Source organism: Panthera leo, chromosome C1 (genome assembly GCF_018350215.1).
Source record: "Panthera leo isolate Ple1 chromosome C1, P.leo_Ple1_pat1.1, whole genome shotgun sequence".
NCBI lineage: Eukaryota > Metazoa > Chordata > Mammalia > Carnivora > Felidae > Panthera > Panthera leo.
This window is the reverse complement of record NC_056686.1, coordinates 130,282,791-130,426,969: the sequence shown is the minus strand read 5'-3', so window position 1 is coordinate 130,426,969 and position 144,179 is coordinate 130,282,791. Positions and strand designations below refer to the sequence as shown.

Below are 144,179 nucleotides of genomic sequence, written 5' to 3'. Positions count from 1 at the left end.
AAATATATATGCTATTCCAATATGCATTTAAGAATGAGAACTTCTGGGTTAGCCTAACCTAATGTTGCATCTGAATACATATTGCTAATATCTGTCGATACATAGCTGTTGCCCAGAGCCAGCTAAAAATTTCTTGTTGCCAAGAGCAGAGGTATTATCTTACTCATCAGTTTAGCCCTGATATATAGCACACTGTCTGTCACATAGAATGCTCTCAAATCATATTTGTTGAAAAGGTCAGAAATTCACATGCCTGTGACTTGTATGAAACTATATTTTTCCTTAATCAATTTGAACATGGGTGGGGGAGAGACACTATTTATTAAAGCATCCTTTTAAAATTCACTCAGTGCCTATTCTCTATCAGGGATTTGGGGGATGCAAGGAGACTGTTCTCCAGAAAGTTGCAGTCTATGAATTAAGCGTGTATTTTTCTTATTGGCTCATATACAGTCTAAGATTTTTGAGTCATTCTTTCTGTGTCTTCAGCAGCATAAGCATCATTTTAAAACAATAAAATAGACAACTAGCAAAGATGAGTTTCTTAAAGTAAAGGCTATCAAATGAGCCAACTGTCAAATTATGTAAATTTGAAAGTCTAACAACCTTGGTAAAGGTCCTTTAATTGGATGACTCATGTAGAAAATAAATGAACTGTCATTTAAAAGTCCCTTCCCGTAGCCAAATTTAAAGGAATAGAAATAGTACTTCAAAAGGGTCAAGGTAGAGAAAAAAAATCAATAAGTTGCAGCTTATTTTTGCACCCTTAAAGTACATATATTTTTAATATGCCACACATAAATATAGTCATTTTTGCTAAAAGAAAATTTTATTTGATCCAGTAATAATAGCACTGGAAAATTGATAATAATTTAAACAATATATTGTGATATTAACTCATGGAGATAGGTAAAACATTGTCATTATACTTAATGTTGAGTTTGTACGTAATGCTGCCTTTCTTTTGTACCATTTTTTATGTTCTCCAACTTTTCTAAGGTCATTTTTTATTTGTAATGGAGACATTGTTAAACTAATATATTTAATAGACTCTCACCTTTATTATTAAATTATACAGAAGCGATACATAGGATTATTTTTCCTATTTTTACCTTCCGTCTTACATGATGCTACTCTTCTGCCTACTGTTATGTGACCTACCTGTTTCATTGCCTTTGGGTTTGGCAGTGTGTCATGTTTTGGCTGAATGATGTGTTTTGGCATTTAGGTAGAAATTTAATGTGATTGCATGGTTTAGCTAATGCTCTCTTGTTCCTGTTTTCTGCATAAAATAAAGGAATACTTAGAGAGATGCTTCTTTTTTTCTGTCTGAGCCCTGGAATGAGAAGGAATGAGGAACAGAAGCCCAATCTACCTGTAGCCCAGCCAACCTGAGCCACAATAACCCCATGCCACCATTTAACATGACTAGAAGTAAATCTTTTTGTTTATGCCATGAGATATTGCAGTTCTTTCTTTGTTCACAAAGCAAAAACTAATGCGAAAGGAAAGTAGGAATTGATATAAAGGAAAATCATATTAATCAAATAGATTATTCAACTTCTTTAATGATTCTGATGGTAGCTTTAGATCAGGGAATTGTTAGAGAGCAGAATTACAGAGAGGAACTAGAGATTAGAGAAGGACAACAGAAGTGCTATTCAGTGGATAGCTTTATTTAGAGTGAAGCACCTTAAATCAGTAGTCTAATGAAATAGTCCAAATACACAAGAGATGTAAATGTAAAAATAATTGAACCATAAAAGCAGTAGAAGAAAACATGGTTGATTCCTTTTATAACTTTGATATGGGGAAAATTTTTCCATGACTCAAAGTCAAGAAGCAAAAGAGAGAGATTGGACATAAAAAATGAACATAAAAGTGAAGAAAAATTTGTTTTGTCTAACAAAACCACATCATAAGCAAAGTACAAAGGCAGATAACACATTAGAAGAAAATATCAGGGTATGAATCAGAGTTAAAGGACTAATATCCCTAATATATAAAAAAGTCTAATACTTGGAATACAATGAAACACTTTTGAAAAATGGACAAAAGACATGAGCAGAGAGTTCACAGAAAATTATCAACTGCTTTTCAAACGTGTGATAGTGTCAAATACAGTACATTCATAACAAAGGGAATGATAATAAAAATCCTTTCTCACTTATGAAATTGAAAAAAAAAGTGAAAAGCTTGACAATATTCTCTTTGGCAAAAGTTTATCCTACAGGTTTACTTCTGACAACGTGAACACAAACATGCAAGATATTCATGGAGGCATCATTATACCAGTGAAATATTAGAAACAACCTTCATAACCATACAGAGGAGATCAGTTGAATGAGATGTGCATTCTCACAGTAGAGAATGTGCAGCTATAGAAACAGGATGAGGAAGGGCTCTATGCATTGACAAGGTGTAATTTCCTGGATATATTAAGAACAAACAATAGAATAAATTATGTTACATTTTCTGAAAGGGAGAAGGGGGGTATTTTTTGAAAAGGGATAAAAGCTGGAAGAATACAATAGAAACTAATACAAACATAACTACAACGTGTGGAGCTTTTCTGAGTATATCTTCTTTTATACAAATTTGACTTTTCAACTATATTAACATTTTACATTTTAAAAATTCTGAAATTGACAAGGATTGGGGAAAAGTCGTAAAATTGAATAGAAACAGAAACTGATGAACCTAAAACTTTCTTCTCTGGTGCCAGTTTCTCTTCTTAGTAGTGTCTTGGAGTTCTGTGTTAGGTCGGGGACTCCCCCAGCCTGGTGCCTGAGTAAACTTGATGACCAGAACCCTCCAGCACCTTACATTTGGCATGTAGAATGAATGGGAAATAAACTTGTACTTAGTGTAGCAACTTCCATATTTTGTTTCCAGCATAAGCTAACCTATATTGACAAAGGAAACAAAATATGAAGAGGTTGGGATGTCATGTCATTTTAAAGATAAGTTATTAGCAACTTCTAAATCTTTATTATCTCTTTTGGTAAGACGCAAAACAATAAACTTGAATGTGACTCTAAAGTTGTTATCATAAACTTATATGTGTTTCTAGACATTACATTTGGGAGAGGTGGGTTCTTGATGAATAAGGACACAATAAGACACCAACTGGACTGAGAACTGTGACAATCCTAGTCTCTGAGGTGATGTCAGTGACTCTGGTAATTGCAACTATTCATTCAGAAAACAGGATAACTAAGGAATATTTCCACTTGCTTACTGCCATGCATAATAGAAGTACATCCCCCTTTGAAAACCAAGAGCTTGCTGTGGAATGACTGGAGAATTAGAACAAAAGAGGTACAAAGAATGGGCGAGGATGCACAAATGAAAGGAATATTAAGAGATGACCTAAATGTGAAAATAAAAGGGAAAAAGTAAATATGAAAAGCTAGAGATAGACCTATGGGGATAAAAGTAACACGTTGCATACTTTTTTTCTAGCAATTGTTTTTATTTTTGTTTATTTTAAATTTTGTATGCTTGATAATAAACTGTATGCACTAAATCTAAGTTATGATATTCTATTTCAGAATTACGTCTCTGATATTAAGACCATTAAATACTTATGATCATTTTACCTACAAATAAATTATTAGGCACTAGGAATTCTTATTAAATTAGTTCAACTGGTCAGAAGCTAGTGAAAACACATTTAGTTGATGTTAAATATTGCACAGCACATTACAAATGGCTGATGCTCCATAACCGGTCCATTTATAGTTTATGGTGCAAATTTTAAAGTCAAGTAAATGGTGTTTTCAGCAGTAGTTCATGTGTTATGACTTGTCGGGGTTGTAAATAATTTGTAGGGCATTTATGTATTTCTAGATTCCATGTACCTCTTGCTTATAAATCTATTTATTAACCCTTATAAATAATTGATGGCCATATCTCAAAATGAATCATTCCTAAAATTGCTTAACTGTCTGAAATTTTTCTTTAGTAATCCCGTCCCTCATTTTCTTTTCATATCTCAATCAGGTATAAATAGAAGAACCTTGCATGCACCTTTTTCTTCTCATTCCCGAGTCTAAGTGTCTGTGCCATCATTCACCTTTATGGTGAGAAGCTATGAATTCATGTCATCAGTTCTTCTGCTGGCAACTTCAATGAGTAATTGGTTTTCTTCCCAACCCTCCATCCATTCCAGCTTTACAGCAGGCTTCCCGCTCTCTCTCTCTTTTCCTTCCTTCCTTCCTTCCTTCCTTCCTTCCTTCCTTCCTCCTTCTTCCTTCTTCCTTCTTCTTTCTTCATTCTTCCCTCCCTCTATCCCTTCCTCTCTTGTCTTTCTTTCCCTTCCTTCCTTCTACCACTTGCATAAGATACCAATTTGTTTCCATTCTTCTGTATCAGGAATATGAATAACTAATTTTATTATATTATTATAATGTATTTTGTTTGTTTTTAACCACAGTAGGAGTATTTTGTGCCAATTAACATGAAAGTGTTAGAATAAAAAGAGATGAAACATAGGAAAGAGGGCAAGAGTGGTAAAAGGAAAAAAAATAATGTAAAACGCATGGCAGGCCTTTGAAAAAAATGTGAAGGTGATGATTTATTTTAGGAATTTGCTACTGCCCTATTTGGTAACATTAAAAAAAAAAAATTAGAACCCAAATCCTCTCACCTCTACCCCATCTGCCAGGAAATCCATTAGTGAACTAATAGAGTGTATTTTCATTCATTATACTATTCATGCATTCATTCAGCACTATTTCTTAGTTCATTATTATTATTTATTCATTTATTCATATATTCCTTGTTTGTTTCAGAAGGAATAAAGGTTTAGAATAATATCTGAAATACAAATTTAAATAAAATAAAACAAATGAGTGAGACAGTCTGGACAAAAGGAACTTTAGGGAGTAATAATAAAATGGAACTAAGTGAGCCATACATCCTAACTTCTTTCATATAGTGCAAAATGTATATCCCAGAACAAGGCTCATCCTTGAGATCACAGAGATACCATCATTCTCATCTTCACTTGAGAAATCTTATATTGCTGACCTTTGTACCTAATATTAACACCATCCCTCTAACAATGTTCCCATGGAAATAATTTTTGCTGGACTCTTCTTTTGGATGCCATTATTATATCTATGTTTATTCCAAGTGTACTAATACTCTGGATTTAATGGCTCAGTAGAGCGGAGAAGATTGTTTATAAATCAAGCTCGATTTCAAGGGAATTATCCACATAAACATCCCATGAATCAAATAGAAAAAAAAACACTTGCTGTCCACACTGAGGGTGGTCTTTGCCTGCAGAACACAGATGAATGCTTCTTTGTAAAGGTGCACTGGGAGGATCTCCATAGAATCAAACACTTTTCCTGGGGTAGATCTGTTTGGGGGAGATGAAAAATGATTGTGGTAGTACAATCAAAGTGTGCAAATTACATTTCGCATTATGCAGTATTTGAATTAAGCTGCTGTTTGGAGGTAAAAGTTTTCACTGTGTGAGAGGTCAGACACAGGTAAACATGTTTTACTAAATCAGAAGGGGATCTCAAATGATATGCCTGAACAGTAAGAAAAGCAGTGCAAAGATTTATTGAGGAAAGTGTTCAGTTGATAAACGATAACATTTATTTGTAATTTGAGGATCTGACCCAGATGACACTCATTAGCTCAACTTGTATGAAACCAATTAGTTTCATAAATTTATTATTTGTTCTGATGTTATTTGCAGAAGGATTTTATTCTAGTACTGGAGATGAGATATGTTTTAAAACAAATGTGAAATATTTCCTTAATTATGCTATTTTGCTTTCTCTATAAAATTATGGATATCTCACTTTTGCATAGCAGGTGTATACATTGTAATCCTAGTAAACAGTTTTTGATATATAAGAACTCATCCTTTGTACTTGAGGTAATTTTTTGGAAGCATAGGAGATACCAATTTACTCATTTTATTTTAAGCATGTATCTTATTTATCATACCATGCCTCTTGACCCTTGATGATCTTAATAATAAGAGACAAAACATTTATTGAGAATTTCCTGTGTTCCAGATAATGTGCCAGATACTTGCATGGATTCTCTTTTTAATTTTCATGACTCAATAAAGTATGTTCTATTACATTCACCATTTGGAAATGAGGAAGCAGAACTTAACAATTAATACTTGATGTATCTATCTATGGATAAACCCTACTAAAATGAGGAGTAACTACATAAAGCTTGATTAGATATTTTATTTATTATTAACTACTATTTTTTCCTGCCTTTTGACTTTGGTGCCTTTTGAAATGTTATCGTATTCTTTACTACTCACATCAAAGCTGCTATTACTTTCTGTAGTAAGAAAGCATTAGAAAATAGATGGTCCCCGTTATCTGTCTTAAATTAAGTCAGAAAACATCTTAAACATATTTGAAGAAAGTATCTCTATATTTAATAGATATCAAATATAAGTTGGTTTTCTACTTAAGGAGATTCATGTATATTTCCTCTTCTAAGCTGGTTTTTCTCATTAGACTCAGTTGTTAGTCTCGCATCATTTTGATGCCACCATCTGATATTATGGAGACTATGGATAGAAGAGATTCAGTTTATCAAATGATTGACTAAAAATAATTTAAAGAGTGGTTTTCATTGAAGAATGTCTAATATTGGGTTAGTAGACAACGTCATAACATCCAAATGAAAAATTGCCAGCGACTCAGTTGTAACTCTCACAAAACAACATCTTTTATATTTGGAATCATTTAAAAAATTATTTGTTATATTAGTTTTCAAACTATTTTCATAGTAACTCAAGCAAAATCCCTCAAAGTAGGGAGAGGCATAATCTGGACAAGATGTGAGCTCTTCTACGTTACATTTAGAAGAAGAGCTCCACATTAATAAGTACTTACCAACCTCTTTCAAGATGTCATATGATGCTATTCATTCACTTCAACATTAAAATAATATTTACCATTTTTTCATAGTTCATGGTACATGGGGTTCATGTCACATGATACATACGTTCTATACAATACCAATGTTACTTATACACTTTATTTCTAATCATCAGTCCACTTTTAGAATCAAAACAATACATGACTAAGTGAAAAATAAATTAAAACTTCTTAATACTTAATTTTTTTTTTAACGTTTATTTATTTTTGAGACAGAGAGAGACAGAGCATGAACGGGGGAGGGTCAGAGAGAGGGAGACACAGAATCCAAAACAGGCTCCAGGCTCCGAGCTGTCAGCACAGAGCCCGACGCGGGGCTCGAACTCACGGACTGCGAGATTGTGACCCGAGCCGAAGTCGGCCGCTCAACCGACTGAGCCACCCAGGTGCCCCAAAACTTCTTAATACTTAAAACTACTGAGTGATTGATTAGCTGATTGAAGAACTACTGAGTGATTGATTAGCTGATTGAAGAATTAAATTATGAGCATGCTCAAATTATGAGTGTGCTCACATGCTTACCGGCAATGCTATGCATGCTCATTGAATAAGCACTCGAGTGTTCTGACTTATATTTAAAAGTGAAAACTTTGAAGTATTTATTTTTTTAATTCATAGGAAAATGGGATGGGATCTGACTTTATCATGACCCTCAATGGTGGAATTCCCTGGAATAATTCTGAAGTCCACTCATGGGAAAATGATGATCCGGACGATGATGGTTTTCTTTACTATCCTCTGCCTTGTTGTTTATTTATTTTTTTTCTAGCATTCAAGAGGTTACAAGATAATTTAATATTTATTTTCCTACTCAGTCCCTACAACAATGAGGAAACTGAGGCTCACCAAGTCTAAATACATTTAAAAAAAAAAAAATAGCCCCTAAGTGGCTAAGCTATAACCATTGCTAAGCAAAACCTACATTATTTAAAATAGTGAGCGTAGTATGTAGAAAACCACAAAAGTAATTTGCCCATATTTGTCAAAACATAGGGAAAAAACGAGAAAATATTGACTAGAGACTTTAGTGAAATACTTGAGCTCATTAAAACTTACTCCTTCTAAACATGCGCCACCCCACACGCACACATTATTCTGTCATTTTCTCCAAATAAATGTGCATTACACTAAAGTATTTCTTCAAAATTACTACTTTCTTGAAACTTTCCTCAGTGTCCATATCCAAAACTAACCTAGCGTTTGGAATCTACACAAGAAATGCATGAACACCTCATATATTACTGTCATGAAGCATTTGTTTTTCACTTGCTAATGGGTACAACAGAATATGAATGTCTAAATTTGTGATTATTCTGGAAAAGAGGGAGGTTTGGGCTTCATATTATTCCCACATGTAGAATGTGTGTTTGTGAAACAGTGTGCCTATATTGGTGGGAAGAGTTAGGGAAAAGTTATAGAGAGAATCTGGAGTTTAAGATACTAACCCTGGGTGCCTGGGTGGCTCAGTTGGTTAAGCATACAACTCTTGATTCCTGCTCAGGTGATGATCTCATGGTTCATGAGTTTGAGCCCTGTGTCAGGCTCTGTGCTGGTGGTGTAGAATCTGCTTGGGGTTTCTCTCTCTCTCTCTCTCTCTCTCTCTCTCTCTCTCTCTCTCTGTCTTTCTCTGACCCTCCTGTGCTCTCTTGCGCTGTCTCTCTCTCTCTCTCTCTCTCTCTCAAAATAAATAAATAAACTTAAAAAAAGAAGTTAAAAAAAAGATACTACCCCTGCTCTGCTCTGTGATGCCTGGTTCTGTAGATTTGAAGCATATAGGCAAGCAGTCACTATCATGCTAAAGGAGAAGGTAAGGGAAAAGGCATATGAATTAGGAATGTCTGAATACTTATCTTCTAAGAATTCTGAAGATAAGAATCATGTTCACAGAAAAGTATATATTAGTGTAAGGTGAAAGGGGTCAAAAGGCACAAACTTTATTTTTTTTTCTTTTCTTAGATGTTTATTTTGAGAGAGTGTGTGTGCATGGGAGTGGGGTAGGGGCAGAGAGAGAGAGGGTGAGAAAGAATCACAAGCAGGCCCTGTGCTGAGGGGCTCAAAGTGGTACTTGATCTCATGACATGAGGTCATGACATGAGCCAAAATCAAGTTGGATGCTTAACCCACTGAGCCACCCAGGTGCCCCAAAAGGTACAAACTTCCTGTTATAAAGTAAATAAATCGTGGCAATATAATGTATAACATGATGACTATATTTAATAATACTGTAGTGTATATTTCAAAGTTTCTAAGAGAGTAGATCTTAAAATTTCTCCTCACAAGAAAATAAAATTTTGTAACTAGGTAAGGTGACAGGTGTTAACTAAATGTATTGTTATCATTTTGCTGTGTATACACATATCAAAGTCACTATGTATACAAATATCAAATCATTATGTTGTATTCCTGAAGCTAATACAATTTTATACATCAACTATACCTCAATAAAGAAAATAAAAATCAAAACAAAGGTAAAAAATATAGTTTAATAAATAGAGGGCTTATAAAGGGTGCTTATTTGTTTTGGTCATTAACCCTAGAAAATGAGGATCAGGGCATGGAAGCAGATATCAAATGAAGCAGGAAAAAAACAAAGCTATGCTCACGCTTCTTTGCTATCTTTCCCTGATAGAAGTCATTGTTAAATAGTGTAAAAATTGGAAAAGTTATTGTTAAATATTTTTGAAAGAGTATTTCAGAGTTAGATTATCATTTTGTTACTTGTTTTACTTTTTAGTCATGAAAATAACAATCAGGTAGAAATCTGGTTTTAATCACAGTGGTGTCCTTATTACTTCCCATAGTTCTTGGCACATAGAAGGTGTTTTATGAATGTCTGTGATTATATGCACTGGCCAATGAATTACATGCGCCCACTAAAATCCTCATAAATTTGAAAGCTGTGATACAGGATATTTAGAACAGAACTATTCCTCCCTCATTTTGGGGTGCCAGTAAAATGGATATCAGATATCAAAGTTAGAGAAATTTTCATTACAGACTTTTCAAAAAAAAAATTAGAACTGAGAGGGGGGAGGGGGTCCTATATCAAAAGCCTAATGATGGCCTCTTCCTCAGGAAGACTGAAAGAGGTTGAAAGGTGTTCTCTATTACTGGGAGACCCATAGGTCTGGGACCAGATTTATTCCAGAGAAAGCTGAAGCAGGCAGTGTGTGTAGGATACAGGGACTATGCTAGCATAGTTCTCTTTTCTAAGACTTTGTCAGGGCAAGGGATCTGTGAGTATTTTCCTCAGAACTGATGTGGCCTTAGAAGGACAATATAACCCCAGAAGCAAGAAAATGGATAAAAGGACCAGTTTACTAAGAGCTGAAGAAAGGGTTACAAATCAGCACTAGGAATTCAAATGCATCTTCTTTAGTCAAGAGTTCTTCTGTATGAGCAAAGTATCCAGTGATGGATTCAACCAAGAGCCCAGAAGAAGTACACCTCAAGGAAATGAGTCATCTGTAAATATCAGCCAGTGAAGAGAGAACAAAACCAATGGAAATAGTACCTGATTAATGAAGAGCTTATCTCTCTTCTCATTTTAGCATGCTTCCTCTCCAAACTCTGACCTTGGAGGGGTCAGGGACAGCTAGCCACTGGGCAGATGGGAGAGGAGGAAAAAATTAAAAAGGAGACGAAAAAAACCCCAAAAAGCCAGAAATAACCCTTTGCCACTTCAGATTTAGGCCAACATAAGACCTCAACTTGGGAAACAGAAGATTTACTATTGAATTGGTTTTGATTGATATATTAGACTAGATAAATAAGTTTTTGAAGTGAGACAGTGATTTGTGACTTAGCATGAGGACAATGATGTCTGACACCTAAAAGCTGAACATTTTAAGCAGGAACAGAGGATGATCAAACCCTGTTGAATCACAATCCTGGTGAATCGATTGGTACTAGAATATTGTCCCTGCTGAGTTATTTGTTTGACTTCTCTACCAGAGGTCACATATACCAATAGCTCAGATAAGAAAAAAAAAAAATATAGAAATGCATATATTAGTGTAAAATTGAGCAGCAATAAGAAAATGAGCTCTGAGAAGAAGAAACACTGTAACATGGAGACTTTCTCCTTAACCCTAATTCCCACCAGCTGAGAGGTATCTCATGGATGGAGAGGGGGCCAGGAAAAAGCTGGTTTTCACCTAAGTTGTGTTGCTTTCTTTCTTCATTCTTGAGATAGTGAAAATCTAGATATCCTATGGGGATTTCCCTAAATGGGAAGGAAGAGTGACAGTTAAAGCATGTCTGGGTGCATTTGATAGTAAGGAAGTGGGGGAGCCAGTCTCTGAGACAAAAATAGCCCACTACTTTTTGAGGTAGAGAGACAGGAACATCAGAGATGAAGGAAATCACAAGACCTAATGGTTGTGTTCAAAGATATTGGGCAGTGACATCATTGTTCCTGATTAATTTGGGGGGAAGCAAATGCTTAAAGGCAAAGAACAGTCTGCTTAGTAACCAGAGAGGTATACTTTCACTTTTATCTCTACCAAAACCAATCACTTGGGGTTTCTTTTAAGATCCAACAGAAATGCTTGATAAGGAAGGAGATTTTAGTACCTGGTTCCCTTTCAGGTAAGGTTGAATTCCTTGTCCTGATATAATACTCTTAGGAACACAATTCCATCTCAAATATTTCAGTTTCAGGAAATAATTTTTAAGATGTCTTATTGGAGTATTTAACAATGCTTTTAACACCAGACATAATGAATGCCACTGGGTAAAGAGTAGCTCTTGTTTTCTGACAAAGGGAAATGAAAGCTTTGGGGAGATTTTTATGCTTTATCTCTATACCTCAAACATGGGTTACATTTATAATTGTTTTTATGTGTTTGTGACTTACAAACACTTAGCACATATAGTCCATACTGCTGTATTCTTCTCACATTCAATGTGGCCAACTACGATTATGGCCCCAGGTTGTCTCCCTGATTATGTGAAGACTCCTTCAAACTGGAAATTGATTTATCTGACTAAAAAGTGTTGTCCTCAGGAGAATTTTGTAGGATACAGTGAGCCAAATTGACCGGTGAGTAAAGTGCAGCTTTAGAAAGAACTCATCTAGTGGGTATCATCTTTTAGAGGCCCATAGGATTTAATAATCTCCCAATGGTCTTCCAAAGACACTCAGCCAGAGGCTGATGTTCTGAACTTTTCCTGGCCAAGAAATGATTAATCTGAAGACGGACAGTTCTCCCATATTCAGGTGGCTTCAAAGCAGGACTGTGTAGTAAGTTCATCTCACAGTTGGAAAGTGTATGGTCCGTTGTCCTGGATATGAGACGCCTAATCTCACAGTACTCCATGTGCTGCAATCTTGTCATCATTGAGGCTTTTTGGTTCTTTCCTTTGTTGCTGTTCTCTTTTTAATGTTTATTTGTTTATTTTTGAGAGAGAAAGTACGAGGAGGGGAACAGCAGAGAGAGGAGAGAGAGTCCCAAGCAGGCTCCATGCTCAGCACGGAGCCTGATGCGGGGCTTGATCCCACGAACCATGGGATCATGACCTGAACTGAAATCAAGAGTTGGACGCTCAACCCACTGCGCCACCAGGTGCCCCAGGTTCTCTCCTTTGAAGGTAGCTCTTTGAATACAGAAGCCTAAAAGAAAAGAAAAATGAAAATAATACACCTATGAATTCTTTTCCTTTCAAAAAGCCAGAACAAGGACAAACATATTCCATACAAGATGACTGTTCTAGCATCTTATAACTGCATTTTCCACTTGAAATTTAGGTTGTCAGTGAAACAATTATCATATGATTTAGGGACTAACTTTCAACTTTCCTCACCTTTGTTTTTCCTGTTTTTAATGACTTTGGAGTAGTAATATAAAGTGATATAAATTCGACATAAATATTCATACATCTTTTTTTGTTCCTTTTAAAACTATATTTCAGTCTAAGACATTTTTATGGAAGCAAAAAAAACTACTACAACAAAAGCATTACAGCTAGAAATGTGAAGATCCTGGATTGGTACTTTAACAAGGGCTAAATTTCAGGAAACAAACTGATAGAACCAAGGACAAAGAAACCGAGAAAAGTAGTTAAGTGTGCCACCGTGCCATACTCCACACCTACAGCATTTATTGGAAACCAGAAACCAACCTTTGAAATTTGTGGGCGTGCCAAAACAAACTTGTGGGCTGCTTGTCATTTGGACCAGGGTACTTCCATCTCTTCCATCATCAGCTTTAGACTTAATAGCCTCAGAGTGACCTGCTATATGTGATTCCTTCTGACAGAAGTTGCTTTATATCTTAGCTATATTCAGTTGAGAAAATGATATACAGCATGATATACTTCAGCAAAAGAACTTTCCGTAATTAAAAAATATTGATATTTCCCTTAGTAACCACGAATTAATTAATTTTTATTTTTTTAGTATTTATTTTTATTTTGGGGAGAGTGCAAGCGGGGGAGAGAGGGGGACAGAGGATATGAAGTGGGCTCTGCGCTGATGGGCTGACAGCAGCCAGCCCGACATGGGGCTCAAACTCAGGAACTGTGAGTTGATGACCTGAGCTGAAGTCGGAAGCTCAACTGACTGAGAAACTCAGGTGCCCCCTTAGTAACCATTAATTTAAACATAAGTTTCCCTAGGGTTGAAATCAGTAGCCAAATGAAACCTCATATTTTTTCCCCCAAATAGCTCTCTATGTTTCCAAAAGCAAACATGGATTTGTATTCAAAATATAAAAAATGTTAAATTTATTGAGTGTGTGTTTGGTTTTTAAAAACTTTTTAAAGTTCAAATAACATGTTCCTTTCCAGTAAGGATAACTTCAGACATTGAATTCATTACTGATCCTCAAGAAAGGCATAATAAGCTTAATTCTCAGGACATGCACATTTTAGTCTTCAAAGATTTGCCTGAACAATCTCTGTTAATTCAGAAGAATTGAGGACCTGAACATAGCATTATATAGCTTTAGTCAGTATTTAATTTAAATAACAAGCATTAAGACATCTAATACTGCACCTGGAACCTAACAAGTACTCAACAAATGTTTGCTAAATGAGGAGGAATAAAACAGAATTAATTGCCTCAGATTCCTGGCCTTTTTCAATCCAGAGAAAAAAATACAGAAACTGGATGGTTACCTAAATCAAAGAGACAATTTCAGTCTGAAAATGTTGTCTGGATTCTGAATTACTGGATTTTAGAAAGTACTTCTGTATGTATTTTCCTCATTTGACCCTACACTGGATTCATGATAAAACAATAAGACAGTTTTAATGATTATATGTAGATAAACATGGGTTAATTTGGCAGCGAGTCTTTTTTTAAAAAAAACATATTTTTAGAGCAGTTTTAGGTTTTACATTTATAGAAAATTCATGAAAATTCCCAAGATATCTTAACTCTAATATTGTATTTACTGGTTGATACAGTCATTTATTTCTTTAACAGTTATTTTATGCCTAGTGGATGCCAGACGAGGTCACTATTTTGCACAACTCCAGAGACAACAATTATGCTCCAGCAGGTCCTATTTACATAGAATGCGATGGGATGGAGTTGTGCCATGTGGCCCCCAGATGCCAAATACTATTCTAGGCCCTGGTAACAGAGCAGTGAGCAAAACAGACAAAACCCTCCTCTCTGGGTCATAAGTTCTTACAGGAGGCAGACAAGCATAAGCTAATAAAACACAAAGTATTTGAGTCACAAGTACTAAGGAAAATCTAAAGCAGGAGGAGATCCTGAGAGTGCAGGAGCTAGTAGAGAAATTTTGGATTGGTGCAAAAGAGCTCTGTGAGAAGATATTATTCAGTAAAGTTGTGCAAAAAAACGAGTGTGTGTGTTTGTGTGTGTGTGTGTGTAATCGATAACATATATTGTTACACTGGGTCTAAGAAGGTCTTGGAAAGGAGAAACTGGTTATCATTGGTGGTTTTTCAAATACAACTGAGTTCTAAATGAAGCATGCTGTTCACTGCACATGCATCTCAAGAATATGAGATGAGAACAAGGCAGAACTAAAAGTCAATGTGGAATCTGCCATATCCATTGTGGCATAAATTAATGAAACTGTTCATTACATTTTATTAAAATAAAATATGTCAAACGTCAATGCAAAGTAGAAGGGATGCCAGGAAAACAGATACAAAGGGATATGTCCGAGGCACACCTGAATGTTTGTAACTCTAATTACAAAGGACTGGTGAAATTTAACGAATTTAGGTTTTGTAAAAGAAATTAAATGCGGCAAGACAGAGCAACAAATATTCTACCAGTACAGTTAAGGCTGCTTAATGAGCAGATAGTTAAGTCAAAAATGGATACAATTGACTAATATGAAATATACATTTTTCTCTCAGGTTCTAAGGAATAGAAGGGAGTAGAAATTCTTCTTGGTAGAGATTATTCAAAAAAGGACAAAGCAGAAGTGGGAATAGCCCTTTACTTGACATTACTTTAAAGCCTATATATAACTCAGTTTAATATAACTGAGGGGTGCCTGGGTGGCGCAGTCAGTTAAGCATCCAACTCTTATCTTAGCTCATGATGATGATCATGGTGATGATCTTAAGGTTTGTGAGTTCAAGCCCCACATCGGGCTCTGAGCTGATGGTGTGGAGCCTGCTTGAGATTCTGTCTCTCCTTCTCTCAGCCCCTCCTCAGCTTGTGCTCTCTCTCTCACTCTCAAAATAAATAAATTAACTTAAAAAAAAGCTAATAAAACTGAGAAAAATTAGGATTCTTAAAACTTTAATTATGTAAACTTGAGTCTTCATGGTTTTGTATTTGCTCTCAAAAATAAAAGAATAAGGAAGAAAAGAGATTATGTCAAAAAGAAGGAATAACATTTGATTATATGGTTCTATGTGATTTACCCATTACCCAGATAGAAGAAAATACTTGTTTGTTTGTTTGCTTTAGATATTAAGTGAAAAGTGCATGAAATTGCAGTTAATAGTAATAATGATATAACAACTCAAACAGCTATCAGTTAATGTGCGCTTTACTCTGCCGGGTACTGTCCTAAGCACTTTACACACATTGTATTATTTAATCCTCATAGGAGTCAATGAGGCAGTATATAAAACTGAGAAACTTTAAAAGGATGACTGCTTTACTAAGGATATCAGTGAGAAGAAGCACCAGTCGTTCTAAAAATTAGAACATTAACTATCACCAAGAAATTAATTCAATAAGGCATTCTTAACCCTTTCTAGTAAATAGAAAGTGAATTATCAAAATATTTCACGAGAGCCATACTTCTCAATGAATTCTAGAAACAACTAGACATTTTCTTACAGAGCTGTAAGGTTGAAAAATACAGTGCCAATGACAAATGAGAGCAATGGAATTGAGATAAAATTAATGAGGACAGGCTTGCTTCAGGCTCTTTTCTGTCCCGCATTTCCTTTCACCTGGTGTCATTATGACCTATCCCAAAGATAGCATAATCATATCAAAAAGTCGACTCATTTCCTATTTCCATGGATACACAGCAGACTTACCAGTGTCTTTTTTTAGTCACTAGTCTGAAACTCTTACCAACACCTTTCATGAATGCTGATGTTGAAATTTTGAAAAGATAGGAGATTGACTTTAAGCTATTAAATAATTTGGTTTAGCTTCACTGAAGCAAAAATATAAGAGCTCTAAAGTTGCGTGTGGGTTTGTTCACTTCTATCTTGACATTGGACAGAAATGTGATAGAAAACTCTGTTTAGAAGTTTTTGTGTCGAGGGAACATATTAGTTGACCTACAGAAGGTTCTTCCTGCACTGTGTGATGTTTGATAACGAGATTTGACAAGTGTGTGGCTGAATTTGTTAATAGACTCAGAAAATATTTATTAGCATCTATTTAGAGCAAGAATGTGCTGGTGCTGTGGGGCAAGCAAATGCAGTGTACATGGCAACTTCATTTTTCACGGTGCGCCCTTCTAGAAATCATGTAAGTGTAGGACATCATTGATCAGAGATGTTAAGAAAGTGTTACTTTTGGAATATTCATTCTGAAATGAATGAAATATAAGTATTAGTTGGGAGAACTTTTCTCTGGATTAGTCAGTTTCCATAGGGCAAAAGTCTTCTGTCTCTTGCTGGGTCTGCTGGGGGTGGGGACTAGAATTTGCCTGGATAGCAGTCTTCATTGAAGGGACTGGGGGAGGTTGCTGAGGGTCCACAGTTCCTAATGCACGATTTCACAAAATTCCTATTTCTCAGCCTCTGTCTCTTTTTGCCCTTTCCCCGTGCTTGGAAAGCGTCTCTTTGCTTCATTTGCTTTCCAGAGTAAAACATGCCATCTCCTACAGCGCTGGTGAGGAGCAGCAGTGATCTTAAGCATAAGTCAGGGAAACGTCCTAGAGGGCCACCTACAGTCTTCATAGACACTCATCCAAACCCCACTCTACCTCCTGCTTGTGTGTTCTGTGATGCCTCCGAGCTCTGAGACCCTCAGCTGACAGGCAGAGCCTATCAGCTCACTTCTTGAAGGTATTTTCCTCTATAGGCACATAGATTTAACTTCATTAACTCTGTTATCTGTTACCACTTTTCTTTTTTGTAAAACTTGGCCAAAACATTGCATTCACTGTTGCTTCCCAACCCCCCATTCTCATCATAAATATCTTAACTTACTTTTCTTTCCTTTTGCTATTTACCATGTTTCGGAGAGGGAGAAAACATCAATACACCTCATTTAATTGATAGTCTCTATATAATGAGTATTCAACAATTTATATGAATAGTAGGTAACTGAAAATTTTGGCAAAATATAGTCTCTTTACCTTAGTCATAACTAGGAAATGGTTTTTCATCTTTCCCTCTCCCTTTCTTCCCTACAACAGACTTGGTCTTTTTACTTTTTTATTTGTATTCTCTATTTTGATCAACATTCTGTTCATGAAGAGAGTTAGCTTTAAATCCTTTTTGTGGAAAATAGAAATTTCTTGCTGAGGGCTGAAATGAATGTAGATTCTTCCCCACTAGCCAGAAATACAGCTGTCATGGTGCTTCCTGTGAGGCAATGTTGCAGGTAGGACCTATCCCCTCATCTCCACATCTGCACACACAGAGCTTGGAATATGACTTCTTAATTATTTATGCCAAGTATTCTGCTATGAATGTGTGTGGGAGCACATGTGTCATGTGTGTCTGTATACAAATGATCAGTAAGTCACATAGTACAAGTTGTAGGTTGTCCTTGCATGTCACAGATGGAGGTGGGAAAAATAGGAGGCTAGCAATTAATAGAAAAAAAAATAGGGCTGTTTTTGCCTCTCCACTCTCACCAACAGGCATATATCAGACTAAAACGATTTATGTGGCTATCAAGGGTTCCAGTCCAGGGGGTACAAGTATATGAGGATTGTGGTTATAGGCATTCAGAGGCAGCAGACACGCTCCATACCAGGGATGCTGAAATAAAAAATCGGGTAGGATTGTTCAGGACCTGGTCAGCATTAGGGATGAAACAGGCATAGATCCCAGTCTCAGATCATATGTCCTTTTAAGAACTAACAAAGAGATTAGGGTAGACTCGGATCAGATATCTCATGTTAAATCTTGTTGGATAAGGTGTCTCAAATAATAAAAAGCTAAGACTATAAAACCGTTCTTTAATAGTATAACGGAGGTAGGTGTCATCTAAGGAAGAAATCTCTAGAAAAGTGCAATTGTGTAGTGGTTAAGAGCATTTTCTACTTTCAAATCCCAAGTGAAAATATGGTGGGTGTGATGATACACAGTTCTTGATTTGTAGTTCAGGTTATAAGGTTATCCCCTTTTCCATGTACTAGCAGTCAGCCTCTACCTCCACAAAGGCCAGGGACCAGGCCCCAAGATGCTCTCAAATGAAAAAGAGTTGAGCAGAGAAAGAATTGAATTGGTTTCCTGACATATAAAGCTCAAGTTGCAGAGCTTCTTGTACCGTAGCCTCTACTCATTTATGCATAACCCTTTGTTGATCTGGGCTCCAGTCAGAACTAGAGGTTTTAGGAGTTGCATACTTAAAAATAATTGCATCCTAAAACCAAAATTGTTCACTCCTTCCTAGTGGTGGGTTCTGCAAGGTGCTGCAACCAGTCTTACCTTTGAGAGGATATCCCAGCATACCTCAGAACAGTGGACTAATAGAAATTGCACTGATATGACAGGACCCTGAATTCTCACAAGATTTAACTTCTTTTGACACATAAGTCTCTTGGTATGGTATCAAGGATACTGGCTACTTAATGTCCCTCAGTCCGATCAATAGAATGTCATTTATTTATGGATAAACTTAACGTTTTATAGGATACAAAGGTATTAAGGTTCTTTTGGAAATTTGTATTACAGGGAACAGAAAAGCTGACATAGTACTTCAGATGTAGTTTATTGAATTGTTCTCTCCCATTTTTTTAAGGCAAACTGTTTCTGATAGTATTTACTAACTACGACCAAAAAACAACAACAAAAATCTTCTAGATTGATTGCTCGTGAGTGAATTGATCTGGTAAAGATATAACATCTGGAGTGACAATTCCAACCAGACTTCCTATTTTATTAAGTTGTCAGTAATACATGCTTTTTCTTAAAAATCCATGAAGGATCCTTGAATTTTTGCATGATTCAAGGAAAGATAAATTGAGGTATGATAAAAATCAACACCCCTGAATCCTTCAAGGATTTGATGGTACATTAATTTCTGCAAATCCCCATGGCATGAAGTAGGCATTGCTTTTCTACTTTGGTGGTAAAAGGAAATAAAATGAAGCCGCAAGGGTTGATTCCAAGGGCTTTTATGGCTTTTCCCACCAAGATATCTCTTAGTAGTATGCGAACTTGTTTGATAGTCAAGTATGTCTATCTCTAGTATACAATATGTTATCTGATCTATTTGCTATTTTGATTTTTCAGATATTCACTTTAATTCACAATAAATATCTAAAAAGGTCTGAGTTTTTACAGGTATTTATTTTTTCTCAGATTACAGTATCTCTGGTGAAAGGATACATAACCTTCTGGGGAAGATTTATGGCAGAAATCATAACTGTATTCCTTAAGTTGACCTAGCCTCTCCCTCAATCAATAGATTTTAGTTCTAATAACTAGTTTGGATGTAATAGGCTTGTATTCTCACTGTGATAACTAGAGTCAAGTTTCTTCTTCCAGTCATAGAAACTGTTCTTATTATATGTATCAAGCAACACCTTTGAAAGCTGCCCATCTATTTCATTTCACCTGATTGACAGTATGTATCATAAAGACTAAGTAATGATACTGCAGTCCTGAATTTGAATTAAAAGTATCAATATGAACTCATGATATATTGTATATTTTAAATTCTACTGAACAGGCCTAGAAAATAAAATAGCAGTAAGTATCTTTAAACTCAAATTAATGTCTCCAAGTACCATTTCTAACTAAAAGGAAACAGCTCCTTCGAAATTCTTAATTTCATTACGAAGGCAGTAAATACAAACAATTAACCTTATGTTGTTGTTGTTGTTGTTGTTATTCCTATGTAATTAACATCAATTCACTGCTGTCCTATTGTACCTGCCTACCATGATCTCTATACTGGATAAATTGCACTGTATACGTTCTTTGAAGATAAAACACCTTTCAATCATGTAGAATATCTTAATGACGTAAAAACAATGAACTCATTTGCTGTATTGCAAAATACACATACAGCTGATTGTGAATAACAAAAACAATATTATCAACACTACCAACAAGATGATTTAGGAAAATAGCTTAAAACTGGTTTTGGAGATTGTTTTTTGTTTTTAAATATCTATGCTACTATTTTCATTTATGACAGGCTTATTTATTTAACTTACTTTAATTTTTAGAAGTTGCATTTTAAAATTTAATTTTGTTTTGCAGTCATGTGTATTTACATAGATTCAACATCACATCTGAAATAAAGATTAACAAGTTAAATTTCTTGAAAGAATCTGCAATCTTTAGAGAAAAGTTTCCTGTCCCTGACCATGCCACCCCATTGTTATCATTCTGTATGTGAATATAATTATTTTTCATTGCTTAATGGCTTATCCCCTTCTTTTTAAGTATTCTTATTATGGTATAACATACATATAGTGAAATTCTCCATTTTGGTATTATTTTTTTCAAATTTTGACAAACGCATATAGTTGCATAAGCACAACAGTCAAGATACAGTAGCTCCACCTAAATCCCTCCACACTCCTTCAAAAAAAATTTTTTTAATGTTTATTTATCTTTGAGAGACAGAGTGTGAGCAGGGCAGGGGCAGAGAGAGAGGGAGACACAGAATCTCAAGCAGGCTCCAGGCTCTGAGCTGTCAGCACAGAGCCGGATGTGGGGCTTGAACTCATGAACCGTGAAATCATGACCTGAGCTGAAGTCTGGATGCTTAACCGACTGAGCCACCCAGGTGCCCCTCCCCACACTCCTTATAGTCAAACCTACAACTACTAGCGTCTGGGAACCACTAATCTGTTTTATGTTTCTATAGCTTTATTTTTTCCAGAATGTCATAGAAATGGAATCATGTAGTATGTGGACTATTGGATCGGAGTTCTTTCAGTTATCAGAATGAATTTGATGTTGTTGTCATTGTATATATCAGTAGTACATTTCTTTTTTATTGTTCTGTAACATTCCATTATAGAGATGTACCACCATTTATTTTCTTTAACCCACTCACCGGTTGAGGGACATTTGGATTATTTCCAGTTCTCCAGCTCTTCATTGTAGAATTATTTTTTGTAGACTCTTTAAGATTTTCTGTTAAGATAATCATACTGTCTCTTTATGAAGGAATTTTATCTGTAATTTTGTTTTTATAACACATATATAATATATATATGCAAATTTACCCTCATGGAAATGGAAATATATATTCTTCCTTACACAAGTAATGACATATTTTTAATCATGCTTTATAAAAAAATCAAACAAAACAGAACATACAGTATGTCCTGAATGTCACTCTTCATGAATGTCTATAGACATTTTTCTTTGTCCCTGTTATGGAACGTTGGTCCTCCAATGATTGAAACATTTGTTCATCTTCTTGGAGCACTGGATTTATAGAGATTGACCTATTATATTGCTGTCACTATCTTGCCATAATTATTTTTTCTTAATTGGATTTTAAGCATATGTTTTCTAAAAGTATTATAAAGCAAATTTGTCTTTAAAATCTCCTCCTCCACAGTTTATTATTTATCCAGTAATTAAACTGTTAAATTTTTAATATGATGTCATTCATATTTGATACTTCATCATTGCCTATTTTTAATGAAGGAGTAGAAAATACTGTATCTATAACATGTATTTCTTTAAGAGAAATAAGTAGAAAGAACAAATCCTGAATAGAGCATCTAAAAATTGTTGGATAATTCATGACATCACCTTATTTTAATTGCACATTAGACATTATATGGCACTCATTTCAACCTAAATCATGATGAACATTTTCACACATGAAAAGGAGCTATAGTAGCAAAATCTCATTTTATACATCGGTAATTTGAGAAGTGTCATCTGATTAGACTTGCAGAGTGAACAACAATAAAGGCCAAAGTTTCCAGCTTCTGTATAACATCCATAATTCTCCTCATATTAACATTTTAAATTCATCAGAATCCCAGCATTCTTGTCACCTGTGTGTGACACTTTCCCTTAAAATTAGAATAAATGTGTGGCACTTTCCTTTAACATTATAATAAAAAAAAACTGTTAGATGTGCAAGAGAGGGGGATAGATGCTATTCAGATCAACATGCAAATTCCCTGCCAAAGAAGATTAAGTCTTCACATTTGTGAATTCTTTTCATCTGGCTCTTATAGGACCTTCTCACACAGGTGTGTGACTGAAACTTCTTTGGGGCTGCTTGAGCACATGGAGATTCAGGATCATCCTCCAAGTGTATACTCAACAGTAGCATAACCTGAGAGGTCAAGAAAATAACTTTGGACTTCATCTTCAGTTGTTCATTCAACCATTCACCAAAACAAGCACACAAACAAACATTTGTTTAGGATTCACCATAGACCAAACTCCGTTCTGGGCATACAAAAACATTTTGAGAAACAGTGCTAGTTGGTTCTTTACTTCTGTGGAGTTGATAGTTCATTGTGACTTGACTTATCAGAGATCATGTCTTCCTACAGATAAAAGGTACATAAGGTACATAGGCAGATAGAGGACTACTCATCCTGCAAAGTTGTGTTAGGGAAGCAACACATAAGGAAAGTAATCTGAAGCAAATCTCAGTGCTGCTTTATGCAGTATGGTTACAATGGGCCTCATTCTTTTTACACAAGAAAATAAACAAGTTACTAGTGCTTGTTGAGATTGGTGTATTGGTCAGTCTTTTTTAATCTAGTGGTACGTTTTTTCCATATTAGATTACATCCCCCAGCCTGATTCCTCATAAAGTAGGGTAATCTCTGTAACCAAAGGCATAGTAATGGCACATTGTTTTTGCATTTATAAAACTTTTTTTCGTGTAATTTGTACTAAATTAGAAGTATAAGAAATTCCATTTTAAGAAGTAATAATATGTTGTATTTTACACGGTATCACGGTTTTTGATGAAACTAAACAAACCAACCAACAGCAAAACAACTGAGAACCACCTCTCCCTCTCCAACAAACCTAAGAAAGTAAAAAGAGTTACACTAAAATCAATGTTAGATTAGGAATGTTTGGCCCAAAAACAAATCAACTTGTTTTTCAGTGAAGAGGTAATAACCAAGTTTGGGAATGGTGTTTACTATTTCTTTCTCTCTCAAAAGTAAAATGGTTTCTTATACAATGTGTAACTGGTAAATGTGTGAGAAGTTTTCAGAAATGTATGGCTAATTTCTTTTTTTTTTTTATTAAGTTTATTTATTATGAGAGAGAGAGAGAGAGAGAGGATGGGGGAGGGTCAGAGAGAGAGGGAGAGGGAGAATCCCAAGCAGGCTCCATGCTGTCAGCACAGAGCCTCATGTGGGGCTCAATCCCAGGAACCATAAGATCATGACCTGAGCTGAAATTAAGAGTTGGACGCTTAACCGACTAAGCCACCCAAGGCGCCCCAGAAATGTATGGCTAATTTCTTAAGCATTTTTTGAACCAAAAATATTCAAATACTGCAGAAGTTTTTGAAGAATACGTAGAATATTGATTAAAGTATTAAGTGTATGCAACATTATTTTTTAATTGAATCTATAGTAATCTTTAGTGGTATTTTTCTCTTTTTCTTTATTTTCTCTGTTCTACATCCTGTACTGATTGAATTTCTTCTCTCAACGCTCAGGAATAGCTTCTCTTAAAGCTCCAGTAAGTCAAGAGATGCCTTTATATTCCACACTGAATATGCTTTGACATCGGATGCCTGTTAATAAGTGACAATGATAGTCACTTAGGCAGGCATCTGTTGAGTGCAGCCACTATGGGGCATTGCTAGGAAAACCATGAGAAAGGTGGCCTTTCTTTCCAGTTCCTTATGGCCTGGCTCTCTTTTAGTGTAAGCTATGCAGCATGAATTATGAATTAATTTAGAGAATGTAGGGGGAGGACGGAAGACTCTAGGCAGACTGATTGACTGATAGAGGAAGAAATGTGGCACCAGTTATGGAAGAAATTGAAGAAGTGTCAACATGGTCTGGTAATAGTCACAATAGGCTAAAACCTTTTCTGTTCAAATGGAGGGAAGGGATTCAGTCATTCAAGGAGTGCCATCAATTTATTAAATAACATTGTTGCCTTGATATACAGGCATTTTAAGTTTTTTAAAAACAGACTGTTTAACAAATTTTGTCAGAAGTTTGACATTCCTAAGACTTTAATTTATACTTCTGTTTTTAGCTACTCTTCTTAGAACATTATTTTTGTGATTTTTCTGCAATTTTTAACTTGAAATTAATTTAGAAACCTAATTGTTGACTTTTATCAGATTAAGCAGATTAACTATTTTGGTTTGGTGTTTTTTTGTTTTTGTTTTTCTTTTTATTTATTCTCATTATTAGAGTGGGAACAACATTCTTTTGTGGTTTTCTGTGTCCTAAGGAGAAACAGAAGGCTTTCTGTGGTTGGCTGGGTGTACCTTGTACTTAGTGTGGTTCCTGGGAGGACAGAGGACTTTCCTCATGGTCCGTGCTCTACTGTTAGCTCTCAGAAGACCCTGCAGGCTTGTTCTTCAGATGGGGCTGCTTTGCACACACTTACCCCATCTCCAGAGGCAACCTACGGTTGCTGGTTCCCAGTTGTTCGGCTTGTGTGGGGTGGAGGGATTCTTGATTCTCCTTGTTCAGCCTGATTTTTAATACATTTATTTTAAGGTAATAGTACTTATTATTTATATATTTCTTTCTTATTGGAAAAGAATCCCACGTGTCTATGAATAAGAATACATGAACAGAAAAGCTTTTAGATTTCATACATGTATAAAATTTAAAAAGAAAATGATAAGTAAAAATCTTCCCCAAAAGTTAACTAAGCATGGAAAAGACACAAGAATATCTAATGAGAAGTCAAAATATAATTGGCGATATACATAGAAAGCTTAAAAATCTATCTATGAAATAGAAAACTGTCAATTTTTAAAGATCATTTATTTTATGAGTTTAATTTTAAGAACTTTTGAAAATATATTTTCCATCAAAAACACATTTTATACTCAATTCAGTTAGAAATTAATTTGGGAATAAACCCATTTCAGATAAAATTTCAACAAGAAGGGTTGATGATTAATCATTCATCCTTTAATGTGAGTGAGTTAAACTATTTAATGAGATTAATTTATTCTGTTCTGGGTAGCTCCAATTCCATCATGAGAATGGGACCCTTGGTGGAGGTAGGTAGAAATGAGGACAGAATAAGCAGGGCGATTCTGATGCATAGCAATCTATGGGCCAGAACATCATTTTGCCTAGAGGGGGCCTGTGGGCTTTCTGCGGCTCAAGAGCAGAATGTGGGCATTTGGGTTTGGGGGTGTAGGGCCGTAGGCAGCAGAGAAAGTACAAAATATGGGACATGAAAGATAACTAGGATATGATCCACTAATTGAATACTTACACTGAGGCTGACCATGCCATGACATATTTCTCACACAATGGTTTACATATGTCTGTCTATAAAAGGAAAAACATTTAAATTGTGGTCTCCTCAGGTTGAAAAATATATGAGATGGAGGGAAGTGACTTAAAGAGAACTCAAAAATTTTTTGAAATACTGAAAACCAGAATTTGGGGTAAAAGTCAAATCAAATGCATTATTTAGCAAAGCAAAGTGCTCTTCATGGCTGCAAGTCTAGACAGTACAAAAATATCTTAATAAAACTTGATAAATCTGTCAACAAGTCAGTATTTTTTCAGTTTTATGTGACTTAAAAAAATCAAAATTACTCTTTTTTCCTTCTGAATGTAGCTTTAGATCCAAAGTCCTCAGAAGGCAAGGCTCAGATTTGTTAAAAAACCTTGGGATACATTGTTCATGATTCTTCATTTAGGTTAAGTCTTGAGACTAACTTTTCTTGCTATTCTGATTATAATGCTTATATGGGTCTCAAAAAGACATGATTTCCAACTTCAAGAAAATCTATTATTTTAAAATGTTTGCCGTCATGACAGGAAGTTGCAGAAAAAAAGGCCTGTCTGCCTTTGGACAAATGCTATTCTGTTGATTTGTTAGGATTTGGACAAATGCTTTTCTACTGAGTTGTTAGAACAAAGCAAGTACCTGATACCTAGTTGTCTCTCAGTCATTTCTTTTTAAACAAGAGAAATTCAGTTACCTGAATGCAAGGATAATGATGGGAACTTACTTGCTGTTTAGTAGTCGATAAAAATTCCCTTTCATACTTTTCTTTCCAGCTAAAAATGCATATAATGGAATTATACCATTTCCCAAAACAAAATTAGACGCATATTTATTTTTAGAATCTTTAAGAAACAATTCCATCTTTCTTCTCTGCAAGAGATCAAGTAAATCATAAAGCAAGCCTTAAAAACAGTTTTATCCAATGTGAACATGCACAATCAATATTTTTAATGTTCACTTAACTTTTATGCAAAGCGCCAGAACAAACATCTGGTTGCTTTGTAAGGGATCCACATGTCTCCCTCCCCTTCATTCTTCCCCCTTCCTAACCCCAAACACACACAAAAAGTTTTCAGATTTCTTGAGGGCCACAGCTGGATACAAAATTATGCTGAATATTAAAATGATAAACCACATCTTTCCTTTTCATGATGGGTGCTTATGCTGAGTGGTAAATATTTTGTCATGATTAAGTATGTCATAAATGGATTCCCTTTGCAATGTGTTGACCAGCTTAACTTTTTCACCCCAGCTAAGTTCATCGAAGTTTTGTTTAATATCTGAATTTTCTTCATTGTCTTTTCTGATGTTAAAGCAGCAACATATGGTGCTTTGCAAGAAAAGATAATTAGAATTTTGCCTTGCCTGCCTTTAATGCTCTAGTTTGTAAAAAAAAATAAATAAGAAAAAAGTTAATGGAATTTACAAATAATAGGTGCAGTAAAAATAAGAAAAATTATTAAGTAGATCATCAATTTAACACCATCATTTGTACATTTCAAGTTAATGAGAATAAATATAAATGTTCTGAGTATTTTTTTAGCAAATTAAAAATAAATCCAGATCTTTTCCTCCTACATCCAAAAAAAAATTACAAAAAAATCCTTTTCATATAGGGTGATTGGAAGCCACTTGATAATGTCAATATATCTGTCTTTTGCAAAGACTTTAAGGAAATATGTTAATGAAATCAGGGCACTTGAAAATTCTTGCTAAGAGATCTGGAGTTTTATTGATAATGTCAGTACTTGGACATTTCTGGACCTCATATTTCTCGTTGTTGTTCTGAAAGGCCAAATATGACAATCCATGTTGGCAAAATGATAGTTTCATCATGAAATGTAACCTCCAATGAAAAGTTTAGTGCTTCGCAAATAATACAAAGTCCATAGTAACTGTTCAATGAATTAATAAACTACGTTTTTTTTTCATAATGTTTCCTTTATTAATGTAACAAATAATTAGGCTTGAGAGGAGACTGGGTCTTAATTCTAGGAAAAAAAAAACATGCTGTACCTCAGTCCTTCTTTCCCATCAGTCTTGATTTTTCTTGACTGCTTTCCCTCTTTCACTGTTATTTCTAAATCTTCTTGGTCATTCTTGACAAATTTTTACACAAAGTCTGTGTTTTGTATCTTTTCCTGTTTTTTCCATTCTTTCTTTTTGCTATGGAAGTGTCCGATCTTGTCCGTGACCTAGCATCTTGGCTTCTGCTTTAAGAAAGCATGATTCTGAAATTATGCCTCTGTTGTTCTAGATTTTCATTTGACAGTACTTGATTTCAAGTTTGCAGTTCCATTCTTATGGCACATCTACACTGCCATACCAACAAAATTAACCTCTACCAGTCAGATTTGAAATCTCCCTCATGGTGGAAGAGATAATTATAATCATCATATTAGTTTCACTTCATTTTTAATTTTCTACTTAATTTGAAAATGGAGGAGAAAGCATTAGGCCCCACTTCCCTAACCCTGCTCCCCATTATGTAATTTCCATTACACAACATCATGAGCCGACGAGAACCACATAATTTTTATTTATCCATTCCTCATAAATACATGTTTCTATCAGGATTGGGAGGAGGTATTCTGGAGAGGATGTACCAAGAAGCTAATTAGGCCTGAAATTTGTGGCTCCTCACTTACATAGGTCTGGTATTGGCATAGAAGGAACCCTAGCAATCTTGATCTTGTGTTTTTGGCAAATCTCAATCAATTAAGTCCATGGCCTCTTGCTATTCAGTATCTCTGTAGTCACTTTTCTCTTTGTGTGCATTGATATTAGAATACTTGTGGACATTGTCAAGGATTAGCAATGGGGAAGCTAAAGAAAGATGAAAGTATTTGGGGGATATTAACATATATCATGTTTGGTAGTCACTTTTGTATTTATTTAAGGTTATTGTTATCATCCCCAGCATACAAATAACTTGGGAATAGCCTTTCTGACAACTGTGTTGATTTACCTGAATTTGTGAAATGAAGGTTTAGATCAAGTGGTCTTCTACAAAACTAACTTGTCCAGTGTTATTTGCCAATGGAATTTTGTGGATAATGGAAGAGGTAAAACATTTAGAACATACAGAGGCAGAAACTAGTCTGTGGAAAATTCTTCCAATCATCATATATACATATATAGCAAATAGTAGGAAATATATACATATATATGTATATATTGATTATTTAATACATATAAATTTATTTGTATTTATATTTATAGTTATAAGAAGAGAAGAATTTGATTTTTATTTCTACCTGGTCAAAAGAGGTTTATCCATATCAATTATATAATTGATAATGTAAAGTTATCATTCCATACATTTTCCACTTTTTTGATGAAAATCACACAAAACAGTTTTTTCAAATTTTCTATGAACATAGCCCACAGCCTTGTAGTAGTAATAACAAAGACAAATTCTCTGGGTTAGGTTATGTCTTATAGATAGTCTAACATTCAATATAAAAATTAGTTAAGTGTGCTAGAAGAAAGAATAGATGATCTTTTTTTAATGTTTATTTATTTTTGAAAGAGAGACAGACACAGAGCATGAGTGGGGGAGACGCAGAGAGAGGTGAGACACAGAATCTGAAGCAGGCTCCAGGCTCCGAGACATCAGCCCAGAGCTGGACTTGGGGCTCAAACTGATAAATCGTGAAATCATGACGTGAGCCGAAGTCGGGCGCTCAACCAACTGAGCCACCCAGGCACCCAATAGATTATCTTTCTATTCTATGTATAGATAATAACAAAATCATCATATGAAGAGACAATCAAAGAGTATGAGACAAAAAATGTAGGAATGAAGTATTATAAAGTTATGCCTGCCTATCCATTTAAAAATGTCATTTTTCCAAAATTTGTTTTACTTGTGATAATTGTCACATTAAAAAAATTTGTTATGATTTATTTTACAACCTGTATGAACAAATATCCTTTTCATACTTAATTTTATGTTGATAACTTTTTATTCATTTTCTTAAAGAAGCCTCCCAAAGTGGCTGAATAAAATCTGGATATATATTAACTAGGGGTTATTTTCAGTGTCTTCTTATTCTTCTAGCACTATCGTTTTAAACAATCTAATTGGAAAAATTTTCCATAATTATAAATAATGATAACTAAGGGACAAATTAATAAATGCTATTTAAGTGGTACAATCAGTAAGTACATGTAGTTACAGAAGAGGGATTTACATTAACATACTAATGATCAAAAAAGAGGAAGCAATGTTCCACTGAAGGGAATCATTGGATATGTAGATAATTAATGGTAGATGTTAATAAAATTAGTAGTGTAGGTCAGTTTTCAAGTTTCTTCTCACTTGCATCCTCAGAATTGAAGCCTATATCCCCAGGTTCTAATCTACCACTATGTACATAATATTGAGACTAGAGCATTAAAGATAAATTAACAAATTCTCTTATGAACATTTTGGGATTGTCTGCACATACTCCCTTCCCCCACTTCCATTGTCTTACACCCATACTCATAAGAGAGTGGCCAACTCACAAAACACAACCCCAGGGTCAGGCTACAGTTAACTGATTTAAGGGTGAGTGAGTGTATGACTCAACAATGGCCAAGCTTAATGTCCCATCATTTGTAACTGCAACCGGAAAATTCCAGAATGATCTTGGCTAAACTAGGAATTTCAGAGGTATTGGTGAAATAAGTAGCAGAAAAACCTGAAGAGAGATAGAAAAAAGTAACAAAAGGAAAGATGCCAAGATGACAGAAGAAAGTCTTCCTAGGTTCTCTCAATCTTTTCTTGCATCTTGGTTCCAACCTTTGCTAGGGTAAAGTAATACTATCATAGATTCCATGAATACATCTGTATTAATTAGTATCCTTCATGATAATCACTCTTTTATTATACATATCCATGGTCCTTACACCTGGTAGCACACTAGAATCACCTGGAGAATGTCTGGCCCTATCTGGGACAAATTAATTAAGGCTCTTAACTAATTTTCTCCTTACTATATAAAATCCCCAAGAATTACTTAAAAATAAAAGACAAACAATATTTGAGCTTCCACTTCTGAAATATCCCTCAGTGATAAGGCAAATAGAAGTCAGAATAATTTATATCACTTGACTAAGATTAACAAATGAATATGACCTATATTATAGATTACATTGTGTATGTGTGTGTATAAATAATATGTGTGTGTGTGTGTGTGTGTGTGTGTGTGTGTGTATAATGGATGTTTAGAGATGTGATTATGGAGATTTATAGACATATAAATAGACATATATAGACATATATATGACCTATATTATAGATTACATTGTGTATGTGTGTGTATAAATAATATGTGTGTGTGTGTGTGTGTGTGTGTGTGTGTGTATATATACATATATATATATATAATGGATGTTTAGAGATGTGATTATGGAGATTTATAGACATATAAATAGACATATAGACATATATATGACCTATATTATAGATTACATTGTGTATGTGTGTGTATAAATAATATATATATGTGTGTGTCCGTGTGTGTGTGTGTGTATACACACACACACACACACACACACGGACACACACATATAATGGATGTTTAGAGATGTGATTATAGAGATTTGATTTTAAAACTAGTAAAACAGGGGCACCTGGGTGACTCAGTCAGTTGAGCATCCAACTTTGGTTCAGGTCATGATCTCATTGTTCGTGGGTTCAAGCCCCCTGCTGGCTCTGTGCTGACAGCTCAGAGCCTGGAGTCTGCTTCAGAATCTGTCTCCCTCCCTCTCTGCCCCTCTCCTGCTTGTGCTGTTTCTCAAAAACAAATAAACATTAAACAAATTAAAAAAAAAAACCTATTAAAACACATAATGACATCAGCAAATGACAATTTTAAATGGTGATTATTGAATTTTAACCTATTTGTTAGGTTTTGAAATTTTAAGTGTGTGTTGCCAACAAGTATCACAAAATAGAGTAATACTGTGATGAGGTGGCTTGCAGTATAGTTTGAGGGACTTGACAAGCATGGAGAATTCATAGACAGCATGCTATTCTCAATGAGTTTAAATACATTTATGCCAAGATATTTTGGGGAAGCTTATTCACACAGAGGATACTTTCTGCTTCAGTAATATGTTCCCTAGTGCAAAAGCTCCCAATTCTGTTTGAATTCTCTGTGATATTCTGGCATGCACAGTAGTTTGGAGTGTGTGTGTGTGTGTGTGTGTGTGTGTGTGTGTGTGTGTTTTCTTTCATTCTTTCCCTTTTTTGACAAAAACCACATAAATGGCAGTGCACAAATCCCAATTACCTTGAACTTGCTAAAAACTGTCCATGGTGTTAAGAAAACAAAACAAAACAAAACAGAAACCTCCCTATTCCCTAATCATCCAAATGAAGAGATTTGAATATCTCCTGTGTATTGCTGAGCCTTCCCATTCTTCAAGTTTTAACTGACTTTATTGTGTTTCTAGCAGGCAGAAATAAAAGGAAAGAAAGGGGAAAAGTAAGTACTAAAAATATGTGAGAATCCATTATCAATTTTTTTTTCTTTTTTTACTATATTTTTGTAAAGGCATGAAAATTGAGCTCAGTTTGATTTTCAGTCCGTTGAAGCAAATTATTTTTCAAGGTGTTTGTTTGTTTGTTTGTTTGTTTCGGTTTCCACAAGTTATGTGCACATCTTTTTGGTCACAAAAGGGCATTAGGCAAAAACTCGATATATGATCGTGGACTAGACTCTGCTAGCATATGGGATTGTTGCTTGTTACCAGTGTGCAGGACTTGATATGTTAACTAGATGTAATGCACCTGAGGACGGCACTCAGTTTACTCCAAGTCACTTAGCGGAATTGTGATCATCTAACAAATGATTAATAACATGCGCTTGGTTAGTCTTATTGAAAGAGTGTGATTTTGGAAAGTTGTTTGGTAAGTACCAGCTCCTTCATCTGTAAATGGAATAAAAATAATACCCAAAGCAAAGGACAGTTGTGATTATTTAATGAAGGTTTACCTGTAAAATCAGTGAACCCAGTGCCTGATACTATATACACACTAATCTCCCCCTTTCTTTATCTCTCTCACAAATATAGATATCACATATAAACATATGGTATAATTTATAAATTCTAAAACACATTTCTTGGTATTTTTTTAAATTTCTGAAATATCAGTGTGTCTTGTAGAGTGCATCTTAGCACTGTGGCATGGCTATATTGGTATTATCCCTTTTTTCACTGTTATTATGTAAAATACTGGTGTATCTTACCAGAAATAGTGCCTTGCATTCAATTAAATGAATAAATTTTTTGATCTTGTAGATGAAGTCTCCAATGTGTTATAACTGTATATCTTTTTATACCCTATATATAGAAATAGTATTTATCTTATTTGTATAGCTATCAACAGAACTTTTTGCCTTTAGCTATTTTGTTTTTTGCCTTTTCAATGTATTATATTGTAGAAGATGAATCCAACCCAGGAATTTCAACTGCTGTGTTCCAAATGAACTGTGTCATGGATAAATAATATTTGCTAAATGAATCAGCAGAGTCAATAGAAATATAGAGTTATTTGCATTTTAATATATATTTTATTGCATTTGTTATGTATAAAACACCAACATACCTATTAAGAAACATGTGCTGAAGTAAAAAGAGCATGTGCTGGAAGATAGAAAGTCATGTTCTTAGCTCTGCTTGGAACTAAGGTTACTTGCATAAATCATTAACCTCTCTGAACAGTCATTTCCTCCATTTGTTAAATTAGAGTCTTAGACTGGTAATTGCTGATACTTATATGAGTCTATATTGTCCAAAATGGTGGATTGTCTCCCATGGACATCCTAGGTCAGACTATTCTAGTGGAGAAAATAGTTCAATGTCTTCATTGATGTGAAGATCTTGTTAAAAAAAAAAATCAGATAATAGACAGTTGTTTGGATGCTACCAAAATATTTAGAATTCTTTTAAAAAGTTGTACTCAGAGAAGTCAGTAGTCATAATATTATGTACTAGGATTATTCAAAGACTTAGTAGAGTTTCCATAACTTCTCACACCGTGGAAATACAAGTTGCCCTCTGGAATTAGAAATAGGGCAAGGCAATTTGTATTCATTTCTGTTCAATCAAGAAGGGTTCAGTAGAGGAGGCTCTATTTCACAAACCTTGTTATGAAAGAAGAAAGAATGTTAGTTTAATGCTCACTCCCATTAAGTGTTCAGTAAACCATACTGTCTAGTTCACAGATAAGTGAAGCTATTTTTGCTCTAGTGACAGCAAGAGCAATGATATAGTATTAAGAGAGGTGACATTAAATAAGTCTGCCACTAACTTACTGTGTGACATTGGGCAAGTCAGGTCTCCTCTGGAGATAATGGTGATCTGCATTTCTTTTTAATTTATCTTCTGGCTCCCAAGGAACATATTGTAGATACATATTGGACAATTTGATAATTGAGATTTACTTTACACATGGTCCAGTGAGAGTGAAAAATGATTACTAAAACTAAAAGGATAGAGAAATGAGAAGACCCAGGTCAACTGTGGTCATAACTTATCAAGAAAGGCCTTTGGAAATAGATAATATTTGAAGTGATGAAACCAAATTGGTGATACAAACTCTTCTCTGTAAACATTTGTAGACAATGTCAAAATGATCAGATATATGGTGAATATTCCTAGTATTTTGGCAAAGAGCATTTTTTTCACTTTTTTTCACATAAAATTTTCCATGAGAAATAATGAACATTGCCTCAATTTAATTTCTTGATTTAGCTGAAGCACCAAACTTAACTTAGTTGATGTATCAATTTCCAGTCTCTTCCCTTCATCCTTCTTCTCACCTACCATTTATTATCTCTAAAAGTTGGCAATATTAAAGAGAACATGTTTGTAAGAAGATTAAATTGACAGAAACTGATCATATAGAAAGGAAGCAGCTGCAAAACCAATAAATATTAGAGTAGGAATTAATAATGTTTGTTAATGCAGTCTTTACTATCTTACTTCTAACAGGAATCTATGCTACAAGTTATCTGTAACATTTAAATAGAAATTCAGGTTAATAGAACTAAAAACTTGGAGAGTATATAGTGTTACCACAGTTTAGATTTCTACTGTACTATTTATTGGTTCTGTGATTCTGGGACATTATTACCTGGTTCAAATATCTGAAATAATGATAATATTACCTTTTTCACAGAGTTGTAAAAACTGATGTTGTGAATAAGCCCTATGAAGTACCACGTAAATAGTGTGTGCTAATAAACAGTCGCTAAGAATTCAAACTTTGAGATAATTACAACTCATAAGCTGTGGATCTGAAGAGATTAAAAATAATCAAACCTTGCCTCCATGAAATGGCTATATGCATTTCTTAAGACTTTTGAACAGTTGAGCATATGGAACACAAACTCCCTAAACCTCCATAGGTTCCTTATCCAAAGGGAGTGATGTGTGCTATTGCAGACTGTGAACGGACATGTGCAAGGGTAGAGTACCTCACTGACCATGCTCAGGGCACTGTGGCAGAACAGCAGCAGACAGCTGTTGTTTATTGCATTGAGTGACAGTGGGGTTTGAAGGGCATACCCACGAATCTGTTCCACTTGGACAATCCTTTAAGGAATACAAATGAAGCTACTTAGCAGAGACAAGTAGTGGACTCTCCCTGTGGCTGACTCTTCTGGCCACTCCACAGCATGAGGGATTGATATTTTAGGTAGCACTCCTATCATCTCTTGATGGCATAACAGTGCATCACACCTCATCAGTTAGGAGTTCCTGGAAAAGATACTATATATAAAAGTATCTTTTACAGGGCCTAGCAGGTCTACTGTTTTTGAGTATTAATATTACATTAGTAGAACCACATACATATGAGTCTTTGAAAAGTTGTAGATAACGAACTTGGTCACTTGCTTAGAGAATAGCTATAACCTTCGTGCTCTTGAGCATTCATTTCCTAACATGTTACAGCTGTCAGCACTCAAGAAATATTTATGTAGTCTCCAACATTCATATTCAGGGCTTTTAAGGTACATCATGAAATTATGTACAAATGCTTTAAAGAATAAATAACTCATGTTTTTATAATTAAAAAGTTGTTGCCAATATCAATTGCCTTTTAATTACAGTCTACTTTTTTTTATATAATTGGGTAAATCAAAAGGACTTCCATACATGTTAGTGAAAATTTAAAATTAAGAAGACAAGTTAATTCATCAACAAGAAGACAATAATGAAGATTAAAGAGTGACAGTTGAGAGGCTACAAAATGACATGATTCCTTCTAATGGTATTTTTCTAGTTAGAAAAAAGACGTAGATTGCTAAAGGGATGTTTTAAAGTACTTATAGAAAATTGATACATATATGCTCGTCTAGACTTTACTCTTCATATAAAAATAGGGAATTTAAGACGTTTTTTATTTTGTGTTAGTAAGGCCCGTATTTCCATGGCTAACTATATTATTTTAAATCATTAAAGATATAAAACTAGAAAAATAAATTCTTCCAAAACTATTTTTAACATTACATGTAAATACTTTTACACATTAGTCTATATTTACACAGAAAACCGGCCAATGTTGGCCAATTTTTCTCTAGATTTTCTTTGTATAAATAGCATTCTACCATGTTGATTCTACCTTTTGTTGAAGAGACAACAGTCCGAGCCTACTCAGTCACAGTAGTGACCAATCTTAGGCCTTGACAATGAATCCTTAAAGTCTGTCTATCCTGAAAGAAGAACAAGCATATGTTTATTTCAAGCTTATTATATGCCCAACATTTTGTTAGGTGCCTTGGAGAATACAAATTTTTGGATTCTGTATATTTTCAAGTAGTTTAAAGCTTAATTGAAGATGTAAGTGGTGTAGGTAAATCACATATGAAATATACATGAATATGCTTGATTGCATATAATTTTAAAAAATCATTTATAAAAGTTAGAGAGGGAAGAGATAACTGGAGAAGATTGATTTTTATATAGTCAGTGACTAAAACAACCAGAAAAAATTCAAAGGTAATTTTTATTTTAAGAAATTATTTTTAAGTTTATATTACATAAAATTTTGTTAAAAACCGATACATTTAAAAACCAACTATATGGTGCAATCTTTATAAAAGGTAAACTTGGCTTTATTCTGCTATTGAAAATGTTTAGACACCAGGGGCACCTGGGTGACTCAGTCGGTTAAGCATCTGACCTAGGCTCAGGTCATGATGTCACGGTTTGTGAGTTCAAGCCCCATGTAGGGTTCTGTGCTGTCAGTTCAGAGCCTGGAGCCTGCTTAGGATTCTGTGTCTCCCTCTCTCTCTGTCATTCCCCCACTCACACTGTCTCTCAAAAAATGAACAAATGTTTAAAAAAAACAAAAGAAAATGTTAAGAAACCAATAATGGTTTGATATATTAAAATAACATTGTGAATTAATTTTGGAGGGAAATTCATTTCAATGACCATCTCATTCATTCTTCCTGACATAGGCAGGATCTGAAAATCTCATGGAATCTGTTTTTTCATTTGTTTTTAAATCTCAGTCGTTGGGTTTTGTTTTTTTGATGTGTACTTTGCTCCAAGTCCCTTGCTTTTCGATTTGTTCTTTGAAAGTTGTAATTTAAAGGTAAGACTATAGGAAGAAATTTAAAGCAAATAAAAAGTGGAAAAATAAATCTCTTATTTTTAAAAATAAAAAAATGAAGAAACCACGTATCAGAATAAGAGCCACTGATAGTGTTTGAGATCTGGCTAATAAATATTTAAAATTATTTTGCTAAATACATTCAACTCAGCACAGCATATTGCATGCTGCTGAATCTTTCTAATCTTTCTAGAGTCATACTTGTCTTGATTTCCTTAACTGTTGTAAAAGATATTTTCTTAATGCATATATATATATGTGTGTATATATATATATGTGTGTGTGTGTGTATATATATATATATATATATATATATATATATATATGTATTTTTTTTCTGACTTCTGTCATGAGCTGGTCAAGAAGGGGGTCTCTGCTTCATACAACAATCTAGGGACCTGGACTCCTTCTAGCCTGTAGCTTTGTTCTCTTTTATATCCTTAAAGTTCTCTCTCCTCAGCTGATAGATAGGAAAAGAGAGAGTGAGCATGGAGAAAGGCCACCTGCTCTTACCCACCTCAGCCAGGAAATGCATGTGTCACTTCCACCCACATTCTACTGGGGAGAAGTGGTGTTATGACACAACTTGGATACACAGGGCAACAAGTGTAGTCCAGCTGCCAATCATATACATGAAAAATACACATTGGATGCCAGCAGTCTTTCTGCAGATCTAATCAAGATTCGCTTGTTCAAATCCAGGAAACACTTTAGGTACTTAAAATAATGTCAGTAAATTGAAAAGAAAACCTACTCCTCCAGGCAGGCAATGCATAGCTAAAGAGAGTTCGGTGGGAGAATCAGAAGAAATCATGCAGCAAAAAGGCTATCATTGACCCTAAATCAAAAGATTTGTTTTCTGGCACATAATCTAACATGTTAAAAGAGGAAATAGAAACATTAAAACAAATAAATTAGAGAGAAACCAATTTCCTTTATAGAAGAAAATTCTATATTTAACTCATAAAACAATCTTTCTTTCAATATCTGTGATCAAAAATGGGGAGGGGAGGTATAATCACATAACATCTGGGTACTACTCGGCAGCTTTCCTCAATCTTTGAAATTTTTACTCTCATTTATGAAAGAAAAATGATTCAAAAATTTATGAAAGAAAAATGATTCAAAAATAAGTATAAAGCAAACATCCTTAATTATATTCTAAAAATTCTTAATTAGCTTCTTCAAACTTCCTTCATCAACTGTAATTCTTAGAAGGATCATTTAAAGCAAACTTAGTTGACTTCCAAGAGGGAAAACGAGGGAAAGGGGGATCAACTCTAAGTGACTGAAAGATTGAGCCTAAGTTCCCCTTTGCGTTAAGTATCGGTTTAAATAGTTTACGAGGGAAGAAAGAGCCATTGCTGCCGCCTGCCTAATGTTTCCACATCCATGTAAATGCAGGGAGTGTTTGTGTGTGAGCGCATGTGTACCTCTTCTAGGAGAACAGGGGAAATAGAAGGGAGAGAAGAACTAGGGAAAGAATATCGAAAGTGGCAACTTACCTTTAACTGAATTTAATATGTCATCCTCTGTAGGTTTAAGCATTTCCACCTAAAAATTGATGCTTTAAAACTAATATATTTAAGAAATGAATAAAAATATTTTTTTTCTAAACAACTATAATACTATTAAAAAGTGTGATATAACACTATTACTTTTAAATACACATAGTAATTTGAGTAACATTTCATATTGTTATCCAAGCCCGTGTGAGTGGAATAATAAATCTCATTTGTAATTAGTAGCATTGAGTTAATTTTCTAAAAAGTCACTTAGAAAAATCTTATAATTATGGTTAAACCTTTTCCTTACAATATTTTTTAAACTAATGATTTGACTTACACTTACTTTCTTTGTAAATTATGTAAAGCTAAAATATAACCTATCCAGGATTGATGTACCACAAACAAAGTTGCAGGTGCTTCGATACCCTGTATCTCCTCACTTCTGTACACTGTTTTCACCACCCCCTCCACATGGAAAGGCTGTGTCTGCTAAGGTCTAGTTAGTTGTGTTCCATGGCCTAAACCCAACAAGAAGAGGTGGGGTAAAAGGAATCTGGTGCACCAGCTTCTCCTTAGTGAAATCCTCACTGTTGACTTCCAGTTTCTGTTTGATGTAATTCAGTCTCAGAATAGCAATCACATCATGTCCATTGTAAAAACACATCCAAACCCTAATACATGTATTTGAATAGCTGCTCTTTTGTATTATCTACTGTTGTGAATTAATTATGCTATCCCTTTCTCTTTGTGATGATAGTTGAAAGAAGATATTAGTGTTATATTTAGTTGAATTTGTAATTGCATTACACTGAAGAAAGCATTACAATAAATTACTCCGTTTACTCTTTGTCTGATAGTTTTAATAGAACACTCAACTGCAGGGGAAAAACTTCATTTAAATTATCTGTACTGTTTAAATTCACTTGTTTCTGCTTTAAATTCATGAAATATCTTTAGTATAATGCTACTTAAATTATTTAAATAGTTTCCGTGCTTTAGTCCTGGATTTGTTTAAATCCGTAACTCAATATATTCAAAACAAAACACATCGTCTTTTATCCCAAGCACCTTTCCCCATACTTCTCTATTTCTGTTTGTTAGGTAGCATGGTGCCCCATGTCAAATCTGACCAAAAATTCAAAGTTATGTTTAACTGTTTATCTTGACTTATTCTTTCAATCAATTGGCAAGACCTCTTGTTTTTTTCTGCTACAATGCCTTCCACCCTTATTTATTTTTTCTTCCCTAGTTCATTTCCTCAATACCTCTCAGTTACAATAGTGTCCTAGCCTTTTGTATTCTCTCTCATCTCTTCCTTCTTCTCATAAGATAATGTTCTCAGATTGGTCCTATAGGTATGTGATGTGGATCATGACACTGTTCAAAACTAGAAAAATAGACTCTTCAGCAAATTTAAAGCCTGTGCATTAACCTTACCGAATGCCTACATTGTCTTATATCATCTAACAAAATTGAGCAACATATCTTTAACTGATCTATTTCTAAATATTATTTTGTACCAGTATGACATTTATGAACTTCTTCCTATAAAATAACCCTTAACAACAAGCCTGACAATAGCATTAGGGAATTGTTCTAATAATGAAGACATTGACATACCTATATTAAGTTATGGAGAGGACATGCTAGCACAAACCTTTGTGATAAACTATTCCATTGCTTTTTATCTGACACAAAAATGTTGCTTTATTAGATTATTATATGTCATGTAATATGAGATTCGTAACTACTCATGTTTTTAAAAAAACATCATTATCATCATCATTTTTTTAATACTTGAGATGACTTTAATTTACATTGATTCTATGCAGACCAGTAATGACCAACATAACCTTCTTTCATGCTACCATAGCTCTAAGCTTTCCTCAATGTTGCACATTGTCTTATCCCAGAAGCAATCTCTGAGACAGTTTAACACTGGAGAAGTTTATTAGGGGGTTTGACTGAGATCCATACCTGTGGAGGAGAGAGGATGAAACCATGATTGAAAAGAAGGAGAAGTAAGTAGAGTTGTGATTTCGCCTGCAGAAAAACCTGCATTGATCTCCTGAGGAGTGCGGGAGCTAGATTGGCATTTCAAAGTTGGCCTGAGTTGAGCAAGGGGCCGAGCCTTTATTCCCCATGTTGATCAAGCATAAGATGTCACATGCCCCTTTAAGGACTTTCTACCTTGGGAGCAGTAGCTAGATGGTCATTGGGGAGGGCTTAGGGCAGTCTTCCTCCAACTCTCCAGCAGTTGAGAACATAAATGCTTCATTTCCGGTAGGATATGTCGATGGCACACCACAGCATCCACCTCATGATAAACAGTAATGATTCTACATGTTAGGAGGCTTCTGCCATACCTAAGTTATAGTGCCCTATAAACACCATCTGGACTTGAGGGAGCCCTCTTCTGATGCCAACCATGAGACCATCCACCTGTGAAAATCACTGTCTTCTGAATCATTAATGTATGGGATGATGAAATCATGATCATTTAAATAAGAACTGCAAATAATCAGACTTTTGGAAATCACATCCTTAGCTTATTTTACCAAGATGCATGTATGGATTTATTAGATTAGCTTGTTGACATATTGAAAAGGCTGAGAGTTTGCTTTTAAAGGAAGAGAAAAAAATATAAATGTCAGTGGATGGTAGGTTATCATCAACATCATATTATGAAAGCAGCACGTGTGAACTAGAAAAGCAATGTTTTCTAAGCCAGCCCCATCATTTAAGGAAAAGGAAGCACCAGAATTCCACTGTCTGCCTGTGATAGTCAGGATAATAGCTCTCTAAAGATGTACAAGTCTTAACCCTCAGAATCTGTGACTATGTTACCATATGTAGCAAAAGGACTTTGCAGATAGGGTTAAGGTTACAGACCTTAGCTAGAGCATTCTAAATTATTTAGGTGAGCCCAATTTAATCATATAAACCCTTACACACAAAAAACAACCCCAGTTAGAGAGCTGTGAGCAAAGAAGAGGAAAGAGAGATTTAAAATGTCAGAGGGACTCTATCCTTTGTTGTTGATTTTGGAGATGAAGGAAGGGGGTGACAAGCCAAAGACTGCAGGTGCCTCTTGGAGCTGGGGCCAGCTGTGAGCTGATAGACAGCAAGGACGTGAGGACCTTAACTCTACAACTTCAAGGAATGGAATTCTGTCAACTATTCAAACAAGCAAGGAAATAGACAATAGACTCTTACCTGGAGCCTCCAGAAAGGACATGGCCCTGCTGGTGCCTTAGTTTTAGCCCAGTGAGACCCATATTAGACTTATGACCCACATTCTTACAACTGTAAAAAGGTAAGTTTGTTTCCTTTAGGCTGCTAAGTTTGCTGTAATTTGTTATGGCAGCAATAGAAGACTAATACAGATCCCCTGCGTTTCTTTAAAACTGGATCAGACAGCCCAGTGGGATGTGATAAATTAAAGGCAAGGGTGAAGAGGTGTGTTAAATGGATAAAAGCAAAGGAAGTGAGCACATAAAGGGAATGTTAAAATGAGAAGGTACTATTTAAATGTGTTGAATGGAGTCGCTAACAACAAATTGTGTATTCACTATTATTTTGCTTAGATATGTTTTTGTCTAGAAGCAATGATGCTAGTTACAGTTCCACTGTTTTACTTCTGGGGTGTTTTTGAGCAGGTATTTTAGATGAGTATTGCTTTTGAAACTGTAGAAAACCTGTAAATTTGTGAATAATACTAATAGTAACAGAACCAAAGAACTTCTGGAAGGCAGCTTATTGCTATGCTTAAAAGCTGTGTTGCCATTTCATTGTCTTCATTCAACAAGCAGGTATATAGGAAGGAAGGAAGCAATAATTTTCACATCATAGTTTTATCAGCATAACCAATCTGGGGTCTAAAGACATGCTAGAGTTTTTCTTTAAATAATATTAGAAACCTCAGGAAGCTAGAATTGTTACACTGACCTACCATGCAACTTACCAGTAACTGTCTAGTGACTCATTTATGGATTTGCCAAAGGATATAGTATATTCAGCTGAATAAATACAAAATGTACAGTTTTTGCTTTCTGTAACTCATCTAAACTTTCATCATCTGTCCCCACATCATATGGGAATTGGAAAACACTTATTTTATTCCAATTTGGTAAATTCAGTACTGTGCAGTTAAAAATAAACAGAAGCTCAACTTCTTTCTCTCTGCCTAAAAATGCTCCCTTACTGTTAGTTCTCTGCTGTGGCTGTTCCAACTCAGCATGTGACAGTGTGGCTGAGGCATCCGACGTGTGTCTCCTGCTAGAATCTCCTTTGGAAAAGGAGCACTGAATCTGGCTTCTTCTTCTGCCTCTCTAATAGAGTTCTCTATTCTAAGACATAATCCCACAGAAGAGAGGAAGAATATAGGAGTGTCACCACTTTTCTGCCTGCCTTCTCTATTCTTGCAAATCTTCCAGGATATATATATTTTTAATGTTTATTTATTTTTTGGAAGGGTGTGGGGGCAGAGACAGAGGGAGAGAGAGAATCCCAAGCAGGCTTTGCACAATCAGTGCAGAGCCCAACGTGGGACTCGATCTCACAAACCTTGAGATCGTGACCTGAGCCAAAATCAAGAAAGAGTCTGAGGCATAACGAGCTGAGCCAAGCAGGTGCCCCAAATCTTACATATTAGAGGCAAGCCATCCACTTTTTCTGTTTCTGTGTGGCTCAGATATCACAGGTCTTATTGTCCTTTCCCAAGGATGTTTCACTCATCTCCTTTCCTTCGTGACTGTAATTTCAGGAGAACAGACTGAGAACTGGATTTCTTAGGGACGACAGGAAAAACATACCAAGATGATATTTTCAAAATACTTTGACCATTACTCTTCCTCTGTAAGAAAACATTGTGTCCCAGCAAAGGGTGTTTATACTAGTTTGAGCTTCATCCACCTTTCTAAGATGACTGGATCCATCCTTCTAGCAGAATCTTTTTTTTTTTTTTTCCAATCAACTCGTCCTGCGGTATACATGGGCAAATACGGCTCCTGGGTGAAGTTTTGTCTTCTTATCACTGAGATGACTCTTTATGTTCCCAGGAAACTTACCTTCCTCCCAGTTCTGGTCTCTACCGCACCCATATTTACTCCTTTAAAAAAAAACAAAGTCAGGTGGATCTTGCACAAAAGTGGATAAGAAATTGCTCCTGTTTAAAGTTATTTGATGTGGCTGCTGCTCCCCACCTCTGATTTCCAAGCATCTTCTCTCCTCCCAGATTATTGCAACTGTCATTGACTATCTGGTTCAAGAGGGAAATGGGCCATAAACTTGTCTTGCTGTTCCCTTCTTCCCTTCTCTCACCAAACTGTATTTACCTTTCTCTCACAAGGTTGTAGCCCTGACCTTTCTTACTTAAATTGACAGTTGAGAGAAGAGTTAAAGTTAACATTTCCGGGATTTCTCACTGACTTAGTTTGGCGTGGTGTTATTTTGCTTTGGGCATGCGGTGTGGAAGGAACTGCATGCTGTGCAAGGTCTTTTCTATAACTTAAGGGAGAGCAACTTTAACAGCATTTATACACAATAGATTGAAGTAACCTGCTAACCCCCGTAGAAACTGAGGCAGGGAATGGTAGAATTAGTCAAAATAGTAGAAATGACATCAATTTGTTTAATTCAGCGATTTAACTGATTTATGTAGTCTTCTGGAAAGTGGGAACCAGGATTCTAAAATTAAAGTCCTTAGCTATAAATTCTTGTTTGCCTCTTACTGATTTATGAACACGGACAGGATAGTTTCCTTCTATGTAAAACACCCTCTAAGAATATCCATGTGAAAGAGCTGTTGTGAAGGCTAAGGGAAGCATTACATGCAGAACGGTTGGCACTTGGCACATAATAGGTGATCATAATGCCAGCGTGTTGTTGCCTGTTGCATTGTTATTGAACCTTCCTGAGACTTTCTTCAATGATGTGGGTAGAGCACATTATTTCCAAAAGCAGCGTCATTTAATTTGAAGCCCTCCATTTTCTATAATGTTCTCATAACTATGTCATGTCCATTTATCTGTAGTTTCTAGGCCTGCCCTCGGGAAGCCCACAGACGAAACTGTCTCCTTTCCATGTACCTACTTTTCATATTGTTGAAGAGAACTGGGTAACTCCAGTAAGTGCCCTTTCCTCCAAGGGAAACATGCTCAGGTCTGTCAGTCCACACATGCTCGGTCTCTATGTGTGAGCTCTGTTTCTTTTGGTTTCTGTTATCCTTATGGTTATTCTTTATTGTAGTTGTTTGCTTTTGTGTTTATTTTTTTAACTGTTCCTCAAAATCTCTGGCTTACAGAATAGAATTCATATTTCAGACATTCCCTAAGAAGCACGGATGAGACTCTTGGGAGGTGCCATTGCTCGTCTGGTTCTATTTGTCCTGGTGAACCGCTGTTATTGCTTTTCTGTTATTATTGCTGTTGAATCACATTTCTGACTTGTACTGAATTGGTAGTCCTTTAAGATTATATATATTTTGTGCACATGTGATGCTTTTGATTAGCATCTCCCCGTTCTCTATCTCCATTTTGATTTAGTTGATCCAAAAAGCACTATCTACAGATATAATGAATGTAGTACATTCCATATAAGAGTCTATGGCTTCACACTTGAAGAAAAATAAACGGCAGATGAGGGAAAAGAAGAATCATCCATTTGCATGTTGTTTTGTGGTTACTACTGTGCAGTTGGGTTCATTTTGCTGGATGGCCTCCCTTTCTGAGTGTCCTGGCTCCTTTCATCTCATAGCCAGTCAACATTGTGAGCATCTGCCTGTCTATTGGCCTGAGGACAATCCATCCCATGTTTAATCCAATGCTGTTGTTAATAAAGAGCAAACTTATTAGCTATCATGTGGTGCCATTCATTGTTTCACTCAAATGCATTCTTGAAATTTGATTTCCTTACATTTCTCAGAAGAGAGGCTCAGAAGTTGGCTAGTGTGACATTGGAGGGAGTGGAAATTTGGTTGGAACTAAATGCTTAGACCACGCTTGGTTTGATGTGGTATCCAGAAAAAGATTATAATTAAAGGGATCACTTATAAAGTGCACTGCAGAGAAATGTGGTAGAAAGTAGAGAAATGTGCTTAAAATTGCACTGACTTATAATTATTTCATTATAAGATCTTCTTGTCTTTTTCTGCTTAGAATTTATTAGAATACTATCCTCTGTGGTATCATTTAAATATTTGTTTGTATGATTCAGATTTTTCTAATAGTGCCAGAGGAAATTCAGGTGAAAAATTAATTCACTGTCCTTGGGAGACATTTAATCTGGTAATCTGCTTTTAGTACCTTTGCAAAGTTTAATAATCCCTGCTGTTGGAATTATAAGACTCTTACTCCAAATACTTTAGGAAATCTTTAAAAATTTGCTTACTCAAAACTCAAGTGTTCAACTTTAGAATTGCATTCTCCATTGCTATAATTTCAGATATTATTCCTTGAATATGTTTTGTTCACAAATTGTGATATGATATGTTATGTCAATACCATAACTTTTATTCTTTTTATGTAATTAAAAATTCTAGTAGGGTTGTGTTGATAGATTTTGGGTATATATCCTTCAACTTTCTTGCACATATATGCATGGTCCAATCCTATGCCACTTTGTGGTTATTATTAAGCTTTTTTCCCCCTGAATTATATTGAGGTGTATCATAGAATTTATTGTTCAAAGATGCTTTTCCAAGTAGACTGGGTCACTGTAAGTAATGATTCTGGGATAACCTGGAGCTCTTCTGGGGAATGTTGAATGTAAGATTGCCCTATTTATAACACATGTTCATTTCAGAAAAAAAAAAAAAAGAAAAGAAAATACAGAGAAATGTTTTAAAAATCAGTCACAGTCCCTTAACTTCTTTTTCCTTCTTTCTCTCTTCTAAGTATTCACATATATTGCTATGCATATATACGTATACATGCAGACATACATACTCATATACATATTTATACATACATATGCACATATTGTATGATTGGAATCATACCATTACAAGTTCAAAAATCATTTCAATGGCTCCATATTACTCTTGTTGTATGAATGTTTTCAAATCCTATTTAATTCCTCCATGTGGAATAGTTAGGTTGTTTTCAGCTTTTTATTATTCATACCACTGTGATGATATCCTTGCACATAGCTATTTGTTTCTGGCATTTCTTTTTTTATAACGGGGTACTAGAAGTAGAATCATTTAACCAAAGAGTGTTAATATTATAATGTTTTTAAACACACCTTTTTACATCGATTTTATGAAATATGTATGAACTGGCACTATTGTCAGTCTATGAGAGCTATTTTACCACACTTTTACCATTACTAGGTCATATCATCATTTTTATCTTATCATTAGTGAAATTGTAATTACTTCTTGGAAAAGTGGCAAAAAAGTTTTAAATTCAGTTAAAACGTCAAACTGCACTTTTAAGGTTCTAATTTCCATGAAATTTGTTCCAGATGGCTCATAAGTTAGCTAGCGAAATGAAAAACAAACTATTTTAACCAACTTTAATCCACTCTTATGGTCCAATTGAATTCAATAGTTTACAACCAAGAACTTACAAACTGGAAAGAGAATCTGTTTTTCAGATATGACCTTTAAAGGAGCACAGTATCCCCATGTTTCTAAGGCAGACTACTCCCCCATTTCTGGTGTTTTCCTCCAAGATATGACAGATCAGAGATATATTGTTAATATTCCTTCTTGGAACATATTTTGATTGCCAGTTGCCACTATATCGGGTTTTGTTTGTTTGTTTGTTTGTTGAAGGCATTTCAGTTAAGAGACACTTATCTCAAAGAATCAAGTGAAAATGAAAGATATACATTGCAGCTTGTGTCTGTTCCCAAAGTCCCTTCACCATCTTACAAGGAAACAGTGCTTTGAAACATGTGCTCTAGAGTTAAATTGCACATTTTTAAAAAAGCCCTTGCATTACTCCTAATTAACTGAGGGAATTTAGGCATCTTTTTAAAAAGTTTTTATTTAAATTCCAGTCAGTTAACATACAGTGTAATACTGCTTTTAGGAATACAATATAGTGATTCAACACTTCCACAGCTCCTGGTGCTCATCGCAAGTGCACTCCTTAATCTCCACCACCTATTTCACCCATCCTCCTACCCACCTCTCTTGTGGTAGTCATCAGTTTGTTCTCTATAGTTAAGAGTCTGTTAGAATCCTCTCTCTCTCTCTCTCTCCCCCTCAGCCCCCCCCACCACCACCCATCCCTCCCCCAACCCAGCTCCTCCACCCCGGCTCTGCTTGTTTGTTTTGTTTCTCAAATTCCACACATGAGTGAAATCTTTCTTACTTCTCTAAGCTTAAGTTTTTCTGTAAGGAAAAGAAAGCAAAGAATAATATAACAACCTCCTTTTATAAGGATTATATGCAATGATTTCTCTTCCTGTTCCTGTTTCTTAGAAGCAAGCAAATCCTAATAATCTATAACAGAAGTATGTGTGGGGAGAAAGGAGAGGTAACATTTTTGGCTTATAATTAAGTATGGACTTTATTATTCTTGGACCTGATGTACTATGTTACTTTTGAAAAGAAGGTCCAAGAGCACTATAAATGAAACCAACATGCGGTTAGATTATGATATTTAAAAAATACTGCCTAAGCATTGTACGTTCTTATCCAAAGAATAATCAACAGCAAAAATTAATCATATTAATTTAGTTTTTATGTTAAATTGTCATGAAAAGTAGTCTTTAGGAAATTTCTCCTACACACTAATACTGTTCTTTACTTATCTTTGTAAGTGTATCAATAACAAAAGAACTTTAAAAAATATATCTTATTTAAGAAGAGCATTGTTCGTTTGTCAGACATGGTTTCCCTAGGCGGTCTCTTTGTTAGTGATCATATCTGGAAAACATTATAGCAAAAGTAGATCCTGTCATAAAAGTATAGACTTGGGAAAATCTGGCTTTTTGTAGAAAAGAATTGTGATGTCAGGTCAAGTTGCTAAAGGAATATATAGAATCAGTTTATAAAATGATTCAATGTATTTTTTGAACGCAGATAATTCACTCATTGATAATTTTGTTTTTTGAAATTTTCTGGGAAAATTAGACTTTTTGGAAAACTACTTGCATGTATGAGTGGGTTAGGCCTAGAAGCATAAAACCTGTGAGACTCAGTTTCAGCCTGTGAAGAGAGTAGAGAAAGAAAGGGAGCATAATGTAACATTTTGAGTTTAGAGAAATGGGAATAATTAAAAAAGGTGAGCCAACTTCAGTAACTTTAGAAACCCTGATCCTGAGAAGAAACAAAAATATTAAAAGCCTGTGGAATTCAGCAATCGTAGAAAACACAGTGGGATCAGAGAAACTGCTAGGTCGGAGTCTAGTCTATACAGAAAAAGAATATAGACCTGAAAAAGCCTATTAAAACATTTTTTAAAAGATGGTAGAGAAATTAAAAATTATTTTATATTTTGAATTTATTGGTGGTTTGCATTTGACATTAAACCTGTACTTGATGAATATTAACTGTTGAAGAGTTTAGTTATAGAAATATCAAAAATTGACTGTTCAGTGGAAAAGAGCCTGGATGTTAAAACTTCCAGTAAATGAAACACAGACACAGAAGATTATTTCTTCGGTGTTTTCTCTTATGACTGTTTTTTTTTTTCCTCCAGCTTCATTGAGATATAAATTGATGTATAACATTATATAAGGTTAAGGTATACAACGGATGGAATTGATACACTCAATGTATTGTTGAAATGATTACCACCATAGCCTTAGGTAATATTTCCATCACATCACATGATTACTACTTCCTTTTTGTGATAAGAACATTTAAGATCTACTCTCTCAGATCTACAATTATTGTTAACTGTAATCACCATGCTGACATTAGATTTCCAGAACCTACTAATCTTATAACTGGAAGTTTATATCTTTGACCAGTCAATATCTACCCATTTCCCCCACCCCCTAGACCCCTGGTAACCACCATTCTATTCTCTGCTTCTATGAATTCAGCTGTTTTAGATTCCACCTATATGTAATATCAGAGGGTATTTGTCTTTCTCTGTCTCACTTATTTCACTTAGCATAATGCCCACAGGATCCAGGCATCTTGTCACAGTGGGCAGGATTTCCTTCCTTGTTTTGGCTGAATGATATTCCAATGTATATGTATATCACATCTTTATCCATTTATCTCTTGAAGGACACATATATTGCTTCCATATCTTGGCTATTATGATCAATGCTACAATAAACATAGGAGTGTTTCATACCTTCTTGTATGGTATCTACCCTAGAAAAACAAGTGTTTGCATTTAGACCTTCCTTGGCAGCATACCTCTCCTTAGATTTCAAGGTAGGTGGTTACTCTTGGACTCTGTTATCAGGCCTTTAACTGTTCTCAAGGTACTGTGATTTTGTAGATTACAACTTTTTGTTGTTGTTGCTGATGTTGTAGTTGTTATAAGGGTACATGGGAGTGGTATTCTTTCTAGTTTTCTTCATCCTAAGTAGATGCTAACAACTTATAGAAGTTTGGGGGTTGGATTCTTACAATTTATTAATTTTTAAGTGTCCTTAATGTCCTTTTGGGTTTTACTTTCTTTTTGAACAATTTCCTGGTTGGAGTTATAATTTGTCCCTTAAAGACTTTTTATCCTGAGGCAGTAGATTTCAATCCAAATGAGGAAATTAACTCCTCTTGGTTAACTTAAGGAGATTTGTAACTAACTTTAAAGAGAAATCCCATATGAAACATGTTCAAATGTGGTAAGGGATTAACTTAGTTTGAATTTGTTTATTTGCTTTGGTATTTGCTGGATAACTGGGAGTTTATTTATTTTAAACTATTTCAAAGGGTTTTAATACTTTTATTTTTGTTGATGCTGTTTCCTGTTTCATGGGGGAAATGATGGAATTATGTTCTAAAAAGAAAACATTTTGTATTAGCAGAGATAAGACCTACTTACAGGACTAAGGAATAAAAATGATCTTATAAACTGGATTTTATTTTATTTCACTGAATTTTATTTTCAAGTAAATACAATAATAATGTTTGCTTCTTGTACTTACTCTCAAGGATAAGGCAGGAAAACCCCAAAGAGTCTTTGAGGAACCACAGAGTGAATTTATGAATTCATTCCTTCAACTAAGTTTGTGTTGAGTATATGCTCTGTACCTAGGACTTTAACACACACTTAGATACAATGGTGAGCAAAAGGAAGGTAGTGTCTTTGACCCTGTTTAAGCTCAGATTCCTTCTAATTAACCCTGAAGCTCAATTAAATATTGATTTTTTGCAGGAGAGCACTTCTTTAATCATATAATCACACAAAATATATCTCATTACAAATTGTGAGCATCCCTATGAACAAAAATTGTAGGTTTCCTTGAAATAGTATAGAAGAACACTGGACTGGGGCACCTGGGTGGCTCAGTTGGTTAAGCATCCAACTTCGGCTCAGGTCATGATCTTACAGTTTGTGGGTCCGAGCCTCGTGTTGGGCTCTGTGCTGACAGCTTAGAGCCTGGAGCCTACTTCGGATACTGTGTCTCCCTATATCTCTGCCCCTCTGCTATTCATGCCCTGTCTCTCAAAAATAATAAATTAAAGTTAAAAAAAGAAAAAAAAAAAGGAACACTGGACTCAGATTTCCGGGGGTGGAGGGGATTGTTAAAAAACACACCACTGAGAAAATTACATTTAAAGTGAGATACAGGGCAAGGTACCATATAGGCAGAAACTATCTAGAGAAAGTGCTCTAAAATATGTATAGAAGTGCCCTTGAGTCTTTGAAAACTAAACTGTGCGTGCAAAGGATAAGACTCAGCAAGGACAGGGAAACAAGCCATAAGGTAAACATTCCCCAAATCAAACACAAGGCTAAAGGACATTTAAGTTTTAAACAATAAGAATGAGAAAACCTTGTTGGATATCTGAGGCATTCAGCACAGCCCTGATTTAATCATCAGATGGAACTAACCCCCCAAAAAGGTGACTCCAGACATGCCCTAATAAAACCTGGAAACATACTTTGGAAAGAAAGCCTGGAAAAGCTCAAGCTAATGTATAGTAACCTACTTGTCTAGTTAAACATCATTATTTATGGGATGATACCAAAAAAGAGACACCCAATATAGAATATTCACAATATCCTAAAACTGAATAAAATAAAAATATGAAACAACAACTCATAACACATTAAACATTAGGCAATGAATGGTGATCCCTGAGATATGAGAACCAACTAGGTAGGCCCTTTATTTCACCAGCTCACCACCTAGAGAAGTTTTCCAGGTCACAGTGCAGGTAGAATACTCTGGCAGAGCCTCCTTGAATTGAGGAAATAGAGTTGGCAGTCCAGGGAAGATAGGGCAGCTAGAATTGCATGGCAGAGTAGCAAAGCAGAGAGACACAAGGACAAAGAACTCTGGGGGTATGCAGAAAGTGTTCAGTTGATTACCTATTAGTGCATGTATTTAAAGAAACCACCTGTCAGGCGCCTGGGTGGCTCAGTCAGTTAAGCATCTGACTTCGGCGTAGGTCATGATCTCACAGTTTGTTAGTTCAAGCCTCGCATCAGGCTCAGCATTGACAGTGCGAAGCCTGCTTTAGATCCTCTGTCTCCCACTCTCTCTGCCCCTCTCCAGCTCACACTCTCTGTCTCTCTCAAAAATAACTAAACATTAAATTTAAAAAAAAAAATAAACCACCTGAGGCCAAGGAAAGACAGTCTGAAAGAAGTGAGGAAACTGTATGCAGTATTCAAAGGGTCCCAAGAATGTAACAGTTTCCAGCAGCCAGAATGGAAAGCTTCCTATTTCACCTAGAATTATTACAGAATTAGCATTGTTCTTGCCTTAGTAGTAGAAAAAAAAGTTATACCTAAAATAAATGCTTCTCTAACCCCACCTAGCAAAGCTAAAAAAGCAAGACCTGAAAGGGCCATAATATTCAATGTAGTACTATTGACATCTTAATAAATTACTAGATAAATTTTATTTTATTTTTGTTATTGCTTGGGGTCTGTCCTGAGTAATGTACAATGGTTAGCAGCATCTCTGTCCTCTACCATTAAAAGTCACTTGATCTACTCTCAATGTGACAATCAAAAATTTATCCAGCCTTTACCAAAGTCCCCTGACAGGATAAAATACCCCTGATTTAGAACCATTGGCCTAGAGAAAATATTGAGTGGTTAAGTAGAAACAAGTAAGATATTTAAGATACTCAAGTCAAACTTTTACAGTTGAAAAATATACTACCTAAGATGAAAAATACACTAGATGAGATTAGTGGCAACTTAGATATTACATAAGAAAAGATTAGTGGATTGAAGATAGACCAATATAAATTATCCAAGATCAGAGCCTTGGGGAAATAATAAAGCATAGGTGAACTATGAGAAAATTTCAAGTGACCATACATGCAATTCTTTAACCCAGAACCCTTTACCTAGTGATATCTTTCAAAAAGCAACATGAAATAAAAAAAAAAAAAAATTCAGGAACATAATAGTTGAAAAAATTTATCCCAGCAGACTTCCACTATAAAAATGTTAATGCAAGTTCATCAAATGGCAGCAAAATGCTCCACATGAAAATCTGGCCTCCGCAAGGGAATGAAGAGCACAGGATATGCTAACTGCATGAGGAAAAGGCTTTCTTTTCATTACATAAATTTCTTTAAAAGATAATTAATTGTGTTTGGAGAAAATAACAACATAATTGTGGGGTTTATAACATTACAAAGAAGTAAAAGGCTGACTATAATAGCACAAAGCCTGAGAAAGGAAAAATATAAAGTATGTTGTTTTAAGGGCCTTATTTTATTCATGAAGTAATGTAATATAACTTGAAGGTATACTGTGACAACTTAGACATGTATACTTTTTATAGCATAAACTATAGTTTATAGTATATGTATACATATATATGTATATATACTATATATAGTATAGTTTATAGTATTATATAGTATTATATATAGTGTAGTAGGGTTTAAATAGTAGTATAAACCCTAAAATAACACAATAAAGTGTTACTGCTAATAAGCTTACAAGGAGATAAAAAGGGATCATTAAAAAAAAAAAATACAGTCCAAGAGAAAGCAGAAATAGAGGAGAAAAGGAATAAAAAACATATGGGATAGACAGAAATTCAATAGAGAGATGGTAAATTTAAACCCAACCATATCATTAATGACATCAAATATAAATGGTTTAAACACTCCAATTAAAAGTCAGAGATTTTCATTTTAGATATAAAGCAAGATACAATCCTCTGCTGCTTGAAAGAAACCATTTGACATAGAAGGAACATAGATCACAAGTGAAAAGATAGAAAAAGACATGATGCTAACATTAGTAAAAATAAAGGAAGTTGAACAGGTTATATAAATATCAGATAAATAGATTCCAGAACAAAAATAAAGATACTTTCCTGTAAATAAAAAGGGGAAAGGCTCCTTATAACATATCTATACTACAAGAGATGTACAAGAAAGTCTTGGTTTGAAAACGATACCAGCTAGAAACTTGAATGTACACAATGGATTAAATTATGCTAGAATGGTATAATATGTAGGTGAATAAAAAAAATTAGGGCCACCTGGGTGGCTCAGTCAGTTAAGTGTCTGATTCTTGATCTCCTAGTTCATGGGATTGAGCCCCACCTCATGCTCTGTGCTGACAGCGGTGAGCCTGCTTGGGATTCTCTCTCTCCCTCTCTCTCTCTGCCCCTCTCCGCTCATACCCTTGCTCTCAAAAATACATAAACTTAAAAGAAATAAAATATAATAAATTTTCCCTTAATAATCTTCTAAAAAGAAAATTTTCCCTTAATAATCTTTTAAAAAGAATTATTTAAAGGGAAAACAAAGACAATGTGTTACAGGATTTATAAAATATATAGAAATAAAATGTGTTATAGAGATGTCGTAAATGATGATATGTAAAGTGGATAAATGCTCTTTGAAGCTGGATTTTTTTTTAAATTTTTTTATCTTTATTTATTTTTGAGAGAGAGACAGAGTGTGAGCAGGGGAGGAGCAGAGAGAGAGGGGGACACAGAATCTGAAGCAGGCTCCAGGCCCTGGGCTGTCAGCACAGAGCCCGACGCGGGGCTAGGACTCATGAACCTTGATATCATGACCTGAGCCGAAGTCAGACGCTCAACCGACTGAGTCACCCAGGTGCCCCGAAGCTAGACTTCTAAGTTAAAGATGCATATTGCAAGCTGCAGGGTAACGGCTAGTTAGTAAGAACTATAGTTAACACAACAACAGAGTGGACAAAGTGAAATAATAAAAAAATAAGTAATCGTAAAGAAAACAGACACTGAGAAAAAAATGGGATGTAAAGGAAGATCATAGACTTAACTAAACAACATATACAATCATTTTTAACCTAAGAAGAATAAACACTTCACTTAAAAGAGTTTGTCAGCTTGTATAAAAATGCAAGAGTCAACTATATGCTACTTACCAGACACTCACTCTAATACAAGTTAAAGGAAAAGGATGGCAAAAGTTAAACAACAAGTTTTAATGATAGGATGAAGAGTATGTATTAGTAATAGACAAAGTAGTTTGGAGGACAAGGAATGTCTCCAGAAATAAAGTAAGATGTTTTGTAATAATAAAAGCTACAATTCATCAAGAAAGCGTAACAACCCTAAATGTGTAATGTACCCCATAAAAGAGCTTCAAGCTACATGAAGCAAACATTGATGGAACTGAAATTAGAACTGACACAATTCACAATTGTACATGGAGATTTGAACACGTCTCTCCCAGTAAGTGATAGGACAAGTAGACAGAAAATCAGGAGGCATATAGAAAACTTGAACAACACTGTAATGCAACCTGACCATTTACAGAACACTCTACCCAACAATGGTAGAATGCACATTCTCTCCAATTTCACATGAAACATTCAGTAAGGCAGACCATATGCTGGGCTATGCAAGTCTCAAATATTCACTTAACTTTCTTATGAAATGTATTTTGTGTTCATGTTTATTTCATAGATGAAGAAACTGAAAGAAAATTTAAATAAATCACTTCATTGTTAGGAGGCTGAGATGGTATTTGAATATGGTGCTATTTCAGAGCTCATGAGCATCACTTTAAGTTATTTAAAATATTGCCCCAGACCACCATCTTCACGTCCCGTGATATTGATGAAGTAGACATATTCATAGAGAATAACTACCGACTCTGATAAGGTGGGCTGGCTTATAAAACTCTAGGTAGGTTTGCCTAATATATTCTTGGGTTATGCCTCTTGTTCTACCCTAAGTATACTGGTTTGGAATGAAAGCACCGTGGTCTCAAATCCAATAGGCTTCTTCCCTTACTAAGTTAAAGACAGTCTTTTAGAAATTACTGTATTCTGGCTAGTCACATGAACAAAAAGTAATGAAGAATACTGAGCAAAGCCTGATCTGATGAGACTGACCTTGAGAAATTGTCATCCCACCTACGCGAGAGAAGGAGGAAGATGTTTGGCCTCCTTTCTTGATGAAAGGAATTCTGGACAGTTCTTTGAACTATTCTGAGAAAGAAAGAGAAAGCCAGAGAGGGGTGTTGGTGTTGGTGATGGAAATTAATTGATTAATTGAGAGAGAACATAGTTCTGTTCATTTGGATGAGTTTTTAAAGAGATCCAACCACTACCATTAACTCTGACCCTTTTCTAATGTAGCCCTTACTCTCTAGACAATAGAGATTAGAATAGAAACATCCCCTAATCTAGCTCTACATCCTGCTTCCATAGCACAGCTACCATCATCGACCTTTAGTTTTTTCCTTCTTTTATTTGTGAGTAGCTATCAATTACAGTAAGATACACATTGCAGTATAAGGCAGCAGCCTCCAGAATAAACACAACATGACAGGATGGTTGAACACCAGCAAAATGATCAGATTTGAATTTAACTTTTGGAAGATTAATGCTCTGGAAATTAAATTGCCTACTCTTAGAAGGGCATAAAAAAGTAAAAATTCCAAAGGTGCATTGGAACGAGAAAATGAAAACATTTAATATAAATAGTGAAACATTAAAACTCCACACCAATCTTTCTGGAGTACTAAATTGGTGCTGCCATGGAATACAGTGGTGTTGCTCTTAACACTTAAAGAGCTAGTTTCACTTGAAGAAAACAGCCTTTAAGTTGAGTTAAGTTATATGCCTTGACATTGCCCTGTATAACAAAGCTTTTTTACATGATATTATTTTAAGTTCTTTATTTTTATTTTATTTTTTTATAAAAAAGTATCAAATTTATTTCAATATCTAGTTCCATTTTTAAACTAAAGCTGGTGGACAATTTTTTGTAATTTAAAATTCATTATCAGAGGGGAGGAAAACATTAACAAGCTATTATATACTGACAGCAAATAAAATTACTGGACTATGCATTTATAAAAGCCTGTTTAATAGTAAAAAGTTCCAGTTATCTACTTAACTAAAGGAAAGATCCTTTAGCTCTTTATTTCTAATTTTAACACATATCTCATTTTGACATAATTTACCTTTTTCATCTAATTACTGGTATGATGACCAAAATTTTTCCAAATGTTAAACCTTTCTTTACCACTTACGAATTACAACTTAACTATTACTTTTTAAGAATTGCTTAAAAGAAATTTGAAATTTTAATTTTCACCATGAACCTGTTTCATCAGAAAGTAGAATATCACTACTAGGTAAGTTAAAACAAAGAATGGAAGAAAAACAAAAAATGGCGTCTATATAATGAGCAAATTATCTGATAAGACATTTTAACTACTTCACATTTCTACTTAGTACAAGAAAGAGTAAACTGGTTCCAAGGTAACACAAGGTTTGGCATTTTTACTGCAAGCTTTAAATCATAGTGTTATTCTACTCAACAAGACATCTCTAAGAAAATGGCAGTGTTCATAAGTACAAAAACTGTTATATCTGGTAGGTGGTATTCTATATAGTCAATAAGAGAATTCTTTATAAAATTAGATTTTAAAAAATGCAGAATGTCTGATAATTATCTCCAGGGCTAAAATGAGAAAATGCAGAACACAAAAAGTCATTAGTTAATATGTGGCTTTGAGAAAGCCAGAAATGATTCTATTCCAAGAAATAAGCAATAATGATAAAAGATATAATATACTATATGCCTTTTAAGCCAAAGCACACTTTTCACCTCAGGACAGTTTTGATTTTTACATTCTTAACTCCTTTTGTCCAGAAAGGGCCCCATTCTAAGCCATCATTTGAAAAGAATTCATAATGTATAGTCATTTCTCTCCACAGGATGTTTTCGTTTCAGTACATAAGCTGCAAAATGGCAAATGACTAAGTCAGTTATAAAGAATTTATAGAATAAATGCCAATTTACAATAACTGTCAACAGACTTCTACACCAAAGCCTAAAAGTTGCAGTAGTAGAGGTCACAGCTAACATGATCCTTCCATGTGCTCAGACTTCAGTGACTACAAATTACTGTCATAAAAATCAGAAAAGAAACCTCAGTGGGTCCTTCCAGAGCTGCTTAATTTTCCAAGTGATTTTTCTCTGGTTATAGAGCCTGTTCATTCCTTCAATCCTTCTTTAGTCGTTTAGCTTTTGCAATATGTTCTTGACGTTTTTGTTTCTTCTTTTGTTCCTTTTCCCTGGCTTCAATCATCTTGGCCAATTTCCAGGACAGTACAGCACTTGCTAGAAACAATGGAGTAAGGGCCAAAATAACCGTTGTAAGGAAGCCATATGGGTCCTTTGCAGCCCATTCCACAACATACTCAGCCCAAGCCTTTATATCAAACATCTTGGTAGTGTCTTATGCTTGAGTAGTTATTTCCAACCTTGTCCTGCGATTATTAGTGAGCCAATTACAATTTCAGATGACCCTTGCTTGTCTTCTTCTTCTTTAGCTCTACCATATACTTGTGAGAGAAGATTTAAATTCTATATACTCCAGGCCGGAAGCCTTAAGTTCTTTAAAAGAAAAAAAACGTTGCATAAATAAACCTGTTATTTTGCCATCTAATAATATTTACATTTTGTAAAGATGACTATTTAAATATTTTTTACACACAGCATCAAACCCTAACAAACTTTTTAATTCAAAATATTTTTTTGGAGAATTAAAATATTTTAAAGACATTTCAATGAAGTTTAATTTTTCTACTGAAAGAACTTATATATAATTAGAAAAGTGATTATCGGGGTGCCTGGGTGACTCGGTGGATTGAGCATCTGACTTGATTTTGGCTCATGTCATGATCCCAGCTTCCTGAGATGGAGCACCATGTTGGGCTCCACACTGAGAGTGGAGCCTGCATAAGATTCTGTCTTCATCTGCCCCTTTCCCCTGCTCATTCTCTCTCTAAAAATAAAAAATAAAAAAAGAAATATGATTATCACAGCAAGACTTTTGTTGACAGCAGGAAACAGCTCTACATTTGAAGCACACAGAATTTTCTGATTGTTAAGCCTTATGGAAGTATTTTTGTTAACTTTCTATAGCTCTCTGATGATTAATTTGCAAATATTTCCAATATATATGAGATGAATGATAGAAAACATACAGAATTATAAATGCATTAAATTTCTCTTTATTCTCCTTCCAGTTAAGAGGAAAGGATTTGTCCTCACCACACTTATTTCTTCTTGGTCTTCCATAATTTCTCAGTTGTTGTCAAGAAGTTTTTTTAACGTTAAGAATGTGCTCTTGATGAGAAAGACTTCTTTCAAAATTCAAATTATTTTTTTTATCTTTGTCTGTTGCATTAAGTTTCTCGAATCAGCTCTGTGGGAGCCCGGAATAGGTTCTGGGATGACTTTATACAGGTTACACATAAATAACTCCATTTACAACAGACTTAAAAAAATTTTGTACTATTATAACCGCCGCCAACCATACAAACACTTAGAGATATACCATCATTCCTTTCTATAGGAAGTTTCATCCCGTGTTCAAGTTTAGAAGATCAAATTAGAATTCGGTATCTATAGGCTGGGGGCATCTCACAGATAAATTCCAGCTGCAAGCCACGATAGTGAGCCTAGATTTAATGTTTGTCTTTCTGGTTGACAGAGTGAGTAATCTAAGCCTGAGTTGACAGTAGTGACCCTCCACTAGAACAAATTGATATATTAGCAAATTCTTCTTGGAGTTAGTGTGGACTTCTCAGTACTTCTCAGGCAAGGAAAATAGTCTACTTTTGAGGAGTATTAAATAAAAACCATCAGAATAAAATCTCTTCATGAATATTTATTTTTGCATAAGGCTTCCTTGACCCTTCAATAATAGAAATGACAGGCCTGAAATATAGTACAATCCATCCTGTTATTAAAATCATAAATGGGTGGTAGATTGAGAGAAAGGTGGGTAAGAGGTAGAATTTAAGTAATTAATAGATCGTTGTAAATTCATTGTCATGAATCCTTGCTGGTTTGAGAACAAACATGTAATAATATGTTAGGTGTGGTGATAATCACAAAAATAAAAATTGACAGATTGGGGTTCCATGCTAATTCTTAGAATAATATCCATATCTCTAGTTCCTGGCATGGATGTCAAAGGTTTTGTTTTTCTAATTTCCAGAGTAACAAACTCCATCTGGGATACAAACTCAAGCTGTGTTTCTTTGCACCTCTTACTTTGATAATAGTCTTTATAATCCTTCTCTCAGAATGTATATAGTCATTTGGCTTAGCATTTTTGCAAATTTTTAAAAAGTTTACTTATTTATTTTGAAAGAGAGTGAGTGAGCAGGGGAGGGGCAGAGGGAGAGAGGGAGAGAGAGAATCCCAAGCAGGCTTCGCACTGTCAGTACACAGCCCAATGCAGGGCTCGAACCCATGAACTGTGAGATCATGACCTGAGTCAAAATCAAGAGTTGAACACTCAACCCACTGAGCCACCCAGGTGTCCAGCATTTACACCATTTGAGTGAAGTCTTAAGTGTAAAATAGGAACATATAAATATAAACATATATATTTTATTTGAAAGCTCAAATCTAAGGACAATGTGCCTTTCACAAGTAGGAATCGTATCTTTGTATGTTCACATTAAAAAATGAAAGTTCACTCATATGCTCTTTATTTGTCATGGTATATGTCTTCCATTTTAATATCTTTCATATGTTTGTAACATAAAAACCAAGGAATACATTGGTTAACTAAATAATTATTATAAATTATAATATGGAAATGGAGAGGGTTTTTTCCCCCAAAAAATCTTTCACAAAAACAAACGAATATTAATAATGTGATTTTTAAACAATTAGTGTGGAAAATAATACACATTTTATTGTTATATATATAAACAGATACTTATAAATACAGTATTGGTTTATTGTTATATCATTATTATTATTATTTACTACAAGTCGACTGAGAAATTTAAGAAAGTAATCTAAGTCCACTGTTTTATTTTAAAAAGCTTTCCAGTGGATGATTTAGGATGAGTGCCTATGCATCCTTCCTTTCCCTTTTTATATCTAAACTACTATATAGGGGCGCCTGGGTGGCTCAGTTGCTTAAGCCTCTGACTTCAGCTCAGGTCATGATCTCACGGTTCGCGAGTTAGAGCCCTGAGCCCCTCATTGGGCTCTGTGCTGTCAGCACAGAGCCTGGAGCTTGCTTCAGATTCTGTGTCTCCCTCTCTCTCTGCCCCTCCCCAGCTCACAGTCTCTCTCTCTATCAAAAATTAACATTAAAAAAAAAATTAAATAAACTACTACATAGTGACAATCTATTTTCAATACAGTGGCTGAATAATTGCATGAAAGCCATCAAAAGAAGACAGCTAAGTTTACTCTGCTGTATTCATAAAGGCAGAAAAGTGAACCGATACATTGTAAAAGATTTTCAAGAAGAGGGGTTTGAACTGAAAGGACTTTCTGCTTTTATTTTCATAAATAAAAAGATACCAAAAGATTGGTATCTTTTCTAAGAACCCACACAAAACAACAAAGGATGCAACTCAGATTAAAAAAAAAAAAGTCAACTTTTTTTTTTTTTTTTTTTTTTATGTTTCATGATTGTGGGATCCTTTACTTTTATAGTAACACCATTGTTCAACAAATAGCACTCTGGTACATGACCTTTCCATTGACTGGTTAGGTTTAATTTCCATGAGGTTTCTCTGTAACGGATTTCTGTAATATTTTAAAACAGGGTCATAAGCCTTATTAAATTAGATGTTCTAAAATACTTATTAGTTACTTATTGCCACATAACAAAATTGCCCACAAACTTAGTGGTTTCCAACATCACATTTATTATTTTATACTTTGTGTGGATCAGAAATCTAAGTATGGCTTAACTGAGTCCTCAGTTTAAGGGTCTCCCAAAAAGCTGCTCAGTAAGGTGTTACCTAGGGCCATATTCTCAGAAAAAAAAGCTTGAGTAGGGAAAAATCTGCTTCCAAACTCACTTGAAGTAGTTGGTAGGATTCCGTTCCTTAAAGGCGTTTGGCCTGAGAATTTCTTTTCCTGCTGCCGGTTGGCCAGAGGCCACCCTCAATTCCTTGTCATATGTACCTCTTCAACTTGATTCATCAGAGGAAGCACACGGGAAGAACAAGAGAGAGAGAGAGTGCCATTAAAATAGAAGCTACAGTCTTTTATAACCTAATCTAAGGAGTTACGTTTTTGCAGTATTCTAATCATTAGAAGCAATCACTAGGTCCTGCTCATGCAATGGTTGGATACATAGATACCAAAAGGCAGGGATATTTGGGAGACATTTTGGAAGGATACCTGTTACCCTGTAAAACCATTTTGTATATTACTGTAAATTATACTACTATGCCATGCTTAAAATAAGTTTTTCAGAATAAAAACTACTTTTGCTTATTTAAAAAAATGATAGGGGCACCTGGGTGGTTCAGTCAGTTAAGGGTCTGACTCATGATGTTGGCTCAGGTTTGTGAGATCGAGCTCTGTGCTGATGGTGCAGAGCCTGCTGGAGATTCTCTCTCTCCCTTTCTCTATGCCCCTCCCCTGCTCAAATACACACACACTCTCTCTCTCACAATGAATAAGTAAACTTAAAAAAAAATTAAATGATATAAATGTGAATAGGTTTAACAAAACAATTGGATGGTTGCTAGTACAGTGTTTTTCTTGTAAGAAATAAATATGGACATATTCTAATAATATGGGAGGCAGGTGATTATGCATGTTTTTCTCCTGAATGATGTATGTGTTATCTACCATACAAGTAGAAAATTGCTGATATCACCACCATTTGCTCAGTAATCATTTGCTCAGAATGACAACGTAATTTTTCAAGATTTCAGAGTTTCTGAGAGCTTTCCAATTTTGTTATATTCTAGAATTTCATTCTTGCATTTTAGAACATTAAAGGGCGCCTGGGTGGCTTAGTCAGTTAAGCGTCCAACTTCAGCTCAGGTCATGATCTCATGGTTCATGGATTCGAGCCCAACATCGGGCTCTGTGCTGACAGCTCAGAGCCTGGAGCCTGTTTCAGATTCTGTCTCCTTCTCTCTCTCTGCCCCTCCCCCGCTCTCACTGTGTCTCTCTCAAAAATAAATAAAACATTAAAAAAAAGAGAGAGAGAATTTTAGGACATTGAACTGCTTTTTTAAACTAAAAATGATAATATTTATCCTTATTTCCAACATTTTAATTTGTTTTCCCAACATCCATTCATTGACGTGAATGAACCGCCCCCACCCCCACCACTTTGCCACTTACATACTCTGGACTGAATGTGCCATGTGTTAAGAAATTTTTTTCAGACTATTTTATTATATGTAACTATCTAATTAAAGCACATCCCAAATTATTACTTATGGCTGTAATTGGCTTTGATTCCTCTTCAGGGCTTGCCCAGGGCAGCCAGCTAAGCAGAGGAATATAAACTTTTAGATTTGCATCTTATTTCTTGCTTCATTAATTTCATTAACTTCCAAACTGATGAATTCTTAGAATTAAAATGTCATTTACATTTAATATCCAAAATCACTTTCTTTGCATTTAAACCTTTTAATTGTATTTTTGGGTTCTAGTTCTAAATTGTGTTTGTCAAAGTCTTAATTAGATTTATGTCATAGGATACAGAAGTTAACTGAACAGTAACAAGCTCGAATGAGAAGGTTTTCTTTAGAAGGACTTGGAAAGTGGCTTAAAATATTTGTTATGCAACATAGATTTTCTATACTCTGTAACTAAAGTTGTGTGTCTAAGACGGGTGAATGGTGTACATGGGTAACTATTGATTTATATGGAAAGATCAAATCTGGACACCTGAAGAAGAGACCTTTCTTTTTTCCAACAAGTACAGACTGTGTGGGATTTGTATGGAGTCTCATTTAGTAAGAGAAGATTTTATTTCGCTGTTTACTTACAACAGTGACAAATGGTGGCCAGAAGGAAAAGCAAAGTATGTAATCAATCTTAACACCTTTGTTGTTTTCTTGAGAGAAAAATAACCAAAAAAAAATTTTTAAAAGCCAATTAAAGAAAAAAAATCTGTTTATGTTATTGATGACGATGGTGATGGTGATAATGACATCAGTGATAATAAAAACAATGAAAGCTATCATTGCTACTCTTTAAAAGGACACTAAAAATTAGGTATTAGCATCACAGTCTCATAGATGAGGATATGTGAGGTTTACAGAGGACAAAGATTTTGCCTAAATTGACACTTCTAAAAAATGTCAGAATAATATTCAAATCCATTTCAGTTTCTTTAAAGTCTGGGAACTTCTCAGACTTTATGCTGCTCATCCTGAAGACACTCAATGCCGGTGGTAGTCACATGGAGTTCAATTGTTTATTCTCTGTACCTGCAATTATATAGAAAGTCCAGTTCCTAAAATCCTCCCTGAAAAGTGCTTGGAACTTATATCCTCACTCTTTTAAAAGAAAGAATTTGATGTTTTAAAGCACAAATACAACTCTACTAGCAGACACTATAAGTCTACATAGTGTGGACATGTTTAAAAAAAGGATAAACATACTGTGAACATTCAAAGAGTAGCAAATTTTTTCTTATTAAAAAAAAGTTAAACTAGGTAGTGAATCATAGACTGCAGCTCCTGTCACCTGACTTAAATTCCAAGTCTCAACAAAATTCATCAAAGTATGAGTACACTCATTCAGACCACACATCCCCGGATGGACACTTACTGGCATTATTATGATTTTAACATGTGCTGACTTGGTTCTTGCCAAGAGAAGACATTAAGAGCATGAGATTCAGAATCACACAAACATGGGACAAATCCCAGCTTTGCCAGTGGCCATGTGACTTTATATTTAACTTCTTAATATTCCTTTTTTTTTTTTTTTTTTTTTACATAGAGGGGTTAACTAGAATGGACCTCATTGTGTTATTGTGCACAGTAAATGAATAATGTGCTGTGTAAATGGGCATTATCTTACTATTATCTTCCTTGATATTGATGTCAGAAGACTACCAACTTTGGTTTAGAATATGACCAGATGAGATTACTTTTTGGTGGCTCTCATTTATTTACTGAACTTTATTTATTTGAGATCAGTCCTTTGCCTTGTTCTTTGCTAGGCACTGATATGGAAGGGGAATAAAATACCCACTCTCTCCCTCCAGCCATATTCCTTTGTCATCCTTACTCCCAATGGCCTACTGGCTTGACATTTGAGTGGGGCTTAACAAGAAGCCAGAATATCAAAAGACTGTTGGAGATTAAGACTGTTTCTTTTTTCTTCTCCTTCTTACAGTCTAAAAACTTTGAAATGGGGATGGACGTGATCCTCTTTAGAAATCATTCTGGCTACTGTAAATGAGATGTGGGGCAGAGTGCCCATGGACACATACATCAGTAAAGATTCTAAGGCAGGAGTCCAAGGAAGAGATTACAGTAGGCTTGGCAATGTCAGTGACAGTGGAGATGGAGAGAAGGTGATAAACTTGACATAGAGAAGCAAGGCAAATTGGCAGATCTTCTAATAGATTAGATATGTGAGCACAAGTAGAGGGAAGAAAATAAGGATGAATTAATGCTGACTTGGGGAAGAGGGACTAAGGTTAAATTAGCTTTGCATGGGAAAACCAAGAGATCAGCTTAGGACATGCTGAATTTGCGATGTTTATAGTATATATCCAAGCACAGATGTCAGTGAGGTGTTGGCTAGAAGAAAATGGAATTCCTAAGAGGAGTTTGCACTGACATATAAATTTTGGAATTTTTATTAGGGTGATTAGTTAAAAGTCCGTGGAAACAATAAGAGGCATTGTACCAAGCCTTCAGAAAATTCAGCATTATCAAGGTCAGATAAAGAAGAGGGCAACGTTTGAGAGGTATCTAGCAGAGTGTCTAGTACATATTTAAATGTAAATAAAAGGTCTTTAATAGTAATAATTTAGAACTATATTTGTGCTCACCTCAGATATCCATACAAGATGAATACTATGCTAAAAAGTAAAGCAGATAAATGTATCTCGAATATTTTAACCATTTGTAGTTACCCCCACTGAGTTATAGTTGTGTTTGTAGATTACATTAATGATTCCATTGATCTGCTAATTGAGTTTTGACTTATGTTAATTTTCCCATCTTTTATTTCCTAGAGATTGGTTACTTGTACTTTGTGCTACTTTTAGTACCTACACCACAGTAGAGTTTTCTGAGCCAAATACCTCTTTTTGTGATTTAGCTGGGCAAGAAAGAGAACATTACAGTGATGATAAGAAATATATGGGGTGACCTTCTCTTTCTTTCTTCCCCCTGCCTTCTGATTTCCAGCTCTCTGAATGCTTTCATTTGGAATGTAAATCTGCTTTTCAACAAAGGCACCTTTGATTAAGTTCTATAAGTTCTTGGGTGAAATTTCAACCAACTCTCAAGGTCTTTGGTAAATTTTTACATTATTCAGTTTTTCAGCTGTCTTCAACCTTACTAAAGGCGAAATCCTTATGAATCCTACATTTTTCTGTTTGGGATACTCTGTCACTTGCTCTTCATTTTTGTACCTATATTTTAAGTCTAGGTGCTTCCCCCTACTCTCTATTTTTTTTTTTTTTAAGATCTAGAATATTTTGAAGAAGAGTATTTATTTTGGTAAGTCTATGAATGAAGAAACGTAATTAGTGTTCAGAATTGTATTCTTGCCCATAATTTCTAGATCTATTCATTAATGTCCTATTTGAAGATATTTCTGTCATATTTTAAACTGAATGACTGACAGAGAAACTTGGATATAACAGAGTTTTCCGACGCTGAATATAGATGACATGGAGCATTTGCTCAGAGGTCTTAGAACACAGATGTCTCAGCTGTCATCTTGGGCCAGATCCTCACTTGTTTTGCCAAATGCACATATCAATTAAATGGAGTCAGAACTTTCTGCAATATTACATTCACATTCTGGCTTACTGAATACATTGACATTAACATTTTTGGGTTGGTTTGTGTTTTTCCCTTTGAATTATCTAGGCATCCTGTCAGTCATTGTTTTTTTGTTTGTTTGTTTTGATTGACTTTATCCATCTTTTAAAACTAACACAACTTTTTCATACATCCCAGAGTTTATTTTAGTCCACCATTAAGTTATACTGATACAAGATTAGTTTTAGAGAAAATAAGGAATGCTTCTAGAATATCATTACCCAAGCCACACTGAACTGGTTTTGTGCTTTTTCTTTGCACCATCAGGTTGGTGAACTTGGGCAAGTTTTTAAAAATTTATTTTTATTATTTTGTTTTAGTTACTAGTCTAGTCTATCTGTAATAAAAAGAAAATATTAAACTCTACAGAAAAATTAGTTGGAAATATTAAAATAAATGAAAAGATACAAACTTGCCTTACCTGACACAGAGTAGATGCTTAATAAATGATAGTTTTTATTGTTATGGAATTTTGGACATTTTGGAGACTGGGGCAGATTTTCTAAGTTGATTGACCAAATCTTCATTCCAGCCTCTTTCTCTAATGAACTATGGTTCCTAGACTCCCTTGTAGCTAGGATTCTTAAAATGAATATGTTCTACTGGGCAGACGTATACACATGAGACATAGGAAGTGAACAGCATGAGTCTGGGGAGACCAAGACTTCTGGAAAACATGTCACCAAACAGGCTTGGTTATTCTAAATCTAGAAGTGATGACATTAGTTTCTTGATGTAGCAGCTTTCTAATCACAGTAAGATGGTGTGGTCTAAAGCATGGGTTAGTAGCATATCTCTTAGCAGATATATTAATAATATGTATTATATATATGTATATGTGTGTATATATACATACACACACATATACATATATATAATATTCCTTAATGAATGCTTTCTAACTCTGTTGCCAGAATAGATTCTCTTTCCATAACAACTAACCATACCATAATAACTTATATATGATGAAAAAATAAAATCCCTGATTTATTTAAGCCATTGTTTTTTTGTTTGTTGTGAGGGTGGGTTCTGTTACTTCAGTTAAACTTTATAATTAGATAAAAGTCATGCTCAAGGGATAGAACTTGCCACATGGAATTGATTCAAGGAGCACATGGTGAAGAGGATATTAAGTGCCAGACATTGCAGAATAGAAAGCTAGTACACTTGTTACAGGGTTGGTAAAATATTTGGTACCTTGTCACCTACTATACCTTTGAAAACAAACTACATTACCAAGGGGGACTAAAAAAAAAAAAAAAGAAAAGAAAAGAAAGAATCAAAATGTTGAGTTAATTGGCTTCTGTCTGTCAATATCTTCAGTACTATAGACACCATCATACTTTCAAATTCTTATTTTCTTTTTCAATACAAATATTCAATTGACCCAGCATCATTTATTAAGTGTCACCATTTCCCCTATCACACTGCAGTGTCACCTTGTGTTACCTCAAGGGACAGACTATGTGTGGGTTTGCTAGGTATTTCCTTTGTGTTCCATTGTTTTATAAGTACATTTTATTGCTAACACTACAGTCTTAATTTTGGTGCTTTGTAAGTCTTTTTATGTAGTAGTGTTTACTCTCCTTTAAGATTGGTATATTATATTGAGCCTATTCATTTCATATAAACCTTAGATTTAGATTCTTAATTTCCAGAATCAATTAATTAATTAATTTTTGAGGGAAAAATGTTGTCTGAGATTGCCATGAATCTATAGTTAAGTTTGAACCATAAGAACTGACGTTTTTAAAATACTGATTGTTCTAAACTGAGCAATAGAATTCCCATTTACTGAAATAAAAAAAATATATATCACAACAATGTTTTGTAGCTTTTTCTATATAGGTCTTACCCATCTTTTATTATATTCATTCCTAGGTATTTGATGATTTCCTTGATGGAAATCATGTCATTTCTCAGATTTCATATTCTAATTGTTTCTAGCACATAGAAATACAATTCACTTTTATATATTGATCTTGTATCTAATGGCTGTTAATTTTCTAATTCTAATAGTTTTTCCTAAGATGCTTTTGCATTTTCTAAGCTTACAGTCATATCTCCTGTATCAAATATTCATATCAAATTAACAGCTATATTTCTTTGTTTTTATACCTAATAATTTATATATCTTTTTGTTACTTTATTGCTGTCAAGCGGTAAAATGTTGAAAGGTGCATCGATAGTGAATATTTTTGGTCATTTCTTATCTTGAGGGGAAATCATTTACTGTTTCAATTAATTCTGAATTTTATAGAAGGCTTTTTTCTAGACACTTTAACAGAATAAGGAATTGTTCTTCCATTTCTACTTTTCTAAGATTTTAAAAAATCATACATACATAAGTCTACAATTTTTATTACAATTCTGCAGTAAGATGATCATACATTTTTTCTTCTTTATTCCATTAACATAATGCAGTAGGCAGAACGGTGGTGCCCCCAGAAAGTACAAATATGTTGTTACATGGCTAAAGAGACATTGCAGATATAATTAAGGTTATATACCTTAAAATAGAGAGATTATCCAAATGATCTCTATCTAACACATGGACACTTAAATGCAGAGAACATTCCCTGGCTGGGGAAGTAAGAACGACTCAGCCTGTCATTTTCTGATGGTGGCCACACAGAAAGCATGATGAGGCACACCAGCAGCCTCTAGGACTAGGCCCTGGTTGACAGCAAGGAAACAGGAGCTTAAGTTCCACAACTGCAAAGAACTAAATGTAACCAAGAGCTTGAATGAATTTGAAAGTGGATTTATCTCCAGACCGTCTGGAAAAGAACAATGCCCAACATTGTGATTTTAGCTCATGCCAAGCAGAGGACCCAGATGGACTATACTGTGCCTGCTCCTCTGACATATAGAACTATGAGTGATAAATCAGTATTGTTTTCTGCCACTGATTTTGTCATAATTATTATGAAAACAAACAATATTATGAAAGCTTTCACATGTAGTAAAATAAATGGACTTTTTTTTAAATATTAAACCAATGTGCATTTCTGAAATAAGTCCAAATTATTTGTGATGTATTATCCTTTGTATGTATTGCTGGATTTAATTTGCTATTACTTTGTGATTTTGGTGTTTATAGTCATGCTATAGATAATGGCTTGATCTCCATAATTTTCCTTTTTTGGTTAACATTTTTATCAAATTTGGATACCAAGGTTATTCTGCTCCCATAAAATGAGCTGAGGAGTTTGAAAATGTTCCCACCTTTTTTATTCTCTACGGGTTTGTATCATATTGGTATTTTTTTCTTTCTTATTTGTTTAGAGGAATTCATAAATGAAGCCATTGTGCTGTGGAGAGTTTCTTTGTAGAAAGAGTTTTAATAACAAATTCAATTTCTTTAATTGATATAGAATATCCAATTGTTTTATTTCTTTTGTGTCTATTTCAGTTAAGGTTTATTTTTATTATTATTATTTTTTAGAGAGAGAGAGAGAGTGCACACAAGTGGGAAGAGGGACAGAGGGAGGGAGGGAGAGAGAGAGAGAGAGAAAGAGAGAAAGAGAGAGAATTAGAGAGAGAATTAGAGAGAATCCAAAGCAGGCTCCACGCTCAGCACAGAGCTCGATGTGGGGCTTGATTCCACGACTCTGGGACCAACACCTGAGCTGAAATCAAAAGTCAGATGCTAAACCAACTGAACCACCCAGGTGCCCAAGGTTTTTGTTTGTGTTTTTGTTTTTAATTGTCAATTTCATCTAAATTTTAAAGTAGAATTACATTAAGTTGAATATTTAAATTTTAAATTTTGGGAGGATCTCCCATTTCCCATTCCTGAAATGGACTAATTTTTGTTTGTCTCTTTTCTCTTTTATTTGTTTTCCTAAGGACTAATCCATCTTATTACTAATTTTGAAGAACAAACTTTCACCCTTGTTAATTTTTTCCTATTGTGTGTTCTACTTAATTAATTTCCTCTTTTATCTGCATCATTTCTTTCTACTTCCTCTTGCTTTGATGTTCTTTTCTAATTTGAGATAGAAACTTAACTCATTGATTATTACCCTTTTTTTATGTCTAACATTAATTTAAAGCTAAAAGTTGACTTTAAATATGGCTTTCCTTTTTGCATCTCACACATTTTAATTTGTATGTTATATAGGAAGGGACATTCCTGGATTCCCTGCAATAAATAGTGGTGACTTTATGCAGGACTGTGTCACTCCCCTGGAACAAAAATGTAGTGGCCTGAGTGCCCAGGTACTAGACTCATAGCCGTATGTCAACAATTCAAAAAGATAGACTGTGATTGCATGTTCCCATTAGAGTAAATACTACAATGTGCTGGGGACCAGAGAGACTAGAAAAGGGACTTGCAAACATCTGTTCAATGGAACTGAGATGCAGAAAGGGAACTTAGAAAGCCATAAGGCAGATTCCTGACAGATGTGGTCCTTGTAGGTCATCATGTTTACCAATCCTGGCCTTGGGAAATCCAAGCAAGGCTGCGGTCCAGGGTAGAGACTGGACATAATTTGCACCCAGTGCCTTATGTGACAAAATTGCAGCCATCTCCTAGTTCATGTCTGCATGTCTCAGAGTTTGAGTGTTATACACCCAGAAAGATGCTTTGGTACTTGGTTTGTTTGTGACAAATAAGTATCCATTGGCTGCTTTTCTTCACAATCTCTTTTTTCTCCCTGTATGTTTGCATGTTGAGATAGGGGATGAATTGGTTTTTGGACAGGAAAGGAATTCAATGCTAGGGCTAATGTACAGACATGAATTTATCATGAAGTTACTAAAAACCTAAGGGATTTCAGTTAAGGGAGAGTTCAGGCAATATATTCACATGGCCAGTTTTTTTGAAATTATAAAAAGAAGATATTTTAACTGTAATCAGTTTTAGAAACTTATAAATACCACTATCATAAGAGATAATATTTATTAACTTCCTAACTTACCCGTAATTTTTTTAATCCTTTTGACTTCATACTCTAGATTTATCCCTGCTAACATGTTTGATTGTCTAGAAGCTATGATTTCTCCATCTAAAAAAGTTTTGTGCTAAGATCCAAGCAAAATTTCAAACACTTCATTAAGAGAGGATAATGCAGTTTTAGTTAAATTATGAGTAATACCTTTGAATATACAGTGTCGTTAGACAGGACCCTGCCAAGATTAGCAAGAGGTGACACAGATTGACATTTATTAACATGTTCACATTCCTTGCTATTTTCTTTCCCCACCCCCACCCTCAAGGAGTTTTGCCTACACAACAGCTACCCCACCCCCCAAAAAAACTCTGAAAATAATCCCTAAATTGGGTAAATTAAGGTATTTCAGGATTGTCCCCTTGATGTTGTCTCTATTGCTGTTCTTTTTATAGTTCTCCACTGACACTTGTTCATACAGTAAACCAGGATGACTTTCACCTGGGGAAATCGCATGACACTTTATTGAATTTCAGAACTAACACAATGGGAGATTCACAAAGTCTGAACCTCTCACTTTTGTCCTCAAGTGTGAGGGGGTGGCTAAATATTTATTACAGGCTTATGTTCTATGTGACTTTGTCTTTATATGTGATCATATACAGAGCACTCCTTTCTTTTATCTTTCCAAGTCACAGCCAGATAATGGATAATATGTCAGATACCTGGTTACCATATACCTTTCCCAAGTCCATTCTCTTCCTATACCTTCTCAATGGAAGAATGGTATGATTGTAGGAAAAAAACACACAGGGGATTTCAGATTTTGTGAAGGTAAGCAAGTACATATTAACACATATAGTCTTTGATAAGTATGCAAGTTAAAAGTATGCTGTTACATGTAATCTTAATATCTATGGAAAATCATCCAGATCTGATTTGCCAGTCCTAGCAAAAGATATTTAGTCTATGTCTAAAAACAAAAACAAAAAAACAAACAAAAAAAAAAAAGAAAAAAGAAAGGAAAAGAAAAAAAAGGCAGGAGAGAAGAAATATGTGAATATAAGACATGCAAGCTGGGAGTTGTGGATAGAGATTTTTACAGAGAAGCTTTTGAAGTGAGAAATGAGAGAGGTATTGGGGTATGGGAGGTCTGTCAAAAGTAGAGGAAAATGAAAAGAAATTTAAAAACCATCGCTCTGGGCTATTTGTCACCTTCGTGATGTTTTAAGAAGTACAAGTCATATAAAGGGCTTGAATTATTATGAATTTGTTCTGTTTTCATGGGCTGTGTCATTTTAACTGCAACACTGCCCTGGGTTTGAACTGTGTGGGTCAGGGCTACAGAAGTATTTGTATGCATTAAATTTATAACTTCCCTATGTATCAGGGAAATTTTGCCCTGTGATGTACTATTAGGTTTTCACAGGGCACTCCTTTTAGCCACTTTTCTTAGTGGTGTACTTATTAACTTCTACACATGTTTCCAATTTTCCCATGAGCCCTCCTATGCACACATTTAATAAAATTAGCCCTTACATACTCAGGTTTTATCTTTAGAATTTTTTGCAAGAATACACAGTAGGCAGGTTATTATTGTTCTGGAACTTACGTTCTAATGTTATTTATAACGTTTCTAAAGTGGAGATTTTAATTAATTGGCTACTCCAGCAACTGAGGAAGTCAGGCTTCTCTCATAGCTACTGGTTACTGAGAGAGTCTAATTCATTTTTACCACTATCCAATGGGATCATGCAGATTTATTTCTAAAAAACATAATAAAGTAGAAAAAAAAATCCCATCTTCGTTATTTCATGAGAAACTGTTGGAGGAAAAGAAAAGATCCCATAAGCAAGGGGATAATATATAGCCTAAGCTATCTTTCCAAATAATTGATCCTCAGCCATCAGCCTAATATGAAAGCCACTGCTGGACCAGTACTGCCCAGCACCTCTCTTATCTCAAAGAGAAATCAACAGAGATCAAATTGTTTTAGTTTGGTTCCTCCAAAAAGCAGGCCTGGAATCAAGGATATGGATACATGTATTTCATTTGGATGTGATTCAAAGAAGACATGGAGTGGTGGAATAAAGATGAGCTCAAACTCTCTGGACACTTTTCTCTTTCACTAGCTTTATGATTGTTTAATGTGGGCTGGGGAATGACTGCTTTGACCAAAGAGTAGAGCAGGAATGTATGATAGAAGTGATGCCGCATAATTACTCAGACTAAATACAAGAATCTTTGCTGCTTTTGTCCCAGTATTTTGGAACAGTACCTCTGGGGACCCCAGGTCAGCAAATAAGAAGTCAAAAGTACACAGGGACTGCTATGGTGGAGAGGCCCCATGTTAATTCTGTAGCACATATTTCCTGCTGTATGTTCATGACCCTACATATAGCCAGAGAATGCTCTTAGGCAAGTTGGGGAAGCCACTAGGATGAAGGGGGAACTATTCATAGGTGACCTTTATAGTAAGATTAGAGAATACGACCAATCATGTGGATTTCAGTTCCCAAATGTTTTGCTGAAAGATCTCTTTGAGTGACTTTCCTTACATAGTTTCTGGCTCTGCGTATAGGGTTTTAAAGCTTATTATTATCCTGAACTTCATGGTGGGTCAGAACCGGAAGAGAAACTATTATTGGCTACATATGAATTTGAGCTTCATCACAAATCAACAAAAGAAAAATAAAAGCCATGGAAGTCATATGTAAAATACACATATGACCTGTTGTTGCATCTTGGACAGACAAGATATAGGGATATACCAAAATAGTAAGATTACAGAGACTTCTTTCAGGTAAGTAGAAAAAAGGAGCTAGGGTCAATCTGTCTCAGATACTTGACTTTCTTGTGTCTGTCAAACTTTATGCTTAAAGCTGATTTTTTCCCCCATCAATAAGGACCAAGTTCTTTCTGTAAGAGAGGGTAATATATGCTGGGGGAGCGTACAGGAGATTTCTAAGGACATTGCTGATGGATGGAACTATCCCAGAATTATCACAGGGGTTTATCAAGGATTGCCAAAAAGGTTACAAACCTCCTGCTGGTCTTATGTTCTTTTTCTTTTAATTTTTAAGTGCACTAGTAAAACCTAATGAAAACAATACAAATATTGCTGTCTCCCATGATCAGAAAAATGAGAAACCATGTCCCCAGCCAGTCCTCTGGCAGTCCCCTGCGGTCTCTAAGGTCTAGAGGTAGTCAGCACACACTAATTTTTAAGAGAATATCTTCAACAGCTTATGGGTCCCAGAAAGACTGGGTAATTCTTCTGAATGAGGAGATAGAGGCAGCATTTCCATTGCAGGGGCTCAGTGAGCACAACAGTGATGATATGCTCAAGAGTACCCTCATTGTGCCAAGATCCTACTAAGATCAAAATCCAGTAATTTTCCTTTGGTACAGTTGAATGGAGCTAAAGTTCTGATTCATTGACTCTACTTATACTCAGATGTTTGATTTTACACTTTATTCCAGCAAGTAAAACTACTAATTCAACATTGAAACCAACACTTACATCATATTAGAAAATGGTTAACCTTCTAAGAATGCACTTGACTGGCTGGTGACTATCTGTGGGGTTTCTCACAATATGACACATGAAAAAAACTAAGAAAATGATGTCAAGAAAGATTTTCCTGGGAATTCTTCTAACTTAAGTATAATATTTTACAAACCTAATGGTAATACTGTCTTTTAATGTAGATACTTGAAATGTTACAGTGCCTTGTACGCACTAAAACAGTTAAGAAATACAGCAATGGCTTCTTTGTGACTATTTCTAGTCACCAAGTATTTCTTAGCTTGGTATTACCTCTTTTCTAGTTTGTGCTTCAAAGAATTCAGCTCACCCTGCCATTTAACAACTTTTCTATTGCATAGTATAGATACAATGTAGGTGTCTTAAAACAAATTAATTGGTTGATCTTACCTTTTTAAGTTAACTTTAGTCGATGATGTTGAATCATGTACTTGTTACTGCTTTTGTTGTCTTGATAAATCCTGAAGATTAACTTGTTTCTTTCATTTTCTTCTCAATAGACCATTTGCTTCTTTCTGTTATCCCTTTGTTTTGTCTGATTTAATGACTATTTTGTTGATCACTTGTCTGCAGTTTCTATTGCTCTCACTGTTCTTTTCACTTAATTATTTGAGTGATTACACCATTTTCTCTTAAAATAGAGATTCATTTATAAAGTCCTGTCAATTACTGTCTCACACCTTTAAGGATGTTTGTTATAACAAGTAGCAAGATTTATTTCAGATTTCAGTCTCTCTCTCTCTCTCTCATTATCTCTCTCTCTCCTGATAAAAGTCTATGAGAATGAGTACTGAAACAATAGTGGATTGAAAAATATCATTTTGAAAAATTGCGGCCCTATTTTTGTTGCTAATAACTAAAAACTCAACTAAGAATCAATCACAAAATCCAGGACTTAGTTAATATGCAAAGATATGGATGATGACATGAGGCAAAAATACAGAATATAGAGGCTAAATTGAAATATTCTTAACCCAAATTTTTTAAATACACACAAAAATATGTGATTGCAGCATTCCTAATTTATTTGAAATATGTATCTAATAAAACTCAGACTTGTAAATTCTCAGATAAGTATGTAGTACTGAGATTCTTTATATAGGCATAAATACATGAAAAGCTTTATGAGTAAAAAGTTCTTTGATTTGAAAAGCTTCCATGCCATTTCTAATCACTGAAAAGCAAGAAGTTATGGGTAGTGTATTAGGGAGATTCAGCCTCTGTCTAGTTCATAAATATTATATGTCTACAACTTTGGGGTTGGTAGAAACATAGAAATATCATGTCTCACAATTGAAATTCCTGGTGGAGTATATCTATTCCAAGCCACCAATCTACTCTACATATTGCTTCTATATGGTAGAGGCAACTCTACCATTGTTTGAAGCAGGTGCTGGAAAACTATTCAGCCAAGCAAATGTTTTTTCGGGCCTCTTGTATCCAAGCTGAGACATGATTAACTCTGTCTTATAAAATGTGAGCAAAAATAATGAGTATCACTTCTTCAATAGGAGATGTATGTTCTATGTGTCTTTCTCATGCTTTTCCCTCACATCATGGTAAACTTTTTGGCCCCATGTGGAAGAGCTCAGCATTATAAAATGCAAGGGGTCAGAATGGCTAACATTAACAACTCAGGAAACAACAGATGTTGGAAAGGAGGTAGAGAAAGGGGAACCATCTTGCACAGCTGCTGGGAATGCAAACTGTTGCAGCCACTCTGGAAAAAACTAAAAGTAGAACTGCCCTATGACTCAGAAATTGCACTACTAGAAATTTAGCCAAAGGATACAAAAATGCTGATTCGAAGGGGCACATGGACCCCAATGTTTATAGCAGCACTGTCAACAATAGCCAAATTATGGAAAGAGCCCAAATGTCCCATCAACTGATGAATGGATAAAGAAGTTGCGGTGTGTACATATATATAATGGTATATGTATGGTGTGTGTGTGTGTGTGTGTGTGTGTGTATGTAGTGGAATACTAATTGGAAATGAAAAAAGAATGAAATCTTGCCATTTGCAACAATGTGAATGGAACTGGGAGGTATCAGGCCAAGCAAAATAAGTCAGTCAGAGAAAGACAGATACCATGATTTCAGTCACATGTGGAATTTGAGAAACTTAACAGATGAACGTAAGGGAAGGGAAGGAAAAATAAGTTACGAACAGAGAGAGAGGCAAACCATAAGAGACTCTTAAATACAGGAAACAAAATGAGGGTTGATGGAGGATGTGGGGGTGTTAGTTAAATGGGTGATGGACATTAAGGAGGGCACTTTTGGGGATGAGCACTGGGTGTCATGTGTAAGAGAAGAATCAGTGGGTTTTGTTCCTGAAGCCATATATGTATGTATGTATACTGTATGTTAATTAACTCGAGAATAAAAAAAAAAATGCAAGCGTTCTGAATTGTTGAGTCTGGTTGGAGGAAAGCTAATAAGGTACATCAGTTCAGGTTGGTACAGTTTTTCTGTAAAAGGGCCATTTTGTAAATATTTTAGGGTTTGTGGACCACATATCTGTCACTCCTCTTTCTTTCTCTCCTCCTCTTCCTTCTTCCTTTTCTTGTTCTCCTTCTGAGACCTTTACAGATGTAAAAATCAGTCTTAGCTTGTGAGTCATTTACAGTCTGTGGGACAGATAAGCCCATGGTTCTAATTTGCTAATCCCTATATTAAACCACTGAAATTCAGAGGTTTTGTAATAGCTATGAGCGTATTCAGATCAGTGCACTTTATAAGAGGGGTTGGCAAACTTCATCCCCAGGCTAACTGTGGCCTGTGGCCTGTTTGAATGCATGGCATTTTATTTTGACACAGCTAGAACCGTTCACTTCCATAATCTCTACAGCTGCTTTTGCACTACAAAGGCAGAGGAGTAGTTGCAACAGAGGCCACGGTGCCCACAAAGACTATAATGTTTGCTCTCTGTACCTTCATGGACAAAGCTTGCTGACCCCTTTGCTAGTAACTTTGATAATAGTTTCCTCCTATCTAAAAGTATGTCTTCATTAATATGGCAGTTACAACTCTCAGGGCAGTTTGTTTTTCAACTTAATAGAAATTTCTCTCTCACGTTAAGACAAAATCTCTTTTCCTTTAATATCTACCATTGTAACCTCACAGCATAAGATGTTCCTCTTCTACAGAGAAGCCTCTCAAACATCGAGGTACTTCTGAGAAGAGGAAAATGAAGTACAGTAAAATGAAGTATCATTTGTTTACCACAGAGAGGTGTAGTTTACCGTCTTTTCCTTATAATTCCCCAAAATATTTGTTAGAATCTGAAAACGAAACAACCAGTTCAGACTTTCCTCAATTTGAGTGAGTTCTTCATGTATAAATCTCAAATTTTGAAAAAAAAAAGGAAATATTTTCAGTTTTATGTTTCTACTCTGAGAGATGTTGCATATATTCCTTGTTGCAGACATTTAGGATGAGATTGTGTCATGATTAGCATTCAGTAGTGAGCCTGTGGGGTCAGACTGACCTTAAGTCTAAATATGACTTCATCGCTGATAAACAGTGTGACTAAGTTTCTTAAGTCGCTTATGGTTCACTTCCCTTATCTGTCAAATGGAAGAATTATTACTTAGAAACACTATCATAGAAATAGGTGTGTTTTGAAGATTAAAAGACAAAATGTGTGTGTCATGTTCTGCATCATTCCTCACACGTCACAAATATTAAGAAAATTGTATTTATTATAGTGCTAATGTATACTTTCATTTCTTTTGAAGATAGACATTAGAAATAGTCTTGTATTGCCATGTTGTCTGCACATACTATCACTAAGGAGCACAGTGTACGGGTTTCAAAATTTGTATTGAATTCAGTTAAAAACCAAGCTAACTGTCTTGCACAATTCTTTAGTTTTGTATTTATAAGTTCTACAATACGATTGTACATTTGTTTGTACATATGCATTCTTAAACATATTTAGTGTGGCTATTGTAAAGTTTTAAGCTGTTTTGAGAGCACATACAGTCCTGCAGACCATCTCCCATTTGTTGCCTTCATTATTCGTCAGACTAAAAGGAGAGCCATAGATTCTTAGAGTGAATGAGAACTTAATCTAATGATACACCATCTAAGGCATAATAGCTTTAACAACATTTATTGTATTCAACAAATATTCACTGAGTGTCTGCTCTATACCTCAAAACAGTTCTCAAATGCATTCTCTTGGAACATTCATTCTAATAGGAGAAATACAATCAACAAGTTAACAATAAATAAACAAGGGCAACATGGTAATGAGATCAGGGTTACTTTTCTGAGAAAAAAGAAGCCTCTTACCACTATGGCTCAGCTCAAACACTACCTCCTCAGAAAGAAGATAAATGCAAGAGCACTCCAAGCTAAGAGAACTGAAACTAAAAACTCCTTCTTGAGTCAGAAATGATACATAGGGGAAAATAGCATCAAGTGCTAAGATGTCATCTTGGCATAGCTTAAAATTACTTGTTCCAACTGGCCTGATCAATAGAAAATCCTTTCTGTCAGAAAATATGTCTTCCTTTACCACCTTCCAGTTGTTTCTAGTTTAGTGTTTTAGAATTGTGCAATAATATAAGTCTAACCCTTCTAATATTTGTCTTCTTATTTTTTTAATTTTTTTTAAATTTTAAGTTTATTTTTGAAAGCGAGAGAGAGCAAGCATGGGAGGGGCAGAGACGGGGGGAGAGAGAGAATCACAAGCAGGCTCTGCACTGTCAGCACAGAGTCCGACGGGGGTCTGGAGCCCACAACCTGTGAGATCATGACCTGAGCCTGAAGTCGGAGTCAGATGCTTAACTGACCTAGCCACCCAGGTGCCCCAATGTTTGTCTTTTTAATACCAAACTTCCTCATTTGTTTTCAATATTGCAAGGTAGTATAATAGGAAGTGTTCTGGCTTGCTTTGTTGTTAGATAAACACCACCTCTGATGTATATTAGTTTGGTACTCTTAGGAGAATTACACACTCTTTCTTAGCTACAATTTTCTCTTTGGTAAAATAAGGAAAATCGTCCCCAGCTTCCAGGAATATTGTGAGGATTAAATGAAAGTACAAAGATAGCACCAGAAACACAACATGTGTTAAATGAAAGATGGTTATAATGATAACAGTCATTACATTCTTTTACCCTTGTTTTATGGCAGCTCTCCTGTTTGCCAAGGTTCCTTTGAAAGCACAGGTCCCAGAATTTAATATAGAACTCCAGGTAGGGTTTGTTGAGGTCATCAATTAAAACTATTGCATTCTTTGTCCTTTATACTTCACTTTTATTTTTTTTTAATTTTTTTTAATGTTTATTTTTATTTTTGAGACAGAGAGAGACAGAGCATAAACAGGGGAGGGTCAGAGAGAGAGGGAGACACAGAATCTGAAGCAGGCTCCAGGCTCTGAGCTGTTGGCACATAGCCCAACATGGGGCTCGAACCCACAGACCATGAGATCATGACCTGAGCTGAAGTTGGAGGCTCAACTGACTGAGCCACCCAGGCGCCCCTATACTTCACTTTTATAATTGAAGTCTACAGTGCTTTAAATGTTTTTGGCAAGTACAGTAAAACCTTGGTTTGAGAGCATAATTTACTCTGGAAACACGTTTGTAATCCAAAGCGCTTGTATATCAAAGCGTATTACCAGAACATTGGCTCAGTTGTGATCATGTGACGTTTGGTATCACATACTGCTCGTGTTGCAAGACATCACTCATTTATCAAGCTAAAATTTATTAGACATGTTTGCTCATCTTGTGGAATATTCACAGAACAAGTTACTTGTAATCCAAGGTTTTACTATATAGGATACTTATATTGCCCTCACTCTAAATAGATATTTTGATCTTGTTTGCATATGTTTGCCTTTTTTCTCCTTTTATGAACTGGAAGTTAGATTTCTTTTCTTTTTTGATTATTATTATTATTATTATTATTATTATTTGAGAGAGAGAGCACACATGAGTGGGGAGGAAGAGCAGAGAGAAAGAGAAAAAATGTTAAGAAGCCTCCATACTCAGTGTGGAGCCTGACACAGGGCTCAATCCCACGACCCTGGGATCATGACCTGAGATGAGATCAAGAGTTGGATGCTCAACTGACTGAGCCACCCAAGCACCCCTAGAGAGTTAGATTTCTTAAACTTAGATGGGAGCAACGTAAGACAGAGGATAAAATACTGGCCTTGTGGCTACATCTGGCTTCCAATGCTGGCTTTGTACCTGTCCAAACTAGAGCAAGTTGCTAAAGAATTCTGAGCATTTTCCTCATTTGTTGAACATTGATATTAATAATTACTCTGCAGGATTTTGGAAAGATTAAACAGGATAATATATTTAAAATGTTAACATAAAGTGTAGGATATAATAATAGATCGATAAATGGTAGCTATCATTAACATTCTATTAAACTGTAATTTGTTAGTTTAATTGCTACTCTAAATAAGTATCTCTCTTTTTTTAGATCCTTATTCTATAATCTCTATATATGTTTTCTACCATTTTTGAGTCAGGCATATCTACCATTTTACTATGTTTATGAGTACATGATTAATATGACTTTGAAGAGATCAAGGCTAAGTGTAATGCCCTGGGATAATCCACAAAATTTTTCTCTATATGTGAACTAATCCACAAGTGAGTATGGACAGTCAGCCATTGCCAAAGGATACCTTTATTCTTTCAAGATGCATAAAGTGTTGATTTGTATATAGTCCAGCTTTCCTTGAATTGATATGTGATTATACAACAGATGGGTTGAGTAGATGTTATTGTATAAATTAACTTTATTATCCTTAATTGGTGAAAAATGTTAACAAATTGCTATTTTTAATGACTGCTTTTTATTATTATTATTTATTTGCACAAATCACACTCTCATTTATTTGAAGTAAATAGCAATACATATGAATGGTCATTTTCTTGAAATCCCTGTGGCCTTGCCATTTGCAAAAGTTTCTGTTTATTCTTGACTATGGTCAAAGCCGTTCTTTATTACAACAAATTGTAGTAAAAGGACATATTCAATAAAACCTTTCTCATTCTGCCATGTAAAATTGCATGGGCATATTTTTATGCATTTTCATTTGCTAAATCCCCTATCAGAAGGTGTCAAGCCATACTATTAGATTTTGATGTAATTTATGTCAGTACTTACAATTTCAGTAATGACTCTATTGACAAGTAGTACACTCTGGCACTTTGGGATTTGGTAAATGAGATGGGAGACCCATTCCAATTGTACCATAAAAGATAATCATAACTTTTACAAATGTATAAAAGAATAAATTGAAGTGAAGTTAAAGGAGTCTAATTTAAATTCTGTAAATGTTATTAAGCAATAATAATTCCAGATTTACCCCATCCTACTACCTTATCAAGATGACAGCATGCAAAATTCTGTTCTAAGGGGAAAAGATCAGAAAAATAAAAATTTTGAGAGGGAATATAGTATATTCTTGGTTTCCAAATAAAAAAGATGATCACATTGATTCTTTTGTTCATAATTTTTCTTCCTTGTAGAGACTCTTAGGAGACAGTAAAAGTAAATTTATGTTGAAATTAATTTTGCAGACATTTTTCAGTAATTATATATATTTTTATTTCAATTTTAAATGCAATTCAGTTTTTCAATTTTGAAATACAGGATGTCATACGTATTGGTAATTAGGTCTTAAAGGGGAAAATTGCTTTGAAGATGTTAATTTTAAAATCTACATGGTTTGCTTTTGGATCTTGTTTTTATCTTGTCATTTGCAATCATTTCATCAAATCCTTATTTTCTACTTTAAAATAAAATGTTAAAAAAATGAACAGTACTGAAGGTTTAAATTTGAGACCTGATTGGTTTTTATATATTAACTTACTAATCATCTTTTTCCTTTTAAATTAAAATTAGTTTGAAAGTGATTTAATAGTTTATAATTATGTCTTAAGATGTTCATAGCATTGCTGGGCAAGCAAATCCATTGTTAAGGCTTATTGGTATTGATATTGGTATTCTGATTTAATGAGACAATGTATGGTATGTGTGGTTTAGGGAGAGATGAATCTTCTTTTTCTTTAAGAAGAGGCTACAGTTTTCTATCAAGGCTAATTTTGGTTTAGATATATCTCAACTGAATGATTTTTAACAAAATGTGCTAGAGAACATGAAATCACACACTGTATTTAAAAGGAAGCCAAAAAGAATTAATATAAGCTTTATTGATTTGAAATTCTATTAGCTTCGTTTTTTTAAATCATTTACTTATTTGAATTAAATAGATTTCAGTTTTGACTTTCGTTCATTGAGCACCTTAAAATTTATTAAAAAGAACTGTTGGAAGGCTGCAGCTTATAGGTAAAATATGGGATATAATAATATTGGATAGTTACAGTAAATGGGCTCCCTTGAATTTGTAAGGTGAAGAAGTGAGTCACGTTCACTGTTGCAAACCTGTTCACCCAAAGAACTGGGCATATCTAGGTGTACCACAACGATTTTCTGAACATATCAATGAATGAATGAATAATGCTAACAAATACATTCAGCAAAATATTTCCAGTAAAGGTAGCCTTAAATTTTCTGAGTGTGTGTGTGTGTGTGTACACATGTACACATTTTTAGAAGTAGAAGATGAAGAATCACTTTCATGATTTTCCAAGATGGTGATGTAAGATGTAAGATGCTCCTGGACTCACTTTTCTCTAATGGACACAACAAATCCATACAGCTACATGCAGAGCAATTCCTCTGAAAGAAATCTAGAAATGAGGTGAACAACACCTACACATAGGTGATTGAGAAGATACCCACATAAGTGGGTAGGAAAAGCTGAGACACACTCCCAGCATACACCCGACCCCCTGGCACAGTGACATACTACTGGGTAAAAAACTTACAACTCTCAGCTTCTCCCTGAGGCATAAAGGGTTTGAACCCAACATCTAGCACCCCGACTTTTATGACTTTTACCTGATTGTTGAGCCCCCGAAACACCTAGCTTTGAAAGTCGACAGGGCTCACACACAGGAGACGCACAAGACTGTAGTAAAGAAGGAAAGAATACTTATCAGGCTTCTGAGGACTTGCTGTGGTTCTCCCCACAGGGCTCAGCCTAGAGGGAGCATATAGAAATGCCCTTCTTGTAGTCTTTCCTTGAAAGAGCCCTATTTGCATACTTTAAAAGCTGCTACCGGAGGGTTGGGCTTCTAACTTAGCACACATTTAGGAATCTGGCTGCAGTTCTCTCTAGAAATCAAGGAGGAGGATGTGTGCTATCTCCACATTTTCCTTTTACCTCACTGGTGACTCCTGGGAAGGAGCTTATGCACATGTCTGATGCCCTCTCTTTTGAAGCTGCTGCCCTGTGGATGCACTCCTTGATTGCCTGGCTTTGGCCCAGTGGGGCTTGTGTTTGAAGGTCCCACAGCTGCTCTATAGCAGCAACAAAAAATAGTTCTTAAGCACTTACCCTCCCAAGGCACACTACAGAGGGAACAGATAGAAAGGTCCATTGCCCAGTATTTTCTTGAAAAGATTAATTGAATACTTTAAAAGCTACTTCCTGAAGGTCCAGCTTCCAAACAGCCTGCATCTGTGTGCTGACTAAGACCTTCCCCTTTGGGAAGACTCTTGGCACACTCTCAACTACTGAAAATTATTAAAAATAAAATAGGCTGCTTGGACAACCACAAAGGTGTGAGAGACAACTAAGAGCTAGGGAAGGGTTGAATGATAAGGTTCATCTCTTACACAAGACCACTCCATCAAGACTTGGCAATGTGGCTGTTTTATCTAATATGCAGACACCAATACAGAGAGCCAAGGAAATTGAAGAAACAGAATATATTCAAAACAAAAAACCAGATGATTCTGATAAAGAGTTCAAAATAATGGTTGTAAAGATGCTCACTGAGGTCGGGAGAACAATGCATAAACAAGATGAGAATTTCAACAAAGACAGAAAAAAAATACAAAAGTACCAAACAGAAATCACAGACTAAAGAATATAAGAATTGCACTAAAAAATTCAATAGGAGGGGCAAACAGCATACTAAAAGAAGTATAAGGAACAGCAAACTCAGTAGAATTCATCCAATCAGAGGAGCAAAAAGAATGAAGAATTTAAAAAGTGCAAAAGTATCTTAAGGGATTTATGGGTCACCATCTATAGGAACAAAATTCATGTTATAGGGGTCTCAGAGGAGAAAAGAGAGAAAGGGGAGCAGAAATTTTATTCAAACAAATAAATTGCATCAATTATAAATACCTATGAGTACATTTCACCAACGAGGTGAAATATCTGTACACTGAGAACTATAAGACATTGATGAAAGAAATTGAAGACAAAAAATAGAAAGGTCTTCCATGTTCATGGATTGGAAGAATTAATATTGTTAAGAAGTCCATACTGCCTGAAGAAATCTACAAATTCAATGCAATTCCTATCAAAATTCCAATGACATTTTTCACAAAAATAGAAAAAAAATTCCTAAAATTTGCATAGAACCAAAAACAACCTTGAGTAGCTAAAGCAATCTTGGGAAAGAAGAACAAAACCAGAGACATCACACTTACTGTTTTCAAACTATATTACAAGGCTCTAGTAATCAAAGCGATGTGGTATTGGCATAAAAACACACACATAGATCAATGGAACAGAATAGAGAGCCCAGAGATAAACTCAAGCATATTTGGTGAATTAATTTATGACAAAGAAACTAAGAAAGTACAATGGGGAAAGGATAGTTTCTTCAATAAATAGTGTTGAGAAATTGGACAGCCACATGCAAAGGAATGAAGCTGGACCACTTACTTACACCATTGAGAAAAAAATCTACTCAAATGGGTCAAAGACTTGAACATAGACCTAACATCATAAAATTCCTAAAAGAAAACATAGGTGTAAACTCCCTGACATCAGTCTTGTCAATGACTTTTTTGTATCTGACATCAAAATCAAAAGGAACAAAAGCAAAAAAAAATAAACAAGTGGGACCACTCCAAACTAAAAGAGTCTGGACAGCGAAGGAAATTATCAACAAAATGAAAAGGCAACCTATTGAATGGAAGAAAATATTTGCATATCGTATATCTGATAAGTAGTAAATACCCAAAATACATAAAGAACTCCTACAACTCAATAGCAAAAAAACACAAAAATAACTCAATTAAAAAATGGCAGAGAAACTGAATAGACATTTTTTCCCTCTCAGAATAAATACAAATGGTCAACAGGGACACAACATTATGCATCACCAGGGGAATGAAAATCAAAATCAAAATATTGCCTCATACCAATCAGAATGTCTATCTTCAAAAAGACAAGGGGTAACAAAGTGCTTGCAAACGTGGAGGAAAGGCAACACTTATGCACTGCTGATGGGAATATACACAAGTGCAGCCACAATGGAAAACAGTACGGAGGTTTCTCAAAAAATTAAAAATAGAAATACAGTATGATCCATCCATTTCCCTTCTGGGTATTTATCAGAAATGAACAAAATCACTATCTCAAAGTGGTCTGCACACCCATGTTCATCGCAGCATTATTCCAATAGCTAAGGCATGGAAACAACCTAAGTATCCATTGAAAGATGAATAGATAAATAAAATGATATTGTGTATATAATATTTATATATTATAATAATATATAATATATACAGCCATACAAAAGAATCAAATCATGCCATCTGTGACAACATGGATGGACACTGAGGGCATTATATCAAGTGAAATAATTCTGACAAAGAAGGACAAATACTGTATGATCTCTCTTACATGTGGAATTTTATAAAATTGAGCTCATAGAAACAGAGAACAGATTCATGGTTGCCAAAGTTGGGAGTTGGGGGTTGAGGGGAATGGATGGAAGTGATCAAAAGGTACAAACTTCCAGTTATAAGATAAATAAGTTCTTGTGACATTAAGTATAGCATAGTGACTATAGTTAACAGTACTGTCTTGTATATTTGAAAGTTTCTATGAGAGTAAATCTTAAAAGTTCTTATCGCCGGAAAAAAAAATTGTAAGTATTTGAGGTGATGGATATTTACTAAACTTATTGTGGTAATCATTTCACAATATATCCATATATCAAATCATTGTATTGTACACTTTAATACAATGCTATTGTGAATTATATGTCAATAAAAATGGGAAAAAATCAGTTTTGTTTCTGATTTTTATTGACACAAAATCTCAAAAAAGTTAAATGATTGAGGATGAAGGGAAGAGATGGGTGAGAATATAACAAATTCAGACTTAATATTAACTCACAAGCATTTACACCATGACATACTGTACGCGTGTCCATTTCTCTAAGCTTCCTTATAGCCAGTGCGATGAGAGAAACTGTTAACCTGATTCTCAGTCTGTAGAGAAAACTGTCCGTTCAGGGGAAGCTGAAGTTTTCCTGAAACTTAGACCCAAGCGGAATTTCTCCCATGGGTCATTAAATAGAATTCTCTGACCTGAAACATGCTCTATTCAGATAGAATAAGATATTTTGTGGTGTTGTTTCTCATGGTAAACATAAAATAGGCAGCACAACAAGCGTAATTTACTGAATTTTGGTCTAGACGCACTATGAATTATATTTTTATTTTTGATTAATTAAATGTCCGGAGCAGGGGTTTTCCCATATGTTCTGCAGATTCCAAGAGATCCGCATAATTGTTTTAGAAGCTTCCTTCAGAGCTATGAGGCATGGAGCCAATAGACGTGGAAGCAATACAGGCAAGAAACACTTGGGTTCTGTGTAAAATTTAAGAAGTGCTTCTACTTTCATTAAAAAAAAAATGGAAAATCACTGGAATATAGAAACGTTAGACTTTTGGAGAATCATTCTGAAATTTTTGCAAAACTCAATTCCATTTTTTTTTAATATAAAACGAGGAGTTGAATGTTTAAAGCTTTGTCTACATGATCAGACAGGTTGCAGTGCTAATTAAAACAGAGCTTTGTGTTTGTCAGTTTGATTGTAGACAAAGTGATTATCCTCTTAGAAAATGAATGCCCCCAACTGAAATACATTCCAGATTGGTAGGGTGACATTTTTTATAACTCATCTGCTGAGACCAACAAAAGCATTCATAAAAAAAAAAATTTAAAAAAGGGAAACCAGTGACCAATTATTTATTAATATTTGATAAGCAAAAGCCACTTTGTAGACTGAGAAATCGAGAGAACAATGGTATACTTTTGAAGCATTTGTTAATGCAGTGTTCTTTTGAGCTGAAACTGCACATAAAAATGTCTGTGTGAAAGACAAAAGAATATATAAGTAATGGGAGTGCCTGGCTGGCTCAGCCCATACAGCATATGACTCTTGAGCTTGGGTTATGAGTCCAAGCCCCATGTTGGGTGTAGATTTTAATTTTAAAAAAGTAATCAATATACCAAAGTGGCGTATTTAAAAATAAAATAATATATAGGAAACAACAGAGGAGTTTGATGCTTAAATAGTAAAGGTTTATAAAATATAAACGTGTTTGTATACATGTAAACATGCATGCATATGCATAGCCACATACATAAAATGTATTTTATATGTAGTATATATTCATTCCCAAATTTTGAAAAGATAAAGAAGGTAATAAAAATAATCCACAGGTAACCACCAATGAGAAGTATTATCTCTTACATGCACTGTTACAATCCTGATTTTCTATGTATATATCTATTTTATAGAGTTGAGATTTTCTTTTTAACACTATTTTTTAAAACATAAAGGTTTTCTTTCATATTAAACATTTATGAACATAATTTTAATGTCTATGTAGCATACTATTCCATGGCTATAATTTACTGAATAATTTCCTTGTTTTGTGGCATTGAGCTTTTACGATTTTTAAATGTTTATAAAAACGCCATTTAAGGATTTTTTTTAGTATTTGTAGGCATTTTTGTGTTCCTGTTGTTTTCATGCAGTGCTTTCTGAAAGCAAAAATACTGGAATATAAATCAAAAGTATTTATTAGTCATTCATAGATACCATTCAGTTAATTTCTGGGAAACTGTAATCCTTTATAACACACCTGCTATGCATCAGGATACCCATTTCACTGCATGCTCATCAGCATTGGATGTTGCCCATGTTAGTTTGCACATTAAAAAAGGGGGTGAGTAATTTGTCTTTATACTTACAAGTAAGGTAAAATATACTTTCAAATTATATCATTCAGTTCTAGCTTTTCTGAACTGCATGCTAATTTACCCATTTATGTATTTGAGTCTTGATGTTTATCTGCTCATGAGTTTCTAGTTGTTTTAAATAGTAATTTTGAAATTAATGGAAAATATATTTTTAAAAGAATTGGGAAATATTTTAAAGATGCCACTTTGAGTTAGGTTTAAAAGAAATATAATAATAAAGTTTCCATTGCATCAAGATAGTAGTGTAACTTTTACAACTTCTACATTTTTATGATCTAACACGTGGATAAATGAATGTCTTGAGCTGTTCCTCTGTCATCTTCCAATTTCAATAGCAAAATTCTAAAAGATAAAGAGTAATAAATACTTTTAACATGATCACAATTTTTGTAGAATGTACTAAACTGCATAATATTTGCATTCAAAGTTTTCAAAATCTGTTAGTGCTGACTTTCTGTACTTGTCTCTCCTCACTTCAAGAAATACTCTTGAAATAAAATGCATCACGAATTGTGGCTTTCCCTAGATGAGGTCCAATTTTTTTCATTTATAGTAATTGGCTCAATAGAATAAAACAGAAGCATAATTAAGGCATTGGCTACACCAGAACGTCTGTATCTGTAGAATAAAATATTTGAGCTGTTACCCATTAAGTTGGCATGAATACCCAAATGCTTCTTTTTTTCCAAGATACAGTCAGTGATTACAAATACGTATCTTCAAACAAATCAATTCCATGAGGAATAAGTGGGGATGTGGTGGATGAAAAAGTGTATATGGTTAGATAAACAGCCAATTCTTTGCATCTTTGAAAATCCAATTCAATGTGTTATTTGAAAAATTATTAAGGAAGTAGTACAATGTAGTGGCTAAGATTATGGTTCAAAGTCAGGTTCCTTCAAGAAGTAACTGTAGAAGCTTAGACAAATTATGTAATATCTTTTGGCCTCAGTTCCACAGGGTCAATAATCTACTCAGAGTTGTTTTATATCTCCATGCAGGAATTATGCATGCAGATGAGTTTATTCTTTACAAATGTGGTCATAGTAAAAAGCAAACAGATTTTTAATGTTCCATAAATAAAAGAATATTGAAATGTGCTGGAAAATGCATCATCAGAATAAGCAAGTTCTTGGGGCACCTGGTTAGCTCATTCGGTTGAGCATCGGACTCTTGATTTTGGCTCAGATCATGATCTCACGTTTTGAGGACTGAGCCCCAGCCCCATGTCTGGCCATGCTAACAGAGCGGAGCCTGCTTGGGATTCTCTCTCTCCTTCTCTTTCTGCCCCTCCTCCCACCTCCCGCCCATGTACTCTCTTTCTAAATAAATAAATAAATAAAATAAAAAAGAATAAGCAAGTTCTTTGGAAGAGGGTATTCATGTTAAGTCATGTATAAATTTAATTTTTCCAAGATGAAAATAGATTCGCTATCTTTGCTAGAATTTCATACTTTATTTTGTTTCATATATGAAATATAAGTGTGAGTGTGTCAATATATATGTACACACTTTCAGCTGGATGGAGGTGGGAGATATTTTGCCTTTTATTTCTTAGTTTATTATAATCCCATGTATGTTATATACTCCTTGAGGCCAGAATTTTTTTTGTTTTTTTCCAGACCAGAACAGGATTCTCTAGCATGTCCATTAAACCTAGCTGAGGAATGCAGAGTTACGAATGGGCTCATATTGATTAATGAAGAAAACTGTAGCCATAAATGAAAAGTCTTAGCTGTCAGCAGCATTTCCTAAGCTGGAGGTAGTGAGTTCTATCAATTCTCTATCATCAGTTATAGTACTTCATAAAACATGGTAGTTGGGTGAAGAAAGTGGGTCATATCACTTTATATTCTCTGAGGACTTGCAAGTTTTAGAGCATCTTTCTAGAACTAGTACTATCTATAGCATTACTTTGAAGCTTCAACTTAACGCTGATCTTGTCCAACCCACCCTAATTTGTTTCAAATAAAACGGAGCCTTTGAAAGAATAGCTTGTGAGACAGAAAAGGATTAATTATACCAGCAATTCAAAATGTGCTACCTTCTAAATCAGTGAATCTCTTTGTCTTGATTATTTTAACAAGGCTTTCTTCATTTACATAACTTTCTTCTTCCTGCTGTCAGTCCAATTACCTTATTTTCTTGTTTTATGACTCTGCTAATAGGTACATCATTTATAATTTATGAAACGAGCTCCCCTATTCAATTTTATTTGTTTTTGTATTCATCTCCCTTTTCCTTAAATGCCATTTGGAAATCAGGTATTTCTAATGAAATTGTCGCTTTCCTATCAATATGACTCATTCGAATTCTCACTCAGTAAAAGCTGAGGCCACTGAGGCCTTTGTGTTAGTGCCCCCATTTTAAAAAATGATTTAATTTTGACTTGTTTTAAAAATTAATAGCAGCACTGAATTTCAGGCTGTAGTCTTGTAATTTCATGTTTACCTGAAAAAAAAAAAAAAAAGCTGAAAAGTGAATGGCCTGATGAATACTATGTTGGCAAAAGAAAAGATATTCTAATTTTCAAGACCAGACTAGCTCTGTGTGGCGTAGGTAAACCAGCTTTTCACTGTGAGATCTGTCACACTCTGGGCTGCCTGAGACTGATTGAGAAAATAATTTAATAAATGAGTCGCCAAAGTCAGGGGCGCTGGGTGACTCAGTCAGTTAAGCCATCCAACTTCGGCTCAGGTGCTGACAGCTCAGAGCCTGTAGCCTCCTTCAGATTCTGTGTTTCTCTCTCTCTCTCTCTCTGCCCCTCTCCCATTCATGCTCTGTCTTTCTCTGTCTCTCAAAAATAAATAAAAACATTAAAATAAATAAATAAATAAATGAGTCACAAAAGCAAGTTCAATGAACTTTAAATGAAAGGACGTGAGAATTGATTTCCTAGGGCAAGTCTGTCCCATGTCACCAGGACAAGGGCTGTCTGTCCCCAGGAGTGGATCTATAAAGTGTCTTTCTAGGAGAGGCTGTGCACGTGTGCTTGAGAATGGAACTCCATGATTAACCACACACAGTGCCACGCCCACTGGCCCTTCCTCCTGCATTTGAAGAAATCACTCTCTATTTGATGACTACCCATAGCAAATACTCACAAATGTATTCAGATGAATTCAATAAATGTATTTAATTTGGATCCTAACATTCTCCAAAGTCAAAACTATTGGTTTTCTTTCCCATTTTTTAACACTTGGTTTGGCGTGATGCACCCTAAGGAAAGTATATTACTGAGTTAAGACACTGGAGACAAGTGTAATAAAAATGTTTTTCCTTTTCAAATTCTGTCTTACTGAATGAAAAGGGGTGGGGGGAATTAATAAAACATGCATAAATCATATTTTCACAAAGGAACCTCCCAATTAAAGTGATGGTAAGGCATAACAAAATGCAGAATTGTGAAAGAGACCAGGGGCTGAAAAATTCTGGTCTTCTCAATAGATTTTCTCAAAAAGCTTTTGTGATAAGTCTATCTGTCAATCAGAATGAAAATAAAAAAATAAGGACTGTATGGAGTTTAATCATTTATATAGCAATTAAGTTAATCAGATACTAACAGTATATTATAAAAATATTTTCTTGTTATAAGTTTTTTGAAAAAAAATATATTTCTCTGACCCTTGAGAAAAAAAGAATATTGTTAAAACAGCATTCAAATATTTTAAATATTTTTCAAGTAGACAGAAAAATACTTTTGTCCTTATAACGGCTTGCAATTCCTCATCAATTTCCAAATTTAAATAATTCTAAAAAATTAAAGTAGGCTTTTATTTGGATCTTTCTTTTCTCAACTGTTGTATGCAGACTGTACCGGGGGTAGGGGAAGACAGAAAGGGCATTTTCTGTAAAGTAAAAGTTCTAATGACAAGGACATCTGCTGTTTGCTCCCAGGTATGCATGAGTCTAGAGTGTTCCAGTACTGCTTCTTTCATTATATTTCCTCCTCTCAGATTACATGTTTCAATGGTTTCTAAAACTTTTTCCTCTAACAGAGTTATGGAAGAATGCGAATGTATACAGGGAGGGTTTGCTGTCTGTATGGGTGTAGCTCATCTGACTGTGGGAATCATATTATGCTATAATGAAATGTAAATATGTGTCTGATGATACATTTATAGTTAGGACAAATAATATTTTACTATTCCACGTTTAGTTTTGAGAAAGTGTATGAAGTTTTGTCAAGAATATCTTTGCTTTTGGGGTACCTGGGTGGCTCAGTTGGTTAAGCCTCTGACTCTTTTTTTTTTTTTTTTAATTTTTTAATATATGAAATTTACTGTCAAATTGGTTTCCATACAACACCCAGTGCTCATCCCAAAAGGTGCCCTCCTCAATACCCATCACCCACCCTGCCCTCCCTCCCACCCCCCATCAACCCTCAGTTTGTTCTCAGTTTTTAACAGTCTCTAATGCTTTGGCTCTCTCCCACTCTAACCTCTTTTTTTTTTTTTTTTTTCCTTCCCCTCCCCCATGGGTTTCTGTTATGTTTCTCAGGATCCACATAAGAGTGAAACCATATGGTATCTGTCTTTCTCTGTATGGCTTATTTCACTTAGCATCACACTCTCCAGTTCCATCCATGTTGCTACAAAAGGCCATATTTCATTTTTTCTCATTGCCACGTAGTATTCCATTGTGTATATAAACCACAATTTCTTTATCCATTCATCAGTTGATGGACATTTAGGCTCTTTCCATAATTTGGCTATTGTTGAGAGTGCCGCTATACACATTGGGGTACAGGTGCCCCTATGCATCAGTACTCCTGTATCCCTTGGATAAATTCCTAGCAGTGCTATTGCTGGGTCATAGGGTAGGTCTATTTTTAATTTTCTGAGGAACCTCCACACTGCTTTCCAGAGCGGCTGCACCAATTTGCATTCCCACCAACAGTGCAAGAGGGTTCCTGTTTCTCCACATCCTCTCCAGCATCTATAGTCTCCTGATTTCTTCATTTTGGCCACTCTGACTGGCGTGAGGTGGTATCTGAGTGTGGTTTTGATTTGTATTTCCCTGATAAGGAGCGACGTTGAACATCTTTTCATGTGCCTGTTGGCCATCCGGATGTCTTCTTTAGAGAAGTGTCTATTCATGTTTTCTGCCCATTTCTTCACTGGGTTATTTGTTTTTCGGGTGTGGAGTTTGATGAGCTCTTTATAGATTTTGGATACTAGCCCTTTGTCCGATGTGTCATTTGCAAATATCTTTTCCCATTCCGTTGGTTGCCTTTTAGTTTTGTTGGTTGTTTCCTTTGCTGTGCAGAAGCTTTTTATCTTCATAAGGTCCCAGTAATTCACTTTTGCTTTTAATTCCCTTGCCTTTGGGGATGTGCCGAGTAAGAGATTGCTACGGCTGAGGTCAGAGAGGTCTTTTCCTGCTTTCTCCTCTAAGGTTTTGATGGTTTCCTGTCTCACATTCAGGTCCTTTATCCATTTTGAGTTTATTTTTGTGAATGGTGTGAGAAAGTGGTCTAGTTTCAACCTTCTGCATGTTGCTGTCCAGTTCTCCCAGCACCATTTGTTAAAGAGACTGTCTTTTTTCCATTGGATGTTCTTTCCTGCTTTGTCAAAGATGAGTTAAGCCTCTGACTCTTAATGTCTGCTCAGGTCATGATCTCACAGTTCATGAGCTCCAGCCTCCAGTTGGGCTCCTTGCTGATGGTTAGGAGCTTCCTTGGGATTCTCTCTCCTCTCTCTCTCTCTCCCTCTCTCTCTCTCTCTCTGCTGCTCCTCTGCTTGTTCTCTCTCTCTCTCTCTCTCTCTCTCTCTCTCTCAAAAAGAAATAAATAAGCTTTAAAAAAAAGACTATCTTTGCTCTTCTTCACATACAAACATGGTTTTAATTTCAACTCTGACGCTTATTTGCTGGGTGAATTGCTTGAGCAATCATTTAAGATCTCTGAGCTTTAGTTTCTCCATCTGTAAAATGGGGATAATAATACCCATCTTGAATGATGCCTTGAGGACTATCGAACATCTATATTTAGCATAACGCATAGTGTCAAGGAAATCCTTTACAAATGATAGTTTTCATTATTTTTTGTGGTGGTGTTTTTTTTAAGGTTTTTTTTTTTAAGGTTTTTTTTTTTTTTTTAATTTATTTTGAGAGAGAGAGAGAGAAAGAGCATGAGTGGAGGAGGGGCAGAGAGACAGGGAGAGAGAGTCCTAAGCAGGCTTCACACGGTCAACACAGAACCCACTGCAAGACTGAATCTCACAAACCATGAGATCATGACCTGAGCCAAACTCAAGAGTCTAACACCTGACTGAGCCACCCAGTTACCCCATAAATGTTTATTTTTGAGAGACAGAGAGAGAGGGAATGGCAGAGAGAGAGGGTGACAGAAGATCTGAAGCAGGCTCTGTGCTGACAACAGAGAGCCCGATGTGGGGCTCGAACCCACGAGCTATGAGATCATGACCGGAGCTGAAGATGGACACTTAACCGACTGAGCCACCTAGGTGCCCCTGTTGTGGTATTTTTAAATGAAAATCTTTAACATATTAAAGATATCAACTAGCTGGACTACTTTTCCCACTTGAAGTTTTCTCCACCTGTTAGCAGTCAGCATAGTGATTAAGCATGCACACCCTGACTTACATAGTTTGTGTTCAAATTCTGGTTCTAACATCTATTGTGTGCTCTTGAAGAAATTCTTAAGCAGTTTTGTGCTTCAACTATAAAATGAGAATGCCTTAGTTCTTATTACCTTATTTGATGGTTGTAGTGATTAATGAGATAAAACAAATTAATAATCAATAAAAGTACTTCCTAAAAAATACATCCTTGCTAGAATGTAGGCCATAGGAGAACAGAGGTCTTATTTGTCTCGGTTACCACCACATCTCTGCCATCTGAATGACGCCAGCACATTCAGTGAATGACAATTTGATGAATGAAGAGACAGTGCCAGTCACACAAAACAGTCATTGTCTGAATTAGCATTCTTCACATGTTCTTTCCTCCAGATCTGTGTGTTCTCTTCACCATCATCTTTATACTCAATTTCCAGCTTTCTGCTCTTGCCTATGAGGAGCCCCTCCACTGAAACGATCTCTCTTTCTCTTCACCCCAGCATAACCAGTTCTTTGAGTTCCATATGAAGTAGAGCCTTCTTAAAGAAGCCAACCTTCTAGTTTGTCTCTGAGGTTTTGAATTCTGATTGTGTTCACTTGGTATTTTATGTATTTTTGTTAACTTCCTTTGCCTAAAGTATGGTGTTGGGAGATGGAGGAGAACTTTGTCAACTTTGTACCAATGACTTGGTTCATGTATTAGTTTTCTATTGCTGTTGTACCAAATTAACACAAAGCTGGTGCCTTTAAACAAAATGAAGTATTTATGTTATAGTTTAAGAGTTCAGAAATCTGAAATGGATCTCACTGAGCTAAAATCAAGCAGTCAGTAAGGCTATGTTCCTTTCTGAAGGCTCCAGGAAAAAATTAATTTTCTTTCTTTTTCCAGCTTCTAGAGGCTTCCCTCATTCCTTGGCTCCTGGCCCCCTTCCATCTTCAAACCTAGAAATGGGCAGTTGAGTCTTTCTTACATCACATCACTCTGATATGGACTCTCATGTATCACTCTTGCATATTTTAGGACACTTGTGATTACTTTGAGCTCACCTGGAATAATCTAGGATAGTTTCTGTAATATAAGGTCATCTAATTAGCAATCTTCATTCCATCTGTTACCATAAATTTAACGTCTCTTTCATGTAACTGAATGCATTTACAGGTTCTTAGAATTAGGGCATGGGCATTTTTGATAGATCATCATTCTGCCTACTGTAGTTCATTATCCTTAAGATTCTCCTTTATAGTTACCTAGGATTACCTGACTGAAAGCTCAGTTCTGCCATCTCTGGCACTAGTTTGTTCATTAGTTAGGAATGATTTGGGCTCCCGAATTCTAGCATTTAAACAACTCAAACATCTGACTCTTGAGATCTTATTCTGTTTCTTTGATGAAGGCCTCACCTGGCAGCCAATTTCCCACACTGGTGGCACTATTTCAATTCACCTAGTCTGTGTTTGTGCCTAATATCTTTAAGACTAACCACTCCCTTGTTCTAGAGTTTTCCTCCCCAGATTGAGTTCTACCTTTACTCTCTCCACTGTGATTGGGACTCCAAATCATGTGACTTCTGTATATGACTGTTTTCAAACTCCTAGTTACTTTGTTCCTAAGTATCTGTCAGGACATGTGCCTGTGTGGTTTTCTGAAGTGAACCACCTGCTTTGATTAGTATCTCCTCTATTACTGTGTGTCAAATTCTAGCTTCAGGTGGCTACAGACATTTTGGATTATGGTACCTGAAACTTTCTGATTGGTGAGTTCATCCAGACTTAAGAAATTCCTCACCCCCCAGATGAGTCATTGCTAGTTTTTTGTTTGTTTGTTTGTTTGTTTGTTTTTTTGTTGCTGTTGTTGGTTTGGTTTTGTTTCTGTTTTTGTTTTTGGTAGAGGGGAACATCTTTAAAATTCTCACTATAAGGAAAATCTTTATTTTTTGGCCATGTGTATATCTCTCTCTTCCAACTTAAAGTTTCTTCCTTTGATTCTGCTTTATCAACAGATTTCCACCCACTCTCTATCCCCAGGTTCAGGAGTACTAGTAAAGCAAGAGAGGAATCTGGTACGCAAAATTTAAGGACAAATCACTGACAGGATCATGGAATTGCGAGGTCAGCCTTTTCACTTACTGAGAGTAAGTGTCTCCTTAAATTTTGCATTTAAGCTCTCTCTTGCCTCACACTAGTCTAGGCTATTGCTTCAACCTTCAAATTTAATTACATTTATTATTAAATCTTTACTCTCTCTACTCACTGCCTCATTTGTCATCATAGGGGGAGAAAAAGAAAAGTTACACTGTACCCCACAAAGGAGTGATCCCTCAGAGCATGCTTCCAATGGGAGCATGATTTGTCAACCCTGACCTCTCACCATGACTTGTCAACCCCATCTTCTTCTACCATAAATTATCACCATCAACTTCGCACACCACAACCCATCATTCCTGACTTCTCCAACATGATCTCCAGCCCCAACTTCTCCTACTATGACCTTTCACACCTGACTTCTCCTACTATGACTTCCATGTTTTTCTATTAAAACATTTTCTGCATTTTCTTTAGGGATGTTCCTTGTCAACACTGAAATTATATTGTGATACTTCTTTTAGATTTTTGGTTTTTAATTTTTTTGACTGAATTTGAGATTTCATGGGTAAGAGAAATAAGAGAAACTACCATCAATTTTAATTCCCCCAGAACTTGGAAAGTCAGGATAGAAGGCAGTTCTTTCTATACCTTCCTTCATCTAGGTGACTTCCTCCATTCTGTGCTATAATAAATCTCCCTGTTAAGGGCCCCTGCTGTACTAAACTTCTACAGTTCCCTCCATTTTTCTGTCACTTTTTATTCTTCTCCTGACATTAATTTGCTCTAATGAAACTCTTTGGGCTTTGTGCTTATAGAATTATTTACACAGGACAGAGACCCAATATGCTGCCTGTCTGTGAGATTTTCTCCAGGGTCATGATGTCCTAAATTTTACATTAGTACTGTGATAAAAGTAGATACTCTTATTTAGGTCAATTGATAGTGTAAGGATAGTAGCCTTTTTTTTTTTTTTTTTTTTTTAATTTTAGGACCATTTTAATGATTCTTATCATGATGGACATATTTCAATTATTGACCATTGCCTTCTCTCAGGAATCTATAATTGATTTATTGGGTGGGGGTCACCTGGGTGTCTCAGTGGGTTAAGCGTCTGACTTTGGCTCAGGTCATGATCTCAACATTCGTGGGTTTGAGCCCTGCATCAGTCTCTGTACTGACAGCTCAGAGCCTAGAGTCTGCTTTGGATTCTGTGTCTCCCTTTGTCTGTTTGCCCCTTCCCTGCTCATGTTCTTTTCTTTCTGTCTCTCAAAAATAAACATGAAAATTTTTTTAATTGATTTTTATTCTAACATTAAATGTTGTAAGTTAACCCCATAGTGACCCATAAAAATGGTGAGGTATCTTCATCAGTAAAAGCAGAATTACTTATTAATATATCCCAAACTCTTTTTTTTTTTTTATTTCTCTTGTTTGCATAATTTGAATGTCAAGCCTATGGTCATGAACTGACATGACCTGATTTCATAGATTCTTAATTTTCTGGTCATGTCAGTTCTTAAGTAACATCAAAGCAACATAATTTTCCTAAAATTTCTAGGGAGAAAAAAAGGGCATGCAGCATGCTCTTACTTCAAAATTCCTTCCTTAGATATTTTTACAGTTGCAAAAAAAAAAAAATGGGGAGGGAGGAAGAAAAAAGAAATAGCAATGCTCTTGTTGGGAGAAAAGATCTTGCATATTCAGAGATGCTTCTAAAAATGCTCAGAACACAGAAAATTATATTTGATAGTTACCTTTTTAAAGGTTTTCTCTTTTTGATGCTATTTCAAGTGTTTTGGGAGAAACTCTCAATTAAATGTTAGTTGATATGGAACACTTTTGCATCTGAGTTCAGTCAGAGAAGCATGGCTATTGAGTATGAAGGGACTAAATGACTTGGAATAAGATACTGCATAAGATGGGAGAAACGGAAATCTGGTGGTGTATTTAAAGAATAACAGGAAGGTCATTAGCCCATCCTCCTGAAAACCAGTTCAGGTGAATGACTCTACACTTTCAGCAAAATCCAAAGAGCCAAGTACACCCAGGGGCCAAAGAGGATGACAAAAGTGGAGCTCAAGCAGAGGTCTTTGGAACTTGGCCTCTGTTGGTGTTATTTGTGTGTGTCCACAGCCGAGCATGTGGGGTGAGCCAGGGCCCCTGCTGGCCAGCAGAAGGGAGAAGCACAGATGGGACATACAAGAAAAGAGCATTTGTCTGTCATTGCATCTGACTGCAAACACCCTCTGAGAACAATGTAGCTGCATGCACACCTCTCAGATCTTGTGCACATTGCTTTTGGCCAACTCTGACCTAGATGCACAAGGGAAAGAGGGTCCTGGCAAATGTGGTCTGAGAACCTGGTTAAAGGGCACCATCTAGCATGCTCTTCCCTATCTCTTGCTAGTCCTTGTTGTCTCGAGAGTGCACCCATGGGCAGTGACAGCAGACACTGCCAAGTGCACTGGCAGAAGCTGTGTTGTGGGTTGACCCGAAGGACACCAGGAGAGGTCGAACCTGTGATTTCTTTTAGAGACAAATGCAAATTGAACCCAAATACCTTGAACTTATGTGTAATTTCATGAACAGATTTAGTCATTTTTGCCACTTACTTCCTGTGTGACATGGACTTAATCTGTAAACTCTCTGTATCTTGGTTTTGCTTTTTTAATATGGACTTAATATTACAACTATCTGTCTTAATATAGGTTCCCTGGGAGGAGATATGGAGGTGAGTTTTTGCATAAGAGTAATTTATTAGGAAGTATTCCCAGGAAAAGCTGGCAAGGGAATGAAGCGGGGGGGGGGGGGGGGCGATGTGGGGGGAGGAAAGAAAGGGGAAGAATGAGTTATCAGTACAGCATAGAAGAGGGGCTGCTTCAGGCCCAGAGGGGGTCTCTGATGACAATAGCTTCACCTTAGAGTTGACAAGGGGACAGAGAACGGGAGAATTTAGCCTTTTCACCATTAGTCATGGGTTAAGACTATCCTGGGGGAATCTGTGTAGAACTTGCTTCTCCCTGTGAACAGGCAAAACAGTCTGGCAGCATGAAGGCAGGTCTGTCACAAAGAGATACAGATAGTGGCTGTTGATAGTGACCACAGGGAAGCCAGTGTGCAAGAAAATGGTAAGAGGATTTGAGAAAATATGCTTAGAGTGCTTGATATCTGCTATAATACTTGAAAAGATTTTTGCACAGCCTTAATAAAAAAAAAACTATAAATATTTAAAATACATAGTTAGCTAACACAGAGTAAACACTCAATAATGTGTAACCAGTGGTAAGAGCAGCAGAGGTAGAGGCATCGTTGAATGGAAGTTATCCCAAACAAGCCACCTCATATCATCATATAAGAAGAGGAAATTATCATTGACAAGACTAGCGTTGTCAAAAATAGGAGTGATGTTGGTAAAGATATGCATGCTCAATGAAAATGTGACTCTGGGGGGGGGGGGGGGGCAAAGTTGATTCTGACTCGGCAAGTTACCAAAATATGCTGTAAAGCTATTGTAATTTAAACACTTTAGTGTTGCCATGGGAATTGACAAATAGATAAATGGAACACAATACACTGCAAAGCAGACCAGAAAATATATAGCCATAAATCCCATGTTAAAGGAAGAACATTAAAATGGTAAAGAGAGGATGGTATTCCATAAATGGTGTTGGAATTATTGGGAATCCATTTGCAACTAAAAATTTAATTTCAATTTTTATTTCAAACAATGTATGGAAATAAATCTTAAATGCAATTGTGATAAAGGTATGTAAGCATTAAAACAAAATAGAAGAATCTTGTGATGAGATCTTCCAGAATATAACAAAATCCAGACGTTATCATAAAAATTCATGGCAGATTTTACAACTATTTGTTTTTAAACAAAGTACAAAATAACATTCTGGTATAAAATATTTGAAACATATGTAGCAGAAAGAGGATTAGTATCAAAATGTATCATAGGTGTGCCTGGGTGGCACAGTCCGTTAAGCATCTGACTCTTGGTTTCAGCTCAGGTCACGATCTCACAGTTTGTGGGTTCGAGTCCCATGTTTGGCTCTGTGCTGACAGTGTGGAGACTGCTTGTGATTCTCTCTCTCTCTCTCTCTCTCTCTCTCTCTCTGCCCCTACTCTCTCTCTCTATCCTTCTCTCTCTTAAAGTAAACCTTTTTTTAAATGTATAATAAATTCTGGGTAAGAACATGAGAAGAAAATTAATAGATGAGAAATATGGATTGTAATATACCTAAAAACAAATACAAACCATTAATCAATATATGCAAAACTCAAATTCTATTGTAGCAATGACAAAATATGAGATACAATTTTTTCATCCATCAGATGAACAAAATAACAAAGTTTGTGGAAAGCGATGACACCAAAGTGGTAAAATAGGTAGTCTCTTACTTTGCTTCCTTCACAAGAAGAACAAGTAACAATTATTCAAGAACATACACCCCTGGGAGAATGCTAGAGCATGGGGTGAGGCTAAAGCACCCCTATACCTCAGGGACCAAGACAGACTGCATTAGAGAGTAAGAGGCTATAGGCTGACCATATTGACCCTCCCCCAGCACAGTCAGCACCATGGGGAGAGAACTCTTCTGAGCCTCTGGTTGCTCCTCTGGGAGAAGAACCCGGGAGGGACTACCAGCCCACTCCAGCATTGGGGTTGCTTTATGGGAGCCCCTACTCAGATCTTGCACAATGGGGATTGCAGAGGAATCTGCAGGGCCCAGCAACTGGGAATCTGACTGTAATAGAGAAGGCGAGAAGGGCTTGAAACAACCAGCACATGAATCTTGGCAGACCAAGCTTGTACCTGCAATGCTCGAGCAGTAATCCGAACCAGCAGTTTTGCTCATCTGCAGAACCAAGTCATGGGCACACTCTGACCAGGAAACTCAACGGGGTGTAGATCTGCCAGATTCAGATCCTCAAACTAGGAATTTTGCCAGCTCTAAAGTCTGGTTTGATGATGCTCAAAGAGTAGAGTCACAACCCTACCCACTCTGTAGAATGTCTTCCAGCCCCATCTGACCAGAAGGGCTGGTGACAATTCCTAGAATCTGCTGTCCAGTGATGCTCCATCTGAAAGGTGGGTGGGCAGAACTGACAGCCCCCAGAGCAAAGCCAGTACCAAGCATGGAGTGTTCCTGTACTGCTCACAAGCAAGGGAATTAATTCATAGCCGATGTTGAGGATAGAGCCAGGCCCCTCCAAACCAGAGCGCCTATTTGGGAAATTGAGAGTAGTCTAGAGCAACCCTTCCCCACAAACTCCTGCTGCCTTACCACCACCCAGGCAAGGGAGCTGAGATGTAGCCCCATCCATATGGAGAGTGTCTTCCGGCCTCATCTGACCAGAAGGGATGGAGACAGCTCTGTGCAGCTGACTGGTGTGGAAGCCTAGAGGAAGGCAGATAGAGCCAATAATCTGCAAAGAAAACCAGTGGCCCTGATCAGTCTGGGAACTTGGAGTGTGGGTTGGTTTGAGTTAAGACAACAAAGCTTTGTTGGCTTTAGAGCTGCTTCTCCTGGTGCACCCAGGCAGGGAATCTAATTTATAGTCCTACTAATTGCTAAATACAGTCTTCTGCCTGTCTGACCAAGGAACCTAACCAGAGCACCCAGAAGGCTACAGAACCCATTCAACACAGCCCTATGTATGTGTGGCTCTAGAGCAGAGAGCACAGCCTGTGGTTTCCCCAGTCTGCAGAGCAAACTGGTGGATTCACCTACCAGGGAATTTAGTACACATTCTGGCCTGATTTGAGTTCCCAAGCAAAGAGCTGTATAAGCCCTGGGTCCCATCCTGCTTCCCCACCAGAGTAGGGAAGACTCACTCATAATCCCGTCTATTACTGAATATAGTACCTAGTCCTGACCATCTGGTAAACTTCACCTAAGAGTCCAGGTAACTGTAGTACCCGTCCTACATCATTTGGGTAAAAACCAATCTAGGCATCCTATCTAGCTATTCTCACTGAAAGGACCACCCCCTGCCTTCCCCGTCTTCAGAGCTAGAACAGTTGCCCCACCTGAAATAGACCATAAAAGCAGGTCCCACCTGCCCAATCACATTACGGGACCAAGAAACCCAAACTTAGATCTAGTGAAGAGCAGTATCAGCTGTTTGCTTTAACCTACAAAGTCTGGAAGAGGACCTGGACCATCCAAATGCACATATAGAGATATTTTATTGCAACATTGCTTTTAGTAATGAGATTTAGAAATAATCTAAATACCCGTTAATCTTTTAATGAAGGAATAGAATGCACTCGTCAGTGTAACAAACCTACTTCATGCATTTACAAAATGATCTCCAAAACATAGTAAGTGTAAAAAAAAAACAACCCTTAAATATGTTAACTACAAGGTTATTTATTTATGAAAATACAAATGAATTTGTTGATCTGCATATGTGTAGAAACATATGCTATCTGCTTGAAGCACTCACCACACTGTAACTGTTTAGAGAAAGAGACAGCTTAGGATCTCAATAATTTTGATGATTTGAAGCTTATGATAAAATTTGATAAATGATGGCTGCTGGTTCAAATTGTCGGCCAAATAATGTTTGGCTACCACAATGCTCTGTTTGGTTAGTTTTTAAATTGAGCAGCCGTTAAATGAAACATCATGAGAGTCACATAAGAAATCATGATTGTCAACCTATTTTAAAACTCAAATTTGGCAACAAAAGGCAGGAATTTGGCAAGACGTGTCAAATTTTCAAGCCAACCACAATTCTTATTAGCCTCTTTACTCCATTTTTATTAAAGTGTATTTATTTATTTTGAGAGAGAGAGGTAGAGAGTGAGTGGGAGAGGAGCAGAGAGAGAGGGAGAGAGAGAATCCCAAACAGTCTCTGTGCTGTCAGCACAGAGCCCAATACAGGGCTTGAACCCACAAACTGCGAGATCATGACTTGAGCCAAGACCAAGAGGTGGATGCTTAACTGACTGAACCACCCATGTGCCCCTTTACTCACTTCTGTTATCTGCCTAGCACCTATAGGTTTGGGGGCATAGTTTCTTTTATTACTTTCACTATCATCACTATATTTAATATCTAAAATCCTCAACAACACACTTTCTTGGATTCTAATGTTCTGCTAGAACTGATGTCACATCTGCAAAATGATTAAATCACCTGCCCTAGTAATTTCTTTTCTTGGTGGGTGCTTTTCTTTTATACATAGTAGTAACACCAGTGTCCATTATAGTGTGCGAGTCACATCATGCAGCTTCAGGGAAAGAATTAATGAATGAAAGGAATAAGTGAAATCAGTGGCTGTGGAAGGGAATAAAGGCAACTAGCTAGTTCTTTAGTCTCATGAGCTAAATGTTATCACTAAGCTAAACAACTGTAGTTACAGTAGAAAACTCTAGAACAGTTGGAGTTTTAGGAGGAAACCTAATGTAATTAAGATTCCTTAGGTCTCTGTGTAGCGAGAGTCTTTTTTGTCTAGCTACTTAGAGAATTGTGAGTTACTTGGTTCCTGACATAGGTTGGAACCAATTTGTAAGAACAACTATAAAGTGAAAGCCACTACTTAGATAGTCCTGTGGTAAGCCTAAATGATTAGGTCAGAATCCAAGCCCATAATTTCTGTTTTCAAAGATGAAATGAAGAGGTTGTCTTATCTTCTATTATTCTGGGAATCTTGGGATTTAACTTGAAAAGTAGATGAATTTGAAATAATTCTATTATTCCACTAACATTCCACAGTCTCAACTGATTCTACAAATACCTTGACAATGGGGTGTTTCCTTTCAATTAGAACTAATTGAAAACCCATATGTCTTCTAATTTGCCTGAGACGTTTCCTATATGTATAGTTGACTTGGGAAATGAATATACAGAAACTCAAGATCCTTTCACTAAAATTTCAACTTTTATCTGAGCATTTCTGAATCCAGAGAAAGCAACTTAAAGCATGTGATGTCTATTTTAACATTTTCTTTTGATCTGTCACTTGATCTTTTTCTTTTAAGCTAAATGGCCCAAGCATACACACAGGGAGACTTTCGAGAAAGTGAAGTCTTACTTTTTAATTAGAGCAAATGTGTTAAATGAATATAAAGTAATTTGAATACTGCAGAGACCTCTTAAATCTCTATCAATAAATCTGGGGCTGCAGCCGGCCTATCTGTGCACCATAGATTTAGTTAAGGTTGGGCTTGAAATACGACAGTGAAATGAATTTGTTACTAATGCAATCAAGTGTTTCAGTAATTCATGAGAAAGTAATTCCTCAATGTACATGACTCACTTAATAATTTAAGAGTTTTCAGACTTGATAATAGAACCAATGAGCTCTTCATGGATTAAAAAATAAAGAAATTCACTACCTGCCCCAAGTATTGTATTCCTTAAGTTTACTTTAATTATCACACTATTTATTCTGTGGAATAAAAGTTTGTTTAGGTAATGGTCTGTTCCTCTGTGCTTTTTCTATAGACTCCACACAAAAAGTCTTATTTCCTATATAATTAATAATCAATTTGGTTCTGAGTATATATATTCTGCATTTGAAAAAAATATTCAATCACCCAACTAGTTGGATTCTCATCATTTTTAACACAGATTCATAGCATGCGGGGATGTGTTTTGAAGACCAATGATCCATGCAAAAGAGATATATGATCAGGGTTTTAAAAATATCCATTTAAACTTTATGTATTTTGTAGGCAATATTTTTTCTAGAAAAAATTATTTGAAAGTGCTGGATAATCTATATTACCTATGCTATTACCTTGGAGAAATCATTTGATAAAATATAAAACAGTAACAGTGTTTTTTTTGTTGTTGTTGTTGTTAAATAAAGAAAGATCAGTAAAATCCACATGTGTTTTCTTTTTTTTTATACTTCTCACCCATCACTATGCTTCTTTTTCTCTCCTTAATCCAGTGTTCTGTATGTTATTAGAGTTCCATACAATGCTATAAATATATTGTATCTGCTAAAAAGCCTAATAGTTTTCTTCTCACCGAAATAGTGTTGGCCTTTATTCTATAGGTTTTGTTATTTCAGTTACATGAAACATGCTGAATTTGGCAACATGCTTGGAGGGAGAAGAGAAAGTTGTGTTAATTTAATCCAAGCTAAATTTTAACTTCAGAGCACTCTGAAACAATAAGTGAATTACAGAAGGTTTAAAAAAAGGGGAGGGGGGCAAGCAGTTATCCAGGAGATCCCGTTAACAGTTTTAAAATGAGCCGCCTGGGTGGCTTAGTCAGTTGAACATCCAACTTCGGCTCAGGTCATGATCTTGCGGTTCGTGAGTTTAAGCCCCGTGTCAGTCTCTATGTTGACAGCTCAGAGTCAGGAGCCTGCTTTAGATTCTGTGTCTCTCTCTCTGTCCCTCCTCCATTTACACTCTCTGTCCCTGTCTGAAAATAGATAAATAAAACATTAAAAAATAAAATAAAACCTTTCTTTTAAAAAGTAAATAAAATAAAACCATTAGTGTTATACTTTTTTTTTTCACCTTTTCTTAATCAAGTCTCAATTTGAGATTGACAGTAGTTTCCACATAATAGTACAAAAGCCAGATCAGTCCTCTGTATGCCCTTCCTGTATTCCTGGCATCTTCTCATCTTGTGGTCTGGGCTCACCTGTATTAGACAGCAGTGCTTGTTTAAAATGCTGGTTCCCAGATATCCCTCAAGACCTAATCAATCACTCATCCATGTCCAAGAACAGATCTGGGAACTTGGATTTTAATAAGTTCTTAGGTTCTTAGACACACCAGATTTTAGAAGCACTTCAGACAAACTTCTCTGATAGCTGAAATCCTTTCAGCAAATGTTAAAGCTTTGAGTCAGGATGAGATCCAGAGGCATCAGAGATAATAAATACTCGGATATGTCAAGACTCTTTAATTTTGTGTTTTTGTGGGAGTAATGAGGAATTGATGATATCAACATTACTGAAAAGTTTGAATAATGCTCTACCCCCTGAAGAATGACAATACTATACAAATTCTGCGAGTTTGTGTTCGAGTAAAAAAGTGTCTGTAATAAATGCGAAGGTGCTTAAGTTTATGATTATATCTTCAGGTTCACAATGTCCTAGTATTCAAGAGACCTGTTGTATTACTTATACTTTTAAATTACTGATGTGTTAATTTCCAGGTTAAAAATTAAGTCAATGTGTTTTCTTTACATCTAGATATTTATTTTGCTTTCTGTACTTTATCATTAATTGGGAAATACAAGAATTTTGTGTTTTCTATTAAAATAAATTTAAGTAGCAGAATAGGGCAGAACAAAAATTCTTACCCTCTGCAAAATTAAATCCATAAAGTAGTATTCTGGTACACAAGCTGTGTAGGAATGAGTCATCACAATATCATTTTTAGAATCTTTCTTTTTTTTTCTTAATTTTTTTTTTCTCATTCTATTCTTTCTGGAAGTCAGTGGGCTCTGGTTGGCTTGGCTGGGGCTGGGAACTGAGGGAGACAGATCAGTTAATCTTTACTGTCACTACTTCATTCCTGGAAGCTGTCTCGTTGTAGTCGAGGTCTACCAAAAGAAAAAAACCTCTCATTCTCCTCCACAGTCAGTCTGGTTGCCTTTAAACTTCTGAAACCCAGAACGGCACAACCCAGTCCTAAATGTCTAGAGCCCATGAGGACATAGAGGGAAAGTTGTTGAGAAGTTCTATCTAGGTTTTTAATTGACTCATCTATGTTAGTACTGGTGGATTTGTGAATAAGCCAGACAAGAGCATTGCTTTCAGGAAACTTAACAAATAAATGAGATTTGACTTCATACAATTTATAGCTATTTGGAGAATGTATTTTACCATTAATGCCTCAAAGCCATGAAACAGCATAGAGTGTGTTTGACTAACACATAGTTAAATGTGTCAGATTACTCTGTGTTTGCAATGCAGTGTCTTTAAAATTCAGAAACAGCTCATCAGATATGAAATCCCTGTGCCACAACTTATTAGTTATATGACTTTAATAAAGTATTGAAGGGGACCAATATATGCTTCTTTGGCATAAGGACTGTTTTCAGCTGAAGGCAATTGAGGAGCAGCAGATAAAGGAAATCTCTAAGAGAGCATAAGTGTCCCTTTTGTAAAAGAAATGAACATTTATAAAGGAAATTTCCACTTGCAAAAAAAAAAATGTCTTCTTCTCTCAGACCAGGTAGGAGGAGGTCTCTTAACTCATCAGTGGAGGAGCTGCCCATTTAAATCTCCTTATGAAACCTTACTAAACAATCCTCATTCACCACACATTTTCTAGTCTCCTTCCCATAATTTACCTCCTCCTTTCCCAGAAGTCCCAAATCTTTTTTTTTTCCTTTGTTTAGCCTAAGATGGTATATATATCCCGTAAATTCTATTTTCCTGAGTCATTTTTCTTTGTGAATTCCCATACGTATGCATGTGCTTAAACCTATTTTTTATTTCTTTGTTTGTTTGTTGTTGCTTTTCCTCTTGTTATGTAATCTTGTTTTCAGTTTTTCAGTTCAGGCAGGCCCTCACCATTGAACCAAGGAAGGTAGTTTACTTATTTTTTCTCCCTGACAGTATCTTAACATTTCTAAAACTTAACTTTTTTGTTAGAATATGATTTTTATCTACTTCATAGGGCATGTGTAAAAATTAAAATTGTAATGCGTATAGAACATTTAACATAATATATAATAAATCAGAACTCAATATGAAGTATCTATCATCATCATCATCATCATCATCATCATCATCATACTACTGTAGTGGGAATAGTTTGCTCTCTGCTTATCCCCAAAATCAGATTGGTTCATTCATTAGTTTTACTATTTTAGCTGTCTAAAGAATTACAACACCAAGTGTTAAAAAGACATTGGACTTTATATTTTCCTTATACATTAGAATTTGTTAAGCTAAAACATACTTATCATAGGTAGAATGTTAATTTAAAAGTTTATCTTATTTATATTTTAATTAAAAGAAACAAGAGAGACACTTGGCTAGCTCAGTCAGTGAAGCATGTGACTTTTGATCTTCCAAGTTGTAGGTTTGAGTCCCAAGTTGGATATAGAGATTACTTAAAAATAAAATCTTAAAAAGAAAAAAAAAAGCAAGAAATGATATTAGAATTATGGAGCATTTTCTCAGAGTGTGTTAATATTTCTAGTTCATCAATTTGTCATTCCATTTTCTTTGGAATCCCCTTGATATGGAGCATAGTTAAATACTTGCAGAAAGCAAGTCAAGCAGATTCTCATGAAAGTAAGTAATTGGCCTAACGTTTTGTAAAATTGTGCCTTTGAATAGCCAAAAGGGACTCTTAGAAATCCATTAATATCATTCCTTGGTCAAATTTGGGAAAATAACATTTCTAAGATAATCAAAACAACACATATTAGCAAATTTAAGATGGTAATATCTTATTGTAATGAATTGTCTTCAACTTTACTTGCCCAATATTTTCCACGTTTAACTATACAACTCCATACATCTCCTTTTATTAACTTATGTTTTTCATTTTTTTTATTTTTTTAAAAATACGTAATAACCTCTTAAAGAACAGATTAGTCTTGGGTAACAATGTCCTTTATAGAAAAGAAACTGAGAACATTAAGAAAATTACACAAGGGCCAAGTAGTCAATGAATCTGAGAGTGTGTATGTTTGTGTATGTTGCGGGGGAGTGTTATTTTTAAAATAATTACATGGTAGGTTCTTCTATTTCTTATTCACCCAAAGCTCTGAAAATGTGAGTCATACAAAGATCAGCAATTTATTATTATTTTTTTTTCCTGGAAGTTTCTTATTTGAACACAATCCACTCACAAGCTATAGTAACAAGTTGTAATGAGCATAATTACAACCTGTAGGGGAAGAAAAACTTTTCCATTATCCTTTTAGTTTCAGTGGCTAAGGGAGCTGGAGGGGGCAGTATGGATTAAATTTAAAGCAGACAGATTAACAGGAAAAAAGGCATACAAATTTATTGTGTGTGTGTGTGTGTGTGTGTGTGTGTGTGTGTGTTTTAATTTTGTGTTCATGGGTCATCCTAGAAAGAGGTAAATAACCAAATAAGTGGTGAGATTTGAGAGCTTATGTACCATTTTACCAGAGGAAGGGGAGGGGAAGGGGACAATTCTGTGAGAATACAGAAGTTCTTAAAAGGGTGGAGGAAGGCCATTTATGGAAACATAAATGACTTTTTTGAGATTTAAATGGGCCCTTGGGGAAATAGATGGGATCTATGATAGTTTTGTGATAATGTCTGCTTGGGTAGAAGGCTGGCATCTTGTCTCCAAGAAGATAATTCTTGGGGATGGGATTATGACAATTGTGCTCTTTGGGGAAATTTTGCTTGTAGGCCAATAAAGGATTTCAGGAATTCAGATGTCATTGGCTCAAAATAATTCTTATGCCAAAGTGGCATATTTTGGGATGTCATATCCCTAGACCCCTTCAGATTTCATAGTAGATTAATAATGAATTGACATATTTGTGACAACATGGATGGACCTTGAGGGCATCATGCTAAGTGAAATAAATTTGGGAAAAACAAATACTCTATGATCTCACTTTTATGTGAAATCCTAAAAAACAAACAAAACCGAGGCACCTGGGTGGCTCAGTCGGTTAAGCCTGACTGACTTCAGTCAGTCTGAAGTCTGACTTCAGCTCAGGTCATGATCTCATGGTCCATGAGTTCAAGCCCCGCGTCAGGCTCTGTACTGACAGCTCACAGCCTGGAGCCTGTTTCGGATTCTGTGTCTCCCTCTCTGTCTGTCTCTCTGCCCCTCCCCTGCTCATGCTCTGTCTCTTTGTCTCTGAGAAATGAATAAACCTTCAAACAAACAAACAAACAGACAGACAAAAAACCCTCATAGATACAGAGAATAAATTGGTGGTTGTCAGAGTCAGGAAGGTGGGCAAAATGAAAGGAAGGGGTCAAAAGACACAAACTTCCACTCATAAACTAAGTAAATAAACACACTATAGAATGTACATCATTGTGACCATAATTAATAAAAGCATATTGCAGATTTGAACATTGCTGAGAGAGTAAATCTTAAAAGTCCTCATCACAAGAAAAAAAATTTGCAACTCTGTATGGTAACATGTTAACTGGACTTATTGTAATGACCATTTTTCCATTTTGCAATCTACACAAATATCAGATCATTACGTTGTACACTTGAAACTAACATAACATTATATGTCACTTAGACCTCAATACAATAATAAATTGATATAATATTAATAACAAATTAATTAATGTTAATAAATATTTGTCGATGACAATTCATTTTGGAATAGTCTGATAGACATTGCTAAGGAGACCTTCAAGGCTTTAGTCCTAGGAACACTAAAGAACTGTTACTTTAACTGCATCACACTTTCCTCTCTTGAGGAAAAAGAATGCATTAAATTGATGTAGTCAGCTGTACATCACATTCATATCCTTGACCTGGGTTTCAAGTAGTCTGTTTTGCAGGTGGAGAGCAGGTGCTCCTGGCCTTTGTAGATGTGTATATGCATGCTGTTTACCTTTACATTTATTGCTGAATTTGGTACCAAAAGAATGTTGTTCAATTTTAGTCCATGCTTTGAGTTTACTCCTGTAAATTACACTTGACAAAGTAGGGGTTGTTTGAAAACGAACTGTATGAGTTTTCAAAACCTTTTTTATCTGGCAACATGGTATAGAAAATCAAACCCCGTGTGGCCATCAGTAGAGTATATTAAACTACAGAATATGTTTGCAAGGGGGCTTTGTTTGTAACTACTTTGAGTCTGCAGATCTAGTATCATATTTTGTCAAATACCTGATTTTGTAAAAACCTAGAGGACACCAAATGGTCCCATAAATTTTCTGTGAATTTTTTAAAAATATTCTTCACTAGGGTCATCTTTGTGAATTAACTAGGCATGTAAACCTCAGTGGGAGCCGGGCAGAATTATAGTATACCACAGTAGAGAAGGAATTATTATTTCCTAAGTTATTATGTACAATGGGCAAGGATGGCCTAGGTATAGAAGATCATATGCAGGACCTCTGATCTAGTTTGTTGGAGTTTATATTTGTCCAGATGCAAAATGTCATTAGTATAAATGAAGAAAAGGGACAGTCTGTTCTGTTCAACAAGGTCATGTAGTTTTAATCAGCTGCTAAATCTGCCTAGAGAACAAGGGCTACATCTGGCAATATATTACTTTGAATAGAAAAAAATACTTTAAAATATTTTTAATAATGATGATAAGAATTAAAATACAATGAAAACACATTTCAAGGGCTCCTGGCTGGCTCAGTTGGTAGAGCATGCTCTTGATCTCAGGGTCATGAATTCAAGCTCCACATTGGGTGTAGAGCCTACTAGAAAGGAAGGAAGGAAGGAAGGAAGGAAGGAAGGAAGGAAGGAAGGAAGGAAGGAAGGAGAGGGAAGAAGGAAGGGAGGGAGTAAGGAACATTTCAAGAAAACATTATGTGTGAAAAATCTGCTTGGTCGACAGATCACATGGACTGCTTTCCTCTATGTCAGAAAACACCATGACCAGGTGGGGCAGAAATGTTTCTATAACTTTCTATTCTCAAGAAAATATGCCTGTAGCCATTACTATTGCCTCACACCCAATTAAAAATGAAAGAGTGATCCAAGAGGTTTTTACTTCTGTGACTGATTCTGTAAATACCATGTAAAAAAAGGAAATATTTATGCTAAGTACAGTTTCCTCTAGCATAAATTTCACCTGGGTTAGTTTTCCAAGTTTTATTATCCATGGGCTCCCCCAAGCACTTTTGGCTTGCTTGTCTTCTTGCACTTACTGGTCTTTTTTCTTTTTAATTCTTCATTAATTTTGCTGTTGTTGTTTTGTTTTTTGTTTGTTTGAGAGAGAGGGAGACAGAGACAGAAACAGAGAGAAAGAGAGACAGAGCACAAGAAGGGGAGGGCCCTAGAGAGAGGGAGACACAGAATCTGAAGCAGGCTCTAGCCTCTGAGCTGTCAGCACAGAGCCCAGTGCTCTGTTCAAACCCACGAACTGCAAGATCATGACCTGAGCCCAAGTTGGATGCTTAACTGACTAAGCCACCCAGGCGCCCCTGCAGTTAGTTGTCTTTCTGCTGCTGTCTTCCAGAATCACCTGCCTAACTGAAGTGAAGTTAGCTTCTCCCCCCCAGGTCAGCCATAAGACTTAGAAAGAACTGAAGATTTGCCTCATGGTCAAGATGGAGACTTTACATAGATAAGAGCTAAAAGGGCCAGTAGATAAAGATATTCTAAGTTAATATATACATATATACATACATATATGTATATATATCTGCTATTGGCACTAAAATTGTTTACGGAACAAAGTGTTATATATGAATAATGCCTGAATCAAGATTTTCTTTGGCTGTCTTTGACATGACATTTTTCTCCATGGTTGAACCATATTCTCATCAAGAATTTTTACCTCAGGTCAAGTTTACCAGGGCAAGTTTCTAACCAGGTAGGTGAATGCTTGGCTCATAATTTTGGTAAACATTAAGGAATTAGAATATATTAAAACAGGATGATGTGAAACAGTGTTTATCAGTGGGTTGTCCTCATTCCATCTATACCAGAATAATCTGAGATCCTTGAGATGAGGCTCAGAAATATGCTTTTTATAAAGCATCAACTGCTTTGCCCACTAATCTCTATGACCAGCCTGTACAAAGAGCCTATTATGGGCTTTAGGAAAATATAGACCTCAGTTAAATCCTGGTTTTGTCATTTACTACTTGTAGAATCTTGGAAATCATGTAACTTAACTGACTCTTGTGATTTGTTATTTGTAACATAAGAATACTTCCAAAATTTCAAGACTGATTGAAAGAATAAAATGAGACATATGTAAAATGGCCAACTATGTGCGTAAAATATTGTGTAAACTCAGAGGCAGACTCAAAATAAAATGCACTTGTATATACCCCTTTCAGGATTCTGGAATGGGCCCTAGAACTATCCTCACACAGTCAATGTGATGGCAAACTTTGCAATATTGAGATACTTCCGTTGCAGTCAGTTAGGTCCACTGCTCCTTCAGCTGTAACTTCAACAGTGCTGCTCTCCCCCTTGTATGTATTGGTGTGATTTGGCTGTAGGCATTTTTAAGACTCAACTAAGGGATGTTGAATTGAGAATACTTTTAGTTGGGTTGAGTGAAATATATTTATGTAGTTTGCAGCTATCCAAAAGTAGATTTGGCTTCCAGGAATATGCCTGGAAGACCTCTACCCCACCCAGCATCAACATCCAAAAGTGCAGGGCTGGTAAGTCATTTTGCAGTAAGACTATGTTTAACAATAGTAGACATCACTGGGAATAGGTGAGCAGTGGAAATGAAATAAGATAAAATGTATGGAACCATACTATGCGGACAATTTTTCTTATCATCAAATGCATAAAATTGTAAGCAAAGAATATGGTTCTTAAAGATGTCAACTAAAAGCATAAGTTCTGTCAGGAATATAAACACATGTCATTTTAAATGCACAATGCATTTTTATTTTTGGTAGGAAATCACACACAGTAAAACTTATCACAATTCATGAGTTTGTGAGCCAGAATCTATAGTAGTACTATAATCACAAATTATAGTTGATGCATCCCAACTATCAATAATAATAATGATATTAATAATAAAACTCAATCAAGCACTCTAGAGAAAGACTTAACTATATTTATATTCTCTTTAGAAAAAAGGCATTGTAAGATAATTGTCCTATCAAAAGGCAACTAAGGATTTATAGTAAAAAATGCTGAAAAAAATGAATTTTAGAAGTACATTAGACACAATAAAAATTATTATTTTCTATATTTTATGATACATTCAGTAAATCACAATTCTTTTTAAATTTGTTTTTTATTATATTTCCTCTTTTGCTCTAAATAACACTCATGCTTACATTTAATTTTTATTTATAATTTCTTTTTTTTTATTTTAAATGGGCCCTATACTTATTTAAGCTTCACATCCCAGAAATATGGACCTATTTCTCTAAGTATCCAATGCACATAGTGATGGAGACTATATTTGTTGTTAATAGACATCATACACAAACTTTAAGAACCAATTCAGAATAATGATTTATATCATCCATTATGAACATCTAGCTAAGCTAAGCTATCCAAATACATGATGAGAATCAAGACATCTCTTGTTTTATTTCAGCCAGAAAATTAATAGAGAGTGATGATTTTAAGATAGAATTGGGTGACACTTAACCTGTCTTTGATGTTATAACTACAGGGTCATAGCAAAGATGACACAATAATAATTCACTTCAGATTTACTAGTTACAGGTCAGTGATTCACACACACAAGTGGATGCAGACGATAAAACATAATACTGGGAGGGGGTATGACTAAAATAACAGGGGGACCTGGAAGGTTGACAACAATTCTTATCTCCCATTTTAACATTTCCATACATTACTACAGTTATATCTACATGAAAACCAGGATTTTCAGAATAAACCTCACCAAGTTTTATTTGTTTTTGTGTGTGTGGTTGTTTGTTTATTTATTTTCCATTGATTTCTTTTTAAGTATCTTTCCCATTGTTCTAAGTGGTTAAACAAAACTGAGAAATATTCTATTTTTTTCACAAGTGGGCTTAGAAGTCATTAGATCTTGTGGGAATAATGTGAGTTTTTAAAAACAAGTAAGTTAAAGACAAGGAAATGTTATTGAAAGCTGGCATCAAAGAGAAAATTGCCTCAGAGATATAATTCAGATCATTGCAAAACCATTAGAAACAATTACCGGAGACTCACTGTGACTCTTCTGAGGAGTTAATTTTGAGGAAGGTACTGAATCTGGAAGTAACTGGAGTGGGTAAAAACATGTAATAGGAAATGAAAGTATGAGCTTCTAACTATCTACGATTAACTGAATTCTAAGACAATAATGCAAATTGTACGTTATTAAAAGTGAATAAGAGTGAGTACAGTTAAAACTACTTATTCCTCATTTATGGTTTTCATTCATTTCTAAAGGACTGATAGATAGATAAGGTTCTTAACACTAGCATTACTTTTACTCTATTACTTGAGCTGAATTTTAAAACTGTCTTAACATTTGAGCCTTAAAAAATGTACTTTTAATTTTACTTGATTGTAGTACAGCTTTTTCTGAATATTTAGTGGTGGTAATAGTTTTCTGCCATTTCTAAGGGGTTGTAATAGGTTTCTAGTAGATACAAACAGAAGAAAGTTTGAAACCACATGCACTGCTTTTCCTAAATCTCAGAATGTGTTGGCAAAACTTTAAAGTTTCTAGATGTGGGGACACCTGGGTAGCTCAGTTGGTTAAGCATCCAACTCTTAATATTGGCTCAGGTCATGATCTCAGCATTACCATGTCAAAATTGTGAGATCTAGCCTTGTGTTGGGCTCCATGCTATGTACAGACTGCTTGTTCACTCTCTCCCTCTCTCTCTGCCCCTCCCCTGCTCATGCTCTCTCTCTCTCTCCAAATAAATAAATAAATATTAAAAAAAGTTTCTAGACATAAAAATTTCATGTACAATAGAAACATTGGCACCCTACAGGGAAAAATTCATTGTACCCTCTATACTTTTTTCCTATGCCTAAAATGTGAGAGTAAAAATAACACATTGGAGAAATCTAAATATATTCAGATGAGTATGTTAATGGACAGCAGGCATTTCAATTATGAATAATTAGATTTCTAATTGCATTAAAATTCTAGTGATTATTATGGTGAAAAAACCCATAATTATCATGCCATCCATCACTAGGATTGGGCCTCTATCCCTTTTGTTTAATCATATTAAAGCTGAGATTTGTTTACCTGTTTCATTAGGATTTACAGAAAACCAGTAATATGCAAAATTTTGTCCTTAGAAACTATGATGAAGATGTGAACTATTAGGTACAGTTATAGGCCACAAAGTTTTCCATTTGTTTGAAAATATGAAGCAATCAATTTAAGTTTTACATAGACAATTAGGAAATAACACAAAAGTGAGAAGTAGGTGTAAGATGAAAAAGAATAGTCAGAATTACTAAATTGCAGGGAAAACTTCTAAAATTGAAAAATTGCCTTTTACCCTGGAGTTTATGTAAAGGAAACTTCCCTCGTAGAATCAAGGCTTCAACAACAACAATAAAAACTTTAATACATAAGGAAATTAGTAAGGATATTTCAGCACCCCTCAATCTCAAGTACCCACACACCTTCTCAGGGTCAGCCCAGCATCCAGTCTTTTTTATCTGGGGAATTCTATGACTGTTGTTTGCTTTTCTCTTGCTCAGATGGTAGGAATGTCTTCAGAAACCTTAGCCCTTTTTATCCTTAGCTTCTTTCAAAGATGGTGGTAAGTGCTTAGACTTTAATAGTTGTCCCCAACAACCTCAGACACTCTCTCTTTAGTTACAGTACCACTCTTTAGAGCTCCAAAGTTTCTGGCTTTCCTGAGGCTCAGTGAGAATTAGCTGGTACCACTGTACCTATGTGTTTATTGTATGTGAAGCATGTGGAGTCTTTTCCACTTAGCCCTTCAGAGAAATTAAAGCAATGCTAGGAATTTTATTCTTTCTTCTTATTCAAGAATGGTTAATAATTTTCCAAGCACAATACCCAAATGTGTGACATTTGATTATAAAAATTAGGGAAAGCTTAGACATGTGTATGTCTATTTGTATTATATTACATAGTTCATACATATGTATTTATAAAAGTGGAATCACACCATACATGGGTTTGTAAACTACTTTTCCACTCAATAATATATTTTTATGAATCTCTACTTCATTATTTTTAAGAGCATCATACATTCTATTGTTTAAATAAGGCAGTATTTACTATCCACCCTGCCATTTATTTATTTATTTATTTATTTATTTATTTATTTTTAAAAAAATATTTATTTATTTTTGAGACAGAGACAGAACATGAGCAGGGGAGGGACAGAGAGAGAGGGAGACACAGAATCTGAAGTAGGCCCCAGGCTCTGAGCTGTCAGCACAGAGCCCAACACGGGGCTCAAACTCACAAACCATGAGATCATGACCTGAGCCGAAGTTGGTCGCTCAACCGACTGAGCCACCCAGGCGCCCCCCACCCTGCCTTTTAGATGCATATAGATTTTATTCAACAAGCATGTACTATATGCCTGACTTTATTCTAAGCACTTTATAAATATTAATATATTTGGTCATCATCAAAATTGTATGATCTAGGGTCTCTAATTTTTGGCAACAACAAGATTTCAAGTGGTGCCTTTAGACTTGTATCTTTATATAGTCCTCAGGAAAGATTCTTAGGTGTGGAATTTCTGGATCAAATAGATAGGAATCGTAACACTGATAGATACTGCTGAAAGCCCTTTGAAAACTGTCAGATTTAATTACATGAGAAGCATATAAAAGTGTACATTTCCCCACTCTTGCCATAATGTGCATTCTTTCTCTTTGAGTTTACTAAAAATTTGGCAAGTATTAGCTAGGTCCTTCTGAATAGGCAGTAAGCTCTGTGAAAGACCATGAACATAGAGGAGAAGTTAAAGACTGTAAATATAACAACGTGATAACAATAATAACAATGTTGGAGGCTGCTCTACACAAATAGAAGGTCTAGATAGTTACCACAGTTGAAATGTATATCTCCGGTTTTTTAGGGCTCCTTCTTAGCACAAGGACAAATTATCCTGTTGAAGAGAATTTAGAATACAAGTTAGTCACTTATTTATTAAGCATTAAATGTCTTACTGATGTTCTTCATCTTGATTTGCACCTCAGTTCCAGGAGCTGGTGTCCTAATTTGTCTTCTTCCCTGAAGATACTCTAAGAATCCTAGTATTAGTAACCTGTCCCTCTGAGTTCAGGACCATACCTTGGACATGTTGACCTTCCCAGACCCTCTTCAGAAACCCACATCCAAGAAATGAGCCCTACTAACTCCTACCTGCTGACTAGCATCCAAGCTTAATTAACTGCCTGCTGCCAATCTCTCATTGTCATATCTTATCATCCTGCCAGCCATCTACTTGAACCCCTGACTGAGAAGTTCTATCTGCATGTACAGTTGTATGTTGTCTGTTATGATGTCTTCCTTTCTGCCTGTCTTACAGCTTGTCTGCCTATCTGTCTGTAACCCATCAATGGTGCGCTTCAATGGAAATAGGGATGGTAATGATTGCCCAACAATGTGAATGTGAATGTGAATCCCCAGTACCTGGGCAGAACACCTGCCCACCTTGTGTGGATTTTCTCTATTTGGTGCCTCGCTATGGCTGATTTGACTCACTGTTACTGACAGGCAAAAACTACTTAAAATGTCGTTACAAAATAAAGTGCTGAATTGTATTCTATGGGCTTTAAGTTTAGTGCTGTAATTGGAGGATCCATCCTATGGCAGAGTCAAACATCTGGAATAGCATCTGCAGGTAAAGAGTAAACAGCTGGTATAAAATTGTACCCTAAACTCAGAGACCTTGAAAAATATGAACCTTATGTATCTTCTTTTAATGTTTATTTGAGAGAGAGAGAGAGGGAAGGGGAGAGAAGAGGGGAGGGACAGAAGGAGAGGGAAACAAAGAATCCAAAGCAGGCGCCAGGCTCTGAGCTGTCAGCACGGAGCCCAATGCGGGGCTCCATCCCATGAACTGTGAGATCATGACCTGAGCTGAAGTCAGACACTTAAACAACTGAGCCACCCAGTCACTCCCTTATTTATCTTCTAATACTGCTCCCCAGACTGGTAGGCTGGGATAATGTGGAATGTCAGCTCCATGCTATCCTGATTATTGCAGCATTTTTTTAGTGAAACCCCTGATTGATGAGTTACACTGGGGACATGTGACTTGATGTAACTTCTCATGTGGATGTGTACTCAGCATTAAAGTGGTCCTTACCTTTCCCAAACTCATGTTTTATATCTAATTGTGTCCTCTGCAGTGGAATGTGTCCTCTGTATGGAAGATACATTAAGATTTGAGATGTCTCTTTCAGCTGTTGTTTGTCTGAATATTATTTCCTGCATCGTATTCTTTAAATCTAAATGAACAGATGGGGGCCTATCAGGTACTGCAGATTCACATTCACATTCACATTGCTGGGCAATCATCACCACCCTTTATTTCCAGAAAAACTGATCATCACAAACTGAGACTCTGTATCCATAAACTGCAACTCCTCACTTCTCCCTCCTATCAGTCCCTTGGTAACCGCCATTTGACTTTCTATCTCTATGAATTGTCTACTCTAGATACCTCATGTAAGTGGAATCATATAACATTTATCATTTTGTGTCAGGTACATTTCACTTAGGATAATGTTTTCAAAGTTCATCCATGTTGTAGCATGTATCGGTATTTTATTCCTTTATATGGCTGTATACTCCATCATATGGAATTGTACATTTTATTTACCCATTAATCTGTTGATAGATATTTGGATTGTTTCTACCTTTTGGCTATTATGGACAATGCTCCTATGAAAATTGCTATGCAAATATCTATTCAAGTCCTTGCTTTCAATTCTGTTTTGTATATACCCAGAAGTAGAATTGCTAGGTCATAAGGTAATTACAAGTTTGATTTTTTGAGGAACTGTTGTAATGTTTTCCACAGCAGCTATACCATTTTATGTTTCCACTAGCAATCCATATGGGTGAAATTTCTACACATCCTCATGAACACTTGGGATTTTCTTTCCTTCTTTCATTCTTTCTTTCCTCCTTCCTTTCTTTCTTGCTTTTTCTTTCATGCCATTGTAATGGGTATGAACAAATATCTCACTGCGATTTTTTTTCAATATATGAAATTTATTGTCAAATTGGTTTCCATACAACACCCAGTGCTCATTCCAAAAGGTGCCCTCCTCAATACCCATCACCCACCTTCCCCTCCCTCCACCCTCTATCAACCCTCAGTTTGTTCTCAGTTTTTAAGAGTCTCTTATGCTTTGGCTCTCTCCCACTCTAACCTCTTTTTTTTTTTCTTCCCCGCCCCCATGGGTTTCTGTTAAGTTTCTCAGGATCCACATAAGAGTGGTATCTGTCTTTCTCTGTATGGCTTATTTCACTTAGCATAACACTCTCCAGTTCCATCCATGTTGCTACAAAGGGCCATATTTCATTCTGTCTCATTGCCACATAGTACTCCATTGTGTATATAAACCACAATTTCTTTATCCATTCATCAGTTGATGGACATTTAGGCTCTTTCCCTAATTTGGCTATTGTTGAGAGTGCTGCTATAAACATTGGGGTACAAGTGCCCCTATGCATCAGTACTCCTGTATCCCTTGGGTAAATTCCTAGCAGTGCTACTGCTGGGTCATAGGGTAGGTCTATTTTTAATTTTTTGAGGAACCTCCACACTGTTTTCCAGAGTGGCTGCACCAGTTTGCATTCCCACCAACAGTGCAAGAGGGTTCCCGTTTCTCCACATCTTCTCCAGCATCTATAGTCTCCTGATTTGTTTATTTTGGCCACTCTGGCGTGAGGTGATATCTGAGTGTGGTTTTGATTTGTATTTCCCTGATGAGGAGCGACGTTGAACATCTTTTCATGTGCCTGTTGGCCATCTGGATGTCTTCTTTAGAGAAGTATGTATTCATGTTTTCTGCCCATTTCTTCACTGGATTATTTGTTTTTCGGGTGTGGAGTTTGGTGAGCTCTTTATAGATTTTGGATACTAGCCCTTTGTCCGATGTGTCATTTGCAAATATCTTTTCCCATTCTGTTGGTTGCCTTTTAGTTTTGTTGGTTGTTTCCTCTGCTGTGCAGAAGCTTTTTATCTTCATGAGGTCCCAGTAGTTCATTTTTGCTTTTAATTCCCTTGCCTTTGGGGATGTGTCAAGTAAGAAATTGCTAATGGTGAGGTCAGAGAGGTCTTTTCCTGCTTTCTCCTCTAGGGTTTTGATGGTTTCCTGTCTCACATTCAGGTCCTGTATCCATTTTGAGTTTATTTTTGTGAATGGTGTGAGAAAGTGGTCTACTTTCAACCTTCTGCATGTTGCTGTCCAGTTCTCCCAGCACCATTTGTTAAAGAGACTGTCTTTTTTCCACTGGATGTTCTTTCCTGCTTTGTCAAAGATTAGTTGGCCATATGTTTGTGGGTCTAGTTCTGGGGTTTCTATTCTATTCCATTGGTCTATGTGTCTGTTTTTGTGCCAATACCATGCTGTCTTGATGATGACAGCTTTGTAGTAGAGGCTAAAGTCTGGGATTGTGATGCCTCCTGCTTTGGTCTTCATCTTCAAAATTACTTTGGCTATTTGGGGCCTTTTGTGGTTCCATATGAATTTTAGGATTGCTTGTTTTAGCTTCGAGAAGAATGCTGGTGCAATTTTGATTGGGATTGCATTGAATGTGTAGATAGCTTTGGGTAGTATTGACATTTTGACAATATTTATTCTTCCAATCCATGAGCATGGAATGTCTTTTCCATTTCTTTATATCTTCTTCAATTTCCTTCATAAGCTTTCTATAGTTTTCAGCATACAGATCTTTTACATCTTTGGTTAGATTTATCCCTAGTCTCACTGCGATTTTTATTTGAACATTCCTAGTGATTAGTAATTAGTAATATTGAATTTTCATGTGCTTATTAACACTTTGTGTATTTTCTTTGGAGAAATGTCTATTCATTTCCTTTGCAATTTTTTTTCAACTGAGTTGTTTTTTTCTTGTTGTTGATGATATGTAGGAGTACTTTATAATTTTAGATATTAATTTCTTATCAGACATATATTTTGCCAATATGTTCCCCCCATTCTGTGGATTTCCTTTTTACTCTCTTGAAAGTGTTGCTTATACACAAAAGTTTTTTTTTTTTCAATTTTGATGAAGTCTAATTTTTCTTATTTTGTTGTTGTCTGTACTTTTTGTATCATATTCAAGAAATCATTGCCAAATCCAATGTCATGAAATGTGTCTCCTATGTTTTCTACTAAGCATTTTAGCTCTGATTTTGATGCCTTTGATCTGTTTTGAATTAATTTTGGTATATAGTGTAAGGTAATGGTTCCAATTTAAATCTTTTGCATGAGGATATCCATATTTCTCAACACCACTTGTTGAAAAAAATGTCCTTTTTGCAGCAAATAATCTTGCACCCTTACCAAAAGTCATTTGACCGTATATGCAAGGATTTATTTCTGGACTCTCTATTCTATTCTGTTGGTCTGTGCATCTGTCTTTATGTTGATGCCGTATTATTCTGATTACTGTAGCATTAATAGTAAGTTTTGAAAAGGAAGTGTGAGTCCTTACAATTTGTTATTTTCCAAGATTATTTGGTCTATTCACATTCTCTTGAAATTCCATGTGAATTTTAGTTTGGATTTTTATATCTCTGTGAACATTGACATGGGAATTTTGATAAGGATTGTATTCAATCTGTAGGTTGCTTTTGGGTAGTATTGTCATCTTAATATTGTCATGCAATCCATAAACACAGATTGTCTTGTCTGACTTTGATATCAGGGTAGTGCTGACCTCATAGAACAAGTTAGAAAGTTTTTCTTTCTCTTCAATTATTTGGAAGGTTTAAAGAGGATTGGTGCTAATTCTTTAAACACTTGGTATAATTTACCACTGAAGCCATCTGGTCCAGGGTTTTTTGTCGGAAAGTTTTTGATTACTGATCCAACTTCCTTACTAGTTATAATTTATTCTGATTACCTATTTCTTTATGATTTAGTCTTAATAGGTTTTGTGTTTCTAGAAATCTGGGTATATCATCGAGGTCTAAGTCTTCATTGGCCTACAGTTGTTCATAGTACTCTTTTACAATCCATTTTATTTTTGTTAAATAATAATCATCTCCTCACTTTCATTTCTGGTTTTAGTTGTTTGAGAATTCTCTCATTTTTTTCTTAGTCGTCTAAGGAATCCTGTTAATTTTTTTGATATTTTTGAAGAATCAACTTTTAATTTTATTGATTTCCCTATTGTTTTTATATTCACTATCTACCTGCTAACCTCTGTTTCCTTTCTTCTGCTAGTTTTGTGTTTAGTTTGAGCTTCTCTTTCTAGTTTCTTAAAGTATTAGGTTGTTGATATGAGGCCTTTCTCCTTTTTTTTAAATCTAAGTGTTTACAGATATAAATTTCCTTCTCAGCCCTACTTTTACTGCATCCCGTAAAATTGGGTAGGTTCCACTACCTTTGCTTTGAGAGGAAAATTTGCAATGGGCTTGATGACTCCAGATAAAAACTGTGCTGTGCCAAGAAAGGGGCAGAAAAAAGGCAAGTGAAAATGCCATGACATCTCCACCTATTGAAGATGTCTTTTTTTTTTAATTGGGTATTTCCTTGGCTGATTATTTTTTCATGGTCCTATAAAGTTAGTTCAATAAATTTCTGGTCGTTTTTGACATTTTCATGTGGAATGAAGGCCTGGAGGTTCCTCGACTTCCATTTTGCTACATCACTCCAAGATATTATTTTTAAATAAAGAATTTGGGGGACACCAGGGTGGCTCAGTTGTTGAACGTCTGAATCTTGATTTCTGTTCAGGTCATGATCTTACGGTTTGTGGGTTTGAGCCGCTGTGTGGGTGCAGAGCCTGCTTGGGATTCTCTCTCCCTTTTTCTCTGCCCCTCCCCTATTCTCTCTCTCTCTCTCTCTCTTTCTCTCTCTGTCAAAATAAATAAATAAAAATATAAGAATTCGTTTGGAAACAAAATTGGCTTTCATGATTGGGTCACTGTGTAAGTATACAGTATAAATGTGGATTTAAAGTATAGAATTAATACCTATGATGGAGCTGATATAGGGAACACAGATCTAGGTCTACGCAACTTAGGTTCATATTACAGATCCCCCCAATCATTATCTCTTTGTCTTGGGAAATTCTTTAGACTTTTTCATGTCTCAGTTTCTTTATCTGAAAAATCAAGATAATAATAACAGATACTTGAGGTTCAAATGTGTTAATAGATATAAGCCCTTAGAATAGTGCTAGTCACATGTTTGGCTACCAACATATGATTAAACATTATAAATATATACAATTTGGTGCATACCAGTACTATAAAGAATATTTCTTAGGGTGCCTGGGTGGCTCAGTTGGTTGAGCTCAGTCAGTTGAGACTCAGGTCATGATTTCGTGGTTCATTAGTTTGAGCCCCATGCCGGTCTCTCTGCTGATAGCTCAGAGCCTGGGGCCTGCTTCAGATTCTGTGTCTCCCTCTCTTTCTCCCCTTCCCCTGCTCACAGTCTGTCTGTCTCTCTCTCAAAAATGAACATTAAAAAAAAGAGAATATTTCTTTGAGGGATGCCTGGGTGGCTCAATAGGTTCAGCATCTGGCTGTTGATTTCAGCTCAGGTCATAATCTCATAGTTGGGAATTTGAACCCCGTGTCAGACTCCAGGCTCGGCATACAGCCTACTTAAGATTCTGTCTTTCCCTCTCTTTCTGCCCCTGTGTACTCTCTCTCTCTCTCTTTCTCAAAAAATTAAAATTAAAATTAAAAAAAAGAATATTTGTTTATATAATCAATCTCCTAAACAGTTTTAAATTACTGGTAAAATTTAATTATGGTGACTTTTCTGTCTGCATATACTAATGAATCATGAACATGTTGCTTAAATATTTAGATACTACTTTTTTCAATATTCTGTTACTTCAGAATCTCACAAAATAAAATTTATAATTAATTTTAATTGAAAATTACCCCAAAATGTTCAGTTATATTTTATGTTTATCCATTCTTTCCAAAAAGCACTCTGATAGACTGTCAACAGAAATAAGAATCTTTACTCTTAACTGAGTCTATTTATGTACCAGATATCATTCTAGTACTTGATTTACAAGTATTTTTCTCACAGATACCATATGAAGTATGCATAATTATCATCTTCTCCTTACATTTAAGAAACTCTAATTAAAAAATAATTTTATCAGACTCATATCTCTATCAGCGAAAGATTATTTTATAGACATATGAGTTGGCAAAGCTAACACTATTGCTGTAATACTGTACAACTCATTTTGTAAAAGCAAGATTAATGACAGAGGATTTTTATTTTACCATTTTATTTCCTGCCAATTTTGCTGTATTTGTTTAGCCTATAAATCAGAGCATAACTCAATCTATAAAATATTATTACAAATGGGAGTTGCTCAAAAATATGTAACAACATATAAGAGAGTCATTGTGTCTTATTATAATTTTTACTAAGTATGTGGCTGTAGCGTTCTAAGAAGAAGAAAGGTCACTCTTTTCATATGAATAAAGCTTCACTTTGTCACACTGTAAGGGATTTCTAAGATTTAGTCCCTAGCAAAATATCTTATCGCTTTTTTTTTTTTTAATGGCAACAGACACGTCTGCCTCCCGCCTTATGAAATTGGCAAACAGGTACACGCTGACAAGGAGGTACCTTATCTTCATTGTTCCAATGATGTAGAACTCACAGGCAATGTTTTGGATGCCAATGACAAATCTAAGGATAGGGATAGAAATAGCGATGATGATAATGATTTCCTGAAGGGTAAGAAAACCACCTGGGAAAACTCTACTTCAATCTTTCATTATAAAATTCATTTTTGCAGAAATACAGCCTTAGAGTGAAACCTGGTTCTGTCCTTCACTTTACCTTTAGTGTAAAGAATCAAGTGAGCAGAAACCAACTAACATCAGGGGATTTTATTTCTTTGTTTTTGGAAAGCAAGTGCCTGCCTCTTTCTAGGATAAGTGCTCATTTACTCCTGCTTCCTGACTAATATCTCTAGCATAGTATAAATATTGCACTTAACAGTGAAAAATCAAGTTAGATTTAAGTCATCAAGTAAAATTTAAGTAATATTGCATGTTCTTTGTTAAATATGACAGAAAAATGTATATTTACAAAAAGGTCTATAGCAACTGTTTTAAGATGTTAGAGAAACATATATATTTTAAAAGAAAAATTTAAGCAAATTGTTTAAAGTGTTAAACTCTCTTCAAAATTTACCTATCTAGAAAGAACTACTTTCTTAGTACTATCACCTTTGCAATAATTGGCAAACATTTTCGGAAAAAAAGGGCCAGAGAAAATATATTTTTGGATTTCCCAGCCATTCGGTCTCTGTTGCAACTATTCAGCTTTGCTGTTTTAGCATGAAAGCAGCCATGGAAAATACATAAAGGAGTGGGTATGGTTGTGTTCCAATCCAATTTTGTTTACAACAAGTGGAGTACCAGATTTGTTCCACAGGCTACAGTTTGCCACCCTGTTCTGTAACATAGTTACCAAAGCTTTGGTATATCTTGGGGATTGAAACATATTTAAGTTCAATGTCAGTGAGAAGAGTCTGGAAAATTTTCATTAAGGAGAGAATCTTGAAAGAGTGGTATACATTTCAGTGCACTGAATTTTATTTATTAATACCAGCAATCTGAAAGAATCTCTAAAGTATCCCTTATGTATCTAATCCTTATTCTAGGTCGATGTTGCTTAAATTACAATCAGACATTAATTTAGGAGCTCTGCCTTTGCCACAGTGAGTCACTGCTCCCCTAGATCATCACAAAGCCTTTAAAGGGGATCTAATAGAAAGTGGTGTGACTTCCCCTTTGAAGAATGTCATGGGAAGAATGATAAATTCATTACTCGCAGTCGAAGTTCAAGATCGGTGGATAGCTCTGTTCGCAGCTCTCTCAATTTGATTAAAAACCAATGGGCTCATATCTAATAAACATACCCTTTCAATTCCCGCATGTAATTTAGAGAGAGCAGCATGAAAATACCCATCAATGTGCTGCTGCACAGTCTGGGGGGATGTAAAGACCTCGCGATGTAATCCACGGCTTCCTTGACTAATGTCTCCAACATGACTTGTTCATCTCCGCAATGATCAAGTGGCTATTAAAGATAAAACTGTGCTAACCTTTTCAAAAATTAGAAGAGCATGACTACAAGTGAAGCAACAATGGCTTCCCGGAGAGGCTGCCGTAGAAGGGAAAGATCACCCTATCCAGGCAAGAGTAATGTATGCATTATTTATACAGTGTGTCTGGGGTCTGCATGAAAGATGAAATCCCTGTCTGGGAAGTGCCTTTCTCAGCAGGACTATTTTAGTTAAAGTGCACAGTGGAGTCTGCTGCATTTCCATCAGCCGAGTAGAAATGGAGAAAATGGGTGTAATTTTTTCTCTTTTGGCTGGAGTCTGTGTAAAAACAAGACTAATGAATAACATAGTTGAAAATACATGGGATGTTCTAGTGTGACATTTGAAAATTATTATAAAGGAGTAACAAACAAGTACTTATGTTATTAGCTTCTTTCTCTAAACCTTCTTTTAGAGTTACCTTTTTTAGCACATACTGTTCTACTCCTAAAGAAAAGAAACTTCTTTCTTCTCAAACCTGGCAACTTCTGCTTTCTACTCTGCCAGAAACCTTCTTGGAGGCAATAAAGCACTAAGTTGAATACCTGATTGAATGACTGAAAAGCAAAGAGACAATGGGGCACCTGGGTGACTCAGTTGGTTGAGCATCTGACTTTGGCTCAGGTCATGATCTCAAGGCTCATGAGTTTGAGTTCGAGCCCCACATCGGGCTCTGTGCTGACTGCATGGAACCTGGACCCTGCCTCAGATTCTGTGTCTCCCTCTCTCTCTGCCCCTCCCCCGCTCGCACTCTGTTTCTGCCTCTCAAAAATAAATGTTAAAAAAAAAACTTTAAAAAAGAAAAGCAAAAAAAAAAAAAATACTTTTACAAATTAACATTAGAAATATTTTGCTCCAGTACTTTGGCCAGTATCTCAAGACCTTGTACCTTAAATTAATCTTTTCAATATTGTCTAACCAAATTAAAATTCTCACATTTCTTTGAGTTCAACTAATTGTTTCATGATTGTATGCCTTTGAAAATGCTGTCCTCACTGCTTAGAATGAATTTTGCCCTTCCCTACTTGATCATTCTGGACCTTCCAGTAAAGTTACATGTGCTTCGTAGGGTATACCTATGTATGGGTGTAAAGTGACCCTGTCAGCATACTCTGATTCATACTTAAAGAATTAGTTCATTGTTCTTCTATGAAGGCATCTCTACCTTCAAGGTTGGTAATTGCCTTTCCTGTATATCTGCAGCCTTTTATGTACATCTCATCCTATTTTAAATTTATCACTTTAAATTATAACAATTTTTGTGTCTATATCCTTGCGATAGAAACAGAAAATATAATCCTAATCATATCACCAAGTCTACCTTAGATAGAAAATATAACTGCAGTAGAAGATAAAAGCCTTAGTTAACAGTTCTTAATAAGAATTTTGAGGGAGACAGTTTGCAGTAAATTAAATTTAAAAATAAATAAATTTTTAACAATGAGTACAAATTCTTTGTTACTTTGCCCATTGAGAGGAGTTGCCTCCCCAACCCCCCCCCCCCCACCCTCTTGAAGTGGCTGATTTTGTAACTAGATTACATATCAGCCATATATATATGTATGTAACATATGTTACTTTCTGGGACTTTTGAGGCAAGATCACAAGAAGCCTTGGAGTTTCTGTCTGGTTATCCTGAAACACTTGCTTCTCAAGACACTCTCCTTGGAATGTTCATACTTAGAACTCTGTTACCACATTGTGAGGAATCTTAGGCAACTTCCAGAGAGACCCACGTGGTGAAGAATCAAAGCCTCCAAATGACAATCTGAACTTATTTCCTAGTCAACAACTAGCACCAATTTGTCCTCATATGAGGACCAGTCTTGAAGTTGGATCATCCAGCCTCAGTCAAGTTGTCCTAGCTGCTGCCACACAGAAGAAAAATAAGCTCTGCCCAACTTGATTATTGTTGTTCTAAGCCTCTAATGTTGGGATATTTTATAATGCAGCAATAGATAACTAGAATAATGATGACACGTTGAAGAGCAAGGCTGTGCTTAGTCATATTCTTACAGAGATGAGGGAAACGTTAGTAAATACTTAGATGATCCTTATACCAAACATCTTTGATTGAGTTTCCTCTAAATAGACCTTACTCTTCTGATACACACCACACCAAAATAATGCTTTTAGAGAGAATATATATATATATATATATATATATATATATATATATATAATAGTTAAAGAAAAAATATATAGCATCATTAAATGGTGAAACTTAGGGAGGTACCTGAGATCGTCTGCCACTTAATAGGAAAAAAAAAAAGTTCACATAATTAGGTGACTTATTCTAAGTCACATAGATAGCGACAGAAATGGTCAAGATTTGCACTTTATTCTAGGTCTGAGTTATTGAAACTTAAATATGAGTAAAAGAATAAAGAAGAAGAGGAGGAGGAAAGATACATAACATGTAATCAGAGTTTCAGTTTCCCAAAACTCTCAAGTATAAATAAAGCATCAGTTAAAGGACCTTTAAACATACAAGTCCTCCTGTATTAGCATTAGCCTATTATTATTGCAGGACTGTGTTCAGTGACAGATGGTTGGGTCACTCAGTTACTGGGGAGATATAAATATTTCAAGACTGATTATATATGGATCTTCAAATGAGAAGATAAAAATATTTTTATAACCTAGCTTTTCTTGCATTAAGAAACTCCCCTTATACACCCACAAACAAATGTGTTCATATAGAACATCTAGGACTATTTATCATGCAGAGTCTCACAAAATGAAAACAAAACCACAATAACTCACTTTAATTGATGATATTTTCAGGAGTGTTCCTAGAATAAGACCCTCATTTCTTGGCACATTACAGGTGCCTAGTACTCTATTCTTATTTTACAAAACCTTAAAGAAAACTGGTTGAGAAAATTGAGTACAATTAGGATGTGAGAATTGATGGCAAAGGACTGGAGATTAAAGCTTCTTTTCTCATTATGGGAGCTACAACATAGTCTCTTGGACTTTGAGGTAACCTGTCAGTGAGTGGCTGTGCAGATACTTGTGAAGGGAATGGTAATATTGAGAGGCTACTTCTTGCATGCTTAAATTTGTATACCAAGAACTATACCAAAAAAACACGTGTTTAGAAATACCTCTGATCTCAATTCTCAAAGCCCATTTTCCAATCTTATTTGCACAAACACAGAGTTTCACCTCTTGCTTTTTTTTTTTTTTTAACCATACATAGGATTCCACCTCTTTCCTGGCTCTTCTCCTCAGGGCCAACATAAGGCTATCTACTCTCATATTGGTTACCCTCTTGATAGTGTTCTCTTCTTTTTAGTATGAAACCACAATTAAGCCATTAACCATAGACAAAAAAAGCTATCATTTTAGATACAATTGTGCTTTTAGTCCTGAAACAAACATTCCTTAGGGATGGACTAAAGAATCTTGCTTAAAGTGGCAGAAAAGGAAAATAGAGGAACAAATATTTCAAACTACTTTTTCATATAAATGACCCTACTAGTCTTGGGTATAAGTTAAGGAAAATAGAAGGCTCAACCCTGTCTGGGTTTTAAGTCTGATTGAATGGCTGGGCCTCTCCTAGGATGAGGAGAAGTGGCTATGAACCAGATTTGGCACGAAAGATCAGTTTCATTTTGTACATGTTCAAATTGAGATGGTGCATATCTGAAGGGAGATGCCAAGTTGGCAGCTGGATAATTGTGCCTAGAGCTCTGAAGAGAACTTGGGGTAGAGTAAAATATATGGGAGAGTTGTATGATGGTGAAGGAGATGCCAAGGAAAGTGATGGGAGTAGGTGAGATTGTGCAGAGAGGTGGTATACAGTCAAGACTGATTTAAAGGCTGTATAGTGGAGGGAGCCATGATTAAAATAATTGAAAATAAGAGTTCAGAGAGATAGAAGGAAAATGAGAATGGTATGATACTAGAGAAGCTAAGGGGGGTGGTGTTTCAAGGAGAAAATAGTCACCAGCATCAGATATTCTTCACAAGTCAAGTAAGGTGACAACTTCAATCTCATTTTAACCACACCTGCTACTCTCCATTCATACAAATTTTTAGTTTCCTAAACATACCATGATCTCCCTCACTTCTGAGGTTCCATACCTGTGACTCAATCTGCCTGGAGTAAATTTACTCTCCTTATTATTGAGTTAGTCATTGTTGATTCTTTAAGGCTTCAACTTACAAGTTATGTCCTCTGGAAAACCTTTCTGATCTTTCTCAAGGTAGGTCATAAACTCATCCTATGAGCTCACAATGCAACTTGTACTTTATTTTTACAACTTTCTAAAAAACTTTTGTTCCTTCCTGTTGAACTTAAACTTTCATGGTAATTGAGATCACACTTATTTTGTGTACCACTTTATTCCCAGGAGAACTGGCACATAGTAAATACTTATTTAATATATGGTGAATTAGTAAGTAAGTGGAAGAGAAGGTTTTTATTTAAAAATTGTCCATCTTGGCTTTTTTTTTCCCCAAGGCTTCCCTGATCTCTGGATGTTCCTCTTTCTCTTTTGAGCCACCTATAATTCTGTCCTTAAACGTTGGTATTCCCAGGTTTCAGTGCTTGCCCATTTTCTTGTATTAATCCACTCCTTTGCACACATTGTTTTTTTTTTTTTTTGCTATATCCTGATCAATAACATATATTGATCTTTGACCCCAATTCTCTCCAATGATTCTATTTTTCCATTTTTTAATTAAATCTTCCTAGTTCAATATTTCACCAGCCCTTTGGTTCACTACAACCAATAATATAAGAATAAACTCTCTCTTATCTGTTCCTCCACCCATATCCACTAACTTCAAACATTGTCATCAACGTTCTCCTGTTTACCTACAAATACTATCTGGGATTTATCATAGACTACTGTGCTCTATGCCCATGATAACCAATCAGCTACAAATTTTCTTAATACTTTGGAAATATTTGTTCTATTTTTCATTTTTTAAAATCAAATACTTGTTGTTTTTCAAATAGTTTTCTGGAGTCTCCTTACCTGATTCCTTCCCTTCCCTTCCCTTCCCTTCCCTTCCCTTCCCTTCCCTTCCCTTCCCTTCCACTTGCCCCTGCCTCATCTGACTCTGTGGCTAGGACTTCCAGTACCATATTAAATAAAAGGGGTAAGAGTGGACATCCATGCCTTGTACCTGATATTAGAGGAAAAACTCTATTCATATATCTATATGAATATATCATATTCATCTAGTATGATATTAGCTGTGGGGTTTTCATATATGGCCTTTATTATGTTGAGGTATGTTCCTTCTAAACCTACTTTGTTGAGACTCTTTGTCATGAATGGATGATATACTTTGCCAAAAACCTTTTTCTGAATTGATTGAGATGATCATATGGTTTTTACCATTCTTATTAATGTGAGGCATCACATTGATTGATTTATGAATATTGAATCACCTTATATCCCTGGAATAAATCTCACTTGATCATGGTGAAAGATTTTTTTTTTTATTGTTGGATTCAGTTTGCTAATATTTTGTTGAAAAAAAATTTTTTTTTGTAGAATTGCTTCTCTTTATGTATTTATTGGATATATAATTGTTATGAATTTTGTTTATTTTTTATTTTTTTAATTTTTTTATTTTATTCTTTTTAAATTTACATCCAAATTAGTTAGCATACAGTGCAACAATGATTTCAGGAGTAGTTTCCTTAGTTCCCCTTACCTATTTAGCCCATCCCCTTTCCCACAACCCCTCCTGTAACCCTCAGTTTGTTCTCCATATTTGAGTATCTTCTGTTTTGTCCCCCTCCCTGTTTTTATATTATTATTGTTTCCGTTCCCTTATGTTCATCTGTTTTGTCTCTTAAAGTCCTTATATGAGTGAAGTCATATGATTTTTGTCTTTCTCTGACTGACTAATTTCACTTAGCATAATACCCTCCAGTTCCATCCGTGTAGTTGCAGATGGCAAGATTTCATTCTTTTTGATTGCTGAGTAATACTCCATTGTGTGTGTGTGTGTGTGTGTGTGTGTGTGTGTGTGTGTGTATGCCACATCCTCTTTATCCATTCATCCATCGATAGACATTTGGGCTCTTTCCATCTTTGGCTATTGTTGATATTGCTTCTATAAACATGGGGGTGCACGTGTCCCTTTGAAACAGCACACCTGTATCCCTTGGATAAATGCCTAGTAGTGCAATTGCTGGGTCGTAGGGTAGTTCTATTTTTAGTTTTTTGAGGAACCTCCATACTGTTTTCCAGAGTGGCTGTTCAAGCTTGCATTCCCACCAACAGTGCAAAAGAGGTCCTCTTTCTCAGTATCCTTGCCAACATCTGTTGTTGCCTGAGTTGTTAATGTTAGCCATTCTGACACGTGTGAGGTGGTATCTCATTGTGGTTTTGATTTGTATTTCCCTGATGATGAGTGATGTGGAGCATTTTTTTCATGTGTCTGTTAGCCATATGAATGTCTTCTTTGGAGGATTTTGTTGAAAATTTTTGCATCTATGTTCATCAGAGATACTGACCTATAGTTTTCTTTTTTTGTAGTGTCATTATCTGCTTTTGGTATTAGGGTAATGCTGGACTTTGAGAATGAATTTGGAAGCGTTTATTCCTCTTCTAGTTTTTTGGAATAGTTTGAAAAGAATAGGTATTAACTCTTTAAATGTTTGGTATAATTCACCTGTGAAGCCATCTGATCCTAGACTTGTTTGCTGGGAGGTTTTGTTTGTTTGTTTATTTGATTGATTGTTTTTCTGATTCAATTTTATTGTTAGTAATCAGTCTGTTCAAATTTTCTGATTCAGTTTGGAAGGTCATGTGTTTCTAGGAATTTATCCATTTCTTCTAGGTTGTCCAATTTGACGTGTAATTTTTCATAATCTCTGATAATGCTTTGTATTTCTTTGGTGCCTTACTTCACCTTCTTTATTTCTTATGTTATTTATTTGATTTCCCCCTCTCCTTTATGAGTCTGGCTAAAGGTTTATCAAGTTTTTTGATCTTGTCAAAGAACCACGCCTAATTCCATTGATCTGTTACATTTTGGTTTTTTTAATCTCTATGTTATTTATTTCTGCTCCAATTTTTATTATTTTCTTCCTTCTACTGGCTTTGGGTTTTGTTTGTTCTTTTTCTAGCTCCTTTAGTGTAAAGTTAGGTTGTTTATTTGAGATTTTTCCTGCTTCTTGAGTAGACCTTTATTGCTATAATCTTCCCTCTTAAAACAGCTATGCTGCATCCCAAATATTTTAGATAGTTGTGTTTTCATATTCATTTGTCTCCATGTATTTTTTGTATTTCCTCTTTGATTTCTTGGTTGACCCATTTTTTAGTAGCATGCTATTTAACTCCATGTATTTCTGTTCGTTCCAGATTTTTTTCTTGTGATTAATTTCTATTTTCATACTGTTGTGGTCAAAAAAGATGCATAACATGATTTCAATCATTTTGAGCTTGTTGAGACTTGTTTTGTGGTTTAACATGTGATCTATTGTAGAGTATGTTCCATGTGCACTTAAAGAGAATGTGTGTTTTGTTGGTTGTGGATGGAATGTTCTGAATATATGTTAGATCCATCTGGTCCAATGTGTCATTGAAAGCCACTGTTTCTCTGCTGATTTTCTGTCTCGATGATGTATCCATTGATGTAAAGTGGGCTTACCTGATTTCTTTATCCACAGGCTCACTGCCCTTCAGTTTATCTGCATATTTTTGAGTTACCGTTTTAACTGGCCTGCTTCAAATTCACCCGCTTTAGATTCTTTTTTTTATGTCTATTTATTTATTTTGAGAGAGAGAGAGAGAGAGAGAGAGAGAGAGAGAAAGCAGGGGAAGAACAGAGAAAGAGGGAGCAAGAATCCCAAGCAGGCTCTGCACCATCAGTGCAGAGCCGAATGTGAGGCTTGATCCCACAAACCACAAGATCATAACCTGAGCTGAAGTCAAGAATTGGACCCTTAACCGACTGAGCGATGCAAGCGCCCCACCTGTTTCAAATTCTTTAGTGAAATCTTTTTTTCATCCATCTCCTAAGCAAGGCAGAAAAGGCCTTTCTTGACCAATTCCTGGCCCCTTCTTGATATATCTTATTGTCCCCTCCCTCATTACAAAATTGCAGTTCCTTGAACATGAAAGTTCTTTTTATACTTTATGACTATGTACACCTTTTTCCTCTCCTTGGAAGAGTTCTTGCTGTGATCCTTATCAAACAAAACAAAAGAAAACAAAAAACAGACACAAAGTAGGGGTGCCTGGCTGGCTTAGTCAGTAAAGCATGCAACTCTTGATCTCAAGGTTGTTAATTTGAGACCCACAATGAGTATAGCATTTACAAAAATAAATAAATAAGTGAATAAACTATTCTAAAAAGTTAAAAAAAATTCTGAACACATGATTAACTATCAATCTTTTTGTGAGGTATGCCACTCCCATGCCCAGACAATAATTCATTTCTGAGATATCCTTCTACTATACACATAGATTTGTTGCTACATTTTATCACTGAATTTTCACGGTTTCTTTGCCTTTGTCTTTTACCTACTACATTGTAATCTTTTTGATTCACCATACTAGAACTAACTTTGTATTTTCAAGTCCTTGCAAATGTACATGTTCAGTAAATGTTTTATGAATTGAAATGAAACAGCTTCTTGAAACAGAATTGTTATGAATTTAAAAACTGGTTCTCATCCTGTTAGTATTCAGTTCTTTCAGTCTTGTCCCTAGAGCAACCAAACTACTATAACACCACATTCAAAATTAATCAATATTAAATTTAGATTAATTAATGTCATTGTTTCTAATAAGATATTGGCATATAATTAGGAAGTACTTTTGTCGATGGTTTTGGTGTTTCTAGCTGAATTGATTATCTTGTTAGGGAAATATTAGAGGCATTATGTTTCTGCTAAACTGAATAAAAATTTAGTAGCATACAACTTTTTATATGCAAAATGTTGGAAAATAAGAGAATGATACTAAAACTATCAACTAGAAAATTACCTTAGTACTGTAGCATATTGTTTCTTCATGCATAAACTATAAAGTCAAGTATGAAAAAAAATTCTATAAATCCCTGTGGCAAAAGAGAATGGATTTAAAATCCAGTAAAATTAAATTCTAGAAGGTTAATGTTGCCTGTTATATTTGATAACAATAATAAACATAATACAAGTTTGTTAACTTATTGTTTTAAAATGCCAGTTGATAACTAACAATGGTACCATTTTAGCACAGGTAACTAACTACTTTGTGTTTGAATGTCCCAACAGGTAACCTGCATTACAGTAATAAAGTGATGCTTAACTCATTGATTTTTTAATAATGTCTTAAATAAAATTGAAATTTCTTTAGAGCCCCTTCGGTATTCAGTGATTACATGAAGGATCTGTTGTTTATTTCTTTACCTATATACTTATCTACCTCTTTATTTTTATTCTTCAATTAAATATCATTTTCTACTGAGGTATTAAGAATGTGTGCATCAGTGCTCAAATACACTTTAAGATCTCTTATATATAGGAGATGCTTTTGAAACTATATTTAGTTCACAAATATTGCTCACCAAAAGGGAGCCCCCACTAATTTTAGCAAAAAGTTGTCCTTTATCCCCTTGAAATCGGATAAATTCATCTGTTACTAAGTTTACAATTGCAAAAGTCTGATGTATTAATAAGCTAACACTTTTCTCAGATCCTTAGAGTATTAGTTTCCAAGAACATGGTCCTTGCATCTACATCAGCATCCCCTTGGAAACTTAGAAATGCACACTCATGGGCTAATCTTTAGAACTACTATATCAGAAATTGAGGCATAGGACTCAGAAATCTGTGTTTTAATAAGGCCTCTCAATGGTTCTTATACTAAAATTGGGGGACCTCTGCCTTAAAGTAGGTTCATGGAATTTTCGAGTCTAATGGAAAGTGAGAAAGTAGCCAGTGTTCTTAATTTCTAGATGATGTATATAATGATAAAATGACTTGCTCAAGGCAGCTCCATAGCTAACTAAATTTTTAAACTCCTGGTCTCCTGGTCATATAGGGCACCTGGGTGGCTCAGTCAGTTAAGCATTTGACTTTGGCTGAGGTCATGATCTCACAGTTCATGAGTTCCAGCCCTCTGACAGCTCAGAGCCTGGAGCTTGCTTCGGATTCTGTGTCTCCCTCTCTCTGCCCCTCCCTTGCTCTCTCTCTCTCTCTCCAAAATAAATAAACATTAAAAAAAAATAAACTCCTGGTCATAAAAAAGCTTCTAATCCAAGCATAGAAGTGTACTTAAAATTGAGCACACATGTGCATGCATAAAGTAATTTTAGTATTTTCTTCTTAAAGGAGTTTCTGAAAGTTTTATTGACCTCTCAAGTGAATTAGACTTTATTACTTTATGAGCAATAGTCAATGCCACTTCGTATTTTAAGAGGTATACTTAATAAGGCTTAATACTCCAAGCCGTGGATATGCCATAAATCCACAAAAAGCTTGGTCAATATCAGTCAAATGTATTAAATAATTTATAGGTGGGAAACATTTAAGGCAGAGATAGCAAGAAGTCCCTACGGTCATAAATCATTCTCAAAAGATGTTTTAAAATAAAAATTTTACATTCCAACCCATATATATTTGATTAAACTTACCTAATTTAAAACAGAAACAGGTTAAAAATTTGATTCTTTTTAAAGTCTTTATGTAATTGCAGTAGTTATTTTAATATTTGGATATAATAACTTTTTCTTAGTGCAATCAGATATAAAAGTACTTTTCTAATTTGTGTATCTGCATGAATAGACATGCTATTCTTCAGAAATTAAAATGTTCACAATGCAAAAGCTGTTTCCCTAAAGAAAAGGTAGAAGAAATGAATGGAGACAGATCCCCTATAAAGAGTTGAAGTTGTGCCAAAAGGAAATTGCATTTTCCAAAGCAGGTCGCGTTGTTGGGGAAAACACAAGACACCAGCTAAATAAATCAAAGTCCCATTTCAATGAGCCCGTCTGAACAAAACCGCATGCACTAGATTCATTACCTTGGAAGATGAGTCAAATCCATGGGGTTTCCCAAGGAGTTCAAATTTGATTTTCAGTTTTATCCTATTATTAATATGTTTGGTCGAAGAGGGGGTCAAAATATCTGCTTGAAAAGGAGCCACAAATGCATATGCTATAGTTACCCAAGCCCATCACCACCTCCTCACCACCACCCCCTGCCAAAAATGTGTCCCAAATCAACATGAGAAAAATACACTGTTTTTGCCTAATTTATACATTTCATATCAAATCATGTATAGGCAGATTGTCACATAGAATGAGCAAAATAGTTCCATAAAATTGGGTTAAATACTGCTGGAACTCTCTGTAGTAAAATAATAATGCAACTTCTCAGGGGCCTAATGTGCTTTTAAAGATTAGGTTACCAACTGAAAATCTGACTGTGAGAATGTTTCTCCTTAAGCCCAGTTAGGATCTGTCATAATATTCTAAGATCCTATGGCTTCCCTGTAGTAAACCAAGATAGGAAAACTGTCTAAAAGTTTTCAGCAAATTGGAACCAGCATTTCTACATCTAGCAATGCACAGCATTATAGGTTTCATAATGATTTGAATTTAAGTATGCAAGTTGAAAGTCAATTATGTCCCACTTCTAGATCAAATCCTTATAATAATATATTGGTTTAATATAGGATTAGAACTTGTTATTCTTGAGATTTATGGAATGTGTAATATTATAGCCTCTCATGTAGTAGAGAACAACCCATCTTTGAGGTAGTTCTATCTCAAAAATAGATTCTGGCTAGTACCTCACAGGACTGCAGATGTTTGAGCAATAAAATAGTATTTGCTAACTATTTACAACTGAACCCTTGGAATTTATATCATGTATTAGATAGGAAACATGTGGGAAAAAATCCCAGAGATAGCTCCCTCTTCAGAAAGCATGTAGTAATTTAAACTTTCTGCCTGTATATGGTCCCATAAAATTTATACAGGGAGAAATTAAATGTATAAAATGATTTATAGGAGGATTAAAAAAGCTTGCAAGTTTGGGATTTCATACATCTTCATGAAAACTGTTATAAATCTCTGTAACCTAAATTGCTTATCCTAGTTCTACAGAAGGAGCATAAACAGAGCAAGCAATTATTTGTAATAAACTTTTTCTTTAATATTGTGGCAATCCCATTTTCTTAACACACTTGTCATGATACATCTTGTGTCCTCAGAGTCAAAAACTGCATTCTAGTTGCTCATGCTTTCTGTAGTTGAACAGACTCTGTCGTTAATGTGGGTAAATCAACATGGCCAGGATGTTGAGAGCAAATTATTAAGAATGAGATCTTAGCTATGCCTTTTGAGGGCTTACACATTTTTCATAAGCCGAACCTTAAAGTTTTTACTACCTATAGGGAAAGTTTTAAAATAACATATTCTATTTACAGTCTTAAGAGCACTTGCTAAATAAGTTCCAAATTCTGTAAAGCATTACATGCAATTTGAGATATCAGTTGAACAGTGTCTTAATCATGAACCACTGCTGTAAATGTTCAGTTTATGTCACTAAGAATAATAATTCATAATTTATTTTTTTCAATTTAGATTTAAACACATTCAAATCATTAAAATAACATGAACTTTAATGCTGATATTCCAGCATTGTTGACTATCGTGCAACAAAAGTTAGAAAGAAGAGGAGTAAGCTAACCATATACATTTCTTTCAAGGAGAATTTTAGTGATTTTTAAGATAATGTAAGGACAGGGCATCTGGGTGGCTCAGTCATTTAAGCATCCCACTTCAGCTCAGGTCATGATCTCGTGGTTTGTGAGTTCAAGCCCTGTGTCAGGTTCTCTGCCGACAACTCAGAGACCACTTCTGATCCTCTGTATCCCTCTCTCTGCCTCTCCCCCCTACTCATGCTCATTCTCTCTCAAAAACAAATAAACCAAAAAAAAAAAAAAAAAGGAGAAGAAGAAGAAAAAGAAAATGTGAGGACATATACATGTCACCTCTACAAAATAATTTATGTGTACCTGTTCTTTGCAATTCCCTTTATTTAAAAATAAATGCTAGTACTGTATGCAGATCTATGTAAAGATCATTGTATTAGTTTCCTGGGAAGAGGGAGGAAGCAGATGAGATTTAGATCTTGGAAAATACCTTGAAAATGGATAGAACGAAATAGGATCATACTTCTTATTGAGATGTTGATTTCATGTCTTTGAAATTAAAAAAAAAAATAATACACTGGTCTTAATGATTTTTCCTATTACCACATCTTTTTCTTTTGAGTCAAGGAGCACTTCTCCATTATATAAAGTTACAAACTCAGGTGATTACTATGACCAAGGGCCAGGCCATTAAGGGAAAGTAGCAAATAGGAGAATAAAGGAATTGTCCACAGGAGATAGCTGCTTTTCTTTTCTTTTTTTTTTTTTAATTTTTTTAATGCTTATTTATTTCTGACAGAGAGAGAGAGACAGAGAATGAGCAGGGGAGGGGCAGAGAGAGAGGGAGACACAGAATCTGAAGCAGGCTGCAGGCTCTGAGATATCAGCACAGACCCTGATGCAGGGCTTGAACCCACAGACCGCGAGATCATGACCTGAGCCTAAGTCGGACGCTCAACCAACTGAGCCACCCAGGCACCCCGATAGCTGCTTTTCAAGACCTACTAGCTAATGCCATTTGGTAATGGAGGGCCATGTTTTCCAATATTCTGGAGAACCAAAAAGTCCAGATTTAAGCTGTATCTCATTGTTCTAAATGTTGTCTCAGTTAAACCACAACAAAAGTCTGTTGGCCTAACATATTTTTTAACTTGTATTTTTTAGTTTCTCAGTTGATGTCAACCTATTCAGGGCATAAAAGTGAAGTTTTCATGGCATCATGCATCATCATTATATTCTGATGAAATTTCTTTAGGTTGATAGCTGTGAGTATATTCGCACTCCTATGGAGTTGGCCCTGAATCTGAATGTTCTCTAACAACAAGCACTCACTGTGTATAGTGCATGGTTCTTAGCATTGTAAATAGAATAAAGAAAGAGAAGACTTAGTGTCTGATATTCAGGTTGAGAAGTTTAAAACAAATGTGAGCCACAAATCAAATAATTTATATACTCGGTGATTATAAATTATACACTATATGTACAAGTACACAAAATGACTTCGAGATGTCTTTTTTCCCTTGTCCCTCTAAAGGGTTATTCATTCGTCATTGATATATTACTTTGGCTAATCAAAACATAAATATTCCGTAACCACCCAATAATATTTACTAAGTATCTGCTTTATGTGCTAGAGCAGTATATCTATATTTAACAAAACATTTAAGCTTCTGCAATTCACAGAATGATGCAGAATAAAAGCACAAAGTTTGGAGTAAATGACGTGTGTTACTGTCTCAGATTGCTGTGTGATCTCGAGCAAATCTATTAATCTCTGAGCCATGGTAATCTAAGCTATTAAGTAAAGATCATAATCATTCTTTCCTAATACGTGATAGTAGAGACGGATATTCTTTGTCAAATGTATAGAAGTATGAAAACATCCATTATTCTCTTTAATCAATCACAAAACTGTAGAGAAAACAAACAAAAACATGAAGTACATGTGGCCATAGACTTTAAAAAGATCTCAGTCTAGTTGAA

At 35.5% G+C, this 144,179-nt stretch overlaps 1 protein-coding gene and 1 long non-coding RNA gene across 4 annotated transcripts; both read right to left on the bottom strand.

Moving 5' to 3' along the window:
- Positions 1–58,644: 58,644 nt before the first annotated feature.
- LOC122227965 (small integral membrane protein 15-like) lies at positions 58,645–58,908 on the bottom strand. Its single transcript, XM_042952737.1, has one exon. It carries the CDS (start codon positions 58,900–58,902, stop codon positions 58,678–58,680), a length of 225 nt encoding a protein of 74 aa, XP_042808671.1. The 5' UTR covers positions 58,903–58,908; the 3' UTR covers positions 58,645–58,677.
- Positions 58,909–62,411: 3,503 nt separating this feature from the next.
- On the bottom strand, positions 62,412–133,747 carry LOC122227993. 3 transcript variants are annotated; one of them, XR_006206345.1, is made up of 4 exons: positions 133,666–133,747; positions 128,085–128,147; positions 120,336–120,397; positions 62,412–62,635 (listed from the first exon to the last, which is right to left on the bottom strand). It is a non-coding gene; the product is annotated as an uncharacterized LOC122227993 (long non-coding RNA). The 3 variants fall into 3 exon arrangements; XR_006206346.1 differs by lacking the exon at positions 62,412–62,635 and adding an exon at positions 104,031–104,164; XR_006206347.1 differs by lacking the exon at positions 62,412–62,635 and adding an exon at positions 117,505–117,552.
- Positions 133,748–144,179: the final 10,432 nt, after the last annotated feature.

Excerpts from the sequence above, each read along its gene's own strand:
- LOC122227965 (XM_042952737.1), bottom strand. The coding sequence starts at position 58,902 with ATGTTTGATATAAAGGCTTGGGCTGAGTATGTTGTGGAATGGGCTGCA.